General features: G+C 35.3%; 1 protein-coding gene across 6 annotated transcripts; it reads left to right on the top strand.

Moving 5' to 3' along the window:
• Positions 1–53,210: 53,210 nt before the first annotated feature.
• On the top strand, positions 53,211–130,309 carry VWDE (von Willebrand factor D and EGF domains). Of its 6 annotated transcripts, XM_042967362.1 has the most exons (32): positions 53,220–53,854; positions 63,022–63,206; positions 65,756–65,987; positions 75,205–75,270; positions 79,288–79,535; positions 80,093–80,182; positions 81,920–82,064; positions 84,653–84,870; positions 85,119–85,192; positions 86,611–86,881; positions 87,397–87,605; positions 88,028–88,989; positions 91,232–91,368; positions 95,053–95,208; positions 95,333–95,437; positions 97,256–97,370; positions 103,723–103,973; positions 105,060–105,279; positions 106,795–106,932; positions 110,821–110,958; positions 113,229–113,798; positions 115,169–115,264; positions 115,346–115,441; positions 116,439–116,534; positions 117,328–117,423; positions 118,671–118,766; positions 122,144–122,239; positions 122,345–122,440; positions 123,207–123,251; positions 123,664–123,759; positions 126,036–126,139; positions 130,005–130,309. In XM_042967362.1, the coding sequence occupies exons 1-32, from the start codon at positions 53,788–53,790 to the stop codon at positions 130,017–130,019; spliced, it is 5,529 nt and encodes a 1,842-aa protein (XP_042823296.1). In that variant the 5' UTR covers positions 53,220–53,787; the 3' UTR covers positions 130,020–130,309. The 6 variants fall into 6 exon arrangements, 5 of the variants coding, with proteins under 5 accessions (XP_042823307.1, XP_042823296.1, XP_042823318.1 ...); XM_042967373.1 differs by lacking the exon at positions 122,144–122,239 and having other exon boundaries at positions 53,219–53,854; XM_042967379.1 differs by lacking the exon at positions 110,821–110,958 and having other exon boundaries at positions 53,221–53,854.
• The last annotated feature ends 13,870 nt before the right edge of the window (positions 130,310–144,179 follow it).

The following is a 144,179-nucleotide window of genomic DNA, read 5'->3' as shown; positions in this document are numbered from 1 at the left end:
TTGTTTTGTTTTGTTTTGTTTCTAGCTGACAGTATTCTAAATGAAAACCAAGATTTTCAGTCAAGGCCAGTCATAGTTCTAAAAAAGTAAGCTCTTTGATAGTTAAACTTTGTTTTTTTGGTCAAATATAGATTCTGATTAATCTGAGTCTAGAATCATAATTGCATAAACTTTCAATTATTTAACATTGTTTCTCTTTTGAAAAGAATGACGTTTCTATAATCATTCTATATACACTTAGTATAAAAGGAGTTCCGTGTGGGTGGGAGGTGGGTAGGGGATGGGTAAAATAAGTCAAAGGGATTAAGAGTATAATGGTAACGAGCACTGAGTAATGTATAGAATTGTTGAGTCACTCTATTATACAGTTGTTAATATAACACTGTGTGTTAATTATACTTAAAAACTAAAAAATAATAACGTAAAATAAAAACAAAAATAATTGATAAATTAACTCACTGATACAGCAGCTTCTGTTCCCATTATATTGTGAGCATTTACCTTTTTGCAGAATAGTTTTTCAAAACATAATCTCCAATAGGTAAATAAAATTTCATAGTACAGTCATACAATAATTAATTATTCTTAATTTATTAGATATTTTTATTATTCCCAATTTTTGGTTATGTAAGTAATATTAAATAGAATATTTTTGCATGCAAGTGCTTGATTTTATTTCTGATTACCTCTTTGGATTGGGATATAGAAGTGTATCAAAGTTTGTGACTATTGCTACGTTCATGATCTACATTGTTTTCAGAGAAACTGTACCGGTTTATATCCCATCAGGAGGATATGATTGTTTCTGTTTACTGTACATCTATCAGCATTTTGTGTTTTTTCTAAAGATGGTTTCTAATTTGATAGTGAAATGACTTTTAATTTTTATTTTCATTTTTAGTGTGTGGTTGAATTTTCTTAGATATATGTGTTACCCACTTAACTGTTCTCTTCTGTGACTCATTTTATATCCATTGCCTGTTCATATTTTTATTTTAATTGAAGGATACGGGAACTTCCTTTCATCTTTATGCTTTAAACAGTTTCTTAATTAGAAAGGCAAACTTAATTCTATACATGTAGCTATAAGTCATTACATATTTATTTGACAGAAGATGAATGTGTTGCATTATTTGTAAAAGCAGTTCTAACAATAACTCTTTAATTTACCTATTAAGCTTTGCTTTTTAATCTTTTACGATACCTTTAAAAACACCACTAAAGATAGAGCTCAGAGTACATTGGAAATCTGGTGAGTATGAAAGAGACCCTTGAGACTGATAAGTTTTCTAAAAGCTGCAATTTTTTATCTCAAATTAATTAATTCAGAAAATGAATGACTGATGAATGAAACCATCTAAGGATACTATTACAACACGGAAGAACCTGGTAGACCCAATAGATTATTCTGTTGTTCGTAAACAAAAAGACTGTGTGTACTTTGTTCCAATTCTGGCTATTCTGATTTAAATTTTTAACGGAAATATGAATAAAATACATATTTTTACTTTCTTCAGAGAAAAACATATATAAAAATTTATTAAAAATATTTATATATATTAATCATATAGAAATAAGTTATATGTATAAATATTTATACTCACGTAAATATATATCACAAATATATAATATATTATACTTATATTACAACTCTCTCGTATGCATTATATATATTGCAACTTCTATACAAAGCTGCTTAGAAGGCAAATATGGCCCTAAGGGGAAAAAAGGACAAAGGTGTTTTACACATTTTGGAGTAGCAAATAAAGCAAAACAAACCAAAAAAAACAAAATAATAATGAATGGGAGTACCCTCTTCAATTAGGGAAATTAACATGCAACACAGAAAGTTTTTGTTTCTAAAATAAATTTCTAAAAATAATATCTTAAAATATGAAATCTTGCCTCTATATATTGGTAGGTTTTCAATTGCCCATTTTACCAACTTAAATATAAATGGACACCAGCAATTAATGTACTTGAAATAGGATAAAAAGCAAATTATAATGGCTTTTTAGAAACTGTGTAACAGAGTGATGGAACATTAAGTTGAAAGAACAAAGGCAGACTATGTATTTATGTAGGCTCTTGATTTTGCTTTATTTTACTTTAATTATTTTATTTTATTTTATTTTATTTTATTTTATTTTATTTTATTCTTTTATTTTTCAAGAGAAAGGGAAAGCTTGCACACACAAGGGGCCCAGGGAGAGGGAGAAAGAGAATCTTAAGCAGGCTCCACACCCAGTGCGGAGCCCAACATTGAGCGCACTGGTGGGCCCAACACAGGCCTGATCTCTCTCAAGATTATGAGATCATGACCTGAGCCGAAATCAAGAGTCAGAGCTTAACTGAGTGAGTCACCAAGGTGCCCCAGGCTCTTTAGCAAATGACACAAACACAACACAGAAAGAAAAAGTAATGTTTATTTCCCATTTTTTAAGTAGCCTATTAAGTATGACAAAATGAGTGAACCTCTTTGGGACTCCTTTTTCTTTACTTTTAACATAAATTACAGTTATTGTTACACAATTATTTGGAACTGAAAAATAATATATAGCCTTAGATTTTAGTAATTTTCAAAAATGCCAAGTGAATGATTCTGTATACTTCATTTAAGATATATGCTTGGTTTGCTGGGAAGGAAGAGGGGGATCTATCTTGAATGAAATAAACAATAGCTATACATAAAATTAACTTATAAATATGAAAACCCAGTTGGATACAGACACTCAAAACACTCCAGTGACTTTCTTAGATTCTAGTTTTTCACTTTCTTATATTCCAGCTGACAGTGATATCACCTAAGTATTGAAACTTTGTGGGTCACAGACCATTTTAAGAGTCTGATGAACTCTATGAACTACCTTCCTTTAAAAATATCACTGCTCCCCCCAAAAATTATGGATATAATTTCAGAGGTTTCACAGAAGTTCAGCATGATTCACTAATTATAGACACAGATTAAGATCCTTATCTCAAGGAAAACCCAATATAAATATTAGGAGGTCATAATAGTTAACTTTTAAAATAACTGGATTTTAACATGTTGGGCATAGTGATAAAGAGATCTTTGGTCATTTATTTGTGGGATTTATCTTTACAAAAATTTCAATAAATAAAGCTCAATGAAAATGTGAGCCAAAATCAGTGGTAGGTCAGTGAAAAATTCCTTGGGTCAGAAGTGTATTTGCTTATATTCAAGTTTAATTTTAATTTTAAATAAACTGATAAGACCCTGGTTAATTTAGTGTTAGTTGAATGACATGTTATACTATTTTCTTTGGTGTATTAAAAAGAAAGTCTTTAAAAAGCATCAGTTGTGAATACTAAGACTGGTTTTTATGGCATACTTTCTTAAATCAATTTTTCTGCACGAAATCATCCAGACAATCATATCCACTTTTTGATTATAAAAAACAGGATTTTGGTGTCATATAAGGTCGGCTCAGAACGTTTACCATATTCAACAAGCAGTATACCACAGCTGATTTATTGCTCCCCCAGTTCAAGTGATATTCTGGGTTTCTTTCCTGGTTAACTGACACGCTATTGATTATTGACATGAATTGTCACTTAAGCAAGTTATAATACTATTATTAGTAGTAACTGGGTTATAAGATCACTAAATATACAATGTAATAAAAGAGATGGCTAATTTTTAAGTCTCCAAATAATACTTGAAATGCTTAACTGACATATTTTATACATAAAATCATGAACTATGGTTTTTAATCCCACTTATTTAATCTTCATTTTGTTGTAGAGGTGGTTTGTATATACAGAACGGCACATATTTACATGGGGGAGGGATTGTAGTTCCTGTTGTGTCTGCTTACACATTAAATTATTGTACTGTAGGTAAATACAGGTTTTGTTCTATGTAAATAAGTGAGATGACAGATCTTTTTACTAATCCCTATTTACATGTATTATCTAGATTTTTACCGGTGACAGTGAATCTAGTTAATAGCCATAGTGCTTTATGGAAATGTACATTGAAAAGTTTAAAATATCATATAAATATAAGGAAACATTATTATAGGTGAATTAACTATTATTATTGCTGTTTGCCACCATACTATAAACACATAACCATAATTTAAATTCAGTATTAAACGTATTAGTCCAATACTCTGAAATACTGATGTAACTTTTGGTATGAAAAGAGATCTACTTAGCTGAACAAATGTTTATGAAACTTTGTGAATGCCTTATGCGACACAGTTTTATGTCTATGAGGAGTTATCCACTTTGGGTAAGAAAGAAATTTTAGGAAACTAGCTTTTGGTAAAACAAAACACAACTCTCCAGGCAGAGGTGGAACTACCAGGAAGCCACTGAAGCAGAAGCTTCTGGGCTTCTTACTATATGACTGGTCATCTACTTCCAGGGCCTTACATGGGTTCTGTAGCATTGGGAACAATTATATGCTTTTATAACTTTTGAAAAAGTAACGTATTTTATCTGAAAGCAGTTAAGACTGTTTTCTGTTCACTTTGCCTTTTTTATGCGTTCCTCAGGGTAAATGGGGTTGGAACAATTGAAGAAAGTTTTGAGAGCTGTCTGAAAGGAAGCTGAGTTGGGGATACATTGCAATTGAGTTAAATAGCACATAGCTAACAAGATTCACAGTCTCTAGCATGAATACTTATGCCATTGCTGGTTGTCTCTGTGTAGGAATGGCTTTCTGTCATCCATCATGCCATTTAGGCTGGTGTCATACCACAAGGATGTAAACACCTAAGACAGAGGCATCTTACTCCATAAACATGTCCAACAGCATCTGACCCTAGAAGAGAAATGGAGGAAAAAATTGGTCTTGAAATATACATACTCAAGTGCTAGTCTGTGGAAATTTGTTCAAACCTTACAGCTTATAAACGAAGGAAACAACAACTCTAAAACTTTACATGAAAGCACTAATGATGAGCTGTGAATCTAAAAGAAAATTTTCTAAATTATTAGCATTAATAAAAGATTTTTTCAACTATGCTAGATGATTGAATTACCTTCCCATTCTCTTTACAGAAAATATTATAACATCGTTTCATGTGAGGAAGCAGTTAAAGAGTATGCAGCTAAAAAATGTAGAAAGTAGAATTATAGAGATGTGTGAGGCCGTTATTACTAAAAATATGCATTTTATTTGCATTTTGTGATGTTTATAGTATTTGCCAGCTTTTTAAAATATGTAATGTATTCTGATTTTTCTTTTCTAAAAAATATTCACTTGTGTCTGATTTTGTATGCATAAATTTGTATTATTTTTTAAAGAGGGCCCAGATTATATAAACTTTAGGTCTCATTAAACCTTGTTCCACCCTTATCTGAGAAAGTTATAAAGAACTCTGGGCCAGAGAATCTTCAAGAAGGAAGAAGCAGTCCAGTGACCTTTATCTTTTTCTTTTTTTCTCAGTGACCTTTTTCTTATGGCTTTCTTTTTTTTCCTCAAGGTTTATTTATTTTTGAGAGAGAGTGAGAGAGTAAGCAGGGCAGGGGCAGAGAGACAGGGGGACAGAGGATCTGAAGTGGGCTCTGTGTTGGCAGCAGAGATCCCAATGCGGGAGATTCTCATGAACCGTGAGATTACGACCTGAGCCGATGTTGGATGCTCAACCAACTGAGCCATCCAGGCACCCCTTTCTTATGGCTTTCTAACTTGTTTCCTGATGCTGGCACTACAATTAGCCTTCAGGAAAATAGATTTCTTTTTTGTTTTGAAATTCTGTGCCTTGTCCCCATTCCTTCCAAAGAAGAAAGTTTGTGTCAACATTGTTATAGTGAGTCATCTTTGTATGGTAGTATGACGGGTGGTTTTAAAAATACATATTTTTTTTCCTCTTAGGTTTTTAATTCCAGTAGAGTTAACACACAGTCTTATATTAGGTTCAGGTGTGCAATTGATTCGGCAATTCGAATTCAGCAATTCGAATCAGTTCAGTGATTCAGCAATTACTCAGTTCTTATAATGATAAGTGTACTCTTTTTTTTTTAATTTTTTTTTAACCTTTATTTATTTTTGAGACAGAGAGAGACAGAGCATGAACGGGGAGGGGCAGAGAGAGAGGGAGACACAGAATCGGAAGCAGGCTCCAGGCTCTGAGCCATCAGCCCAGAGCCCGATGCGGGGCTCGAACTCACGGACCGCGAGATCGTGACCTGGCTGAAGTCGGACGCTTAACCGACTGCGCCACCCAGGCGTCCCAAGTGTACTCTTAATCTTAATCACCTATTTTACCATCTCACCAGCCACTTCCTCTCTGGTAACCATCAATATGTTCTCTATAGCTAAGAGTCTGTTTCTTGGTTTCTCTCTCTCTTTAATGTTTATTTATTTTGAGAGAGAGAGAGAGAGAGAGGGAGCGAGTGCGGGAGGGGCAGAGAGAGAGGGAGAGAGAGAATCCCAAGCAGTCTCTAAACTGTCAGCCCAGAGTCTGACGCAGGGCTCAGTCTCACAAACTGCAAGATCATGACTTGAGCTGAAATCAAGAGTCGGATTCTTAACCGACTGAGCAACCCAGGCGCCCCTCTCCTTTTTATTTTTAAAATACATATTCTTTTGACATTGCTTATGTTTATTTTATACATTGTAAGTGTGGCTTTATTTTTTTTAATTAAGGTTTTATTTTAAAGGACTTGGCTTAAACACAAAGTGAAAATTATCTTTGTTGCCATAAATTCAGTTCAAATTGATCTTAAATTTAGATTATGGAATATTACATGCCAGGCCCTAGAATTATCCAAATAATTCATTCATATTACAGTGTTAATTTTTAAAATGTATGAAAAAAAGCCCTGAAAAGATCATACAATGTGAGCTAAATATTCAGTGTTACAAAACATGGTTTTCTGAAGGAAACACAGCTTATTTCTTGTAAATTATCTTGAATCTCTTACCCTATCTGAGCAGTCAGTGGAGAAACATTGGACTGACTACCTGAGGAATCTTCCTCTCCCCATGTCCTTCTTTGGCCCTTCCTCATCCACAGGGACTTTCTGTGGAGGACAGTGAGGGATGATTGAGGTTAAAAGTTGTTATGGACTAAATGCGTTCCCTTTTTGTATGTTGAAATCCTAGGCCCCAATGTGGTGGTTTTCAGAGGTGCAGCCTTTGGAGGTAATTAGGTCTAGATGAGATCATGAAGCAGGGCCCTTATGATGAGATTAACGCACTTAGCAAGCAGACACAGAGAATTTGCTCTTTCTTTGCCATGTGAGAGTACAGCAAAAAGAAGGCAGCCGTCCACAAACCAGGAAGAGGGCCTTCACCAGACACAGGATCTGTCAGAAACTTGATCTTGGACTTCTCAGCTTCCAGAATTGTTAGAAACAAATGTTTATTGTTTAAACCACCCAGCATATGGTATTTTGTTATAGCAGCTTGAGCAGAGTGAGACAAAGGTCCATCTCTGGGGAGGTGCTGCTAAACTTACATTCCTCCACGTCTCCACAAAAGACAGACCATCTTCCAGATACAATAGAACTATCTCTTCACGGCTCTTCTTTCCCTTGTTTTCTGCCTTCATCAAACATTATGGTTATTTTCACAGTGGGGTTTAAATCCTACTCACATGTCGGGAGAACATTCTTAACTGTTGGTGGCAAGATCCCTTGAAGGGACAGCTTCTCTTTGTTCTTGGTGGAGGAGATGATTCAGTAAGCCTCCTTTGGGATTCAAATTGAGCCTTCAGAAGCCTGCTCCGCCTGGATTTCAAGCATTTAGCAGGAAGGATTTTATTATAGGTTCAGGAACTTACTTTCTCAAGGAAAACTCTAGAGGGGGTTACAGGATGGATGGAGGACCCAGAAGGACAAATAAAATCTCAGTTGTTTTATTATAAAATGCCCATGATAACCTCCTTCTTTTTGCTCCGGTGTGACAATGTTAAGAAAAGTCTCTGGCTTGATGTACAGGCTTGATGCCTCTGCATTCCTCTGGGGAGGTATTGAACAGAAGCTAAGATTTGGGTTCCGGGGAGTGTACGGATGCAGGAGCCAGAGGACAGGAGGACAGCTGGCATCCAGGCCATGTGCAGTTAATTCTGGCAAATGAATGAATGACAAAATCTAAGAAATACATAGCTTATTTTAGTAAAACTTCAAAGAAGTCTACAGAGACCTGGGTAGAATGTGAAGATAAAATGTAACATTAATGCAGCACAGACAGTCTCTTCCACATGGTATGATGCTCCATTCCAAATTCAATCCTATTCCTCCAAGAGCACTCTTTGCTCCAGTCTGGACTGAAGATGATCCCTGATACGCTGTGGGAAAATACATGGCTAAGATTCTCTCCCAGAAGAAAACTGATCATTTCAGGATATGAGCTGTCCTTGCACTGACTTAATACTTGGTACCACACTATGACTCCCCCAGAACAATGAGGAAGTAATAGCAGCTACTAAAAGGCCCTAACAAAGGGATCCTTCTTAGAATAAAGTACTTATGTAAAAGACAAAACACTGCCTCTATCCCAGGTGACAGGATCTGTTTGTAATTTCCCAAAACACAGTTTTCAAGCTACCAAAAAAAAAAAAAAGTTTAGGTGCCATTGTCTCTGCTCACTTTATATTTCATATAACCATTAGCTGTTAAAATTTGAAAAGAAAAAGAGTTGAAATGACATAAAATGCATTTAGTACATATAACAGATATATGATTCAACTTAACATGTATCTTAGAATTGGAATAATTGTGTCTGTTTATAACCTCTAGAATTAAATGAACTGTTACATTCTCAACAAACATCAAAAAAGTCAAATCTGTTGACAGTTTGTGACTATGCAGTAAGCAATGTATACTAAAATTTGTTTTTATTAGCTTAGTGTACATTAAAAAAATTTTTAATGTTTATTTTTGAGAGAGAGAGAGAGAGAGAGAGAGAGACAGAGCATGAGTGGGGAAAGAGCAGAGAGAGAGGAAGACTGAATCCCAAGCAGGCTCCAGGCTCTGAGCTGTCAACACAGAGCCCGAGGTGGGGCTCAAACTCACAAACCACAAGATCACAACCTGAGCCAAAGCTGGACGAGTCAAACATTTTCAGCTCCCCAAAATTCTAATGCTTAATTTCCTTCTTTAAAAGTAGAAATTTTATTTCCAAATATCCTGGCCATTGACTTAGTAGGGTTTCTGCTTGTAACAATATTTTATGTCATTTCAAACACAATACAACCAGGTTCTAAAATTCTTCATGCTAAATGCTAAAGTACAGCTATTAAATGACAAAAATTTGAAATACCTCTTATCCTAAAAGATGATTTAAAAAATCAACGAATACATCCATACAATCCACACAATGATACAGGAGTATGCAATCCAATAAGGGCATGGTATATAGTTCTCTCTATTAAAATAAAAATAAATCACAAAATAAAAAAGTGGCCTACAAAGCACATGAATAGTAACCTAGTGGTGTTAAAGGTATGTAGTCACACACACACAAAAACTGAAAAGATGTACATTAAACTTTCTTACATTAAATATTTTTATTGGTAATTACTTGGTAATTTCTTTCCTCATACTTTCAGTTTTCTAGTTTAAACAGGTATACTTAGATCTTAATAAAAATATAGCTCTTTTGAGTTAAAGTTAAATGTAAAAGTTAATAAATATATAAAATCAAAGTGGAGAATCATAATCACTTGCAGGTTCATTGTAAATGTGTATGTCTAAAATACTGTTTTAAGTTACAGATTGCTCAATGCTTAATTGAGTCTTTCATTTCCAGAGAGTATTAGTTTGTCTAAAGGATATTCTACCACCTTATCCTCCCCATATTTTATATTTTATTCTTGAATCTGACAAATTGTGCCTCCTGCCACCTCAACCTAAAACTAGCACCCGTTTCATTACCTTTCTTGTTAAATAAAATGGAATGACTTTGTTTCTGCTCATAGAACCTAAGTTTCATGAGGTCTAGAACTTGGCTTTTTTCACCTTGGTGACATGCATGGTTTAAAGTATGCATCCAGCAAAAATTTGATAAAATCTAACTGTCAAACTTTTTCACTTCCATTAGCTTACTTCAGTCCCCCACATGTTTCCTGTTGATGTCCTGCACTGAGCTATTGCTTTCTTATCTTACCCATACTATGAATCTTGTTGCTGATTTTGACACAAAAACGTGTTCATGATTTAGATGCACGAACCACACAGAACTGTGTGTTATTCACTTGTGTGTTGACTTGTTTCTTGGCTTCATTGTACTTCATATCTTTGGGTGTTCACACTCAACATATTCACCTTTTTGTATTATTGTATCTTTATTAACAAAGATGCTTCAAACGCTTTTGAAAATGAGAAAATTGGAGAAGGAAGAGTGGCAGCACACGAAGTAGAGAGTGGCTTTGATATGTGTTGGTTATAATTAGAGTGACTGTATAAGTTATTGCTCCAACCATGGCATTTTTGAGAATGAAATGGAGAGTGTATATTAATTACATGAGAACAAGACTGCTGCTTCAGGCAAAAGAAGATGTCATTCTAATTGTAATAACTTTGTGATTTGACAAGATAAAAGAAATGTTAATATAAAAATAATAATCAGTCGTAAGGTATTTGCTTCTCTAGTCCTGCTTCACCATTGGAATGATGACAGAGAACATGACCAGCTCTCTAACCCACGTTCTCTGTGCATGTGTCATTACCCACCTTTTTTTCCTTTCCGGCCACATGGAATATTTTTTGCATGAAGTACATAGGTACAAGGGTATCATTCTATCCATGAAGTACAGATTTTTCATTCTGAATTATAATTTGCTAAATTCTCCTGTGAATTTGTAAAATTAAAGCAAAAGCTGAGATTCTCAGTATATTCTAGCTTTGTGTCTCAGAATTCTCCTTAAAGCAATGAACATAGAGAAAACTATGTACTTTAAGTCTAAAGAGATAAAAGGCAAAAATATCGGAGGGAGGAGAGAGAAGTTAGCATAATATTTCAAAAAAATTTTTGTGCCCAAATGCAAAGCCTTCACAACTGGGTTCATTCCAGCTTATCCAGTGTCTTTACTTGCCATTCTCTTGCTCAGTGACATTTTGCCTCTACAAAACAGAACCTGGCCAGCTTTCTTAGTTCTCAGGGTTTTTTCTCCTTGTCTTTGCGCAAGTGGGCTCCTTCACCATGCTTTTGTCCAGAACTTCTTGAGAACACAGCAGAATCAGAGTGCCTGGGTGGCTCAGTCGGTTAAGTGTCTGACTTCGGCTCAGGTCATGATCTCACGGTTCGTGGGTTCGCCTCCTGCGTCAGGCTCTGTGAGACTGGAACCTGCTTCAGATTGTCTCCATCTCTCTGCCCCTCCCCTGTTCATGCTCTATCTCTCTATCTCTCTCAAATATAAATAAAACATTTAAAAAGAAAGAAAGAAAGAAAGAAAGAAAGAAAGAAAGAAAGAAAGAAAGAAAGAAAGAAAAAGAAACACAGGATCTAACATTCCTTCCATCAGGTTCTTAAAGCACCTTGTACTCTGGCTTGAAAGTCTTGCATGTCTCCCTGGTTAGACTCCTGGCTTCCTTTTACATTTCTCACTTTCAATTTTCCTTTGTCTCAATTCTTTCCCTCAAAAAAAAAATACATTAATTTGTTTTATTATTACAGAAGCAATGTATGTGTGTTCTAACAATTTGATCTAACAATTCTATAAAAAAATTAAGTGCTTTTCTTTACTCCAATCTCAACTCCTTAAGATACCAAGTATAACAATTTGATAAGTATCCTTAGACATGTTTCTATTATATATATTATATACGCATACACGTAGTGCATATATAACTGTTGAGTTTCCTTTTTCTCTTGATATATAATGGACACCTCTAGAAAATAAGCGTGTCAGATCCAATTCATTCTATTACGGAATATTCCACAGTCTCACAATGTTTTCAAGTATCTCAGGAAACCTATATGAGGTAACACATATCATTATATTTGAAATTACCTGGCACAAAGCAAATTCTCAGTAATTCTAGCTGTCATTCAGAACAATATAAGGAGCAACATTTCAAATTTTTACCCTTAAAGTATCTCTAAAATCTGTTCCCTTTTCGGCATTGCTACCATGACCTCCAATTTTATTAGGAAAGTTTATAAAAATCCTCACATACTAAATATATGAGCTCTTAGTGAAATGAGCTCTTAGTGAAATGAGATGACAAACAGCTTAGGCTTTTCCATTGTAGAAGTGTTTATATTTTCTTGTATTAAAATAATGCCAGTTATGGTTTTGCTTTACAGTTGTGTCTTATTGTATTGTGGTAGTTTTAAATCAAACCAAAATTTTTGATTCTCTTACAACTGATAGGTGGGGGTCTCAGCTCTTGCCTTGAATGTACGGAAGTTTATGGTGGCTTCTATCGTTAACAGTAAAAATAACACTATGTGACTTCTGAGCTAGGTCAGAAAAAGCCATTCAGCTTTCACCTGCTTCTCTTGGGATGCTTGCTCTGAGATAATCCAGCCACCACATAAGAAGGCTGCCTACTCCAACTCTACCAATTTGGAACAAAAGAACATTACAGACAATTGTTATATGCTGAGGGACAAAGCATGATGTAAAAAGGGGGATATAAAAAGGAAGTGAATAAAGACAATATGGCAACAGTGGTTACCTCTGGCTGTCGACGTTATAAATCATATTTTCTAGCCCTTAAAATTATATTGGACTTTCCAAAATATTTATTTAAAATTTGTATTTCTATTATTGTTAAAATCAAAGTAAGCCAATAAGAAAAGGGAAAATAAATTATGTTATTCTACATAAGTGTAAACCTTAATATAATGTTGTTACTTATGGTCGGGCAGAGCACCTGGGTAACTCAGTTGGTTAAACATCCAACTCTTGATTTAAGCTCAGGTCATAATCTCATCGTTCATAAGTTCAAGCCCCCAGTAGAGCTCTGTGCTGACAGTGAGGAGCCTGCTTGGGATTCTCTCTCTCTCCTTCTCTCTCTGCCCCTCCTCTGCTCTCTCTCTCTCCCTCTGTCTCTCTCTCTCTCCCTCAAAATAAATTAAAAAATACATACATACATACATACATACATATGCAAGCTTCCCTTTGCTGTTCTCAAAATAGACAGGTATTAACTAAAAATAAAGCAAAATTTAAAAAACTGAGGATAGGTTAACTAATTACATTTATTATTTCTATCTAAAGAATAGACAGATTAAACTTACTCATTGAAACCTCTTTGTGGAAACTATTGACTGAATGAAATGTTTTTAAATGAATGAGTGATTGGGGTGCCTGGGTGGCTCAGTCGGTTAAGCGGCCCACTTCGGCTCAGGTCATGATCTCGCGGTCCATGAGTTCAAGCCCCCCATTGGGCTCTGTGCTGACAGCTCAGAGCCTGGAGCCTGTTTCCGATTCTGTGTCTCCCTCTCTCTCTCTGACCCTCCCCCATTCATGCTCTGTCTCTCTCTGTCTCAAAAATAAATGGTATAAAATAAATTAGAGTATGTCATACGAAAGTCAAATACCAGGTCTGTAGGTTAACATGCTGCATTTAAAACCAAAAGTATTTACAGGAGTCAATTGACACCTGCACACACACAAATGTACACAAAGATGTGAAGCTGTTTTCTTCTTACCCTGTTCCAGTTGAAACATTCTCAGACTTCACTTCATTTTTTTCTTCAGAAAAACTTCATTTTTATTTTATGATTTAAGCAATACGAATACAATCATGTTATTAAATAATGACCATAAACATATAACTATTCAAATTGTATATACAAACCAGTGAGAGGTGATATCACTGCATTAGGTATTTCTTAGTAAAATGATTGGCAATGTTAACTCATATGTCAGAAGGAAAAGTTTAATGCTGATTTATTCAAATAAATAATGTTAATACATTGTTCTTTCAAATGGTGTTAAGAAAGGAAAAAAAAGTGCTGAGTGAGAATTATGTTGTTGTTATTGCTACAGCGCTGCTGTTGTTTACAATGTTGGTTATTACAGAGCCTCACTACCTCGTCAAGTATCAAAGGAGGCAGAAGAAATTTATCAATTTTGTGGATATAAAATTTCCCAATTCATACACTATGCTGATATTGGAGAAAGAGTAGAATCCTAGGATTCCACAATCTCAGTAAATGTTTATTGACTAAATAAAAGATGAAAATTGATTATTTGACAAGTATGATTATCCAGTATGTACTCACTATTAGCAAAGACACTATCACAAATATGAAGTTTCTATTGGAATCAAACAAATACTATCTATGGAACTTTAACAGCATAAAATATTCTGTGCCACTCTCCTCTTTTAGGAGAAGAGAAGGCTCATCACCATCAGATTGCTGTTGTTCCCAAGCTTCTTCATCATCCTTGATCTTCACCTTTAGTAAGCTATCTGTTTTTCTTGGTGGCATCTTCACTTTCTAGCCAGTGTAGATTATTTATTATGGGAAAGTTTTTTTGTTTGTGATTTCTTTGGAGACTTATAAAAAAGGGTAAAAACATCAAGTTTCTTTATAGATGGCATCTGTAATGAAAACAAATCAAAAGTAACAATCAGGTTACTTATGACCTGACTTGTTATACAAAAATTTAATTCTACAAATTACTAACAAGTACCTTTGCCAACAACAATACTATTCAATTAGTTAGAAACAGTCTAGATTTTGGTACAAAAATTCTGTACAATATCCTTCCATGAAGAGGAGCTTCCTGCTTTGGGTGGTGGGAACAGATTTTGGGAACAGAGGGAGAAGACTGATCCTCAGGGACTGACTGGGACACTTGCATTGAACATGACAATTATTGTAGTTCCACATAAGGACCGAAAATTTTGGCTCTCCATTTGAACTATAAACGAAAGCAGGGTGCCCTGAAGTACTAGAAGATGTGGCCACGAAGAGATCAATTATGCCTTGTAATCAGTCAAATCCAAAAGACAGCCTTCAACGACTTCCATGAAAAGAGCGTAAGATTAGGGAAATAGGCTGCTGACACCATGCTCCTTTCTTCATTGCACCCAAAATATATCTTTTTCTATAGCTATACCCATACCCATACCTATACCTACATATACCTGTACCCATACTTATATATATATATAAACTATATCTATATACTCTATCTATCTATCATCTATTAATGTTATCTTTTTGGGAAACTAGTATTAAGAACGCTCTCAACTTCTATCCATAGCTATATGGAGTATGTTCATTGACTTTTAAAGGTTTGTGTTTCAAAGGAAAAATAAATGAAGAGAAAACAATATTGTGATACATAGGGAAGATTATCTTGACACTCATAATATTATAAGAGTTCTTACAAACTGATAAGAAAACAAATATAAAAAGAGGGCAAAACAGGGGCACCTGGGTGGCTCAGTCAGTTGAGCATCCGACCCTTGATTTCTTGATTTTGGCTCATGATTTCACAGTCCGTGGTTTTGAGCCCCATGTTGGGCTCTGCTATGACAGGGCAAAGCTTGGGGATTCTCCGACTCTTCCTCTCTCTCTCTGTCCTTCCCCCCACAAAAATAAATAAATAAAAAAGATGGGCAAAAAATATAAAGAAAACATATGAAGGAAAAATCATAGATGAGGAAACACATGTGGTCAGTAAATATGAAAAAATATTTTCTCTCACCACTGGTTGGAGAAGTGCAAATTGAAGCAATATCATTATTCACCCATCAGATTGTTGATAGTTAATAAGTTTTTCTATTCAGTGTTGTCATTAATGTGAAGAAAGGGAAAGGCTCATGCATTTTTTTTTGCCATTTTTAAGTGTACAATTCATGACATTAATTACATTCATAGTGTTGTGCAACCATCACCACTCTTGATTTCTAAAACTTTTATCACCCTAAACAGAAACTCTACAATCATTAAGCACTAACTGTTATAACCCCTTCCATCTAGCCCCTACTTTCTAAATCTATGAACATGCCTATATTAGATATTACATATAAGTGGAATCATGTAATTGTTTTTTGGGGTCTGGCTTATTACACTTAACATAACGCCGTCAAAGTTCATTCATGTTGTAGCGTTGATCAAAACTTCATTTTTTATGACTGAAAAACATTCCATTTTATGCACATACCACATTCATTTGTCAATGGACACTTGGATCATTTCCACCTTTTCGCTCTTGTAAATATGCTGCAACGAACATTGACATACACGTATGTGCTCAGTTCCTGTTTTCAATTCTTTGGAGTGTACGCTTAGGAGGAGAATTGCTAGGTCATGTGGCAATTCTCTTTTTAGCTTTTTGATGAATCACCAGACTGCTTTTCACAATGGCTCCACCATTTACACACCCATTAGCAATGAACAAGGATTTCAAATTTCTCCATTTTCTCAGAAACAGTTGTTCTCTGTTGCTTTTCAGGTTTTTACAAATGATTACTATAGGTATCTTAGTAGGTATGAAGTGATATCTCATTGTGCTCTTTATTGTATTTTCCTCACAACTGATATTGTTGAACATCTTTTCAATTATTGACTTACTGCATATTTGCATATCTTCTTTGGAGCAATGTTTATTCAAATTCTTTGCCTTTTAACTGGGCCATCTTTTTGTTGTTAAGTTGTAAGGGTCATTTTTATAATTTGAATATCAAACCTTTATCAGATATATGATATCCAAATATTTCCTCCCATTCTGTAGGTTGTATTTTCACTTCCTTGATAATGTTTTTTGAGACATGAAGATTTTTAATTTTCACGAAGTCCAATTAATCTCTTCTTCACTTTTGTTACTCATGCTTTTGGTGTCGTACCTAAGAATTTATTGCTCAATTCAAGATCTTGAAGATCTACCTCTCTGTGTTCCTCTAAGAGTTTTATAGTTTTAGCTCTTATAGTTAGGTTGTTGATCCACTTTGAATTAATTTTGGTAGACGGTGTGAAGTAGAGGTCCAATCTAATTCCTTTGCATGTCCAGTTGTCTCAGCATCATTGGTTGACAAGACTGTTCTTTCCCTATTGAATGGACTTTGCCACTTTGTCAAAAATTAATTGACTGTGTGTTGGTATATTGCTGAACTCTCAATTCAATTCCATTGTTCTCTGTCTATTCTAATGCCACTACATACTATTTTGATTACTGTAGCTTTGCAGTAAGTTTTGAAATTGAGTTGTGAGTCCTCCAAGTTTGCTCTTTATTTTAAAATATTTTGATTACTCATATCAATCTAAGAATCAACGTCTCCATTTATGCAAAAAGCTTGCTGAAATTTTGATAGGGATTGCTTTGAATCTATAGATTACTTTGGCTAATACTGACATCTTAATGATATTAAGTCTCCCTATTCATGAGATGTATTCCATTTATTTAGAGTCTCTTTAATTTCTGTCAGTAATATTTTTTAGTTTTCAGTGTACTAGTCTTACACTCTCTTGATAAATTTATTCCTAGGTATTTAATTCTTTTAGATGTTGTTGTACATAGATTTGCTTCATTAGTTTCCTTTTTGGATTGTTCACTGCAAGTATTTAGAAACAATTGTTCGTGTGTGTGTGTGTGTGTGTGTGTGTGTGTGTTAGTCTTGCACCCTGCAATGTTGCTGAATTCATTTATTAGCTTTAGTAGCTTTCTCGTGAATTCTTTGAGAATTTCTTTTTTTTTAATTTTTTTTTTAATGCTTATTTATTTTTGAGAGAGAGACAGACAGAGCATGAGCAGGGGAGGGGCAGAGAGAGAGGGAGACACAGAATCTGAAGCAGGCTCCAGGCTCTGAGCTGTCAGTCCAGAGCCCGATGCAAGGCTCAAACTCACAAACCGTGAGATCATGACCTAAGCCGAAGCCGGACGCTTAACGACTGAGCCACCCAGGCGCCCCATTGAGAATTTCTATATACAGGATAATATCACCTGCAAATTGAGATAGTTTTACTTTTTCCTTTCCAATTTGGATGTCTTTTATTTCCTTTTGTTGTCTAATTGCTCCTGATAAAGCTACCAGTACATCACAGCGGTGAAAGCAGGCGTCTTGTCTTGCTCCTGATCTTAGGGAGAAAGCTTTCAGTCTTTCACCAATGAGTATGATGTTAGCTATGAGTTTTTCATAAATGGCTTTTATAATGCTGTTGGGATTATTAATTACTTTTGCTTTTCAGGCATTTTTTGGTAATATCGGTAACATTAAATATATGAGTACTTTTGAGTTCCTGTTCATATATAGTTTGCACGGAGACAAAAGGACCATTTCTAAGAGTAAATTATAAAATATCTATAGAGGAGTATTTTGAGGGGAGGCATTATTAAAAGCTGGCATCAACTTAGTTATCCATAAATATTTTCTATATTTTGATATGTATGAATTGTGGAATACTTTGAATTTATTAAAAATAATTCAATATGTACATATGGACCTGATCAAATGTACATGATCTGTTTCCAGGTTAAAAAAAATATTATATATATATATATATATATATATATATATATTAACAACATAAGCTCACTTTTATAAAAACAAGACCAGAACTACCCTAAATATTATGTGTGTATGCATGTGTGTGTGTGTATTTCTGTAAGTATTAAGTATGGAGAAGGATACATACCATGTAGTTAAAATTGTTTACCTAGAAAATAGAAGGATGGAAAAACTTTGCTAATTTTCGTTATTAATCTTTTAAAGATTGTCTTGCACAATGGTATAAATTTTTCAGAATATGTAAGTAATATTTAATTACAAGTTAATTGATGAGTACTTCAGGAAGATTCATTAGGGAATGAATAATAAATACTTGAGGAATAGTCAGAAAAAGAGGTTCTTAAGTCAAGGAAAAATATTGTTACAAAAAGAAATTAATCCACTTCATAGTTTTGCTCAATGCCTAACGAACAAAAATGTAGAGGCCAGCATGACAGACTACATAGAATAAGCTGGAAGGAGTGAGACAATGAGGTTTTGTAAATGACTCTGGAGATAATGAGTAATTAAGACAGGAAAACACTCACTTCAAGGAGTTTAATAGATTGTGTTCTCTTCTTAGTGCTTCTGTAAAATTAAAGTTTACATAGTTGTTATTCATGTAAAGGCCAAAATATAAAGTAGAGTATGCCATTTTATCTTGTGATCAACTGATTCTATGCACAGACCATTTCCCCCTAAGTTTAGAGGCTTGCTGCCACCTATGGATAAGAGTAGAGTATGACAGTCTGCATGAAGACTTCCCAATGTCCAATGGTGAATATCAAATGCACATTTGAGTTTCGTACATTTTAGTTAAGTTCAATTCAGTTAAAATAATATTTAATATCAATATTAAACATCAAATTATGCACTGGACATTCATATATAAATAAGGCTTTGATTGTCAAGGAGCTTATAGTAGCTACTTGACAGATAAACCTAGAAAAAGACATAATTTCAATACCATGATAGAAGAAAATGTATTATGGGAAAATAGCAGAGTTCAATTTTGATAATGTGTAAGATGAAGCAGAAATTGTGAGGAGTAAAGGGTGAGACTTACGTCTTTGCCTAATGACAAAGTCCAGATCATGGAAAACTGTGTTTTAAGGTAGAAAAATATTTCATGTAAATTAATACAACGTGTGTGTATGTTGAGTGATATAAAATAGTTACATCCTAGAGATGTTGGATGGAGATGCTGATCATATGAATCTGAAGCTCAGACAAAAGTTCGGGAGTGGATATTCACATTTATGAGCCAGTGGACATGAATAATAGATAAACCATGACAGAGAATGAATCATGAAATAATACTATGGACAAAGTGAGACAAACAATGAGGCGAAGAGAAGAGTCAGGAGCACATTTATTAAGAGTCAGAGGAGTTGGGCGCCTGGGTGGCTCAGTCAGTTGAGTGTCCAATTCTTGATTTCGGCTCAGGTCATGATCCTGGAGTCGTGGCATCAAACCCTACATCCAAATCCTTGCTGAGCAGGGAGACTGCCTAAGATTCTCTTTCTCTGTCTTTCCACCCCTCTCTCTCTCTCTCCCTCTGCTGTCTCCCCTACGCATGAGTGCACTCACTCTCTTTAAAATAATAAATAAATAAATAATAAATTAATGTTAAAAAAAAAGAGAGAGAAGGGCAAAAAAAACCTACCAGGAGATAATTTATAAGGGTATAACCAGAAGACTCCTAGGGCACTGAAAAGGGATTTTTATTTTTTTTTCTGTGTCACAGGATTCTTTAAAAATGTTTGATAAAAATGTATGGATGCTTTCCCAGAAGAATACAAAAAACTTGCATAAAGAATAAAGAATAAAATAGGTATTGTGCTTATTTTACTTCCTTTAAATTAATTTAAAATGTAAAATCAATATAAAATAATTTTAAATAGAATATATAATGTTAACAAATAGTACAGTATAACTAATATAATCGCTATCAACTTGTGGAATTTAATATCATTCATACAATCAGTTATGGAACATAAAGCAATATCAACAAATAGTTCCATCCTCGTTACTGTAGTTTTATATTTTCAAGTACAGAAATGAAACTTGGAAACAAAGAAAAAGCATAGTTTAGTAAAGGATGTTATATTTTGAGTCTCAGTTTGCAAAGTAGACTTCTGTGTGCAAAATAAATATTATATTTTATATTAAATTAATATTTTACATTAATATTTGCTTTTAAGAACTAAAAATGCTGTCTCATAAAACGACATAGCCACATATAGGAAACAGACTATGTAGCCTAATTTGCCAGAAAAGTGCAAACAAGTGTAATACAACACCAGATTTTTCTAAGACCTGACGGAGGATTCATTTCAAAGTCTACTCTACTAAGGACATGTCCTTGCCAGTTGGCAGCTGTCTCAGAACTAGGGAAGGTAACTTCAGGACTCCCACTTCATCTTCAACAAAAGCTGTAGACACACACTGACCTAGATGATTTCTCCAATAGATTTGATATGAATTTCAATATAATAAAAAATAAGACCATATAGGTAAAATTAAGGAGACAGCCAGGCAGTCTACGGAAGACATGTGGACAATTATCAGAGTAATCTGCAAGGAATGTGTTAGCAAACTGTGGCTAGTATGCCCAATAAAGCTGTGTTCTGTACTTGTAAGTAAAATTTTACTGTAACACAGCTATACCCATTTGTTTACAGATTGTGTATGACTGCTTTTGCCTCACAACAGCAGAGATAAGTAGTTTCTGCAAAAGACTGGTAAGGAAAACCAAAAATGTTTACTACCTTATCCTTTACAGAAAAAGTTTGCCAAACCTAGAGCAAAAGCTGGACATTACCTATCAAGTGGAAAGATTCTATCTCACTTAGGGAGTACTTAGAAATCCTCGGCTAAGTGTTGACTAACACAGATTCTGCGTCCTCTTAGATCTTATATTCTAATTAGCATGTTTACTCTGTCACCAACAATAGAAAAAGATATTCCATTCACCATGTATGTAATAATGACCCAACAACAAAAGTACGGTAGGAATCACTGTTAATTAGTATTAACTAGGTATTATGCTCAACATTGTATATGCATCTTTTTATTTAAATTTTATACTAACTTAATGATAAGTGATTATATATTATTTCCATTTTTAAGAGGGTAAAATGAGGCTTAGATTTTTTTTTGTAACATACTTAAGATCACATTTAAACAAACGCAATCAATGTCAAGAGCCTCAGCTCTTGATAATATGATTAGGTGGGGGCACCTGGGTGACTCAGTTGGTCCGGCTCGTTTTTTTTTTAAGTTTATTTATTTTTGAGAGAGACACAGAGACACAGTACGAGTAGGGAATAGGCAGAGAGAGAGGGAGACACAGAATCTGAAGCAGGCTCCGGGCTCTGAGCTGTTAGCACAGAGTCCGATGCAGGGCTTGAACTCACGAACTCTGAGATTATGATCTGAGTTGAAGTCGGATGCTTAACCAATTAAGCCATCCAGGTTCCCCAGGGTTGAGTTCCTTTGAGTGTAGCTGATGATGCATGTTATCTTTCAAAATTTTATATAATTCCTAAGAGAGTGATTCCCAAATATAAATGGTTGAAATATAATTCTTATTAATATATTATTTGTATTCCATTGGACCTTCTAGAATTCTATTGTATAAGTACTGTATTTTTAAAGGAATAAATTGGTCGACAATTACTTTAACGATAATTGAGGTTTGACATGACCAGCTGGAGATATTTGAAACATTAAAGTCTGTTTCTATATAAGATCAAGATCTGTAAAAGTTACTTAATATTTACTTTAATGATTGGTTTAAAGGTAACAGAACCTCCTCTCCCTTCCCCCTCAAAAAAAACACCCACAAAACAACAACAAAATCCTAGAAAAACTTGTTAGGGCTTTGTTTTTTCATTCTCTTTAAGAATTTTCTTCATTTTTAAGATATGCTTATCTTTTGCAGATGCATCCATTGTCATTTGGTTGAGTTTTCCCCCCTGAGTCCCAGAAAAATATATTAAGTTGTTTATTGGTTTAGTAATAATTTTATAGACCAGTTTAGAGAAGTTGGCTCACATCCACAGGAGAGCATACATATATATTAAAGTAAGACCTCCCTTACAGGAACACCTGGGTGGCTCAGTAGGTTAAGCATCCAACCTTGGTTCAGGTCTTGACCTCCCAGTCTGTGAGTTCAAGCCCTGCATCAAGCTCTGTGCTGATGGCTCAGAGCCTGGAGCCTGCTTCAGATTCTCTGCCTCCCTCCTTCTCTGCCCCTCCCCCATTCACACCCTGTCTCTCTCTCTCTCTCTCTCTCTCTCTCCCTCAAAGATAAATAAACATTAAAAGAAAAAAGACTCTTTTTATATATTCTTTAGAATTTTTTTATCCATGTGCTGCCTGTTTATTTTTAGACTTGTTTTTAGATATTTTAACTTGTCAATAATTATGAAAATATAATATTTTAAGATGTTAATCTTTGTTTCCTTCATTTGGGGGAAATTTTCTTTCCTTGAACTAGGCTCTTTGTATAATCTCTGAGCGACTAGATACAACAGGAAGATAACAGAAATTTGTCTAGTATGTTCTAGCTTTTTATTTTGAAAAGCTTAAATCTTGGAGGAGGGAATTTGGAGAGTGAATAAAGTATCTTGGGGAAAAAGAAGGTGAGAACAGTATATTCTCCTTCAGTTATCACTCTGTACAAACACAAAGACGTGTGCATACCCTAACCAGGCTCCTCTTGATTTAGAAAAGGGAGAAGAAAGATAGGTAAGGGCAGAGACTTTTAGGGGATGATTGTAGGGCAGGTCTAGGCATAAAGACTAAGATCACCTTGAAGAAAGTTTCCAGTGCCCCAAAAATGGCTGTGAAGCAGTAACAAGCTGGGAGGACCTAAGGATCCATCATGGCTAAGCCAATGTCTGTTGCAGGATGTGTGCAGCAGAGCTGAAAATCCCTCCCTGGTGAAACTTTCCAACACTCTAGGGCTCCCTGATGACACCATGGCATTGTACCCACAAAAACAAACAAACAAACAAACAAACAAACAAACAAACAAACAAGACCTCCCCTGTTTTCCAAAAAACTCCTCTGTCACACACACACACAAATGACTTTGTTGTACTGATGGTACTTTTTCTTATTTAGCCCTCCCACACCAGCCTCCCATCATTTTCTAGACTTGTTAGGAATTAGGGCATGCTATCCCATCTCTCACTTAGCCATTTCAGGCGAGAATACATTGATACATCAGTTGCTGCTATGTTTACTGAATTCTGTGAGCTACTCAAAATTTACAGTTACACATGTTACCTCAGAATTTGCTCTTGATTTGTTCCACATTACACTGAACTTGGGATGTAGTTTTTTATGGTTTGATATTTAAGAAAGAAATTATTTGGGGCTTAGATTTTTAAAATTGTATGAGGTTTGTAAATGCCACATACGACACACATAATTGTAAGTAAATCCAAAGTACACAGTGACTGTGTGAGCACAAAGTCCTCTCCCTGTTACAGCACCTTAACCAAGAGAAAGCCAATTGGGATCAAATCTTCCTTAACCTCCTCACCCCTTGCAGTGCTGGGAAGCTGGACTACAAATAAGATTTTGGTTTATGGGCATGAATCACCAATGTGACTGCTGCCCAACACTTCTATATTTTTCCTTCTAAAATAACAACCTCCATATACTTAATGTACCCTCTTTGTGTAGAGCTCTGAGTATTTTCATAACATGTTCTGTGTGTACCTACCTCTCTCGCAAGATATAAAGCAGGTATCTCACCCTAAAATGTACCTCTTGTTCATTGAAATTCAACAGATCTCCCCGCTCCTGCCTCTGGCAACTGCTAATCTGCTCTCTGACCAGATAGTACTGTCATTGCAGTACTGACACGTAAATGAAATCTAACAGTGTGTAGCCATTTGAATCTGTCTACTTTCACACAGCACAGTGGAACTGAGATTAATCCTTATAAAAATGCCATATTTGCTTTATGGCTCTAGTGCTACCTGTTCGGCAACATTCTTTCCAAACACAGCCTGCCAGTGTCGCTTATTTGCAAGAAATAAATCATTTTTAATGTTGGAGAGAGACATATAAAGTTTATTAAAATACAGCCTGACAATTACTATGCAAGTATGGATGAAGATTAATGGGTGCAACAATGAAGGGGCATAGAGAGCAATGAATGTGACACTCTGGAGATGACTTACTTTTCCTGGCATGGAATTTACAATGCCTTTATCACTGGATTTATTTCAGCTGAATCATGAAGAGGATCTTGTCAGTAATAAATAGTGGGCAAGTCAGTTTAGGCAAAGAAAACAGTGTGAACAAGGGTATGGCCATGTGAGGACATGTAGCACATTTTGGTGTCACAATCTAATACAGTGTAATTATAGAAAATGATGTACATCAATCTCAGTTTCCTAATCCAAACACAAGACCTTGCCATCATCTGATATTCTGTAGTCTAAATATAATACCACTGAGTTATATCATGCTAAGCAAGTATATAACTGGAATTATACAGCGACTTGAAAAACAATAGTGGATTTTGTATATGATTAATTACTGAGTGTTGGATCATAAATTGGCCCTTGTGCAATGAGGGCAAAGAGGGAATAAAGACAGAGGCAGACCACTCCAGATTGGGAGGTTTAATAAGCAAGGGAACAAGACTTGTCTTGGGCAGCTGCAAGACAAGAAGATCTCTGCATGTACCTGCTAGAATCTTAAAAGTTTATGCAGAGGCCTTCATTGGATTCAGTCACATATAACATCCATATGGTATCAATAACACACTACGCTCTCCAGGTTGTGTCCTTGAAACAGCCCCAGCTATGGGAATGGTGGGTAGATCACACATTCCATGGACAGAGGAAGAGATGAGGAGACAGGTGCAGCTCTCAAGTCAAGCAGAGGTCCGGTCCTCTTGATGCTCTCCTCCAACAACTTGGTGGGGCAGGTAGAGCCAATTGGCAGTGATTATGTATCAGCTTGGGTTTTAAATATATGTAGGTGAAAAAAGTGAGAGGACAAAGCAGCTGAGTTTTTAAACAGGTTATTTAACAACTTCATATATCAAAGCTGAGTCTCGCAGCTGATGTTGCAGAAGAAACCATCTTCTGACACCAACAATGGGCCTATTCCTAACTCTCCCATGAACCTACTTAATAACTGTGTTCTCTCAGACCCTGGACCTACCTTCCCTCATCAGCGCAATTCACAGTGTTACCAGGTTCAATTTAATCAGGCAAGTAATTTTTGAGTGTCATCAATGTCTCATTTACTCAGCAATCCTCTGAAGATAACATGTTGACCCAGACAATCCTTAACTTCAAGGATCTTCCAATTTGGTAGGATAGGCAGATGAGGAAATGGGAAATTTTCAAGCAGAGAAGAACATAGAATATTTAGTACGTGGAACTATGGGAGTCTTTCTTGGTGGTTTAAGGAAACACTGGAAAAAGCGATGCCTCAGGTGAAAGTTAAGGCTGAGTAGGTGATAGCCAGGTTACAAAAAAAAAACAACGAAGAAGAAGAAGAAGAAGAAGAAGAAGAAGAAGAAGAAGAAGAAGAAGAAGAAGAAATAGAAAAACCTTCAGGTCAGGGACCTATTATATGAAAGAAATGAGGCTGGTCGTATCAAGAAATTGTAAGCTGTTGAATGAGGTGTGTGGGGGGGTACATGCTGATAAGAGAAAAAGAACAAATAAGGATGGAGGGGAGTCCATTGTGAAGACTCTTGCAGCTTATCTTTTGAACAATGGGAACTTATGCAAAGGACATTGGGTTAATTGACAGATTTAAGTAGAAATACAGGCAAACGAGAAAGCAAGAAGACATACTGTCCATAACACAGGAAAGAGGTGATGGCTGTCTGCACAAGAAGTGTCAGGAATAAAGGAAGAAGATGGATGGAAATGAGTTTTGTTAAAGGAGCAGATAGATAGGTTTCGGGGATTGCGGGCTGTAGAACAAAATGAATAGGACCAGGCTTCCAGTTGAGAGGAAGCGAGGGAATCATTCCTAAGACAGGAAATCATGGAAAAGAGAATTTTGAAGCAGGTCTGTGAATCAAGGGAGGGATGGGCCTACTGGATCTGGGGACCGTGGGGCAGCTGTTCAATCGGCGTTTGGTTTTCCTGGTACGGAGCCAGCAGAGAGGATATGCTGAAAGAACTCTGGACTCAGCGTCGTACCGTGGTTACTAGTGCCGCGTGTTTGAAGCATGAGTTAGGCTGTTCCTTTCATTTCTTAAATCCTGTGAAAGCTGCAGGGAAAGGAGGGAATGCTGCTATTGCAACCTGAGCCTTCACTGCCTCACTGAGAAGGAAGGTGGCAGAAGCTTCTTCTGAGAAGCTTGGTTTTCGTAAGCAATCCGGCACAGAGGATTGATTGGAGGATCTGTCTGCTGGGACAGTCAGGGGCACTGCCCCTTCCAACGGAACCATCCAGGGCCACATCAATTGGAAGTTCCTCTCTGCAGTTTCTGGAACTACTACGCCCTCCTCAAACAACTGCGCTTGGCGAGGTGCGCGTGCCGCCCCACGGACGAGCCTTCCCTCGGGTTGCGCGCGCCCAGGGGGATGCGAGGGCGGGAAACAGCAGGAGGGATTGGCGCGCGCGCCGCGGGCTGCGCAGCTCCCCCACCTGCGTGACCTCCTGGGCAGGAACCACGCAGGACCCCGCGCAGGCGGACGTAGCTGTCGGCGCCCAGGGGTGGCAGAGGCGCGAGCCGGGACCCGCATCCCACCCAAAACGTAGCAGGAACAGCTGGGAAGTCCGCCTGCCGCCGCAGCAGCGAGTGGCTGAACCTGGGCCAGGTCATGAGCAAGGTCGGAGAGGTAGGGGGCTGAGTGGGGCGCACGCCGTCGGGTGGTGTGGACGTGGGGGCCTGTCAGGTGTCAGGACGAGTGTCACGGGGCATCTTAATGTACGGCGGGGTGTTGTGGTTTGTCGTGACCGGCCGTCGCCCGGCCCCTCCCCTGCCTTTGCCGTGGTCACTTTGCTCCCGGTGGTTTTAGTTTCCCTGTGCGTACTGGCCGCAGTTGTGTCCTGTTCGCGGGCCTGCATTCTACCCGCTGATACCCTCGCTCCTTAAAATCTCTTTAAGCATCTTTGAGAAACTTCAACTCGGTTCTGAAGGCATCCTAGCGGCAGGAAATTGTGCTTAGCAAACAGGAGAATCAGACGCTGAGTCTGTTAGGATCCCTTTTGCTACTGCTGTAAATTAGATCTCCATTGAGGGAAGACTCTAGGCCCCCAACTGCTTTAATTTAGGCAAAGAAAGCGTAGCTTAATACACAGTGCTGTTAAAACAGCAACAGTATTCATTAGCCATCCCGGGTACTGTTCAATACTTATACAAACAGGAATATTAAAGGAAACGTACTTTTTTTCTTATCTTCCAAATACCCTTATGTTTCACAAAAACCACATCTGTCATATATGGGACGTACAACTCTCTACAACTTTAAAAAGGTCACGTGGAAGACTTAATAGCCGTTTAGGATTTTGTCTTTTTATGTCGTACTGATTTTAGTCCGTTTTATTTTGGCTGGTTTGGTTTGTAGAAATGGGAAGCTATTATCTCACCCACCACACGATTTAAAAATGAACATTAGACCCAATTTATTAGGTATGTCCAAAAATAACACACCTGAGTGTAAGTGCTTTCCATTTTTCTCCAGCAGAAATACCATGTCTTCAAAAAGAATGTTTACAAGTGGATTTATGTCATACGTAAAATATGTATTTACTGTAAATACACAAAATATTTTGTAAGGAAATGCTTGACCGACCTTTAAAAAGGCAAGAGACTTCAAAATTTATAATATTTTTACTGTAGACCACATATCCTTTTTTGAGCCTTCAGTAGCCTTGTCGTCTCTCTACTTCAGGCAAGCATTGTCACAGGGTTCAGTGTTCCAGGTATCATTGGTTGGCGCCTCCTTTTTGCAAATGTACCAGGGATTTACCATGTGTTCATGCACATCTTTTAAAAATACATGCATACAATATAGTAAATTGTGCATTAATTTTGTTTAGATGAAATATTTTTTTAAAAACTTGACCAAAATTTAATAAGGAAAGGTATTTCAATTTTTACTCTAACTACATCTCGTTATCAGCCTTCACATAAATAGTAACGACATCTCTCTAGGACAAATGTTATCACTTACCAGGTTCTAAGCTCCTATAAAAGTGAAGTGGATAATACTTTTGTTTAATCGAGTAGAGACATAAGGGGAAGTGAGAGGAAAGGAATGTTTATGGAACATCTTTCATATTTAGTAAGCACTATAAGGTCATTAAAATAATTAATCTTTATTAAACTGGAATATAGTTTCAGTTGAAGCATGGTTGAGTCATTTACAAGTCGCTAGCACCAGGGGCGCCTGGGTGGCTCAGTCAATTAAGCTTCCATCTCTTGATTTCAGCTCAAGTCATGATCTCACAGATCGTGAGTTCAAGCTCTGCGTTGAGCTGCACACTGATAATGTGGAGCCTGCTTGGGATCCTCTCTCTCGCCCTCTGTCTCTGCCCTTCCCCGACATACATGAGAGCTCTCTCTCTCTCTTTCAAAAGTAAATAAATAAACTTAAAAAAACCCAAGTCACTAGCATCAGAAATATAGAAGATTTATCTTTGAGACATGACATTAGAGAACACCTTAGTTGCATGGTATATGCAAGCAATAATGGAGTCAATGCCTTTTCATATTGTCATAGTTTCTTTACTAGAATATTATCATAGAATTACAGCTGATATTGCATTTTAATATCAAAATAAAATAAGATAATAGAGTCCGTTTTCATTGAAATCCAAACTCAGGCCATACGGAAACATTTGTATGGGGACTAAGCTATGTTACATCTGTTCTGCAGGAGAAGCTGTAGAGAGGAATTAACTATAAGTCAAAAGATGAGGAGTTTGTTAAAATAGTTAACATATTTCCAATTGTGAGACATATTCTTTAGACATACAGGAAGCACTGGGGAACATTCTCTTATGTATTTTCACTTAAGATTTTGTTTGTCCACATGTAAGGGGGTAATAGTGTCCTTTCCTTATTGTGTGTTTCTTATGGGGTTTTTGAACAGATAGCCCAACAAGAATATATGACATTATTAAGTATTTGCAATCATCACAGTCTCTTAGTTTACGAACCAATACTACTTTGGAATTTATTCACACATAGGCAGAACTAACAGAGATTTGAAAGTAATCTTCATCTGTTTTTCTCCTCTCTTATACACACCCACCACAGCAAAGGTGAAGTGAAAATATCCAAGATCTGATGCTTGACATCAGAAAATGAGTGGAATTAGCACAAAATATTATGTGGCAAGTGAGTCTTTTTGTTCATCTTAAAAAAAATATTCTAGATGATTTTGTACTATCAACAACAAAAGCGTTTTCTTTCATTTCCAATCTCTTATGTTTACACTTGGGTGCCATTGGTAATAGAATATACATTTAAAGAGCTATTTTTGTTGTATTCCATATTGGGATTTTTTTTGATAACTACAGTTATCAAAAAGAGTTGTACTTTGTACTGTATTATATGATGAAAAGTGGAGTATATTTAATGCTGCAAAGGAATTTTACTTTGGCATTCATTTATTTATATCATTTTAAATAGAGTTTCCTAAAACTTAAAGCAGACTTTGAACTTTTTAAATTTACATTATATATCATGAAGTTTTTGATATGTAAGTTTTTCTCAAACTTAACTGAAGAATCTTAACTGGTCTTATCAGAACAAAGTGACAGTGGTTTTGGTTTTGAACTTACTTGTTTTTGTAGGTAGCGCTATGTTTGATACACTTTTTTCTTTATGATTCTTCATGGTATTCTGTTTTGTACATTCAGAGTTTGCATTCATGTCTTCATGAATAACTGAATCAACAAAATGCATTTATTAATTCAACCTGTGTATAAGCACCTGTTGTATGTTAGTTCCGGAGGAAATTTTACATGAATTGGGAAAAAGCAAAGCAATGCAAATTCTCCAAGTACTCTGTTTTCAGGCCAGTGTATATCTAAGTGAAGAAAGCAAAATGATACATGTGACTATTGAAACTTTTGATATTGATGGTTTTGGAGTTTTAATTTGTGTTGCTGTTGTTGCTGCTGCTAGCATTATATCATGATAGAGCCTATTTAGAGATTTAAATGGAATAGGAACTGGAAAGAAACTGGGACAATTTTAGATATAAGAAACATCTCAAATTCATATAGTGTGTTGATGATGGGGAGGGGCTAGAATCATAGGAACCCAGTAGTTTCAGTAAATGGTTGTTGACTGATTAAATGATTAAAATGGTTAATTTACCAAATCTTGTAACTATCCAGGATGTGCCCAATCCAATTTGAGCAAAACAAATGATATATATGGAGTTTTTGCAGGCTAAATTAGGTTAGCCAGTCTACCTTTAGACAAAAAGAATGCTTATCACCATCTTATTACTGTTATTCTAAAACTCCACCATTATCCTTGATCTTCACCTTTAGTAAGTGTTGTTTTTCTACTTAGCTGTCTTACTCTCTAGGTTGTGTGGATTTCTTATAGTGAGTTTTCTTTAAACGTTGGTTTGTGGGTTTAACGAAAAGAATAAGCATCAAGATTCTTTATGGCCTACAATTGTAATGAAAATAAATCAAAAGTAAGAATATGGTTATTTGTGACTTGGTTAATACAAGAATCTACTTCCAAACATTACTTTGAATATAAATTAGATTTGACAATAACAATTAGGCTCATATTACATATAACTGAGGTGTTAATAAATCAATGAGAAGTGAGAACTTACTTTAGAATAGTAACTCAGGGGAAAATGTCTTGAAGGATAGCTTCCTGGTTCTGATGGTGGAAAGAAAAATTAGGAAAAAATACAAGATGAAAAATTAGCAAACAAATACCAGTTTGATAGATTTAAATAAAAAAGTGTCAGTAGTTTCATTATATGTAAGTGGTATAAATATTACAATTATGAGAAAAAGATTGTCAGACAGCCGCCTACTTACCTGTCAATAAAATAATATACACTTAAATTATGGTCAGTTCACATGATGAAATTCTATGCTGTAATGCATTATAATGGATAAAGTTTACCAATATAATGTTGAGAGAAACAATGCATAAGTACGTACATAATGAACTATTTCATGTGTATAGTGTTCAAAATCACAAAATAAATAACAAACAGGGAAAGAAATCAGAAGAGCGATTTAGCTTTGGCAGAATCATAAGGGAGGCTTCTGGGAGGTGATCATGTTATAAATTTGAACCAGGTGGTGGTAATACAGGTATGTTTACCTTGAAAAAAATCATCCAGCTGTACATTTAAAATTTGTATTCTTTATGTATACTTAATAGAAATGTTGATAAAAATATAAATTATTAGTGTAGGCCAACAAGAAAGTTGGTTTGGTTTTATTTTAAATGGTAGCACAATGTGGTATTGTGGAAAGTGCTGAGTTAGGAGCCAGAAGTTCTGTGTTCTGTTGTTAGGTCTGGCACTTACAAAATGTTATTCCTTGGGTATGTCATACCCTCCCAGAGTTTCAGTATCTGCATCTGTAAAATGAGTAATATATACCTAATGATACCACTGTATCTTCTGCCCTGGGACATGGGTCCTCCTGGTTCTCCCACCCTTGACTATGGACTGAAACTATACCACCAGCTTTTCTAGGCCTTCATCTTGTAGCCTACAGATTGTGCAACTTCCCAGACTCATAATTGAGTGAGCCAATCCTTCGTATGAATCTCTTTCTAATCTTTCTGCATGTGTGTGTATATATAGTAGCACAGACTAAAATGACCATAAAATGGTATTTGTGAGAGATCTATATGGCAGCATTTTGCGTGAGGGAGCATCTAAAAACTGAAATCAATTTCATTATCCATTGAGAAAGGAATATTGAATAGGCTGTGATAGGTCCACAATGTGGAATATTGTGTAAGCACATGGAGGAATGGATATTATGTGTTTTAGTGGAGAAAACAGTTTGCATAGATAACTATAGTGTAATGTCAATTTTGGAGAAACAAAAATAGAAACTCCCAAAAGTTTTTCTCATGTGCCTGTGTGTGTGTGTGGTTTCTATGAGAGTGTATGAATATGTAGAAGACATGGTACTAATGGATTACCTAAGAAATAAAAGAAAGATAAAATCTTGTGGTATTTTTGTTTTTATAGAGACATCTTATGATACAAATATTTCAGAGTACATCATCTGTATTTGTATATTTTGTTAGAAATTAATTTATGAATACTCAAGAAAAAGCTATTTGCAATGAAGATAAAGCCTTCAGGGCTGGCCAAAGAGAAGGTTTTCCGTTTTGTTTCGTCTGTCAGGGGATAGAGATCAGTTACCAAAATAAATTTAACCAGATTCACAGTTTTGCTCAGGTACCATCAAAGAAGAAAGCCTACACATAGATTTTTTTTTATAAGGAAATATCCACTGCCCATGACACACTAATCCCCTGAGCTTAACTGTTTGCAGGGTAACAGAAATTTCTTATTTGGTAAGCAATCATTTTAAAGACCAGATCATTTTAAATGATGTAAGAATTGGTTTTGTTTTGTTTCACAAAACAAATGGTGTTTTCAGGAAGTCGGTAAATTAGGAAACCCAGATGTAATGTGGATGCAATATTGTCTTTGATAACTTTAGTGAAGAACAACTGTGGTCTTTAAGAAGTTGGTGATATGACATTTCATTTCATGAATCACTTTACTACTTTATGATCATATCTATGTAGACACTGATTCATTGTGTTAAAATGGATTCTTAGGCCAAAAATATTACATTTATATTAATTATATTTAATATAAATTATTAAATTAATTAACTATTTATTAATAATAAGTTAACTATTCAAATAAATTTAATGTAAATGCAGTATTTATATTAAATATAATGAGTATTATATTTGATTATATATTTATATTATATTTATATTTAATTATAGTAGAATTATAATTAATATTTATATTAAATATAATATAATTATAAATATAATTAATAGTTATATTAATTATATTTGCTCAACGTCAGGGAAAAAAGTCAGCTTTTTACCTATCCAAATGCTGTGTATTCTTATTATAGATTATCTAGATAGTGTGGTAAAAGCAGGGATTTTAACTCTCCAATGAACTAAAAGTTTGGGAAACCTCTTCTGATCACTTGGTATGGGCACTGATACTGGCTCTGAGTTTATACTAAAAGGCAGCCTTGGAAAGAGCGAGATAATGAGGTTTTGTAGGTGATTTTGGGATCCTGAGTAATAAGAGAAACACACTTTAGAGAGCTCCGACTTTGAGCTCTTCTTTTTGCTTAATACTTGTGGTAAATAAAAGCTTATTCAGCTTCTGTTCACATAAAGACTAAGTTTTATATAAAAAATTATTTTAACCTGTGTGGTAAGTTATATCTAAGGCACATTTAAACCATTCCTCCCTCATTTTAGCAGCTTGCTTCCTTAGATTGATAAGAATAAAGAATTACAGTTTTTACCAGGATATTGTAATTCAGGTCAACAATGATTCTGTTATTGATATTAAATACTGAGTTAAGTACTGGACTTTCAAAGATTAATTTAAAAAGGCTCTGATCACCAGGAGCTTGTAGCCTAGTGTGTAAGATAAATCTCGAGAGAGAAAATTTCAACTCCATGAGACAAAAGCAAATGTGCTTGTGACAAGAGCAGAGATCAGTTTTCATAATGTATGTGAAGCAGGAAGTGTGAGTGATGGACGCTAAGAAATGTGTGTTATAGCTGAGTTTTGTCTTGGTCATTTTGGGAGGAGATGTCAATTATATCAATCTGAAGCTCAGGCAAAATGTCAGGATTAGAGAAACACATTTGTGAGTCAGTGGATGAGAACAGTAGATAAGCTAGGACTGTATATGGGTCATGTAAGAACAGTAAACAGGGCACCTTGGGGGGATCAGTTGGTTGAGCATCCGACTCTTGATTTTAGCTCAGGTCATGATCTCATGGTTGATGGGATAGAGACCAACATGCTGACAGTGTGGAGCCTGCTTGGGATCCTCTCCCTCTCTGCCCCTCCCCCGCCCCACTCTCTCTCAAAAATAAATAAACATTTAAAAAAAGAATGGCAAACAGGCGAAGTGAGAAGAAAAATGGGCCAAGGGAGGAAGTTAACCACACCACTGATTAATAGTCAGGAGAGAAGCAAGAAATCTTTTGGGAAATAGTTTTGGTAAGGAAAAAATAGAATATACCAAGGGCATTTCCAGAGGATCTTGTGTTACAGAATCCTTTTAAGAAGATAGAAAAAAAAATGTAAGGTTTCTTTCCAGAAAATCTTTATGCAAAAAGCTGCATAAAAAATAAATCGTGGATTATACTTTTATTTATTTGAGGATAACTTCAGAATGCAAAATTAATATATAATAATGTATTTTAATAGGATGTGCATTCAATATTGACTAATAGTAGTTAATATAGCAAATATAATTAATATTAGTTAATATGGTTTATATAATTAAGTAATATTGCCTTTTAAGTGCTGGTAAAAAAAAAAAAAATACATGTCCACAGTCATACTTACCCAGTGAGGTAGTGTGGCCTGTACTTTCTCTGTATTCACTAACTTACATCCAATTTTCATTGGATCTAAAATGTATTAATACCTTTATTTATTGTGATTAACGTATGTAAGAAATGGGGCTCAGTGCATCCCATTAGTCACCTCACCTAATTCTCATCACAAGACTATGAAACACAGTTTACTTCCTTCTCTTATGAATAAGGAAGCTGAGACCCAAACAGAACCCAAAACTGTGACTCCAGGACAAGAAGTCACAGAACTTAGGCTACCCAACTGTGCCTTACTCAAGTCATGAAGCTTCCTGTTCTCCCATCCTCTTCTCTGTAGCACCAGAATTCCTGGTGCTTTGTTACTTCTTTTACATCTGCTTTCTTATTTCAGTGCAGATATTCTTTTAAAGTAAGTGTGAGGGGTATGTTAATACTGTACACCATGTTAAAATTGCTAGAACTAGGCTCCACTTAGACTGTGACCTTTTCCTTGTCTTATCTGCTACATGAAAGCATAAGAATAGATGCAATTCTGGTATCTACTTTCATCTAGTTTCATATTATTCTTTAAGAGAACCCATGTCCACCAGCACCATTGTTGTATTAGAATTTCACGTGTAACCCTCTTGTTCTGGGCTTCAGAAGCCTTGAGAGCCTGAGAGGCTTCCCACTTGTTTAACAATGTTTCTTTTCCTCAGGGTCCTCTGTTGAGGTCAGTGGCATTCTCTGCATTTCACACTAGCTTGATAGCCTCTTTTCACAGGCTGGAAGTTCAGGCTTAATCCAACTGTATGTTTTTTAAAGGTATAATAGTTTTGCTTTTGAATAAAGGTGATCCACTTAGTGATTTTAACCACGTTTCTGCAAGTGGTTTTTGGCAGAGACAGTTTGTGACCTGGTTTTTATTGCTATGCCAGGCGTCTCCTATAATGGTAATTGATTTTCACAATCATCCTTGTCTTTCCTGGAGACCAGAAATCACAAACTTGATAATATTTTTGAACAGAGTAGACATGGCTGCTGGGGAGAGCACTGTGTCAGCATAGTTTAAAGTGAGGACCCCTCTCCTTTAAGTTGACCAGGTAAAGGACACTTAACTTTTCCAGTTCTGATTAAGGGATAGTACATCCCATATAAAGTTAGGGAGCTTTCTGCCATGTTGTATTAGAGGACACATATTTCTATGATTTCATCAGTTGCAGATTTTTTTTTTTTTTTAGGTAGGTACATTTTCTGCTAAATTGTAAAGTCAGAATAATACAGTGCATTCCACAGGAGTTATTTGTGATTTCTAGGTTACTGTCTTAGAGGATTTTTTTTTTTTTACTTCTTCTTCCTTCCATTGGCATATAGCCAAAAATATTGACTGTATTATTGCTGATAAGTTACAAATACAAGCTATTATTTAAAAAGATGCCCTATTGTAATAATAGAGTGGAACAAATAATGTCCTATTCTGCCATCATTGAAAATGGTGGATTGCAAGTAAAGTGTATTTCATCTGTATCAGTGGACTTGAAAATATTTTATCTTTTTCAAAGTTGTTTGTTATTTAAACTATCATATCATTTTAGACATTTTAAGGAAAGCAGATGTCTGTCTTTCTAATTTTTGTAGCTGGTTTTATTTGTCATAGTCACATATGTGGTAGTTCTGTTATTTTAGCACACAGCTAATCTTTTACCCAGGGAGAGGAAAATCTGTATTTAAGCCACATTAAAAAATAACAATGTATTCTTTATTTTGTCAGAAAAAGAGAGAGAGAGAGAGAGAGAGAGAGAGAGAGAAAGAGAGACAGGAAACAAGGAAGGAAGGAAGGGAAGGAAAGGAAAAAAAGAAAAGAGAACGTTTTATCTCTAGGATAACCTATAAAGTAATAGTAAAAGAATATATAACTATAAACAAAGGAGATGTCGTATTGAAAAATAACTTCATTATTCCAAAAGAAAGAAAAGGAGGGAAAAAAGGGACAACAAAGAGATGAGGAAAACCATAAAACAAATAGTAATTTGGGAGATTTAAAAAAAAGATAAGAAATTTCATTCAGTGTAAATGACATAATACTTTAATTAAGCAAAGATTGTGAGAAACAACCCAAATTCCAGTCATCGGAAGAATTCTAATTAAGTTGTGGTTTATTCACACATGGATTTCTAATCTAATGAACTTCTGTCAGTACATTGGTAAATCTCACCAATATGATGTTAAATGAGAGTAGCAAGACTGAAGATGTACTGAAGTACATACTGAATGATTCCATTTGAATAAAATTCAAAACAGGCCAAAACTAATCTATATTTAGAGAAATCAGAATAGTACTTTATTTTGGCAGGGTAGTGATTGAGAGGAGGCATGAGGGAGGCTCCTGGGATGTGATAATGTTCTACATTTGAAACTTAGTGGCAGTTCCACAGGCATGTTTTATTTGTAAAAGTTTATCAAACTGTACATTTAAGATTTATACACTTTAATATATGTATAAATCAACAAAATATGGAAATATAAATTAGTAGTCTAGGGTATTCTTGGTGAGTTGTTATACCCACTTTGTCTATTTTCTCTCCTAAACCTCCTTTTCCCTCATAGAGTATAAATGGAGTTGACTGCATATCCTGGACTAAATGAACTACCTACAAGGTGTAAATGAAGTATACTCAGAAAGGTAGTAATATTTTCCACCATAATAGCCTGAATTGTGTCAGTCTTTGTGTCCCCTGATATTTAAAGTTTTAGTATTCAAAGAACAAATGAGAGAAGGAAGGAAAAAAATTGCCTCATATGTGGAAAATAGAAGGACAATACAAAAAAATTGAATATCAGTAATATTCCTATAGGTATTAAAATTGATAAGAAAAGACAACCCATTATAAAAAAGAGTTAACATTAAAGAAATAATAGATTAATAAATCTAAATGATGCATAAATATGAAAAGATGCTCATCCTCTCCAGTGATTGAGAATGTACAAATTTAAGCAACAATGGGATATTATCATTAATTGATAATGTAAAAGTTAAAAAGTTGACAAAAGTTAAAAAGTATACTATCTGATGCTGCCATGAATGTGAAGAAGGGCAACTCTCATGCATTGTTTGAAGTACAAATTATTATTGCTTTCTGAGGAATTCATTGACAAAATGAGACAAAAATTGTAAATATACCCTTGAGTGAGCACTTCCTCATTTAAATATAAATTCCAGAGATATAAAAAGTCCACATTAAGTGTATCTGGAAGAGATTTTTATGGCAGCATTTTGGGTAGGGAGCATCAAAATGCTGAAATCAACTTGATTATTCATGGAAAGAGGAATGTTGAATATACTGTGATGTGTTCACCGTGTGGCTATTAAAATTAAAGTTAGATCTATACATATGGACATGGAGGAATGCACAGCATATGTTTTCAGGAAGAACACAAGTTGCATAGCTGAAACAGCATAACCTCAGTTTGTAAAAACAAAACCAGTAACCCCCAAGCCTCCCTTGTGCCTATAAATGTGTGTGTGTGTGTGTGTGTGTGTGTGTGTGTGTGTGTGTCTGTGTGATTTTAAGTGTATGTGAGTATATAGAATGACATATAAAACATGGTAAAATTGGTTTACCTAAGAAAGAAAGCAAAAGTGAAATCTTGTGGAACTTTTGGTTGTGATTTTTTTTTAATTTTTAATGTTTATTATTTTTGAGACAGAGGGAAAGACAGCACAAGGGGAAAGGGCCAGAGAGAAAGGGAGACAGAGAATCCGAAGCAGGCTCCAGGCTGTGACAAAAAATTTTCTTATTTGGGAAATAATAATTTTGAGGACTAGAAAAAATTTCTTTTAACCATGTAGGAAGATTTTTACAAAAACAGGTATTTTCAGTAAGCCTTGATAAACTGGAAAACCCAGATAAAATGTGAATGCCATATTATTTGATAACTTTAGTAATAAACAATTTTGGTTTTTAATGATTTCGTACTATAACATTTCATTTAATAAGCCACTTGCTACTTTAAGGTCATAGCTAAATAAATAAAGTTTATTCCTATAAATTAGATCTAGGGAGAAATTGTGTTTACATTAAAATAATTATATCAGCATGAAAAAAAGTCAACTTTTCACATCTAATGCTGTGTATCCTTATTAAACATTACCCACAGAATGTGATTTTTTTTAAAAAAGAGGGATTTGAGCTGCCTGTACTGAACTTTTATTTTTCCTTAACAGTTGTGGGGAAAGCTCTTCCCATCACATGGTCTGGGTAAAACTAGCACAAAGTTTATATGAAAATGAAAAGGCTGGAAAATGTAAGACAATGAAATGTTGTAGGTAACCCTAGGTATCTTGACTATTTAAGACAGAAAAACTTCACTTCAAAGAGCTCCCACTTTAATAGACTGTCTTCTTTTCTCCTTGCTTACAATTTGCGGCAAATGAAAGTTTATACAGTTACTATTTTATATATAAAATAGACTTAAATTATATATATAAAGTCTTAAATATAATTATAGTTATATGTATGTAATAGATATAAATATAATTTAAAAGTCTTTATATAATTAAGTCTTAGGGTAGACTTAATTTTCAGTTTAAAAATTATAAATTTAATCTTTGTGCTCAATTGTACCTAAAGCCCATTTACACCTTTTGTTTCCTTAGTTTTATGAGTAGAGTATTATACCACCTATGGATAGAATAGAGTATTACACTTTTCCTTTAGGATACCCCAGTAAACTTCCAGTAGGCAATAGAGCTATGAATGTCAGATGTAGGTTTGAAATAGATAAATTTTAGTTGGTCTTATTCAATTCGACAATGTTTTTATCATAAGTATTGAATACTAAGTTAGGCATTGGGATTTCAAAGGTGAATAATAAGTCTTTGCTCCTCAAGGAGCGTAGAGCTTAGTGGGTGGTGAAACTCGAAACGGGTAAAGTCTCAATGCCACTAGATAAAAACAAATGTACTTCAGATTAGAACAGAGTTCAGTTTTACTGAACCAGGTGTCGAAGTGAGAAGCAAGAAGTATGAGGAGCTGAGGCTGAGGAGTTAGTTACACACAGCCCAGACCATGACGAATGCATACATTATAAATGAGCTAAGTCTTGGTCATGTTGGAGGCAGATTCTGATTATATGAAACCGAAGCTCAGGCAAAAAGTCAGGACTAGAGAAACACATTTGTAATTCAGTGCACAAGAAAAATAGATAAACCATGAGAATTGATGGATAATGCAAAAATATTACCAACACACAGAAAGTAAGAACAATGGGCCAAGGAAGGAAGTTAACAACATCATCAAATAAGAATCAGCATAGCAAGATACCTTTCAGGAAAGAGTTAAAGAACAGGAGGGCACTTTGAGACTTTCTTGCTGTACTCTGTTTTAGACTCTTGTAAAAAAGTTTGATAAAATATAAGGTTCCTGGGGCGCCTGGCTGGCTCAGTTGGAAGAGCTTGTGACTCTTGATCTCAGGGTTGTGAGTTCAAGCCCCACATTGGGTGTAGAAATTACTTAAAAATAAAATCTAAAATAAAACCCCCCAAAACACAAGGTTCTTTTCCAGAAAGTCTTCCTGTAAAATTCAGCATACAGAATAGATCACACATTTTATTTTTTATTTATTTGATGATAATTTTCAAAAATTAATATGAAATAATGTACTATAATGGAACATGGAACATTCAACTAATATGAACTAATAGTACTTAATATAATATAATAAATAAAAACTAATACTAGTTAATATAAGACATATAGTCAGCCTATGTATTAGTGCCTTTATGGAGTTCTGGGAATTTTCTTTGGTAGTTAAAGGGGAAGAAAGAGGTCTATTCAAATGCTTCATTTCATTGAAAATCTATAATTAAAGCCCAGTTCAATGACATTATTTATAATAAGTACCATGTTTCCTCAATATTTTTTAATACTCTTGTAGAGTATTGCATTCATTTGCTTGCTCAACTGCAGTTTCCTCTTGTTCTGCATTAAGCAGGTGTTGAATAGGAAGAGTGAAGCTGAGCCATTCAATATGTCATTTGTTACCTGCTAGATGGGTTCTCACGTATGACTTTGGTGTACTTGCATGTTCAATGTTATCTGTGTGGTGAACTGTAGTCTCATCCCATCTCTTTTTAGAAAGGTCCACATAAACCTATGGGTAGGTGTTTGTTTTATTGCAAAAGAATACATGATCATATATTTCTGATCTATGCAGTAAGTTCTGGAGAAATTTATCCTTTAGACCCAAGGGAAAAACAGGTATGTTTCTGTTCATGCTTACCCAGTGGAGCTGATTAGATCTGTAGTTTCTCTTTTCTCACTGAGTCACACTCAATTTTTTATTTCTATCTAGAATTTAGTAATAGCTCAGTTTATCAAGTGACTACTGTATACAGGGGTGGGGATAATGCTCTCCACTTACTATCCCATTTCATCGTCACCACAGCCCTGTGAAGTACGCATTTATAAACATTATGTTAGAAATAGGCAAACTGAGGTACAATAGAATCCAGAGCTGGAATTGTGGAAAGTTCTGTCCAGTTACAAAATCCATGCTCTTAACTACTGCAGGATTAGTTCAAACCTCTTCTCATAAAAAATAATGTGTTCTTGAACTATCATTTGGATCCTGAGGTCATAGGACTATATGCCAGACTCAAGTCAAGAAGATTTATCTTTTTTTAATGTTTGTTTGTTTATTTATTTAGAGACTGAGAGTGAGTGAATTGGGAAGAGGCAGAGAGGGGGGAGGAGAGAGAGAGAGAGAGGGAGACAGAAAAAAAATCCCAAGCAGGCTCCATGCTGTCAGCACAGAGCCTGATGCAGAGCTCAGTGTCATGAACCGTGAGATCATGACCTGATCTGAGATCAAGAGTCAGACACTCAACCAACTGAGCCACCCAGGGGCCCCAAGTCATGAAGATTTCTGACTCTCCATTCTGTTATCTATACCCTCTTGAGTACAAATTGCTAACTGGCAGCTGACTCAAAAGCTGTTCTTTGTTGTGTCTAATTTTTAAAATTAATTGCAGGTCAAAAATTAAAATACTATAAATAACAAAAAGAAAAGAGTAAAAAGAAAATATTTTTAGTTTTTCTTAAAAAAACAAGCCATCTTGCAAAATAGGGCCACATTCCCTCAGTGCAACAGCCAGTTGGTATGCGCTGCTCCCTTTAAATTGGCAATGCACTTTTGACTTCCTAATTCCTACCACTTTTCATTACCTTGCACTGAACAGAAGTCACCCATTTACATTTCATTCACTGCCTGTGTCGACATCTGAGTATCTATCCTGCCCTTATGTCATGTTTTCCAAACTGCTCTCTGCATAGGTAGTGGGTAGGACTCCAGAACTCCCACACCTCCTTCAACCATAGTCATTGTCACAAGCAATTAACCTTGAATAAATTACTCTTCATCTTAAATAAGCTTAAAAACTATTTCCCCAAATATTTGAAATGTCCTACTTCTTGCTTCTCAAATTCTCTTATGTGTTTAATATTATTTCTCCTTTGTTTTTAAAATTATTACTTCATAATATATTTATAAGTAATTCTGTATAATTACATAACACAAGTTCATGAGTAGAGTCACTCTCCATTCTTTTGAAGAATTTCCCTTATAATTTTAGTATATTTAACTATCCAGAACACATTTTTAGGTTATTTTAGAGGGCTGACTTTAAAAAATGTTGCTTCATATCCACAAAGAAGATCATAGTTTTATATACACTTAAATCATTTTTCATATATTCATGTGCAGTCTAGCTCTAATTAAACTCTCTAGAAATAGACATTCCAAGTATTGTATTTTAATTTAATTTATTGATTTGCCACTTACTTAAACTATAATTGAAATTTTATATGACTAGGTAGTCAGTAAAAAAAAAAAAATCTGTATTCTGAATGGTCTCATGCTCAGAAAGTGTGGTTTGGAAGTGACTATACTGTAACTTAAAAAAAATAACAGATTCTTAAAAATATATTCAATTATTGAATATTTTCTAGGCCTAACAGGGCCTAGAGACAATGCCAGTTTGCAAAGATCACATACATAAATGTAGATTTTCTATTAAGTATTTGAAGGGGACAACTTAACTGAGAAGACAAACCAAGTTTAGTGTGTATGTAGGTAGGTAGTCACACATCTGAAGCCAGACCTCTCAACCTCTCAATAGGCTGCTCTGAGCACTGGAGCCCAGGTTTGAGCTTTATTCCGAATTTTCCTCATAAGCCTGCTGTATAATTTTGTCCACTAAGAATCTTGACCTTCCATTCCACATCAATACAATTAATAGTTTTGCTAGAACTAATTTAATTAGGCGTGTTTGTATTGCCTGTGATGTCTCAAGCGCTGAGCCAACCCTGGGGAAAACATCATGTCTCAAAAACAGTTTTACCTTCAAAGGACCTCCCATACAGCTTTTCTGTACCAGTGCTTAATTCTGGTGCCCCATCTTCAGTTTCTTGAGTGTTTAGGCGCATTATAGTGAGCCTGGTGGTCAGAGTTCCATTTTCCATTTGTCAACATTTTGGCTATTTGGAGGAGTGTTTGTGCTCCTTTGTTTAGAAGGCAATGGGTCCTTAAAGTTGGTATTTCCAAGGTATCCTCGTGATTACTCACATTTCTGACAATGGCAGAGGTACAAGCCACCTTATCAGGGCAGATCTTTGTGCTGCCAGATTCCTGGGACCCAGACTGGAGTCTTTTTCTCAGCCTTTGAAATGATTTCAGGAGCATCCAGATCCTCCATTAAATCCTTCCTTACCTAACAACATCACAGTGTCATTTGTTCCCAGCCCTGCTACTTGATGGACACAGCTTTATCACTCTTTTTAAGTGGCCGAGGTGTTATTCATACCCATTTCTGCTACAGTACCCAAGAAATCACAGCCAATGTAAGAATTTATTTAAATGAAAAATGTAATAAATATTACTATTTTGATTTCTTAGGAATTTTTCATACAACTAGATTATAAAACACAACTGTGCTGTTGGTTTGATACTTACTCTATTGTATTGTTTCGAGTGATTATCATTACGAATAGGTCATGATAATTTATTTAAGCGAGCTGATCACTGTTTAAATAATTAGGTTTAAAGAGTACCATAAAAAGAGAATGTTCTGCCAAGGACTCCTGGGGGTCTTCTTGTTTTATATCCTGCTTCTAATGGTGAGCTATATACTTGATTTTAGGAAATGAAACATGAACATGGTGATTTGTTTTTTGAAACCTTTATTTAATTCAGATAATGTCCTCTATCATCTACAAAATCCTTTTATTACAGTGCTTTGGTGGTATATGCCTTTTTCATTACTGCCTGAAGTTGGAATTGCCATTCAATAAAAACAGCTTGTAGCTCTAAGAAATAACAAACAGGAAATTCAGTTCCCTGAAGCAAGACTGGGGATTTTCTTTGGTAGTTAAAGGGGAAGAAAGAGGTCTTTTCAAAGGCATTTATTTTATTGGAAGTCTCTCATTAAAACCATTGTTCAACATGACATAATTTACAAGAAACCATATGTTCCCTCAACATGACAGTTTTTTTCAGTCTCCTTTTGTGGTGAAATATAGTCATGTGTCTGCTTATTTTGAGGTGTAGTCCCTTTCTCATCTAGATTAAGCATTACAACATTAAACATGAAACTGAGATTCTTCATTTTTCACTGACACTTGACAGATAAGTTCCCCTGAACCACTTTGGTTGCACGTGAATTGTCAATGTTACATATGTGGAGGCCTGGAGTCTCTTTCCATCCCCCTTTGGGAACTTCCAAAAGCACTCACCTTGTTGCAGTTGCTTTCTTTATTAAAAACTAATGTAGCTAGGGGAGCGTGGGTGGCTCAGTCAGTTAAGTGTCCAAATTCGGTTCAGGTCATGATCTCGTGGTTCGTAGGGTCAAGCCCTGCATCCAGCTCTGTGCTGACAGCTCAGAGACTGGAACCTGCTTCAGAATCTGTGTCTCCCTCTCTCTCTGCCCCTCACCCGCTCATGCTCTGTCTCTTTCTTTCTCAAAAATAAAAATAACATTAAAAAATTTTAATGTGAGAAGCCTTAAAAAAAAAGAAAATTAACATAACTAAGCAATTCTGATTGTGTAATAATTTTTAGAGACATTTATTCTATTGACTCAGAAAGATAAAAATGCGTATATGGGCATAGTTACACTTAACCAATGAATTAGACCTATATTTTCACACTAACTCATCAAAAATTTCACTACCTTCTAAATTTTAATACTAGCACCGTTAATCAAGTGCTTCCTGTATGCCAGAAATGGGACTCAGTGCTTTGTACTCACTATCCCATTTAACCCTCACTATGACCCTGGGAAATATGCACTTATCCCTTTATGTTACAAATGAAGAATGAGATATCAAAGGATCCAGAGCTGGGCTTTCTAGAACAAATCTGCCCAGCTGCAAAGTCTGCTCTTACCTACTACATGATCAGCCCAGTTCTCTTCCCAAATCACGAAGTGTTAGTGAAAAATGCATTTGGACACTGAAGTCAAAGAATATATGCCAGCTTTACCCGAGTCATGATTTCAGATCTTCCATATTCTTACCCATAAAATGAGAACCTTGATCCTGAGCAAAAAAATATTTGACTTTTTAGAAAAAAGAGTTTATCCAGCAAAACAGATCCAAATTCTGTTAGTACAACAATCAGCTGGTGTTAGCAGCTGTTGCTTCTATAATCAATGCATACTTCATGCCCTACTCCTGCCTCCCCCACTTGTCTTGCACTGAACCACTGTCACGTATTTATCTCTCCTGCTCTGCCTCTGTGGAATTCTGGGTGTGTACCTTGACTTCAATCCATGCTTCCCAAACTATCCTTGGAGAGCTTCTGGGTAGGGCTTCAAGACTTCCATTCCATCTTTAATCAAAGCCTTTGATACATACTTTTTTTTTTTTTTTTGACAAATTGTCTTAAAATAAGCTTAAAAATCATTGATCTTGATGACTTTTCCAGTTCTAAAATAGGTAACTTTTATTCAGATATAACTAGAATATCTTTCTTTTTAACTATTTTTATTAGTATAAAGTAAGAAAATATAGAAATTCTAAGGTAGGCTTAAAATGCTCCAAGAAAACAAAGAGCAGGATCATATATTTAAAAATTAAGGAAGAAAGAAATTCACTGTGTGCAAGGCGAGTAGATAACAATACATATAATCTTCTGTGAGCGATCTGCGAACTATCTGCAATCAGCTCAAATCTGATTGCAGTGTGTTTTGGGGGATAAAGTTTTACTGTTACACAGCCATACCCGACAATTTATGTATCATCTATGACTGTTTTCACTCTACAGTGATGGGAAAGTAGTGTCAACAGAGACCATATTGTCTGAAAATATTTATTATCTGTCCCTTTACAGAAAAAGTGTGCCAGATCTAGGCAAAATCTGGGCAGCACCCGTAGAGCAGAGTGGTTCCAGGTCAGTTGGGACTAAGTCATTACAAAAGTTTGCTAACATTAAGTGATGGCCAAGACATTGTCCCTCTCCACTTAGATTTCATATTCCAATTGGTACATTTACTCCATCACAAAATACTGATAGGATGTTTCAGTAATCATGCTTATAAATAACCTAGAAATATACACAGAGTAGCTCTGTCAATTATTTAGTATTTGACAGGAATTATGCTAAATATTATATGTAAATATATACTTGCAATTTATTTAATATTTATACCATCACAGTGATAAACACAACAATATTATTTCCATTTTCCAGATAGTTTAAGTAACACGCTTAACGTCACATTTAAATCCAGGCATCACTGTAACAAAGTAGTCACAGGAGCATATGGTAGGAAAGGGACTCTTGCCCAGCCTTCAAGCTCAGAAAAATTTACTAGAGGTTTTGTCTCAACTAAATTATAAAAATGTAGCATAGGAGCAAAATAGGATGGAGAGAGTGAGGATTTATGAAGGCCATAGGCAGTCTCTAAGTTCCCTGACAATTTCCTGTAATTTTATCTTCTTCAGGCTGCAGTGACTAGATGTGCTAAGGTAATGGGGTTGCATTGATAGACTACATGAGAAATGACAATATTAACAATAACAAGAGCCTCAGCCATTTGTAGAGCATGTTCAGTACCCCTTATGTGCTAACATTCCTCGTATATTGTTTGGTTTAATCCACAGAATAACTTTATTAGGCAAATACTCTTATTATTAAGTCCATTTTATAGATAAAGAAACAGAGGAAAAGATAAGTATCTTATCCAGACTTGCCTAGATGGGAATTGGCAAGACAGTTTTCCAAATGAGGCATTCTCATCCCAGAATCTGAGGTCTTCACCATGCCTCACCTTGTTCTGCCTTCTCAGTACGATGCACTAGCTCTCTGAGCAATGGAGTCCTGGTAATGTCGAGAATTTCAGTTCTCTAAAGGTGTGGACATGATGGGTTCAGAGAATTGGCAGTGACATGGAGATTTTCACTGGACAGACTTGGGATGCCAGGTCCCTTAAGCAGGGATCGCTGGTCCAATCAGCTGCAACCAAGTCACCAAATGCAAAACATTAGGAAGTTGTGGGGCGAATGTAGCTGTCAATTAGAAATTATTGGAGCCCTCTCTGTCTAGGAAGTCTTGGGGTTATGAGCCTCACTTCACAAATCAAGAAATATATTTTATGAGCTATCAAAAAACTTGCCCAAAGCCCTACAGCTTTTAAAGTATCAGATCTTGGGGCACATGGGTGGCTCAGTCGGTTAAGTATCTGACTTTTGGTTTCAGCTCATGTCATGATCTCACTGTTCGTGGGTTTGAGCCCCATGTCAGGCTCCATGCTCACAGTGCAGAGCCTGCTTCAGATTTTTCTCTCTCCCTCTCTTTCTGCCCCTCTCTTATGCTTTCTCTCTCTCTCTCTCTCTCTCTCTCTCTCTCAATAAATAAATTTTAGAAAAATTAAAAAAAGAAAGTATCAGATCCCAATTTTGAATCAAATTTGGTCTAATATAATAACATTTGTTCTTTTTTCCCATGTCATAAGAATTCATATGTATGCATAAAATTTAATTTCCCAATACCTAAAATGTCAGGAAATCCAGAAACTTAATTTTTTTCTTCTAACATTTTCAGCATTCTAATTGAAATTGAAATCTAAATTTCAGTCTAATTGAAATCTCAAAGGGTTGCTGATAAACAAATCACTCATGAAAAAAACTGCTAAAAATTTTAGAAATATTGGCAATATAAGAACCTGAGAACCTTTCGGAGATTGACTTCAAAACTTGTCATCCCAATTTTATACGAATAAATCTTTACGAGATTTTACTTTACCCCATCTAATATCAAATAAAATGCTTTGACATTTTTTAAGTAATTGGTTTTGTTTTTTAAATCATGACTTAAGGTATTGTAACAATTTTACCAGTAAAGTTTCAAAATTAAGTTATGTAAAAAGCCAAGAGACTTAATTTTTTGATCCATCTCTGAGGGATTTTTATTTTGGAGAAAAACAAATATAAGCTGAGAACACACATGTGATTACAAATTTGCTTTCGCTCTTAAAACAAGCTTGTCTGGAGAACAATATGGAAATTTCTTTAAAATAAAACATCGATTCATCATATGACCCAGCAATTCCATTCCTACAACTCCACCTAAAATAGTGAGCATATAGGTACCCACACAGACTTACACTCAGATGTTCATGGCAGCATTATTTGCAATGACCAAAAAGTGGAAACAACCCAAAATGTCAATTGATGGCTACCCAAAATAGACTATATCCATACAATGGAATATCATTTGTCAATAAAAAGGAATAAAGTGCTGATAAAACTACAACATAGATAATCTCAAAAAGTGAAAGAACCCAGTTACAAAAGTACACGTATGCTCCATTTTTATAGAATGTCCCAAAAAAAGGCAAATGTATAGAAACAGAAAGGAGATTTGTTGTTTCTTAAAATTTGAGGTTTGAATGGAGAACAACCACAAGTTGAGATGAGGTCTATCTTTAGAGCTATGGAAATGTTCAGAAATTGGACTGTGGTGATGTTGTGCGGTTATGTTTTATACAGTAAAAACAGGTGAATATTATGTAAAGTACATCTCAGTAGAGCTATGGTAAAAAAAATCATTTTGTATTTTATAAAATCCTGGCTTATTTCAGATTGGATTAGGGTCAGTGGGACAGTTGGGCAAAAACTAAATTTACTGACATTTATTAGATTTTGTTCATAAATCAAACTATCCATTTCCTAAATAATGAAATTCCTTCTCCAATATTATCAAATGTTTCCTCTGTAGTTACAGAATTTAATTACATGTTACAAGTTATAATTGTGAGGACCAGAATGCTTCATGATTTAGAAAGGGATGGTAATCATAAATCATATAAACAAAAATAGAAATGTTACATAGCTTGCCCACCTGCTACAACGTTTTATTTAAGTCTTATAGAAGAATCTAAATAACATTCAAGTATAATCATGACGTTTACTAGGCAGACATTTCGGTTATAAAGGCATTTTATAATATATACTTCTGATCCAAACTATTACTTATGTATATGAATGGCTATTGAAAGGGATAATATACACCTTTTCCAACTCCCTTCAAAGGAACTTTAGTATTCCAATTTCATTTTGTAAATCACATTATGGAACATATTATGTTGAAACAAGTTAATTTCTTTATTAAAATAGCTATTCATAAAAGTTGCTTTCATTTTATAAAAATGAAAAATCTTTGAAAAGTAATTTCTCTGAATTCTGTTTTCTGATCTACAAGATAGGAAAACTGCTTAGCTGGTAAATCTTATGCTACCATGTCTCAATTTATGTGGTTTTGCATGACTGATTGACGTGTAATCAATTTGTTAACCTCTGTGAGTTTATGTTCCATAAACTTAATCACAGGTTAAGCCATTTCTACTCTACAGAACATTTCAAGAAATGTCCTTGGAGCTGGTAATGTTGAGATCTGTTTAAATAAAGGGCTTGCTTTCTGGCTGATGGGTGAAAGATTCATTCATTTTATTTAATATTCCCTATTGTGGCAAAATATATATAACATAAAGTTGTCATTTTAACTATTTTTAAATATACAGTTCAGTAGCATAAGTACATTCACAGTATTGTGCAACAGGTATAACCGTCCATCTCTAGAAGTTTATCTTTCCAAATTGATACTCTGTAATCATTAAATAATAACTCCCCGTTGCCCCTGCCCCCACCCCCAGCTCTTGGGAACCACCATTCTATTTTCTGTCTCTATGAACTTCACTGCTCTGGGTACTTCACATATGTGGAATCATACAGTATTTATCCTTTTAACTGGTTTATTTCTCTTAGCATAATGTCTTCAAAGTTCATCCATGTTTATATTGTATCAGAATTTCTTTCCTTTTTAAAAGTGAATAATATTCCATTGTATTCATATTCCATACATTGCTTACCATTCATCCATCAGTGGATACTTGGATTTCATCCGTGTTTTAGCTATTATGAGTAATGCTGCTTCAAACATAGACGTGAAAAGATTGATTCTTATAACCAGCATTCATGCCAGGCAGTCAGCTCCCCTCTCCCAGCCTTTCCACCTTATTCGCTAGAGGCATGCCATAATAAACATTATAAAATTCACAGTTAATGGATGTTCTCAATAAATTTTCTTTACTGTTTCAAGTCTCTAGTTCATTCCTCATTAAGAAAGGATTTGCTGTTGCTGGGAGCAAAATGTCTATTCCATTTGGTGTGTCTGTTTGGGAGCAATAACTTCCTGAATATAAACTGAGAGCCAAAGCCAAGATATTAATTTATGAAGCTCAAGTATTGATTTGGGGATGCCATTATCTCCCCCTGATGCTATTTCCTGTTAACCCTCTCCCTGGCTAAATAGATAGATAGATAGATAGATAGATAGATAGATAGATAGATAGATAGATAGATAGATGTATCTGGGAAAGAGCCAGACTCTTTTATTTAGTAAAATAAAATACATACTGGCCAAGGAATTCATACGAGCTATAAATGTGTATTTTCAGTAAGTTTACTCCAAATTATCCTGTACACTGTTAAAAGGTAACACTGAGAAACTATGCACCTTTATATAATAACAAGATATAAGAAAAAGTATAATTATGTGGTATTGCACCTTTGTTTTATTAACCATAAATTATAATGTACATTCATTTTAGTTACTCTGTGCCAGAACCTAAGTGCTTTCTCTTCAGACTCATCCTCCAGACCATTCCTCACACATATATACACTTTAGTTTCTTAAACTCTGTGGAGTAGGTATTATTATCATCATTCCCATTGTACAGAAAAATGAGGTTAAAAGAGGTTAAGTGTGATGTCCAAGTTACACAGCCAGTAAATAGGTAGCAGATCTAGGATTACAATCCAGGTGTCCTGACCCTAAGGTTTGTGCACTTAATAGCTGTGTCTTTCTGCCCCCTGAATTTGGGGGGTTTTACCCAGACAAGCCCATCATCATTTTGCAAAAGAACCTGACAAGAGCAGAGTTATTTTCTTTAAAAAAAAAATCATCATTTGAAAGTTTCTGTTGGTGGGCTTTTTTCTTCATTCAGGTTATATTGTACTTATTAACCCTTGGCTTCATTTCATCTTTCCTCAGACATTCTGTATTATTTCTGTCTCTTGGTGATATCTATTGCATTTTACTAGTGCCATCGATATTTACAGTAAGGGTACCATATATCCATTTTTTTTTCTCCTTTTCAAAAATAAACTTAAAAATATTTGAATCTTATACCAATTTTGATGTACTTCGCCAGATACATATGAAAACATTATTTTTATTACTTTTTAGTTTTTTCCACAATCTTATAACTAATTTTTATTTGGTATATTTTTCCAGAACCACACCAGTTCAAGTAAATGTTCCATTGAGATTTGAAAAACAATTTAAGAGCACTTTTCTTCCCATTTTAACTCAAATACATCAAGGAAAATTGGTTCTTTGTTAACAAGTCTATTGTAAACTCATCAAATAGTATTCATAAGTCAAAACCTGAGGGGAAAAATAGGACCCACTGTACTTTAAATTGTATAATCAGGGTTTGTTGGAAATTAGGTAAGTAATGTCCTCCAAGAAAGTATAAAAGTTGATTGTATTTCTACACATATTGCTGGACAAAAATAAATTATAAAAAGCCTATTGTAATTAAATCTTGATTATAGCCTTTACTTTATTCCTGGTTATTTCACAAATAGTCTGAGACAGTTGATGTTTACTTTTCTGTTTCAGTTTTATTAGGGCTTTATAAGCTGAAGCAAAAAGACATACGTTAAAAATATCTCAGGGTTTTCATTCTGCTCACCTTAAATTATTCTTCCATAATTAGGCCCAAAGATGAAAATCATCTGTCCAACCCCACCAAAAAGTTGTATTTCATTTTTGTTTCACATTGGATGCCTTCATTGCATGTAAAAGGGGGCTACATGTTGCACAACAAAGATGTTTTTTCTCCCAAAATGGGTTAATACTTACACTTTTGGAAACAAAGTTAAAAATTTTTAATTGTAATTTCTCTTTCAAATAAAAAAAATATATAAACTATTTTTAAAATAACTTCTTTATGCATTTGTACATCTTCTGCCTTTACCACCATGCCTCATCCAAGCCTCAGTCCTTCAGATCTATAGGTGGAACTGTGGCCTGAATCCTGGAGCCCGTCAGGACCTTGGAACTACCTTCTGTTGTCCAGTGTCTTCTTTCCTCTCAAATACCAGCTCTGAAGACAAAGTGCCAGGTGATAGGTAAGGTTCTTGAGAGAATGGAGACTTCCAAAGAAAACCTAGGAAAGTGAGGTTTCATTTAATGACATAGAAGGATGCAGAATCAGGGTGCCTGAGTGTCTCAGTCATTTAAGTGTCCAGTTGATCTCAGCTGGGTCTTGAGCTCAGCATTGTGAGTACTGCGTGTGGAGCCTTCCTAAAAATATCCGTTGTTCCTTTTTTTAAAGCTGGGGGCCTGCTCCCTCTGCAGAACCAACCAGGCATGTGAAGATAACTTCACATTGGACACCATCCACAAGGCAACCTTGGGAATCATGGGACCATATGTTGACCATATCCTGAGTCACTGGGTCACCACTGAGCACCTGAAAAAAAATTTGGGGATCACCAGCAATTACAATGGCTAACTCCACGTGTTTGAAAGTCTCCATGTCCTCCCTCCCACTTCTCAAAACTGTCTTAAAAGCAGAGGAAGAGAGCTACCAGTGTTGTGCCATTAATCTCTACTCCCTCCTCCCATCCTTCATCAATGAGGCCTGAGGTGACAGGAGCAATTTCTGAAAAGCATATGCTCCTCTGGGGGGCAAACCAGCACCCGCAATTGCGAAGTTAAGAATCCATCTGCAGGGATAACCGCAGGCACTGCCCCTTCCAACAGAACCTCACAAAGCTGCTTTTATTGGAGATCCATCTGAACAATTTCTAGGATTATCAGTTTTTCTTAAAGCGTTGTTAAGACAGTGAGACTCGGGGTGCCAAGCTATATCCCGTGAGCTTGCCCTGGATGTACGACTGCCTTTGAGATCCAAGGTGGTGGGTGTGCTACAGCCTGGACCCTGCAGGACCTGGTCTCCCGGGAAAAGGTGGGCGTGGCTTTCCGATGGACGGGCGGGGCTTCTGTGGGAGGAGAGTCGCCGCCGAGGGGCTGCGCGGAAGACTCTCGCTTGTGTCCCAGGAAAGGACAGCTGATTCCCCCGAGCGGGGACATGCAGCGTCCCTGAAGACTGAGCAGGAACGGATTGAGAAAGTCCTGTGATAGGAGGGCTGAGGTGTCCGCAGCCTGCTTACACCCACGGCCCGGGCCCTGCGACGCCTGGGACCCCAAGTGCGGCGGCAGCGATGCTTGGCCGAGTCTGGGCTCTGGCGCTGGCGCTTATGCTCCTGGCCCCGGGACAAGGTTGGCGAGGTAGGGTTCAGGCGGAAGGGAGCGCTGGGGCGCCACTCGGACCTTAGGGAGAAGGGGGCTGACTTCCTGGGTGACACTGGAGCGTCCTTGTGCATCCTATGGCCGCATCTGGTACCTGACCCTCACCGACCTCAGGCCTGCCCTTCTGCCCTCTTTGGTCAGTTTGCAGCCCTTCGGCTCCGTGTGATTTCTTCGTGCTTAGGAGTTTGTCGCCTCCTCTTCTCCCGCTCTAGGACCCTCAGTCCTGTTAGTGTTCCTCGGTTCTGTTTCCTGCTGATATCCTGCTCTTTAAGGTCTCTGATTTACTGTAAGAAACTTTTGCTGGATTTGCCAGCATCCTAGTGGCAAGTGGTGCCGAATTACCCGCAAAGAGTTAACTTCCAAACTGCTGGACATCTACTGCACTCCCACCCCACCGCAGGAAATAAGTAATTGATGAACATTTTATCTCTACAATAAATCAATACGTTAAGTTCTGTGTATGATATTTTAGTATATCTGTTAGAATCCCTCTTGCTGCTGTAGAAGAGATCTCTACGAAGAAAATAGCACCACTCCTGCATCTTTAATCCATTAAAAAGAGGACAGTTTAGAATACAGGGAAGTTAAAACATTAGTTAGCTCTTCCTGATTGCTTTTTGTGGGCGGATAGATGGGAATATTAAATGAAAGTGACTTATTATATTGTAAATTTCCTTATATTTTTTCAGAAATAAATCTGATCTGTGTATATCTGCCCCTTGAAAAAAATACATTTATAATTGCTTAGGGTATAATTTAGTCTTATCATCTTGTTGATCTCAATGTATGTTACTAAGGTGAATTTGCTTTGTAAAAAGAGGAGGGGGGAGAGAAAGCATTTTCCCATGTAAAATTTTAAAAAGAATATTAAAACCCAATATATTATTTCCTGAAATGATACTTTAACAAGGTATCATTAGTCTGTACCTTCTTTCGTTTGCTTACAGATTCACTAGATTTTCATGAAGAACTGTTAAACATAAAAAGCATTAAATATGCATTTATTATAGTTAGATAAAATATTTCCAGAAAAATGACTAATATATATAGAGAGTATCTGCTTCAATGTTTGCCATACAGCACAAAACCCCTTGTTGCCTTTATATAATAGCTTTATAATTTCCCTACTGAGGGCAAATATTAACCCTTACCAAGTTCTAAGTTCATATGTTGGTAAAGTTGATAAGTTTTTTATATCTAATAAAGATGGAAGGAGAGAGGAATAGAAAATATTATTTTTTTCAAACAGCTTTATTGAAATACAGTTTATTGTACCATATAAGTCACTCATTTACAGTGTGGAGTAGTTACTGAAGTATGCAGTGGTCTGTTTTTTAGTATATTCACAGATAGGTGCAACCACTACTGTCAGGTATAGAACATTTTTATCATCTGAAAAAGAAATACTGTACTCCAGCTTTCTGTCCCCTCTTCCCTCCATTACCGTCTCACCTTTGCAACCATAGGCAATCTCCGATCTACTTTCTATTCTATGGATTTGCCTATTCTGGACATTTTAATAAGTGGAATCATATAGCAGCCTGCCTTTTGTGACTGACTTTTTTCACCTAGCTTTATGTTTTCAAGGTTCATTCATATTGTATTGTATTTAGTACTTCATCTCTTTTTATGGTGGAGTAATTTTCCACTCTAAGTATTTCCATTGTACATTCATCAGTTGATGAACATTTGGGGTGTTTACACCTTTGGGCCATGTTTTTAAGTTTTTATTTATTTATTTTGTGGGGGGGAGCAGAGAGAGAGAGAGGGAGAGAGAGAATCCCAAGCAGGCTCTGCATCATCAGCATAGAGCCTGACTAGGAGGACTCAAACTCTCGAACTGTGAGATCGTAACCTGAGCCAAAATCGAGAGTCGGTGGCTTAACTGACTGAGCCACCTGGGCACCCCCACCTTTGGGCCATTATATGTAATGTTACTGTGAACATCCTGGTACAAGCTTTTGGGTGAACACCTGTTTTCATTTCTCTTAGGCATGGATATACCTAGAAGCATACTTATTACTGGAATTACTGGATCATGGAGTAATTCTGTTTAACCTGTTGAGGAACAGCTAGTTCCAAAGTGGCTGCATGTTTTATAGTCTCATAGAAGTGTGTGAGGGTTCTAATGCATCCACATCCCGGTCAACATTGAGATTTTGATTTTAGCCATCTTATTTCGTATGAAGTGACATTTATTTGTGGTTTGATTTGTGTTTTCCTGGTGGCTAATGATGGCAAGCATTTTTTCATGTGTTTATTGGTACCAGTATATCTTCTTTGAAGAAATACTACTCAGATGCTTTGCTGGTGAGTTGTATGAGTTATTTATGTATTATAAATACAATTATCTTACTAGATATGTGATTTGCAATTTTTTCCCCATTCTCTGACTTGTCTTTTCACTTTCTTGATAATGTCTTTTGAAGCATGGGAGTTTTTAATTTTAATGAAATCCAATTTATCTATCGTTTCTTCTGTTGCTTGTTTTTTGTTGTTATTTCTTGGAATCTATTGCCAAATCTAAAGTCATGGAGATTTACCCCAATGTTTTTTCTAAGAGTTTTATAGGTATATATCTTGTATTTTGGTCTTCGATTATACATTTTGAGTTGATTTTTATATATGGCACAACATAAGGGTCCAAGTTTATTATTTTACATGTGAATATCCAATTTTCCCAGCACCATTTGTTGAAAAAGACTGTTCTTTCCCATGAAATGACCTTAGCACCTAGGCTGAAAATCAGTTGAAAACCATAGACACATACATGGGTTTATTTCTGGACTCTCCATATTATTCACTGATCTGTGCTTATCCTTTTTTTTTTTTTAATGTTTATGTATTTTTGAGAGAGAGAGAGTCAGAGCATGAGCAGGGGAGGAGCAGAGAGAGAGGGAGACACAGAATCCGGTGCAGGCTCCAGGTTCTGAGCTGTCAGCACAGAGCCTGACACGGGGCTTGAACCCACAGAACATGAGGTCATGACCTGAGCTGAGGTCAGATGCTCAATGGACTGGGCCACCCAGGCGCCTGATCTATACTTATCCTTATTCACCATGATGCTATTTTGATTGCTGATGTTTTGTAGTAAATTATAAAATAGGAAAATATAATTCCTCCTATTTTGTCTTTCTTTTTTAAGATTGGTTTAGCTATTCTGGGTCCCTTGGAATTCCAAATGAATTTCGAATTAGTTTGCCAATTTCCACAAAGGAGTCACATGGTATTCTGATAGGGATTCTGATAGGATGAACCTTCTTGTTAATTTGGGGCAGATTGCAATCTTAACAACATTAAATCTTATGATCTAGGAATGTGGATGTATTTCCATTTACATAGATTTCTAATTTATTTCAACAATGTTTTGTGATATTTAAATTTACACTTTTTTATTAAATTTATCCCTAAGTAATTTGTTCTTTTGAAGCTATGTGAGTGGAATCATTATTTTAAAGTTTATTTATTTTGAGAGAATGAGAACATGCATGCACGTGAGAGGGGAAGGGACAGATAGAGAGGGAGAGAGAGAATCCCAAGAAGGCTCCACACTGTCAGCACAGAGCCCAAAGTGGGGCTCAATGTAGGGCTCAATCTCGCAAACTGTGAGATCATGACCTGAGCCAAAATCAGGAGTCAGATGCTTAACTGACTGAACCACCCAGGCACCCTCAAATCATTTTTTAAATTGCATTTTCAGTCTATTCTTTGCACATGTGTAGAAGTATAATTAAATTTTGTATCTTGATTTTGTATCCTGAAATCTTCCTAAATGTGTTCATTATAATTTTTGTATGTGTGGGTTTGTTAGGACTTTTTACATAAAAAATCATGTCATATGTGAATAGAGATAGTTTTACTTCTTCTTTTTCAATCTGGATACCTTTTATTTATTTACCTTTCCTAGTTGTCAGAGTTAGAACCTGAAATACCATGTTGAATAGAAGCAGTGAGAGCAGGCATTCCTGATCTTATGAGAAAGCATCCAGTATTTCTTCAAGTATGATGTAACCTGTAGGGTTTTTTGTAGATTCTCTTTATCAGTGGAGAAGTTGCATTCTACTCCTAGTCTTTTTATGTATGTGTGTACACACACACACACACACACACACACATATAAAGAGTGTTAGATTTTTCTCAAATGAGTTTTTCTGGATATTGAAAATCACATGGATTTTTATTTTTTTATTATATCAATATGGAATATTATGTTGATTAGTTTTTGGATGTTAAATCAACCTTGCACACCTGGTTGAAATTCCACTTGGTCATGGTTTATAATTCTTTGTCTAATTTCTAGATTCATGTTGCCAATATTTTGCTGGGGACATTTGCATCCATATTCAAAAGATACATAGGTCTGTAGTCTTCTTTTCTTGTGATACCTTTTTTCTGGTTTTGGTGTCAGTAATACTGGGCTCTAGAATGAGTCTGGAAGTGTTCCATCCTTTTAATTTTTTTTAATTTTTTTAAACTTTATTTATTATATATAGAGAGAGTGCAAGCAGGGGAGAGAGGCAGAGGGTGAGAGGGAAAGAGAGAGAGAGAGAGAGAGAGAAAGAGAGAGAGAGAGAGAGAGAGAGAGAGAGAGAGAGAGAGAATCCTAAGCAGGCTCCACACTCAGCATGGAACAGGATTCAGGGCTCAGTCCCACGACCCTGTGATCATGACTTGAGCCGAAATCAAGACTTGGATGCTCAACTGACTGAGCCACCCAGGTGCCCCTAGTATTCCATCCTTATATATTATTTAGAAGTGTTTCTGAAGAAATGGTTTATTCCTTAAATGTTTGGTAGAATGCAGCATTGATGCCATCTGAATCTGGTCTTTATTGTGTGTGTTGTGTTTTTTTGTTTTTTTGTTTTTTTGTTTTTCTCAGTATTTTACATGATACAAATCTATTTGGATTGCTTATTTCTCTTGAGTAAGTTTTGGTGTTTGTGTCTTTTTAGGAACTTTCCAATCTCATCTAAGTTACCTAATTTATTGACATATACCTGTCTATAATAATATTCCTTAATAAGATCTGTAGTGCTGTCTCTTATTTCATTTCAGATTCTGGTAACTGAGTCTTTTTGTTCTCAGTCTAGTTAGAGATATGCCAGTTGTGTTGATTTTTTTTCAGAGAACCAGCTTTTGATTTCATTGACTTTCTCCATTGTTTTTCTATTCTCATTTCATTAATTTCCTCTCTAATCTTTAACATTTCCTTCATTCTGCTTTCTTTAGATGTAGTATGCTCTTCTTTTTCCAGTGTCTTAAGGTACATGGCTAGTTTATTACATTGAGATCTTATTCTTATCTAATGTAAGGATATATGTCTATAAATTTCCCTCTAAGTACTACTTTGACAGCATCTCATAAATATACTGTATCTGTTTTAATCTTTTCAGTGTATTTTGTCATTTCCTTCTTAATTTCTTTTTTGAGTCATCAATTATCTGGGTTGTTTAATTTACACATATTTGTAAGCTAATTAAATTTATTTTTGCTGTTTCACAATTTCATTCCATTATGGTCAGAGAACATATTTTGCATGACTTGTGTGTTTTTTTTTTTAATTTATTGAGGTTTATCTTGTGGTGTAGTTTATTGTCCATCCAGGACAATGTTCCATATGCACTTCAGAAGAACTTATATTTGCTGGTTTTGACAGGTATGTCCTATAGATGTCTTTTAGGTCAAGTTGGTTTATAGTACTGCTCTAGCTCTATTTCTTTGTTATCTTCTGCCCAGTTTTGTATTCATATTGAAAGTGGAATATTGAAGTCCCCAACTACTACTGTTGAAGTATGTATTTTTTCCCATTTCTATCAGGTTTAACTTGATATATTTTCATGCTCTCTTATTAGGGGTGTGTGTGTGTGTGTGTGTGTGTGTGTGTGTGTGTGTATTTGTAATTGAGTATCTTCCACATGGATTGAACCTTTCATCATTACAAAATGCCCCTCCTTATTTCTGGTAATATTTTTAAAGGTTTTTTTGTCTGATATTAATACAGACAGTCTAGTTTTCTTGTGGTTGCTGTTTGCATGATATTGCCCATACTTTTACTTTCAATCTATTTGTATTCTTTACAAGAAGCATTCAGTTTGCCTGTTGACGTACAAAGCAGGGCAAGGTAAAGAGATTTAGCAAACTGGACACTCTCTGACCTTGTTTTTCAGCCTTTTGTGTTGTTGCAGAACTCAGTTTTATTGTGAATATCAGAAGCTTTAGGGAAGCTAGCAGATTTTCAAAAATTTACAAATATTTGAAATTCCCATAGGGCAATATACCAAAGGTTTTTTAATTATAAACTCAAATATTATGAAGTCCCTGTTTTCAGGCATTAAGCCTGTTCATCTCTTAAAAATACAGTGATTTATCTAGTTTCTTAACAAATTTTTTGTCTACCAATTATGAATCTTAAAGAATCCTGGCCATTGTGTTAAACTAGAAAACAATCTAGTACGGGTTACCTTTTATGTACAAATAAAACTAGAAAATTTTTTTATACTGTATCATTATGTATCCTTTATAACTTGACACATTCTCCTACAGTATTTGAAATCCAAGTATTATATCCTATTAAATCCTATTATATGCTGTCTCACTTATTTGAATCCCATTGTGATTCAAATAAATGGATATGTAAATTTAAGTGAATATTTTATATGTACTTTTTTATGAGGGAAAAGTTATGTTGGAAGTTTGCTAGAAAGCTTAGCACATCATTCACGTCATGAATAAGTGAGATGGGCTTGTAGAACTATTAGTATTTGGGGAGCTGAGTCCCCACATTTCCAAATGGAAACCAAGACTATCCTTATAATTCTCACTTTGTTAATTGTGTACTGCATTCTAAAGTTAAGGCTGTCATGAGATTTTTAAGAGTGTGGCTTGTTCATTACTAATAAGATTTAAAAATTTTCTACAGAGACCTTGAACATTTTTAAAAAGACAAGTAGATTTTTTAGAAAAAACTGAAATGATCAATATAAAAAATATAGGCTGTTATTATTTATATGATTTAAGACTTTTCCTCTAAAATAAATATTAAGTAAAAATAAATACAGGTCTAACAATTTCTGTGTAGATATTATATAGTTCTTTGGTATTGCTGATGTTACACTGTGATTGCTACTATATTTATTACATCTTCAGCTTTGGACTAGAAAACAGTTATTGAGAGTGTAAAATTAGAGAAAATGTGAGAGCTACAGAAGCACTTAGGAAGAAGAAATACCACACAGAATAAAGATGGACTTAGTGACTTTTTTCCGAACACAAAATTCTACTGCAGGAAAGAGAACAGAGAAAACATCTCAATAATTCATGCAAACCTCACTAGGAATCTCTTTTTAAATATTTCCTTAGTTTCTAACCAGGTACAGTGTTCTGGTATTGATAGGACCTTAGAGTTATTTCAAAATTAGATGAAATGATAGCACATCCCCTGAGTTCCATCCATACACATTTTATGAAATATTTATCCAGTGTTGACAGATTGAGATCATTAAAGTCAATAGAGCTTTTTGGATTACATTTTTCTTGGGAAATTTAAAACTGGTATAGCAAGAGATAAAAGGAAGAGGAAACTTTTGTGCTTATTCCTAAATTTTTTTACTCTAAAAATTCTTTAAGAACACTACATTTTGTGCAATTTAATTGTAATATCTACAAATGACAAAATGAACAGCAAAAAATCATAATAAAAATTGTATAAGCTACATTTATGATATCTACTTGCAAATTAGTATTTCTAGTTTATGCCCTTAAGTTCAGAAATTGATTTTGATTGAAAAACACCTCTGTAACCTAAAATTATGTATATATGTTTGAGAGTTTTGTTCAGTTAGATAAATTTGTCCCACAGTGAGGTACCTTAGTAATGATTGGATTTTTCTTTCCCGTTTCAATTTCATGGATATTATCTTTATAATAGTGCTTTCCTTCAGTGTATGTAATAGCTAATATTTGGAGATTTTCTACCTACTGTGTCAACAAGAAACTCTGGTACCCAAATAAGGGCAGTTCTCTGCTCCCTATCATTCGAGAGTACAGGAAGCTCAAACAAGAGTCATATTTCTAGGACGTCTCTTCTTCTGACATCTGCTTCTCTCTTTTTTTTATTTTTAAAAAAAATTTTTTTTTAACGTTTATTTATTTTTGAGACAGAGAGAGACAGAGCATGAACGGGGGAGGTTCAGAGAGAGAGGGAGACACAGAATCTGAAACAGGCTCCAGGCTCTGAGCAGTCAGCACAGAACCCAACGCTCTGTGCTTGAACTCACAGACCGCGAGATCATGACCTGAGCCAAAGTCGGCCGCTTAACCGACTGAGCCACCCAGGCGCCCCTGCTTCTGTCTTCTTGATGGGAAGAGGAGCCTGATGTTCTGCCTCTGTGGGTTTCACAGAAGTATCTCCCAGGCCAAGTGCTGCTAAGACAACTTCCCCAAAAAACTACGGAACTCTTCTTTTTCGCCTTCAAAACTGTACCCCTGAACCCCATTCCTTTTCCTGTGTTTGGTAGTAAAAAGGGATTCCAATACTTTATCTTAAAAAAAAAAAAAAAAAAAAGAAAGAAAAGAAAGAAAAAAGCTTGACAACTTTATATTCTTTCCTGTACTGAAGAATGCAGGAAGCTTCAGTAGGAGGGCATTTTGCAAAAATTAGATTAGCATTAAAAGCTTAATTTACTTTGTTGCCTTTCAGGACTTGGTAGAGATGGATATTGGGGGACATATAGTTACTGGGAAGGAAAACAGGTCATGGAGGGTCAGTAATGGCATTCAAACCTGGAAGGCCATCCTCAAGAGGAGGCTTATAGGGGCTGTAACTTCAGACGGAAAGAATGAAAAACAACAACAACAAAAACCTATGTCAACAGTGATAACAACATTAACTGTCCAAATTAAATGAAAATAAAATTCTTGAAGCTCAAGTACCTCAAAAGCACATCCTACAGTTTGCTGACTGGATTATTGCCTTTATGAAAAGTGGAATACATCTTTGACTTACTAAGAGACCCTGACATTTCTGATGGTCCTTATGTGCAGCTGTGGATTATTTGTTTAATTTGGGGAAAGAATCAATTTTAATTGAGGGCTAACCCATGTTAATGAAGGAAACACGTACTTAAGATACTGTCTTTCCCTCCTAGCTCAAGAGTGCTCTCCTGGGGGACACCAGATTCTTCAGAACCCGTACCGAAGTGTGCATTTTGACTCTTTGCAACTACAGCATTCTCCCTTTCAAAACCTGGTGTGTGACCGTTCCCTGTCTCCCGGATGGTATCGGTTTCTCATCTTTGACAGACCTGCTGAGATGCCAACCAAATGTGTTGAGGTATTTCAACTCACTAAGAACTACATGTGCTTTTTCTTATGTATGTTTTCATGAGGGTCGAATCTTGTTACAACCAGTTTATTTCTCACTCTAAAATATGTTTTTGCTTGTGTATCAAGATTGAGTTAATCCAAAGAGGTATCTCCATGTTCCCTGTTCTCATAGTAATAGTAATAACAATGGTTAATGCTATGCTCATGCAGTCCACCAAGGGTTTTTACCTACAATATCTTATGTCGTTTTTATAATGGCTCTACAATGTAACCTGTCATCATTATTTCCATCATATAGCACAGGAAACATAGATTCTTAGGTGAAACACTCCTACTAGAGTTACCCAGCTACCCAGTCAAACACCCAAGTTTTGATCACAGACCACCAGTCTCCGGAGCTCACGTCCTGAACCACACACAAGTAACCTGCTAACAGTAAAATCATGTGTATTCCAAGTACTTCATTTCTGGTCAGTTTTAAATAGAAGGTTCATTCCCCTTATTGTTACTCACCTTTTGTGAATTATGCGGAAGCAGGAATTATTTTCCCTTTTAAACATGCAATGTAAAAAAACTCAGTAAAAATATCCAAATTTTAACAATATTTAATTTTAATTGGTGACATGTGGCTATCTTATTTTTTCCTTTTTGTTTATTTGCTTGTCACTTTTGTGGCATTTTGTTTGTGATAAACAAAAAAAATCAGAATTTAAAAGTAAAATTTGAAGAAATTACAGGAAATTTACTACATCCTTAAATATTTGCGTTCTTTTTCCTTGCCTGAACTAACTATAATTGAATCTAGAACCTGACACAAATGTAAAGGTGAGATGATTCCGCTGGGTCTGTGCCCCCATGAGGAAGTGTTCTCTGCCCCCACTCTTTCATCTCCTACTTGAACCAAGGCTTTGCAGCATTGAACTGGAGAAGTGATTTTTTTTTAACTCTACAGGATAATACATGTCTGTGTAAATAAATGTGCACTACAGAAAACTTAGAAAATAAGAGACATTTAATAGAATAACATTCATTCAGTCATCATCCACCCACATAGTCATACCTCCATTCACATTTTTCTGTCATTCCCTCTTTTCATATTGTTCTTTAAGGTTCATGCTACATGTTAAATTGCATAACATGCTTTTTTCAGGTACCATTAAAGCATTAACATTTTCCTATGCTGTTGAATATTCTTTAAAATTAATTTTGAACATAATATTCTATCACTAGTGTATTTTAGTAAGATTATTTTTATAAGTAAAATTAGTGAAGGTTAGTATCTTTTTGATACATATAATTGTTTTTAGAAAATATAATGCTAATATTTCACTTCAGTAGCAGTAGATAAAAGTACCTTGTCTAATAATATTTATTTGTTTTGAGAGAGAGGAGAGAGAAGGAGACCGCAGAGGAGGGGGAGAGAGAGAGGGAGAGAATCCCAAGCAGGCTCAGTGCTGTCAGTGCAAAGCCCGACACGGGGCTCAGTTTCAGGAACTGCAAGATCATGAACTGAGCCAAAACCAAGAGTCAAATGCTTGACCTACTGAGCCACCCTGGTGCCCTTGTGATCTTAGTTTTTAAGTGGATAATAATATATCATTAAAATAAAATAAGTATAATAATGTGACAATATAATCCTATTAAATAATATTTCCTATTAAATTCTTATTTGTCTTATATTTTTAAAATTATTATTTAAACACAACTATTAGTCTTTTCCTTTATGATTTCCTTTGCTATTAAGCATGGGGATAATAATAATACTGAGCGCTATAATCTGGCTAATAATTACTGAGTCATTGCTATGTAGAAATTATATTGTGTACATAATTATGTTTATAGCTCACCATAGTACAGTGTGGTACATTCTGCAATCCACCTAGAACAAAAGGAAAAGATGGATGTTGAGTTCTGTCCCAAGGTCATGCATTTAACAAGTGCCTGGGTCCTTCCCAAGTCATATATAGTTTCTTCTTATTTTTCCTGGATTAGTTTTCTGTTTAATTCCATTTTCCATCTGGAAGTGATTTTGCTAATTGGCTTCAAGTGAGGCTTTAACTTCCTTTCTTTCCCCAAATCGCCAACCAGTTGTTTCATCACCAAATTCTGAACAGTCCTTTCCTTCTCCCCTGATTTTTGATACCTCTTAAACTGTGCATTAACTTCTTACATATACTATATTTAGTAATTTCAGAAGAAATCTCCAAGGTGAGTTTATCTTTTTGCTCTGTATTAAGATAACTTCAGATTCACCTATCTTACCTTAAAATATATTGCTATGATAGTAAGTTATCTGATACTGAATTTCTCTTGTTCATAATACAAAAGTAACACAGAATAAATTTAAATTGAGTAAGGTTATATTAATTATGAGCAATCTACCTTAAATTTAATATTCCATAAAGTTACTTTTATAGTACAGGTACAAGTTATTAGATTTTTTTAAATGATAAGTTAATATTTTAAAGGTGGTTCAGAAAAAAATGCAAAGTTGATTTATCTATCACATGTGAAAATAACTTGGATTTTCAACTTTTGTTTTCTCTATTGCAAAAGATGAATCACTGTGGAACACAGGCCCCCATCTGGCTATCCCTGAGAGATTCAGAGACACTGCCTTCACCTGGAGAGATCAAGCAACTGACAGCTTGTGCCACATGGCATTTTTTGTTTAACGCTACAAAAGACTGCTGTCTTTTTCAAATCCCAGTGTCTGTAAGAAACTGTGGAAAATTTTTTGTGTACTTACTACAGCCCACTCAAGGTTGTATGGGATATTGTGCAGAAGGTAAGAAAACATGAGTAATATCCATGAACTACTAGTCACAGAACTGTGTGTGTTGCTCTGTTTGGGCCATTCTCTGGATAGGTTGTGTTGAGATAATACAAATCTCACTGAGTCTTGGTCTGCCTCTATTGCTAGAGTGAAGCTAAATTTCTGGTTTAAATTGGCCAAATCTGTTTAGGATTCTTTACCAAGATCTTAAGATCCTCAGAAATATTTGCTGATGTGAAAGTATCAAAGCAGATTTCTTGCCATTCCTCCCATTGAACATAACGATTGAGCTTGTTAAAACTTCTTTGGTTTCCTCATGCCCTTTCACCCTTTTTAATTAAAGGATGAGGATGGTGAGTGAAAGATGTCATAGACTCTGGGTCTGGAGTTCTCTCTTGTCCAGCAAGAGAGCGGACGCAGGATTGAAATGCAAGAGAGGCTAATGTCAAGGAAGAGACGAGACACGAGTAAGGGTCCTTGCTCGTTTTTATTAGGATCAGAAGGCTTACAAGCATGATGGACATGCACAAAGAGACTGTGAAACCGTGAACATTAACTCATGGGTGTGAGGGAAAGGGGCTTTTGAATATATTTGGCATTAGGGGTTTGGGTCAATACAAAACAAAGTCCTGGTGCCAAGCAGATGGTTGTTTACGGCAGGCATGAGTCTGTTTATCTTAGCTAGCCTAGGGAATAAGACAGAAAGAGCATGCTACAGTCAGGGTCAACAAGGCACCTTTCTTTTGCTAATTAGCTCCACTCTGGGCAACTTTGCCCTGCTGCCATCCATAGCCCTCTTTACCTGTTTACCTATTTTGGTCCTTCCTTCCTGTGAAAGCAGCTTTCTGCTATTGTACTATGTTGGGGGCTGCTTCCACCCTGAATACCTAATCTTGTTTACCTCATCTTGGATGTTTTCATCCTGAAATTTCCTATTCCTATATCTTTGTCCTATACTGGGGGCCTTTTCCCTGTTTACCTAATCTTTGATGCTTTCATTCTGTGGCTTCCTATTTCTTTATGCCTTGTTAACCCATGGGTGCAAGCTCAGGGAATTCCTAAGCTTATTCCACACAAAAAGATATCATGCAAATGTGTTTTAAGTTATTTCATCTTTCATTCATTAATATTGATTGAATGTTTATCCTTTGCCAGAAATTATTTTAGGCCTTAGGGTTATGGTAATGAACAAGACAAATAAGATATCTTCCCTCGTGGAACTCACATTCTAGTGGAGTGCCTCAGACATAGAAAAATAAACTGGATATGACTCAAAGAATAAAATAAATATCCACGAGTCCCTACTACATCAAGACATGATTAGAGAAATAAATTGATGGAAGAAAGGAGACAAACCTTCCTTAAAGAAGAATTGCAAATATTTGTAGTTAGTATCCCACGTAGGATATGGGGCCTAATTCCTTTCATTTTGATTGTGAGCAGTATTTAGTGACTTGTTCCCAAATAATAGTGTATAGAAAGGAAAATACAGTGATTTTATAAGGGAGAAACGTAGTAGACACTGTATTAACCAAGTGATCAAGGTTAATATCATGAGTGATAATGTATGTTGATATCAGTTACCTGCTGATAACATGCAGTAAGATGTACTTCTCCTTTGTGGTATAATTCCCTAAAAGCCATAACCCCAGTATAATCATGAGAAAATTCATACAAATCTAAAGTGAGAAATATTATACAAAACACCTGTGAAAAATACTCTTCAAAAGTGTCAGAATCATGGAGAGTCATGAGAGAGTGAAAAAACTGTCACAGATTGGAAAAGATTAGAGAAACATGATGAATAATGCAATATGATGATATCCTGGATTGAATACTGGAACAGAAAAGAATGTTAGCAGAAACTGGTAAAATCCAAATAGACTTTTCAGTTTATTTAAGAATAGAGTCCTAACTGGGACACCTAGGTGGCTCAGTCGGTTAAGCATCCGACTCTTGATCTCAGCTCAGGTCATGATCACACGGTTGTGAGTTTGAGCCCCACATTGGGCTCTGTGCTGACAGCACAGGGCCTACTTAGGGTTATCTTTCTCTCTGTCTCTACCTCTGTCTCTTTCTCTCTCTCTCTCTCTCCCCCTCTCCCCTTGCCCCGCCAAAATAAATAAACTTAAAAAAAAAAAAAAAGAATAAAGTCCTAAGATCAATTTCTTAGTTTTAACAAATGTATCATGGTTTTGTAATATGTTAACATTAGTGAAAGGGTATTATTACCAGGAAAGCTCCATATTATTTTTGCAACTTTTATGTGCATTTAAAATTACTTTTAAATAAAATTTTTATCACAAACTGAAAATAAAAAATAAAATTGTTTTTGGAAGCAAAATGTGTTATAAATTAGAGAAAACTGGTCAGTGCAATAGTGATTGACTGGCACAAGGATGCTGTCTCACCCAGAGTACCTGAAGAAGGTCTCTCTGACAGTTGATGAACTTGAGCTGAGCTCTGAATGAGAATGAACCATCCATGAAGACATATGGGGAAAGAGCATTCTAGGTAGAAAGAACAACAAATGCCAGTGTCCTTAGACAGGTATGAAGATGGCTGTTCAGTGAACTGAAGGAGGAACAACATGGCAGGAAGACTGAATGGATGAGACTTCAGAGATGAGATCAGAGAAGTAGGAAGGGGACAGAATCTGTAGGGTATGTTGACTGTGGTAAGAACTTAGAGTTAGTCATAACTGCAGTATAAAGCCTTAATGGGATTTAAAATAGGTGAATATGATCTATGGATTGTATTTAAAAGACTCCATTGAAGAGGCTGTGGAAAGACAGTGGTGGCTCAAAGGTTGGGGAAGGAGGAAATGGTTTAGACTAGTGGCAAAGAGAAGAGGTTATTGAGTTGGAATGTCTTTTGGAGGCAGAGCTCATGCATTAGATATGAGAGAAGGTGGAAAGAAAGGAACCAAGGACAAGGCCTAGGTTTGTTGCTTGAGCAGCTGAGATAGGAAAGCAACACATTAGTTGGAGAGAGAAAGGAATGAACAGTTCTGTTTTGGCTTGTTATCTAAGAAAGGACATGAGATATACAGACATAAAATGCACAGCGGATTCGTGAGGCTGCCACTGACCATGTTGTTGACTAAGGATGTTGGAGAAGAGGGTAGTTCCCATAATACACCATCATGGAGCTCACAATAGATAATTGAACTTAATGAGTTTTTTGGGTTTTTTTTCTCTGTGCTCAATTATGACTGTGAACTTTTTGAAGGCAATGTACCCTTTATATCAAGGTCTCATGACCTCATGCCCAGTACCAAGTAAGGACACAACAAATGCACATTAATAGAAGTGTTTAATAGAACTAGTGACCCACCTCCTCAGATACAAAGAGCTCAAAATGGAAAGAAGCTACATAATGGTGATTTTTTACTTGGACTGCTTAGACAGGAATGAAGCTGATAATTGAGGGATTTATTCTTGGTTGGGGATGGAGAAAGTTTGCTGATATGTGACCAAATTATGGGAGGAAACCAATATCCCTCTACTATGTTATCTGGAGACTGAAAATGCTAGGAGATACTGTTCTGGATTAGTGCTCTTAAACTAGGCCAAACACTTGATTTAGCAAACAATGACAATCGTGTTAGTAATGCCTATGAATATTTTCATCTTGAGGTTGTTAGATTATCCAAAAACAAAAACAAAAAAAACCTACAAATAATAGATATGGCAAAACAATGGCTAGGAATATACATGGAACCACAAATTGCAATGAGTGGTGTGAATGAGAAGATTAAAAGTTGCTGTAGGTGTGCCTGGGAGGCTCAGTGGGTTGAGTGTCCAATTCTTGGTCTTCACCCAGATCATGGTCCCACGATCATGGGATCAAGCCCCACATTGGGCTCTGTGCTGGGTGTGGATCCTGCTTGGGATTCTCTCTCGCGCGCTCTCTCTCTCCCTCCCTCCCTCCCTCTCTCCCCTTCTGCTCCTCTCCCCCACTCATGTTTTCTCTCTCTAAAATGAAAATTAGAAAAAAAAAGTTGCTGTAGATGAGAATACCAAAGGTGAAGGAGGGTGAAATTTATAATGAGGAACCACAGAAGAAAGCCTCTTCTGAGAAAAGGGCATTGACATGGAGAGTTTGAGGGTAAACAGTCCTGGGTCAGATAAAAAGTGTGGGGAACAACATCCCAGACAACAACAACAACAGCACGTAAAAGACCTTAAGGCAATAAGTGTGGTGTTGCTCCCAAGAGTGAAAGTAGCACAGAGATGTTGGATCGCAAAGAGTGAGCAGAGTATTACAAGACATGGGTTGGAAAGGCAGCAGGGTCTGCTAGTTAGGGAACTCTTCATTTTATTCTGTGCTTTGAGAAGTCTTAAGAGAATTATCCTGAGAGCTTTAGCCAGTAAGTCTTCACATTTCTTACACAGCTGCTAGCCAGCTACACCTGGTTGAAAGCAGTATGTTCAGGAAGGACAGCAACTGCTCAGTTAATAGAGCTAATGTTATCCATTAGGAAGGAGAGAATCCAGAGAGATGCATCTTGAGTGGCCAAGGTGAGAGATTTGAAAAATGTCTTTTTAGTATTTTTCAATATTCTTGTCATCAAAATAGTTAATTTTTACAAAATTTCTAATAATATTACCAAGTATTTGTGGAAAATTGCATAGGTATTTCAATGGGAAAAAACCCAACAACATATCTACATTATTTTTTAAGAAATATTGATTACTATTAAAAATGAAAACAGAACTTTTATATCATGGAATATCATAAAAGCAGTCACTTAGACAAAAATATTGTTTACATTGAATTTAAAAACTCAATACATATAATTTGCATTTTTTGACATGCTGTTAATACTTAAAAAAATATGTCCTGTTAATGTCATTCCCGCCCATTCATTTTCTCAAGTTTGAATATTCAAAAGTATTTCTTTTATTCTTCATATTCATGTCTTCCTACTGGTTTTAAGTAAAGAGAATTTCTGGGAGAAGATTGTTATTTTTTACTTTTTGTATATAAGTTATTAATCGATATACACATGAATTATCTTCTCTGATGTGCCAATAAAAGCTTACCTTGAAATACTATTTAAACTTGAATTAGAATTCCTGGATAGCAAACAGAAATGAATCATATAATCCTCTTAAGTGTCTCTTTCTCTTGCTTACCAAGAATCTGAAGCAGATGTTCCGGGCTGATGATGACTTGGCCATTTACAATGTCAGGCTGAGGTCTCTGTGAGTCTCTAGGAGTCTCTAGGCTTTTTCTTCACAGTGACGAGATGAAGGTCCAGTTTTTGCTCTTTATGTGCATTTTAGACAGGATAAAAGGGGAAGCCCAAAGGATAAAAAGAGAGCTTGTGCTAACTGGAATTTACCTCCCCTTAAGGAGCTTATTTGGAAGAAGTCTTATCACAACTACTTCAGAAGAATTCTTTGGCTTATCTCTGTCTTCAGAGGCAATCTGTGAAATCTCCTTTTTTACTTGGACATATTTCTGTCACCAGCTAATAGGCTATTGGATAGGCAACAATCCATCAGGTATATTTAACTTAAAAATCATCAAAACAGGGGTGCCTGGGTGGCTCAGTTGGTTAAACGTCCACCTTTGGCTCAGGTCATGATCTCACAGTTCATGAGTTCTTACAGCCCTGTGTTGGGCTCTGTGCTGACAGCTCGGAGCCTGGATCTTACATCAGATTCTGTGTGTGTGTCTTTCTCACTGCCCCTCCCCCTGCTAATGCTCTGTGTGTGTCTCTCTCTCTCTGTCAAAAATAAACAAATATTAAAAAAAATTTTGAACGTTATCAAAACAGCACAAATTAAAGAAAATTGTCACCATTTTAATAATATATTCTTATGACTTTTGTTTTTTATAACTTACATATAATTTTCATACACTTTATCTACAATTTCTATAAGGCAAAGAAGACAAGAAACACTAATTCAAGATTACACTTATAATCAATGCCATTCAAGCCAAAAGATTTATATATGTTATTTACTGAGAAAAGTTCATTGGAAAATGTTTTTTCATATTTTCCACGTTTGTACTTAGCAAGGTGGTTATTAGGTCCTTATGCTATACAAAGAGGCATTATATCAATTGGAAGTAGGCCATGAGAAATTGAGGACATATACTATATACCCTACAGCACCCACTAAAATATGTGTGTGTATCTAATAGCCAATAAAATAGATAAGATACACAAAATACACCTTTTAGAGATACAGAAACAAGTGAAAAGTGCCAAAAGGACAAATAGAAAATAGCAACATGATAGATTTAAACCCTAGAATATCAATAATTATATTAAATATATGTGATCTAAACACCCCAATTGAAAGTCAGAAATTTTCAGATTGGATAATAAAAGCAACACCCAACTATAACTATAGGCTGCCCAGAGAAGCCCATGTTAAACATAAAGAAAAATGAGGTTATAAATATGAGGAAAGAAAAGGATTGACTTAGGTACCACAAATGACAAGAAATCTAGAGTGGCATTGTACATATCAGACAAAGTAAATTATTGAGCAAAGAATATCACCTAGAAGAACAAGGGTCATTTCCTAAAGATAAAAGGATCAACTGAACAACAGGATAAAATGGTTCTAAATACTTATGTACCTAAAAACAGAATTCAAAATACAGGAAGCAAAACTTACAGATCTTTAAGAAGAAATAGACAAATTTATGGTTCATGTTGGAGATTAACACTCATCAGTCAATAATTGAGCACATAGAAACAAAAACAAAAAAAATGGAGGAGAGTGGAAAGATTCTATCAATCAACTTGATCTAAATGACATTTAGAGAAGATTCCACAGATGACAGAACAACCCACATTCTTTACAAGTGCACCAGAAACATTTACCAAGATAGATTACATGCTAGGCCCTAGAGTAAGGAAATTAGAATATAAGAAAAAGTTTGATGTTAGTAAAAAAAAAAAAAACAACCCCTAAATATACTGTGAAAACAAGAGAGTTTACAGATCTGTGGGATCTGTAAAAAAAAAAAAAAAAAACAACTCAGTTTATATGTTAAGAAACTAGAAGCAGCACAAATGAGACCCAAAGTAAGCAGAAAGGAAATAACGATCAGAGTGAAAATCAATGGAATAATACACAAAATGAAAAAAGTAAAGGCAGAGGTTTCCAATATCAGGAATAAGAGAGGTGATAAAATACAGACTCTCCAGATATTAAAAGAATTATAAGAATAAGGAATTATTATGAATAACTGCCAATACATTTGACAACTTAAATGAAGTAGACAAATTTCTTGAAATACACGGATACTAAAGCTCATTCAAAAGAAAAAATAATTTCAATGGCCCTATAATTGTTAAACAAATTGTATTTTTAGTTAAAATCCATTCCACAGATAAAATAAAACAAACAAACAAGAACCCTGGCCCAGATGGTTTGGGAATTCTTCCAAATAATAAAGGAGGAAATAATACCAATTTTACATAACTTTTCCAGAAAAATGAATAGTAGGGACCAAAAAACTTCTGTAGAGCCAACAATACTCTCAAAGTAAAAGCAAGACACAGACACTCAAGAAAACTATATCCCTCATACATATAAATGCAGATGGTATGATCATATATTTAGAAAATCCAGTGGAATCTACAAAATAGCTATTGGAGCTAGTAAGAAGTAATACTGAAAGAAAAAAGATCAACATGTAAAAATCATTTGTATTTCTTTATATACGTACTAGCAGGAATTTTATCTAAAAATACTAATTATAGTACCAACTATATGAAATACTTAGGAATAAATATGGAAAAAGATGCACAAGACCTATAAAGTGAAAACAGTAAAACTTTGCTGAGAAAAATTGGAAAACTTAAAATAATGGAGAGATAAACCATGTTTATGGAACAAAGATCAATGTTAAGAAACCAATTCTCAAGGTAATTTATAGCTCTAAAACAGTCCTAATCAATATCTCAGCAAGTTTTTTTTTTTTTGGAGATTGACAAATTTTCCTAAAATTTATATGGAAATTCAAAATATCTTCAATACCCCAAACTACCTTGATCAGGAAAAGAGTTGGGCAATTTATAGTGACTTTCAGATTTATCCTAAAGTTAATCTGTAAAGTGTTATGTTTGCATCAAGATAGATCAGTGGATAAGAACAGAGCCCAGAAATAAATCAACACACGTATAATCAACTGATTTTCAACACTAAATATAGTCAATTCTTTAGAAAAAGGACAGTAGTTTCAACAAATTGTTTATACACAAATTTTTAAAAATGAACTGTGATCAAAATGCGTGTAAAAATATAACTCACAAAAGGGGTGCCTGTGTGGCTCAGTCAGTTAAGTGTCGGACTTCAGCTCAGGTCAGGATCTCACGGTTTGTGAGTTCAAGCCCTGTGTCGGGCTCTTTGCTAACAGCTCAGAACCTGGAGCCTGCTTCTGATTCTGTGTCTCCTCCTCTCTCCCTGTCCCTCCCATGCTCATGCTCTGTCTCTGTCTCTCAATAATAAATAAACGTTAAAAAAAAATTTAAAAAAGGTATAACTCACAATGAATCATTAGTTTGAGTTACAAATAACAGAAAACAAGTTGAAATAATGTTTAAAAATCATGAACTCTAAGGATTTTAGGATGTGTCATTGAATCTGAGAAAGAGTTAAATAAGAAGGCCTCAGAAGATATGAGCATTAGAGCACCTCCCATGAGGTTAGCAACAAGAGTCTATACACATTCCTGTAGAACTTCATCATTGACTTGACTCTGCTCTCAAGTCCTTGTCTCTCAGTTTAAATTCTAAATTCTTCCAAGAAGCAGTCTGATGAGCCTGTCTTTGTTCGAGTAGTTACCTTTGTTCCAATGAACCTAGTTTGGCATTGGGTTATAGTTATTACCATGACAGCTGTCAACTCATTTCTGTAACCCTGCACATGATTATAGGGGAAACAAGTTCCACAGAAGTGGTTCAAACCAATTGTTGTATAAATTTATGTAAATTTTAGTTTCATTACTTAATAGTGTAGACTAAAATTTAGGAAACAAGACATGAAAGCTGTAGTTGTTTTAAAATATGATTCTAAATTATCTCTATTTGATCTCATCCTGAAAAGGGAAAATTTTATTATAAATAAAAATGAGAATAAGTAAGTCTTAGTCTATTGAAACATACTTCTCCGAGGAATTGTAATTTCAGATATTTATGTATGTATTTATATCTTTATGCTCAATTGAATAAATATACAAACTTAACCTTTTGCAGCTATTTCTGATGCAAAATTACACCCATGTGACCCTGATGAAATTGAAATTAGTGGTGACTGTGTTCGTAAGTATCAAATTTTATTTTTTTTAACAATTTATAAACTTACAATTTCAAAGTTGTTTTGTTTATTCATTTCTCTTGAGAGAGAGAGAGAGAGAGAGAGAGAGAGAGAGCATGAGCAGGGGGAGGGGCAGAGAGAAAGAGGGAGAGAGAGAATCCCAAGCAAGCTCCATGCTGTCAGCCGAGAACCTGATTCAGGGCTCAGTCTCACAAACTGTGAGATCATGACCTGAGCTGAAATCAAGAGTTGGACACTTAACTGACTGAGCCACCCAGGTGCCCCCATTTCAATGGGTTTTTATGTTCTGTAACTTACTTAGATGTTAGTTATGCTATTTGACTTCACCTCAGTCTCATGACTATCAAAAATAAAAATCACTTTATCCTGCCTGTAAGGAATAGTCCTGGAATTAGCAAATATATGGAGTTGGGCATGTCATACCCTACAGATATTGGTAGAATTCTTTTATGGGGAAATATTTGGCAGTATATCGCAACAATATTAAAAATGCACATATATTTGTCCTCAACAATTCCATTTTCAAAAGTCTAGCTTATAGAAATATTTAAAGAAGCATGTAAGTATTCTCTTTAAAACAGCATTTTTCTAATAATATGAAAAACTAAATTGCAAATATACAATAACTGCTGATGATTCAATATTTTCGGTGTACCCATGATAAAATATTCTATAAACAATATTAAAATTCAGGAATACATTCTTTGATATTAGTAAATATTAATAGCATACTGTAGTTAAGAAATCAAAATATGTAGCACAATCTCATTTTTATTTTCTGAAAGCGATTGCATTTATACCAAATAACTCTTGAAAGATAAACACCAAAAATGTTAATGGTACTCGTAATTTTTCTCCTCCTTCAAATCTGTATTTTTTTTTATTTTCTAAATTAAATTTTTAGAAGTTGTTTACAAACTAAAAAAATCCTATGTCAGTATTTCTTAAAAGAACTCTAAATAGATCGTCTAATAAATTTATGATATCTACTTAAAGGATGAGAAGAGATTAAGATTATTATTGAAACCTTAGCGTTTTTGCGGGATATATTGGTCAAGTATATTGATGATGATATGAGAATATAATAAATGAATATGGGATTGTTGACATATAATTAACTAAGGTGTTTGATAAAATAAACCATAATGACAAAAAACAAATCAGGATAGATTATATAATATTTAGATACCAGTTCTAAAAATTAATGTGTTTTGCCTTTGAAAACTACCCTTATAATAATGCTCAAAATAAGGGGTGCCTGGGTGGCTCTGTCAGTTAAGGATTTGACTCTTGATTTTGGCTCAGATCATGATCTCACAGTTGGGAGGTCAAACCCCAACATGGGCTCTATGCTGGGCGTGGAAGCTGCTTAATAGTCTTCTTCCCCCTTGCTCTCTGCCCCTTCCTCACTTGCACTCTCTCTCAAAAAACAAAATAATAGCACTCAAAGTAAATCCCTCTGAATTGTTTTTCTATGTTCTATTCCAATTGTAAATGGATTTTCCAGCTCCTTTTTCTACTGTTCTTTAAACAAGTTATTATTTTATCTGAAAGTCTCAGTTTAATTAAACACTGTGATTTAAGTTCTTAAGAGAACAAAACAATATCCCTAATAATAGTAATATTAAACATAAAGTATATTTGTTATACTTTATATATAACCTGCATAATAGGTTTGGATTATCTTTCTCATATACATATATTATAGTGAAATCGCTTTTCTTTTCTGAATAAGCAATAAATTTAAGCTATGTATGTATGTTGTACAGAAGGCTTATGCAATTATTGGAAAAAAATGCTATACAAAATCATACACAATCTGGGGAGATAACCCTTGAATGGAAATATTGAATCAAAAGTCAACAGCTTCAGGATAAAGTAGAGAATATGTTAACATATCCAGCAACTGTTAATATCAGAATTGACAAAAAGGTACAAGCAGAAATAATTTATCTCTTGTTTTTGCAAACTTTTGTTTTAAATATATGTTGACAAAGTTTCTTTCCTCTACATTGTTGTGAGCAATGATCTGTTTTTTCACCCAGATAGTTGATGCCATTTAAAATAGTGATTCAAAATTTTAATTTTCATGAATTATTTTCTTTTCAGTTATCGGTCATCTCTTACTCTAAATAATCATTTACATAGATAGTTCTTCCCTGTTTGGAAATAAGTTGAACTTCTTTTTCCTAATTTATGTAAGAGGAAATTTTCCCTCATATATAATTTTTTTAAAAACCAATGTACTAAAGAGTAGTCTATTATTTCTTTCAAATGTGAACATAATGATTTGACCTCATGTTTAAGATGTTTGGCAAGGTATTTGTTACTTAGATTAGGAGTGCCTGGGTGGCTCAGTTAATCATCCAACTCTTGATTTTGGCTCAGGTCATGGCCTCATAGTTTGTGGAATTGAGCCCCGAGTTAGGCTCTGTGCTAACAACACGGACCCTGCTTGGTACTCTCTCTGCCCCTTCCCTGCTTGTGTGTTCTCTCTCTCTCTCTCTTTCTCTTTCTCTCTCTCTCTCTCTCTCAAAATAAAAAAACAACAATATTTATTACTCAGATTAGTTTGAAAAAAATTCATTTGCTACTCGGATTTCGTAATTGAATATCTAACAAAATAGCAAGTTAAAATATCTTAAAATACACAAGGTTATTTTTTCCCTTATATTTAGGTTAGAATCCCTCAGAGTTTTCAAAAATTTATGAGAGGACTAAAAAAATTACTTTTGCAACTATTGTAAAATGACCATGTATATCCTAAAAAAAATTTGTACATTTTAACACATGTTTTAAATGTTGTAAAATTTATCACTTGGATATTTTTCTCTTTTCTAAAACAAAGGAAATTTAAAAAACTCATTTAGAAACATTTTAGATCCCTAAATTTAATCTTACAAATGACCAGAGATGAAAATTGCAAAATCTTCCCAAGTTCCTAGAGAAAATTTCAAACATTTTTAACATCAGAAAAATGAAAAGAGTAAGACTGTTGTTTAACACCTGATGTATTTCACTCAACAGTTTAATCAGTCCCGTAATGAGCTGCTCTTTCAACCCAGAGTAATGATGGGTTGAGTTATAAGAGGAAAATAGTAAGCCTTTTGAGTTTACATTATAATGACTTTTTTTTTTTTATATTTAAATGTTTATTTTTGAGAGAGAGAGAGAGAGAGAGGAAGCAGGGGAGGGGCAGAGAGAGAGGAAGACAGAATCCAAAGCAGGCTCCAGGCTCCGAGCTGTCAGCACAGAGCCCGATGGCGGGGCTGGAACTCACAAACCGCAAGATCATGACCTGAGCAGAATGAAGCTGGACATTCAACCGACTGAGCCACCCAGACACCCCTATAAGTGCCTACTTTTTAAGCAAGAAATTATAACGTAAAAAAACCCTTAATTTTATTTCTTTGTTCAATCTTTTAGAAAGGGAAATCTTTCATAAATCACTTAGAAGGAGGTGAATTACTTTTATGCTCAAGAGCTAGACTTTTTTCAAGGGTAGACACATCCAAAGTACATTAATATAAGCTTGATGAGCTGATAAGTTTCTCTGCTATCAATATTTCTGTGATTATTGGGTCAAAAATAAAAATGTGCTGCTTTGCTGATTGCTAGATAATAGTTATCTTTCTGAATGTATTTTACTTTTCTTAATATAAATCCCTGAGCCGCAGTCTCCATGAGCTTTCTGCTTGTCATTATCCATTCTTTTTTTTTTTTTTTAATTTTTTTTTCAACGTTTTTTACTTATTTTTGGGACAGAGAGAGACAGAGCATGAACGGGGGAGGGGCAGAGAGAGAGGGAGACACAGAATCGGAAACAGGCTCCAGGCTCCGAGCCATCAGCCCAGAGCCTGACACGGGGCTCGAACTCACGGACCGCGAGATCGTGACCTGGCTGAAGTCGGACGCTTAACCGACTGCGCCATCCAGGCGCCCCCATTATCCATTCTTTAAGATGCCTGATTGATGACAGATTATGCATTTTTTCCCCTCAGGTCAGCGGTTTGTCTCAGTGCCACCACCGCCCCCAGGAAGGCCAGAAGTTGTGGTGGAGCTGATTGAATCCAGGCTTTTCTGTAGGTGTGCTTTTGATGTTTCCCCTACAAGCACTTCGGTGGGATTTCTCATAACTTGGTCTAGGCTTTCTTCTCAAGAAATCAAAGAGGAGCTGAAGCAAGAGACCACAGTTCAGGCATTCTCTCTTTTAGAGCTGGATGGAATAAATCTCAGACTCGGAGATAGGGTATGTTCACATTTTTTTTTTCTTTTCGTGAATGTATTGATTTTAAAAAATGAGTTTTTTAACATATCCTAAAAATACCTTCATCCCCAGAATACCAAGCACTAATGTTTTTCTTTTTCTTTTTTCCTTGGCAATTGTGCCAACTCAAATGATATTGGATGAGTCAGTATCTTAATGACTACATATGAATATCTGCTGTTACCATTTGCTGAATTATCAATGAACCCTTATAACTTGATGCCTCTTTCTGGTTTTAAAATGATATGTTTTTATTCTTGAAAAATATTTTCATTTTTTTAATGATGATGTCACTTATCCACTTTTAAATATATCTTAAATACAAAGTCTACAACACTTTGATTTATGTTGAGGTTTGAATAGGTAATATTTTTAAATTGTGGAATTTTTCTCGATTTTCAAGCAAGTTTTCAAATTGTTTAGTTTCTTATTATCTTTTATGCACAATCTACTATAAGTTAAGTACTTAATTACAATAGTTTACACATATTTTCCCCATAATTGTATTGCTAAATGATTATTCATAACTGTGTTCATAGATATTCTGTAGTGCTTCCATCTTTTTGTTGGAGAATCCACATGTACAAAGCTTAGCCATCGAAAGCCAAGAATTTTTTGCAGGCATTAAGGTATGTAGCCACGGGGATGGATCAGACAGATTACTTCTCTATCACTGTGTTTTCTATACTGTGATCTGTGGATGCTGGTTCCAAGACCTCATCACAGACTGAACACTGAGATCCGAGAGTCTATATTTTTGAAAAATTACCCAAATAATTCTAATGCACAGCACTGTTCGAGGGCCCCTGTTAATGAACTAAAATTGGAATATACTTGCATATTTTTTGAGAAATAGCTCAAATTAGAATAAAAGTGGGGCACTTGGGTAGCTCGTCAGTTAAATGTCTGACTTTGGCTCAGATCACGATCTTACACTTCATGAACTGGAGCCCCGCATCGGGCTCTCCACTGACATTGTGGAGCCTGCTTAGAATTCTCTCTCCCTCTCTTTCTCTCTGTCCCTCCCGAATTTGTGCTCTCTCTCTCTTTCTCTCTCTCTCTGTCAAAATAATTAACTTAAAAAAATTAAAAATGAAAGCTTTGTTCCCATAATTCATTCTATCACATGTCTAAAAGTTAGATTATTGATATTTAGTTAGCATGCAGGTCGGAAGACGAGTACCAGGTCAGGTACTGAAGCCTCTGACTAGAGTAAAATTGACCCAGAAATCTGGGCTCTATGAACTGTGAAGATGGAGGTAACTACACAAGGCAATGTCTGTGGTCACTGCTGGTATCATGGGAGGTCCAAGAACAGGATCTGCTGCTATTACAGCAGATGAGCAGTCATCCAGGGAATCCAGAAGTGGTGGAATGAATGGGGCAATATTATGAGGTCTAGGCAGACAGGCACTGTACACCCCCTGTGGTCTCAGCCACAGGACTGGAGTTTGACCTGGACTCATCTCTAGTTCAAGGACAAGATGAGACAATCAATAGATTGTGTGAATAGGACTCATAATAGATTGTGAGAGCCTAGACAAAAACTGGTCTGGAGAAAGTCCATTTATACACAGTAGGGACCAAGGAAGGAGTGAGAAGAGTAACCATGTTGTCAGAAGAGTATAATCACAGTAGGAGGAGAGAAGAGCTCATACCTCAGGGAGGCAGAACCTTTGGATCTCCATTGGTGAACACTCAGCAAAAAACATCCGGGTCATTGGTCAGCCCCCAGGAGATGTTTCTAATTAGGCTAGTAGGGAGCTAGCCAAGAATTCAGACGGAGTAAAAACTTCCTGCCTCAAAAAAGGATTGGCCCATGAACTGGGGTGGGACCAGTCCTAGACTTCAGTAGTTAGTAATCCAACTAAGGAAGACAGAGGCTGCAACATAAGCTTGAGATATTTGAGGTGACAATGATATTTTGATTTATATATGCAAAAATACTTAGATTTCTAACTTATGTTAAGGGTGATATTAATCTCTCAGAATAAACACACTCATTTGTGAGTCAGTAAATGTTAACAAACAAATGAAAGAATATAGGCTTCTCTCTGTCTGTGCCCATTCCCCAGTGCCCATCCCAGAACCAGAATCATCAAGGCAGACTCCTACCAGACTGCCTACCATGTTGGGGAACCAAGTTATCCCTCAGTTCAGGGCAGTACAGTGACTCCGTGTACTCTGCTATGTGCTAATGTTTTTAAAGATTTGGTTTTAATCTTATTAAATTGAAAATTTCAGGGCTTAAGTTATTACTCCCAGCTTATTTAGCAAAATAGGAGCTGTTAAGAAAAATGCTCTTGTAAAATTTTATCTTAGGAATAAATTCTATTTTGATATGACTACATATTTTCTTATACCAGTTACACCCTGAATTAAGCACTATATCAGAAGATGGGAAAGAATATCGCCTGAAGATAGAGAGCACAGTACCTGTCATTTGTTCTGAATTCAGTGAGCTTGACCAGGAATGCAAAATCTCATTAAAACTGAAAACTGTTGATCAAGGTAATACACTAAATTCACTTAATTTTATTACTGGATTTCAAATAATAATTAATGCTTTTTTTTTCTTCTAGAAAAAGTCACTGGAGAGTATGCATATAATGAATTATGTTGTGTGTTTACATCAAATTATAGCTCAGCCATATTAATGATATGGGTCCATATTATTGACTGTCAAAACAGTCTATGTTGCAATTCACATTTATCCCTCCTGGGCTCATAGCATGTATTAAAAAAAAAAAAAACAGTGATGAACAACTCCTCATCATCATCTTTTTCTTCCTCCTTTTCATTCTCATCCTCCCACTTACTTTTTTCTTTGCTTTGTTTTCAGAGATGGAGAGACAAACTGCTCTTTAAGATTTTCCAAATACCCCTAACTAGGGAGGTATGATATGTTATATTAACATAAATTCAAGCTTATGCAACATGGGTCTCCTAATACAGTCTTTATACTTCTCTCCTTAATGTAAGCTTGTGTTTGAGACCTTTTGTTATAAAATTCTATTTAAATTACAAATTACATAGATTGTGTGATGCATGGCTGCACATATGTCATTGTCACAGCCATATAGGGAGAGATGAAATTCTCCCAAAGGACACGATAGATTATGAGAGGACAAAGCATGGATGGCGGTGATTGGGTTTAGTTGAATTCTGTTTCTCCCTCTAAGACTTTGAGGTAGAAACCAAAGCACATAAGAGATATATAAATTAGAATATGACTTTTAAGAGAGATTCTGTTTACATACCTTTTCACCATAGGACATAAAATTTTATGTAATAAATACACCAAATACGATGTGTCTAGGTCTTCAGGTCTCTATTATACCTAATTAAATCAGAGAAGCAAAGGATAAAAATGTTTGAAGAGAGAGTCCCATGGGAATGATACACCCAGAAAAGAGATGGATGTACAAATAGAGAGAAGCATTGGGAGATGCTGTCTCAAGACAGGTGACAGTAAACAGGCTTAGGTAATAAATGCCCAGCCACTCATTCAGATTTCAGGAGCATTGTGAGCAACACTGTGTTTTGAAATTCAGCACAGAAATATTCAATTAAACCCTCTCTCTCAGACTGTTTGACATAATTTTACTTCAAACTACGTGTGAAAAGTATATTTGGTAAATTTTACTACAGCTTATGGGGGAGATAGGAAGAGGATGATGTTAATATGACCCTTTTCAAACTTGTGTCAGGCAGAGATTTCCTTCAGCTGCAAGTATACTTTAAACTATATTTGTGTGCTCTCAATTCTTGCAGCAAGAAAGGCATTATTATAATAATACAAAAGCAATATATATCTACATTTTAGGAGTTTGCATGTCCCTGCTATTTGTCAGTTAAAAATAATTTCCCTTTTTTTCTGGAGGAGAATTTCTGGATTTCATTCTGGATTTGCTTCATCTTATCTTTTTTAAGTGTATTTTCATTGCATATCTACTTCCACAGAGCTCAAGTGGGTATCTCTTAGTGTATTTCCACAACTACTATGCTGCTTTTTCACAGGCTTATAGAGAGCAATACTTGGCCCTCATACCGTGGACCAGGGGAAATGATGTCAGGGGTTATATCCAAGCCAGATATATTCCACAGTGACTTTAGGGAGCCAGCTAAAAATTTAGATGTTTCTGTTATTTTTTATGTGCATAATAACAGTATGCACTTCCATGGAAAAAAATGCATAAAGAGGAACTTTTTTTTTCAGTAATTTTGAATCTAGTGCAGTGTCCTACATCAGACCAATATAATTTTACACCTGAAAATCATGTGTGGAAGAAAAGACGATAGAAAAGTTTTCAACAACAGCCACTTTTTTCTAGATCTCAGAAGGATTTTGTAATTACTAATAAGATATGATAGCAGACTTCCCTTGTTACTGGTTTTTGAAATAATCTATCCTTTTTGTTTACTTACACAAATTCCTGAAGTTCCTTTCTCTCTTCTGTTACTATTTTTTTTTCTAAATTATTGTTTTCTGTCCTTTTTTCCATAGGAAAGGAAGCTTCTCAAGGTTCTGAATATATTGAGACATTTGGGAGATAAAAAGCAATAGAGAGTTTATTACTTGTGTGGAATTACTTAATTTATTTTAATTTTTCTATTTTTAAGTTGATGATCCAATAATCATCTGTACTAATAACCATTGCTATCACTCAACGATGGATAGAACATGAGTACAAACCCTATGAAATATTACAGATATATCTGGACCCAAGGCACAATTGTTAGGCAGAAAGACATCAAACTTTGCTTTTTGGTGGTGAAATTATGATTTTTTTGCACAAACAATAAATTTTATATATTGCTTTGAATTTTATGAAGGTGCATATGGATTTATAACCTTATTGAAAATAGTACTATGTATACATATATATTGAAGTTGATTAATTACTTATAAAAATCAAATAAAGTTCAATACCTTTAGACAAAATTTACACATTCAGACAAAATTACAACCATATTTTTTAAATAAGAGAAAATGAGAATAATATCTCGATTCAATTTTCCATGTTAATCAAGTTATTACATGCTTTTGTTGGTGTATTTCCTTACAAAAATTCTCAATGTATTTTTTCACAAAATAGGTACAGAACAGCTAGGTTTAAACTTGGCACTGTCTTCCTGTCACGTGGACCTTCACCAGACATCATCCTGTGCTAATGGATCCTGTAACCATGCTTTTGTGTCCTACACTGCTGTAACAGATTTTTCTCGAGACGGAGATAGAATCACAAACATTGTAGTGGAACCTATAGTTAATGAGGATTTCCTGTGGAACAGCTACATTCCAGACAGCATCCAGGTTGACAAATTACAAAAATATCTTCACAATTGAAGCTTTAAAAAAGATATATTTATTTGAGCAATACATCTCATAAACGTTTCATTTCAAAATTACTTAATAAGTTTTTTCCATTTTAAATGATTCAGTTTTCTATAACTATGATAAAAGCAATTATTTGAAAATTCATTGAGATTGCTAAGCTATTTATTGTATGTCACTAAATAAAATTAATGATAATATTTACCAAAAATATCTTTGCTTTTAAGATCAAAGTAAAGGATGTCCCAACTGCTTACTGCTATTCATTTACTGACCCACATATAATTACATTTGATGGCAGGTAATTTCCTGAAAGTTTTTTTCTTTTAATAGTTTTTGCTTCTTTTGGAATTTGCTGTTGTTTTGTTTCTAGTCCTATTCACAAAGATTAGAAAGGAAGGCATGTATAGATAACACTGGCTTGTTTCAAAATACTGATTTATTTGTGTGAAATGTTTTTGCCTTAAACTTTAGCTTTTGGTAAATATACAGATTTGTAGTGAGTCTGTATTTGTAAAAATGAAGATTCTTACAAATATGAATAGTCATTTTAATTTGATCATTCAGTTATTTTTAATAATGATTAAAATATTTGCTCTAGAGATATTTACTATATTGCATTTCTGCAAGATACTGAAATAATCTTTTTGGTTTAGGCAAGATGATTAAACTAACACAAAATTATTTAAAAAGCTAAACACTTCTAAAAAACTAAACACTTCTAATTCATGACAATGATACTCAGGGGGGAAACTATTGTGGCTATCATAAATACCTAAATATCTGCTTCTAGAATGCAAATAAAATGGGCTAAATGGCCAAAAAGTAATCTAAGCTATCTTGCTATTAATATCTGCCTATAAGGATTTAAACTCAGTTTATACTCTTCTGGGGAATATGTGATTTTAAGATGTGCCTAAGAAAATTTTAAGAACACCTCTTTGGTGAGTCAAAATTTTCTTCATGACATAAGGTAATTTATTCTTTTTAAGATCTTTTTTTTTTAAATATTTTTGGGGAGGTTATTTATTTTTGAGAGAGAGAGACACACAGTGCGGATGTGGAGGGGCAGAGAGAGTGGAAGACACAGAATCTGAAGCAGTTTCCAGGCTCTGACCTGTCAGCACAGAGCCCAACGTGGGCCTCGAACTCATAAACGGTGCATTCAGACCTAAGCTGCAGTCAGACGCTTAAATGACTGAGCCACCGAGGCACCCTTCTTTTTAAGATATTTTTAATGTCATCATTGTCTGTAAAATTATTCAATATGAACAAATAGAGATAGAAATCCTCCATAGCAAGTGATACTCTGAAAATTTGAACAAGTATTAAAAAGTAGAAATTGATCCCACCTTCAAGAATCCTTTATGGTTATGATGAAAACTTAAAACTTTTAGTGGAAAAACCTCCAAGAATAGTGGGATTGATTTAATCAGCTATAATTCAACAAGATTAATTGTGCAAGGAGTGACAATCCCTGTTCTAAATGCTGGGGGTGTGGCGGGGCATAGAACAAACGTGCCCTCTCTCATGCAGCTTACTTCTATAAAGCAAAAGAGAGATATGCATGATTAATAAGTAAAATACATAGTGTATCTGAGTAAACTTATAATAAGTAAGTAAACTTATAAATAAGTTTAACACACATTGTTTGTGCTTAATGTATTATTGTGGTATTTTATACCAATTCTTAATGCAGTTGATTTTTATTAATGCCAGGGTATATGATAATTTCAAGACTGGAACATTTGTGCTTTATAAGAGTATGTCACGTGATTTTGAAGTCCATGTACGCCAGTGGGACTGTGGAAGCCTTCACTATCCTGTGTCCTGTAACTGCGGGTTTGTTGCCAAAGAAGAAGGTGATATAGTTACTTTTGATATGTGCAGTGGCCAGCTACATGAATCACAGCCATATTTATCTGTAAAGAGCCAAGATGCAACCAGCAATATCAAGATAAGTGAATCTTACTTAGGAAGAAAAGTCACAGTATGTATGATTCTTCACGGTTGAAAGTATTTTTCCTTTTTTTTCCTACAGATTTTGGATTGATTTCTGAACTTGTTTTCATCTCTGTTAAATTAAGAGTTATCTTTTTTTTTTTTTTTTTTTGCATTTGGGTTTTTTTTCCCCCTAAATAAAGCTTTAGGGGAAGGATCTAAGAAGGAATAATACCTTTTTTCAATTTTCCGTACACATTTAGACACAACATAGTTAAGTCTTTGTCAAATCTAAGCAGCCTTATTTTAAGATTTCAATATGCTAACTTGGTAAGTTATTCCTAAAAAATATTTTTCACAGTGCCTAATAAATCATATATTAGGGATTAAATATATAGTTAAGAATAAATATTCAGGAATAGTTAGAAATATAGAGTTTTCATTCTTGCATCAAGATATATTGAACATATATAAATAAATTCAACACACTGTTTTGTATTTAATGTATTTAATGTGTTATTTTATACCAACTCTTAATGCAGTTGATTTATTTCTGTATTGCAGATCTGGTTTTCTTCTGGAGCATTTATCCGTGCTGATCTTAGTGAATGGGGCATGAGTTTAACAATCCGAGCCCCTAGCTTAGACTATAGAAACACTTTGGGACTTTGTGGCACCTTTGATGAAAACCCAGAAAATGATTTCCATAATAAAAATGGAACCAAAATTAGTTCAACTTTTAATGATTGTGTTGCTTTTATTAATGAATGGAGGTAAGAAAGTAAATTATTTTCATTTGTTATTGTATTCATGTTAGAGTTTAAGTGAGGGTGACATGGGGGCGCCTGGGTGGCTCAGTCACTAAAGCATCTGATTTCATCTCAGGTCATGATCTCGCGTTTTGTGAGTTCTAGCCCCTCATTGGGCTCTGTGCTGACAGGTCGGAGCCTGGCCTGCTTTGGATTCTGTGTCTCCCCCTCTCTGTGCCCCTCCCATGCTCATGCTCTGTTTCTCTCTGTCTCTCAATAAGAAATAAACATTAAAAAAAAATTAAAAAATAAATAAATGAATGGTGACACAGTATTCTGCGGGTTTTTGTTTTTGTTTTTGTTTTGTTTGTTTGTTTTTCAACACATTACTGAGAAAAAAATGTTCTTGTCCAAATTACTATTCTTTTCTCTTTTGCACTTGGAAGGATTTTGCCAGGGAAAAGCATGTTTGACACAATGCCAATTTCTCCGCCATCATCTGGAAAACAATCCTATTGTAGCTGCTCTCTGACTAATTCATTATATCCTTCTGATCACCTGGACAGTGTTTCTCAACCAGAGATTGTTTCAGGTTGCAGAGATCTCAAACATGTCAAATTCTCTTTCCTGATACCAGAACTAGATGTCACTTCTGAATATATTAATTCAGAAGCTCTTACCAGAGGGATAAATGAGTATGCATTTGAAGAAAATAATTTGAATTTCTTTCCTCAAGAAAAAAAGCACGTGAACCTAACCAAACTGGACTTAGATTTACAAACACATCCTGGAAATGAAAAACAACACACACCAAACACTTCGGACAATGGGAAACAGACCCAGGACCAGGGTAGCCGCAGCCAAGAGATGAGGTGGGATCCACAAAACAGATGGAAACGGCAAAACATAAATTATGAGTTTCTTCCTATGTTTGCTTTACGAAGTCTCAGCCAAAGTGACCTAGAAGAATTCACTTATTTCTTCCCTGAGGACCATTCTGAGGATGTCCACCAAGAGTTTGTCCCTACGTGGCCCACACCCTCTGGTCTCACTGAATACAGCACCTTGGCACTGTGCCAGCAGACTCTCGGTAACTCCAGCATAGGAAGACACTGTCTTGCCTTTCTGGGCAAGAGCCTAGACATTGCTATAGATATGTGCATTAAGGATGTTCTCCTAAAAGATGATCTTAGCTGGACAGAAGCAGCTGTGGCTCTTTTAGAAAATGAATGTGAAAGGAGAATTTTGGAAGAGGGGAAATACAACACAGAAGAATATGGCAAGTCAATTGAAGACGTTCTCTCAGTACTAAAATGCCCCAATTTATGCAGTGGCAATGGGCAGTGTATGGAATGGGGATGTGTATGTTCCCCAGGCTTTAGTTCCTATGATTGCAGTGATTCCCATGGTGAGTAAGTACCCTCCAACTATGATATTGTGTATGTCATTTGATTATGAAAACTTATTTGTTCTCTTTTACCTTCTGTATTTTGACAGGGTTCCTTCAGATTATGTTGGGAGAAGAATGTAAATTATATTAAGCAATACTATTAGTAATAATTCTTCCAAAGTGTCTCATCTTACTTATAGTGAAAGCTGGGGTACTGATAATAGCCTATAAAGCACAATATGTTCAGGCACACCATATATCTTCAAACTCATCCCCTACAACTAAAACCCTCACTTATTTTACTCCACCCACTTTGGTTTCTGTAACACTAGGTTCTCTTGACCTCAGGGCCTTTGCATACAGTTCATCCCTCTACTGGTAGAGAATCATTATTTCTCTAGAACTCACATTCAGTGTATTTTGAGTACTGTGTTTATAATATTTTACTAATTATACCAATTTGCTTAATATTTTCACTAACCCATCTACGTGGCACAAACTATTTTGTATCTCAGTATATAAGAGAAAGAAATTTCTAAAAGTCAATTGGATTTCATTAGCTATTAAACCAGTAACTCCTGATTTTCTTCTACCCCCACCATCCTGCCCTTTTCCATCTCAGTAAATGTAAACTTCACTCCTCTGATTGTTCATGTTAAAAACTTGTAGTCATTTTGGCTTCTCATTTTTTTTTTTCATGCCTCATGTTTTAGTAGCAAATCCAGCTCTAGATTTGAAGAATATCCTCTCTTTCCCTGCAATAACTTAGTCCAAGCTACTATTATATCTCACCTGGATTATTATAGATTCTCTCAAAGTTTATTTTGCATATAACAGCTAAAGAGATCCCTTTGAAATGATAGTGAGATCACAGAACTCTTGCTTAAATGCCTCTAATGGCTCTCTCTCTCCTTCCGAGTAAAATCCACATTCCCTACCATGGTCTAGAAGACCCTATGCAGTCTGAACCTCCTCTCTCACTGAACTCATCTACCATTCTCTCCATAGTCCACTGCTCCCCAGTGTTCTTAAGTGGTTGCTTTGCTGTTTGTCAAAGAGGCCAAGCCTGCTCCCACCTCAGGACCTTTGAATTACTTTCCCTTTCACGGGAGCATTCTTCCAATTCATAGATTCCTGATCAACTTCCTTCTCTTCTCTGTTCAAATATCGTATTATTTCAGACTTCTTCCAAAGTCTTTCAAAATAAAGTAGTTTTCTTCACACAATCACATAGTCTTATCTCACTTAATATAGTTAGTACATATGTTTTCTCCATAGTCTTGAAAACATTTGTGTGATACACTTTATATTTATTTTTCATTTTTTTTTGTCCTCCCATATTAGAATGTAAATTATATGAAGGCAGGAACTTGTTCTCTTTACATAGAGAAACCTAGTATTCAGTACCTAGAATAACATCTGGAAAAGTAGAAATTCTTCAGTAAACATTTGTTGAATATGAAAGAATAAACAAATGTTTTTTTAATTTCCATAAGCATTTTTAGTGTTCTGAGTATACAATTTATGATTTTATATTCTCCTGCTAGTAAAGTTATATTCACTTACATTTTGCCAGTACTTAGAGGACTCAGTTACTTTCATATGCTGCATTTATCTATTTTGACAACCAGATCTTGCTGGTACACATGATGTGTGATCTTACCAAGACCAGAACCAAAGATATAACTATGTGAAAATCAGTTAACTCTGACTACTAGGAGAATTTTTTTCTCCTGTGATTGAAAGTACACTTAAGATTATGGTGGCATGTAAGATAGCAATAATACATAAAAACATTAATAACATTTTCATAAAATTTTGATAATTCTTCTGTTTAAATTAAGACTTTTTTTAAATATTAATATATTACATTGCTAATTACACTATTTTATTGCAGAAGTATTTTTCTATAACCCACCTCTATGGCACAAACCAAAATGGCAAAAACAAAACACAGGCCATTGTAGTAGTAATTTGCTAATACTTGTAAATAATTGGTATTAAACATTATTAAAACATCAATTAAATCTGTGTATTTGGGCACTGGTAGTATCTTTAATGCTGTTGTTATTGGCTTGATGGTAAGTGACACTTTTTTAAATACCAGGTTACTCTTAATATTTAATAGTTTAATTAAGGTACTTATATTTGGTTAGACTTCAAAATATTATTTTCCATATGCTTTTAATTTGGACCTTGCAAATAATTAGTTTATTTTTATGGATTTTTGTCCATTTTGTTTTATCACTTTTGTCCAAAGACAAGGCTCCTGAAATTATAGGACTTGGGAATGCTGGATTCTGTAATATTCGAAAATATAATTGTATGACAGTGAGAGTGTTTGGTCAAGGCTTCAAAGAATTACCTTCAACTAAATGTGAAGTTACTAAACTGCAGGTATGTTAATTATAGTGTTGAAAAACAATTAAGTTTATGAGTTATTCAGATTAATTTTTTCTTGGATTAATTTGGTCTATCAGTTAACAACATAATCCCAAAGGATGTCAAATCCACAGAGAGCTCAATAAGAATATGGTTACATTGCTTAACCTTAAAGTTTCTTTCCTATTCATTAACCATATTAAAATATTTTCTATAATTTTTATTACAGTATTGGCTCACTATTCCAGTCATAATAAGAAATTAAAGTAATATTAAGCTTGATATGTAAGCTTCTGCATTTATTAAAATGTAAAACCACAACAAATACAGATCATTTTTGCCCAAGACAAATCTGTATGACTTAGGGGATGTAGAGATATGAACAATTCCCTTTTACCAAACAAAAAGTGAAGATTAATTGCACTCATCCTTTATATTTCCCTTACTATGGATTTCAAAATAAAAATAATGTTTTTCTTTCTTGGGGCTACAAACGACAGACGTAATGACTCAGTTTGAACATTGGTATATCAAGCTATATCTTATTTTGATGATTATTTATCATCAATCATTGGTCTTCCTTTTCTTTATTCAAGTGGATTTTTATTTTAAGGAAAGCCCTTTGAAAATACTGGGGTAAGCTGAAAACTTAAAACAGAAAATCACATTTTAGCATTCTTTATACTTTTTCTCTAAGTTGCTAAAGCTAAATGTGATCCTGGGATTGAGAATTTAAGGAGGAAATAACTTTTGTGTCTGTCTTTTTCAAAGAATTATACAAGAAAAATATTCTTATTTCAGGATTTTTTGAGTAGAGCTTTTCTAAATGAGCCATGAAATATTTTAATCCCAATGAAAAAATAAGACACACAATGGAAAATGGAATGTATGCATAATTTTATTCACTTCAGTATTCCTCAAGAGACTAGACATTATACTGTTTGTGGCAGAATAAATCAAATGACATCACAGTACAATTAAGTTATTTGCCAAAAAGTTTTATAGGTCTGTATTCTCTTGGAAAGTACATTTTGTACTTACTTTCAGATGTATTATTTGCTGTGATATTATTCTCATACGACTTTTTTCTAAATATCTGACAAATAAAGAGCACACTATGAAATTCTCTAACACACTATACAGAACTAGAGAAAGAAAATATATATGTTCACTAGCCAGCGCCAAACTTCCTTATATTTTTGCACCCTGTTCAGGATGTTTATTTCATTTGTAATACCATTCAGTTTATTTTTGAGTATTTGTATTCTGCTTTAAATTTCCTCCACAGTTTACTTGATTTTAGTTATTTATTTATTTGGAAAGTAAGCAAAAAAATCATGGTTCTGGGAGTTGGTGCCGTACGGAAGATTCACACAGAAAAATATCACTGTCTTTTCATCTATACTGCTCTGTCCATTACCCTTTCTTTCCATTCCATTCCCATCTATCTCTGGAGGTATCCACTCTCATTATTTTCTGGTTTGTCCTTACTGCATTTCTTTTGCACAAAGGAACAGATGAATCCCTTCTTTTATTACATGAAAGGTAGCATATTACGGCTGCTCTTTTCTACTTTTGCAATAGTAATTTTACACGTTTTTATCTGGAGATCCAAGCACCCAATCCTTTCTTTCACTTTCTGCCTCTACTAAAAGCAGCCAGAACTTTACAGAATCCAGTTTTTAAATACTTGTAAGATTAAATTCAAGTAGCTTTCCTAGAAATGAATGGTCCTTTGTGATCCAGCTCCTGTCTATTTTTGTAACCTTGAACCGCCTGCATACACTATACTAAAATCTCATGCTGTCTCATGCATCCCTCCCTCTTCACTTGCTCCTCCCTCCAGCCTCACTGAAGTGTAGTCTCTCCAATTCTGCTCCAGGTGTCCAAACGGCAGTCTCCTCTTCTACTTTCAGGGAGAAAAGCCTCCCTTGACCGTGATAGACACAATGGATGCTTTCTCTCTCACTGAACTTAACTTGAATCTTGGTTATAGCAGTATTAAAATTGTTTTGTCTGTCCTTTCCTCTGTGATCTTTCTTCATCAGGAAATTCTCAGCACATGTAGGTACTCTCAAAATATTGATGAATGGAAAATAAATATAACTCCATTTATTCCTTATTTGGGGTTGGCTTCTCCAAACAGGAGGGGAAATGATTTCTGGACTTGGCTGGAACCTTGTTTCAATACACAAAACGCTGTATCCATCTAAGTGTCCTTATCATGACTACTCTGAAACACTGTTGTCAGTCCCCCTCTGCTAGAGAGAAACCACTGATCTGTTTGGCCAGACTGTACATACCCCCCTCAAACATGGAGATTTGTACTGTGGCCTACTCCTTCAATCCTCAGATCTTAAGATACTTCCCGCTAGCCACAGATGAGCATGTTCTTACCTTCCTTTCCTTCTCCTGCAGACTCACAATACTGAAGCATCAACATGGTCCTTGACCATTTCTGAGCAATTGAAAACATTATACAGTTATAAACTTAAAAGAAAAATCTAAGTCAAAATATTGGCAATAAAATATATCCTTTTAGCTTTCTATGTAGTTACCAGTACCTAGAAAATTCTTCTGGCTTTTCCTCTTTAGATCATTTTAATACTAAATACATTTTAATACTAAATGTATTTAGTACATTTAGTAATTTAATACATTTAATACCAATACATTTTAATACTAAAAAATTATACTTTAAGTGTAGATTAAATATGATATGCCACTGAGTTATTAAATAGAGTAAACCAGTTAGAATTTAGTTTCAAGTTATATAGATTCATTTGAATTACCTTAATCAAAAATAGGATTTATTATTAAGGTAGTGTGTTTTTCACAAAATCAGGGTAAGAATGTAATTGCTGAATTCTCAGGAACAACTTGAATTTGGGACTTGAACACCACGAAGACTCAGTATATCTGAATTTGTGTGTGTGTGTGTGTGTGTGTGTGTGTGTGTGTGTGTATGTGTGTGTGTGTATGTATCTGTCTGTCTCAGTTCTGCTTTTCTCTGTGGGCTTCATTTTTCCCTTTTACTATATACTAGCCTCCTACACATAGTGAAAAATACAGCCACCCACATCTCCATTACTTTTTATCTTGCACGTGAAGCTACCAGAAGCATACTGGCCCAGTATCCTCTCTGGTATAAAGTTGAAACATTCCAAATAATCAAAGCATTGACTCAGCTTAGATACACCCCCAGAGCAATCAAGCATAGCCAGGAAAGATGAGTCATGTAAAAACATGAGAAGGTCCTGGGAACCATATGGATGGAGGACCGACAGAGCAATTTCAAGTAAAAGTAGAAGTTTAAGAGCTTTTGCAGAAGAAATGAGTTTCTGGGAAGAAAATCAAACCACTGTGTGTCAGCTACATAGTCAAATGTGTTTCCTCTTGCTACAAAACTCATTACTTGGCGATTCATTATACATGACCAATATTGATAACTTCTTTGATTTACACCTATAAGAAATGCATGAGGCATTAGAACCAGTTTATGTCTAATTAAGGTATATATGGTTTATATTATTCTGGATAAAATTCACTATTGATGTCAGTTTTATTACTTCATTCATTATATATTCCATTATACTAGCCATGCATTTTTTAAGATTTATATTTTGATTATATGTAGTTTATTAGCAAGGAATTTCCATAATTAAACAGAAGTTAATTGCTTTCTTATTATGCCTTTAGTATAATAGCAGTAATTGGGTCCTTGGAAAAGCTGTCTACACGCATATTGTTTTTCAAAATAGCAGAACTATTGATTGTCAGCTGCCCCCTGATGTTCAGCAGTCTGATACCTTAGATCTGATGGGTGAGAAGCCAATTGCGAAGTGGCAGTTAAAGGTAAAAAAGAAAAGACAGTCTCATATTTATTAATAAAGTAAATATTTATGTATTAAAATTTCATAATGAATTTATGAAGCCACATTTAGAACAAATTATCTTATTATAAAACTGCATCTTACAGGTATCTAATGATGGTTACAGGTTCAGTAATCCCAAAATAATGATCATCTATGATGGGGCTTGTCAACTTTGTGGTCTCTATGGAAAAGACTCATGTACTATAAAGGTAAGCAGTTTTTCACTTATTTTCACATTTACATGGTAAGTATTTTCATTTCCCATGCTATTGGCATATTAAAGGCATATTAGTTTTTTTCACCTTCATATCAGAAATACTAATAGAGAAAAGCCTTCCTCAAGTTTATATGAGGTTAACTGAAATTGTTACTCTGCCAGTAACTCTTGGTGAAATGGCAAGGAGATTTCTACCTCTAATGTTTTCAAGTGGCTGGTTATTTATTTCTTAAAAAAAAAATAAAAGGGGAGGTTCAGATTGAATTTTAACTCCTACTACATTCCTTTTAAAAAGTAATAAAGATTTTCCAGTTAGATGTCTCTCTGCTCGTGCCTAATCTTCTTTGTGGCAAATGACATGCATTTTGATGGAGCTTGTAAAATGTGTAAGGCTACCACTTTTATAGGGAGTGTGTGTGTGTGTGTGTGTGTGTGTGTGTGGCAAATAAATTCATTGAGCCATGCAATTATCTACTTAAGAGATTACAGAACACCCCAGCCTGAGCTGAATCCTCACAGCCACACCCTCTTAATCTATGTGCAGTCTGTTGGGTTTATCACCATATCTTTCTCATATGCCAGTTGCTGATTTAATACATACCATGGAAGTAATATTACTTGGCTATTCAAAATTGAGAAGCATATCAAATAATATTTATGTAGATAAAAATGAAAAGTATCATTATTTTGAATTTTAAATCTTTTTTTTCCCCTTGAGATTAGCAATTAGATCATGTCAGTAAAAAGTTTCTGGGGTTTTTAAATTACTTTTTTAATTTTTTTAATGTTTTATTTAGTTTTTGAGAGAGAGAGAGAGAGAGAGAGAGAGAGAGACAGAGCACAAGCAGGGGAGGGACAGAAAGAGATGGAGACACAGAATCTGAAGCAGGCTCCAGGATCTGAGCTGCTAGCACAAAGCCCAATGCGGGATTCGAACTCAAACCACAAGATGACCTGAGCTGAATTCAGATGCTCAACAGACTGAGCCACCCAAGTGCCCCAGAAGTTTCTGTTTTTACAAAGTTGTTTGATTTTTATTTTCCCCTAAATAGTCTGTTTCCACATGTCTTACAGTAAGTACTTTTAAAACTTTGTAATTCAAAATTGTTTTACATTGTTGCGAATGTTCTGTTCTTATTTTTGTGCAGTGTTCCAAGTGACATCAAAGGAGATTACATTAAATGGGCAAAGCTTATATATGCTGAACAAAATTTGGTCTTCTTCCCAGGTTGAAAATTATTGCTACATTTAAAATTATTTTTTTGCAGTTCAGCCTCTCTTTCCACTATTTTCTATAAGGATATCCATTGTCAAGTGTGGATCATTATGCCAAGGTTCTGGTTCAGTTTTGCTCTGTTCAGAGGACATAGTGGGATCCTAGAGGAAGGGAAAATAGCTATAAACATATGTGTTTCTGTAAGATGAGCAAGGAGAAAAATTGTTTCATTTCTTTATAAATAGAGCACTTCAGCCTGACTTAGCAGTAAGAAAGACCAGAAGAAAAGACAGATTGTCTTCCATGTTATTTATAAGCTAAAATTCTACACAGAGATACAGCTATATGTATTTTCTTATTCCTTCCCTATTGATCAGTTCCACGGGCAATTAAACAAAAAGGAAATGATTTGTTTTCTAACATACATTTATGATTAGGACACATGAAAAAATGTTTCCTAAGCAAAACAGACTTATAACATGCTTACCCTGGATTGATCAACATATATGATGCTATCTTTCTATGTACATTTTTTCCTAAACACTAACTATAACGGTATCCTAATTGCTTTCCTCTTTTTAAAACTTCCATTAGGAAAATGTTTGCATTATCGATGGGCTCTGCTACATTGAAGGAGATAAAAATCCTACCAGCCCTTGTTTGATTTGTAGACCAAAAAATTCAAAATTTACTTGGTCATTTTTAGAAAGTAAGTTATTCTTTATTAATACAAATATTTCCTCTACAAGATAATTTTTAAGTGATTTTTAAGACACGAGTTACATAAGTGTGTTTAAGATGAACACTGTGCTTTATTTAGCATCTTTCCTAACTGCATGATTTACTTTGCTTGAACGTAATACAAGATGACATGTTATTTTATGTAATTTCCGTGATTATACTATAATAGGGTATGGGATTTTCCTTTCAGTATTTGATCCTGAAAGCAAATGTGAATTATTAATGGAAGAAATCAGAATGATTAATTCAGCTACACACAGTTTGTACAAGTCATACAGCTACCAGCAGAATGGCCACTATGTAAACACATAAAACGTCCATCACTGAAGGTTGGTGGGTTTAGTGGAAAGAAGACATTACTTTGAGACCAAAAGCAAAGCTCTATATCCTGCTCTTAGCCTTCTTTTCTGTTTTGTGACAAGGCATTTCGCTATTTAAATTCCAAAGGCTATGCATTCATCACCTGTTAAATGAGATTATCTGGATTCAATAACCTATTAAGTGCCTTCCAGCCCTACCATTCTGGGACCTCATGAGTATAATAGTGGGTACAGATAATGTCTGGATACTTTGTTCCACCCCCAAAAACACCCCAAATCATAGTTATGTGTCGTAAAACGTCTTCACTTTCTTTTTTTTTTTCAATATATGAAGTTTATTGTCAAATTGGTTTCCATACAACACCCAGTGCTCATCCCAAAAGGTGCCCTCCTCAATACACATCACCCACCCTCCCCTACCTCCCACCCCCCATCAACCCTCAATTTGTTCTCAGTTTTTAAGAGTCTCTTATGCTTTGGCTCTCTCCCACTCTAACCTCTTTTTTTTTTTTTTTTTCCCTTCCCCTCCCCCATGGGTTTCTGTTAAGTTTCTCAGGATCCACATAAGAGTGAAAACATATGGTATCTGTCTTTCTCTGTATGGCTTATTTCACTTAGCATGACACTCTCCAGTTCCATCCATGTTGCTACAAAGGGTCATATTTCATTCTTTCTCATTGCCACATAGTACTCCATTGTGTATATAAACCACAATTTCTTTATCCATTCATCAGTTGATGGACATTTAGGCTCTTTCCATAATTTGGCTATTGTTGAGAGTGCTGCTATAAACATTGGGGTACAAGTGCCCCTATGCCTCAGTACTCCTGTATCCCTTGGGTAAATTCCTAGCAGTGCTATTGCTGGGTCATAGGGTAGGTCTATTTTTAATTTTTTGAGGAACCTCCACACTGTTTTCCAGAGTGGCTGCACCAGTTTGCATTCCCACCAACAGTGCAAGAGGTTCCCGTTTCTCCACATCCTCTCCAGCATCTATAGTCTCCTGATTTGTTCATTTTGGCCACTCTGACTGGCGTGAGGTGATATCTGAGTGTGGTTTTGATTTGTATTTCCCTGATGAGGAGCAATGTTGAGCATCTTTTCATGTGCCTGTTGGCCATCCGGATATCTTCTTTAGAGAAGTGTCTATTCATGTTTTCTGCCCATTTCTTCACTGGGTTATTTGTTTTTCTGGTGTGGAGTTTGGTGAGCTCTCTATAGATTTTGGATACTAGCCCTTTGTCCAATATGTCATTTGCAAATATCTTTTCCCATTCCGTTGATTGCCTTTTAGTTTTGTTGGTTGTTTCCTTTGCTGTACAGAAGCTTTTTATCTTCATAAGGTCCCAGTAGTTCATTTTTGCTTTTAATTCCCTTGCCTTTGGGGACGTGTCAAGTAAGAAATTGCTACAGCTGAGGTCAGAGAGGTCTTTTCCTGCTTTCTCCTGTAGGGTTTTGATGGTTTCCTGTCTCACATTCAGGTCCTTTATCCATTTTGAGTTTATTTTTATGAATGGTGTGAGAAAGTGGTCTAGTTTCAATCTTCTGCATGTTGCTGTCCAGTTCTCCCAGCACCATTTGTTAAAGAGACTGTCTTTTTTTCCATTGGATATTCTTTCCTGCTTTGTCAAAGATGAGTTGGCCATACTTTTGTGGGTCTAGTTGTGGGGTTTCTATTCTATTCCATTGGTCTATGTGTCTGTTTTTGTGCCAATACCATGCTGTCTTGGTGATTACAGCTTTGTAGTAGAGGCTAAAGTCTGGGATTGTGATGCCTCCTGCTTTGGTCTTCTTCAAAATTACTTTGGCTATTCGGGGACTCTTGTGGTTCCATATGAATTTTAGGATTGCTTGTTCTAGTTTCGAGAAAAATGCTGGTGCAATTTTTATTGGGATTGCATTGAATGTGTAGATAGCTTTGGGTAGTATTGACATTTTGACAATATTCATTCTTCCAATCCATGAGCACGGAATGTTTTTCCATTTCTTTATATCTTCTTCAATTTCCTTCATAAGCTTTCTATAGTTTTCAACATACAGATCTTGTACATCTTTGGTGAGATTTATTCCTAGGTATTTTATGCTTCTTGGTGCAATTGTGAATGGGATCAGTTTCTTTATTTGTCTTTCTGTTGCTTCATTGCTAGTGTATAAGAATGCAACTGATTTCTGCACATTGATTTTGTATCCTGCAACTTTGCTAAATTCATGTATCAGTTCTAGCAGACTTCTGGTGGAGTCTATCGGATTTTCCATGTATAATATCATGTCATCTGCAAAAAGTGAAAGCTTGACTTCATCTTGCCAATTTTGATGCCTTTGATTTCCTTTTGTTGTCTGATTGGTGACGCTAGAACTTCCAACACTATGTTAAACAACAGCAGTGAGAATGGACATCCCTGTCGTGTTCCTCATCTCAGGGAAAAAGCTCTCAGTTTTTCCCCATTGAGGATGATGTGAGCTGTGGGCTTTTCATAAATGGCTTTTATGATGTTTAAGTATGTTCCTTCTATCCCGACTTTCTCTAGGGTTTTTATTAAGAAAGGTTGCTGAATTTTGTCAAAGGCCTTTTCTGCATCGATTGACAGGATCATATGGTTCTTATCTTTTCTTTTATTAATGTGCTGTATCACATTGATTGATTTGTGAATGTTGAACCAGCCCTGCATCCCAGGAATGAATCCCACTTGATCATGGTGAATAATTCTTTTTATATGCTGTTGAATTCGATTTGCTAGTATCTTAGTGAGAATTTTTGCATCCATATTCATCAGGGATATTGGCCTGTAGTTCTCTTTTTTTACTGGGTCTCTGGTTTAGGAATCAAAGTAATACTGGCTTCAAAAAATGAGTCTGGAAGTTTTCCTTCCCCTTCTATTTTTTGGGACAGCTTGAGAAGTAGGTATTATCTCTGCTTTAAACATCTGGTATAACTCCTCTGGGAAGCCATCGGGTCCTGGACTCTTATTTGTTGGGAGATTTTTGATGAGTGATTCAATTTCTTCGCTGGTTATGGGTATGTTCAAGCTTTCTATTTCCTCCTGATTGAGTTTTGGAAGCATGTGGGTGTTTAGGAATTTGTCCATTTCTTCCAGATTGTCCAGTTTGTTGGCATATAATTTTTCATGGTATTCCCTGATAATTGCTTGTATCTCTGAGGGATTGGTTATAATAATTCCATTTTCGTTCATGATTTTATCTATTTGGGTCATCTCCCTTTTCTTTTTGAGAAGCCTGGCTAGAGGTTTATCAATTTTGTTTATTTTTTCAAAAAACCAACTCTTGGTTTCTTTGATCTGCTCTACAGTTTTTTTAGATTCTATATTGTTTATTTCTGCTCTGATCTTTATGATTTCTCTTCTTCTGCTGGGTTTAGGCTGCCTTTGCTGTTCTGCTTCTGTTTCCTTTAGGTGTGCTGTTAGATTTTGTATTTGGGATTTTTCTTATTTTTTGAGATAGGCCTGGATTGCAATGTATTTTCCTCTCAGGACTGCCTTCACTGCGTCCCAAAGCGTTTGGATTGTTGTATTTTCATTTTCGTTTGTTTCCATATATTTTTTAATTTCTTCTCTAATTGCCTGGTTGGCCCATTCATTCTTTAGTAGGGTGTTCTTCAACCTCCATGCTTTTGGAGGTTTTCCAGACGTTTTCCTGTGGTTGATTTCAAGCTTCATAGCATTGTGGTCTGAAAGTATGCATGGTATGATCTCAATTCTTTTATACTTATGAAGGGCTGTTTTGTGACCCAGTATGTGATCCATCTTGGAGAATGTTCCATGTGCACTCGAGAAGAAAGTATATTCTGTGGCTTTGGGATGCAGAGTTCTAAATAGGTCTGTCAAGTCCATCTGATCCAATGTATCATTCAGGGCCCTTGTTTCTTTATTGACCATGTGTCTAGATGATCTATTTATTTCTGTAAGTGGAGTGTTAAAGTCCCCTGCAATGACCACATTCTTATCAATAAGGTTGCTTATGTTTGTAATTGTTTTATATATTTGGGGGCTCCTGTATTCGGCGCGTAGACATTTATAATTGTTAGCTCTTCCTGATGGATAGACCCTGTAATTATTTATAATGCCCTTCTTCATCTCTTGTTACAGCCTTTAATTTAAAGTCTAGTTTGTCTGATATAAGTATGGCTATATCACTTTGACTTCCAGTGGCATGATAAATAGTTCTCCATCCCCTCACTCTCAATCTGAAGGTATCCTCAGGTCTAAAATGAGTCTCTTGTAGACAGCAAATAGATGGGTCTTGTTTTTTTATCCATTCTGATACCCTATGTCATTTGGTTGGCACATTTAGTCCATTTACATTCAGTGTTATTATCGAAAGATATGGGTTTAGAGTCATTGTGATGTCCGTAGGTTTCATGCTTGTAGCGATGTCTCTTGTACTTTGTCTCACAGGATCCCCCTTAGGATCTCTTGTAGGGCTGGTTTAGTGGTGACGAATTCCTTCAGTTTTTGTTTGTTTGGGAAGACCTTTATCTCTCCTTCTATTCTAAATGACAGACTTGTTGGATAAAGGATTCTCGGCTGCATATTTTTTCTGTTCATCACATTGAAGATCTCCTGCCATTCCTTTCTGGCCTGTAATGTCTTCACTTTCTTAACTACAGCTATACATAATTCCGTATAATTGTTTCTTCATTCTCTTTCCTCATCCCAAAGACCAAGCAGGCATTATAAAATACAAGATATAATTACTCCCTCCTCCTATCCCCATGTAATTTTAGCTAAGGAATCCTAGAACCTTGTATTTATACAGTGCTTTGTAACATCACTATATATATTATTGTGTATACAAATTTCATTACTGTATTAGACCATTTTTCAGATAATTTATGGTTCAGGTGCAAGACTCACAGGGTGTTATGGGAAGACAGTACAAATTTGGCGAAGAATTAAGTGCAAAAGATAAGGGAAACACAATATAACTTCTGAATTGGTGTCTATGTTTTTAATGGCTTGAGTATGACTGACTCATAATAGATTTACAATGTTCAAGGATTTAAGGAGGCTGGAAAAATCATCTATCCCAATTTCTCATATTGAGGGGTGAGGAAATTAAAACCAGTAAATTGTACAAAGATATGTGATGGCAGAATGGGAGCCAGAACCACGTTCTCTTGGCATCAGTGCTTTGTCGATGCAAGCAGAAAGTGTTTGTGCCCAGTGTGATGAAAAAGCCTATACCTTCCATGTGTTAAGCCAAGGAAGGGGGACATTTTTTAATATGACAATATAAAAAAAGTGTTTTAAAGCATTACTTGAGCGCAAAGGGAGCTTTCTCTGTCCTCTGAAATAACCACCGTTCCATTATGTGAGCTTGGCAATGGGAAATGCCTCTGAGGAGCAGAGGATGGCTGTGACTTATATGGCTTCCAGTTCCTACTGGAGAGGCAGGTACAGTGAGGAAAATAAGGTCGGGTGGGGGGGGGGCGGTTAAATGAACAATCCAGTCATGGAGAGTGAAGGGGAAATTAAAGGAGGTGTTGAGGGGAAAGAAAAGCTGAAAAGGGCAGAGGATGAAGAAGAGAGAGTGAAAGAGCAAGCAATGAGTTGGTCAACACCAAGAAATAATTTCAGACAGAAAAGGAGATGCATCCAGTCTGGGAAATGCAGATATGTTTATGTATTTTATGCTGTGTTCAAAGTGCTGTTACACCCTTGTAGCAAAGTTTGAAGTCTTGCACCTGTCAGTTACTTTTACATTTTCTAAGAATGCAATTGAATTTATTCAGAACATGAAAAGAAAAGAAAAGAAAAGAAAAGAAAAGAAAAGAAAAGAAAAGAAAAGAAAAGAAAAGAAAAGAAAAGAGAAAAGAAAAAAAAGAAAAGAAAAAAGAAAAAGAGCCAGCATAGGTAATGGAAGTTTTAGGGGAGTTTGAAATTCATCAAAATGTTTCAGTCTGAGGTCTTTGCGTCATACTTTACTTTCCCTTTTCCTTTTTCTTTATACACAAGTACAAAGTAATTGTTTTCTCTCTGACAGACAACCAACCCCCACTGATTCAAATGCCACAAGACAAATTAGAGACATTTTTCGGGGAGAACTTTGTGTTCCAGTTCACGGCTGTCGATCCTGAAGGCTCTGACATCCATTTTGCCTTGGACTCAGGTCCCGAGGGAGCAAATGTTTCTTCTACGGGACTTCTTATGTGGAAAGCAGAGTCCCAAACTCCACAGCAATTCACTCTACTTTTTACCGATGACTGCAATGCTGAAACAAGGCTCACGATTATGGTAATATTTATAATTACGTAAATGCCACTGAATTAATTAACAGTATCAGTAACTATTTGAAACTTAAAATAGAATTCTTCTTGAAGAGGAACTAAATTATTCAACATTTTGTGGAAAATCAAACTGCCAAAATGCTATTTTTGTCAGAATTTAAAATCTTCGGTAGAGTCTCAAGTCCAGAGCACGGATCTATGTGACGAATTCCTAGACCATTTGCTCCTGTACTTAAGTTTACTTAAGTAAAGAATGCATTCATGTCCACCTGTCTGAAATATCTATGATAAACCTAAGATTGAAAATTATACCCTTTCCTTCAAGTGAAGTCATTTTTTTATTGGCTATTCTTTTGATATTATCAGTCACGAGCTATTAATACTGTTTTTGTGCCCTGTATTCACTTGAAATTTGGGACACACTCCCAGAGAAGTAATGGTATGAAGGGCAATTGTGTATTATGTCATGCTAACCAGATAATTCAAATGACTGTTTACTCTCTACAGTCTGGGATAAGTCATGTGACTAACTGCTTTGCACCTTAAGGATTTTTTTCCAGTTGTTCCACTTGCATCATAGAAATTGATTATCTTGTAACATTTTACGTTTTTTTTAATGTTTTATTTATTTTTGAGAGAGAGGGAGACAGAGTATGAGCAGGGGAGGGGCAGAGAGAGAAGGAGACAGAATCCACGAAGCAGGCTCCAGGCTCTGAGCTGTCAGCACAGAGCCCGACACAGGGCCCAAACCCATGAACCACGAGATCATGACCTGAGCTGAAGTTGGACACTTAACGGACCGAGCCACCCAGGCACCTGTATCTTGTAACATTTTAAAAAATTATCCATAGCATTTATATTTTGACTATGCTCTTGAAAGTTGGCAAGGTTACCTTATTAAACTATATTTTAAAATACTCTTTTACATTAAATATATATATATATATATATATATTTTTTTTTTTTTTCTTTTCAAAACTTGTGATCTGGTCCTACTTCCACCTAAATGTACATGCCTAACACAATTTCTAAGGCATAAACTCAAGATTATTTTACTGAAGAATAAAGCATTTACTTTTTGTTTCTTTTGGAGGTGACTGTGAAGTCTTGTGATTGCTTGAATGGTGGATCATGTGTGTCAGATATTAAATATCCTCCAGGAAGTGGAGTGCACCTGTGTGTCTGCTTGCCTGGCTTTCAGGGCAGTCTTTGTGAAGTGGACGTCACCGAGTGCCAATCAAACCCCTGTGGCCTTGGCAGATGTATTAGTGGTTTTCACAGTTATTCTTGCGTGTGTCCGCCTGAACTCAAAGGTAAGTTTTGGTTCTTCATGAACGAAATTAGTGTGTGAACAAATTAGAAAGGAAAGTTCCTTGGCTTTCCAAGTAATATACAGGTTATTCAAGCATGTGTATCGTCCTAAAGATTTTAATATATGTTTTAAAATCTAGTAAAAGTCATCACAAATACATTTGCTACTCATATCCTTCTATTATTGTACATTGCTTACATTTACTCTTACAATTTTGCCAATTTTTTATAATTTTCATGGCAGTATTCTATGTCTGTATTGTACTTTGCAGGTTCTTAAACATTTCTGTCTATATTTGCTAGGTAGAAATATATTTAAGTGTATTACTATGGAAATATAATATGGAAAAATCAAGAAATTTGCCATGAGAAATATAAACATTATCATTTAAGAAAACTTGATAATTCATTAACTTAAAAAAATCATGATACAATGTTAAAGCGAAATGAAAGGAAATATTAGCATGTTTGCTAACTTGTCAATTATCCTGAAAAATTTTATTCTAGAAACCTCAAATAAGTATATGAATGACATATAATTTCCCAAGGCTTTTTAAGAGTCATACCAATATTTCCTCTAATTTAAACAGATATAAATGTTAAGTAAATATGCAGTTACTGAGCTTATATTTTACTTGAAGGCATCTACTTTAACATTATAATTGAACTAAGCAAGACATTTATTATTTTCTTCAGCATTTTAAAATAAAAATTTTATCAGTTGGGACTGTTGTGCTACAGACTTCATTTGAAACAATTCGTGTTGAGTGCTTCATGGATCTTACTGTAATGGGAGCAACACTTCATCTCAAAAAACTTTATTGAGGACATACTGACTTTCCTCACATGCTGTAAAATTTTCATGGGTTTTCACAGCTAATGCAGTCACCGCACTGAATAAGCTGTCCTTAAGCTAATTAAGCAATCATTCTACTAACTTTTTTAAAAAAAAATCATTGAGTTTTTTTTAACAAAGTGAGAATTGCTGCTATGATATGGTAATTTTTTGCCTCAGAGTACCAAGGGCCTTCTGTCGTCTTTTTTATAAGGAAAATCTTATGCACTTGAAGGGTCTTATTTAATGTTAAATAGAATCTAATTAATGACTTAAAAAAATTTTTTTAATGTTTTATGTTTGAGAGAGACAGACAGAGTGTGAGAGGGGGGAGGAACAGAGAGAGAGGGAGACAAAGAATCCAGAGCAGGCTCTGTGCTCTGAGCTGTCAGCACAGAACCCGATGTAGGGCTTGAACTCACAAATGGCAAGATCATGACCTGAGCCAAAGTTGGATGCTCAACTGACTGAGCCACCCAAGTGCCCCTCTAATTGGTGACTTTATACATGCATTCCTCTTAATGTATGACAGTTTTTCTGGAGTTTATGTAAAAGAAGTAAATATACTTTAAGTAAAGTAGAAGTAAAGTACTTTAAGTAAAAGAAATAAAATAAGGAACACTTGATGGGATATACATTGTTTTTCAAAATAAATTGAACTCTCAATCTGTATTTTGTTTAGGTAAAAATTGCCAGGAAGATGTTGATGAGTGTCAATCCAGACCTTGCTTTCCAGGAGCAGAGTGCTTCAATACCTTTGGCTCCTATCATTGCGGTTCATGTCCAAAAGGATTTTATGGTGATGGAAAGATATGTCATGGTAAAAGTCCCTATTTTCTGCCATGAAATATTTGTTGCTACATTTACTTAATCAAAATCACTCAGTTCTATTACCTCTTTTACTCATGTGTTCATTCAGTATGTATTCACTAAGTGTCATGCATTAAGCTGGATGCAGAGGATGCAAAGATAGGTAAAACATGTCCTCTGACCTAATAGGTTTGAGTGTAATACCAGTATGACATGTAATCACATAGTTTCATATTGTGTTCTGTGTCTTTCGTGAGAAGTGTCTGTAGAGAATAATAGGAATACTACACAGAGAATCGTGTCTACCTAGAGGGATAATGAAAAGTTTTAAAAAGCGAGTGTCATTACAGCTAAATCTGATGTATCCAATCTAGAGAAAGAAAGGCTTTCTAGGCAGAAGAAACATCATGAATAAACATGGAGAGATATGTAACATCACAGCACACTTGGCCACTATAAATAATTCAATGTGCTTAAAATATAGAGGGTAAGAGGAACTGCTATAAGAAATGAAGCTAGAGAACTAGCCAGTGGCCAGATCACTGAGAAACTATGAGAAATTTAATAAGATTTATATCGGAGAAGTCTACTCGAGCATAATGGTGGATGGACCACTTATGGGTAAGAAACTATGCAAGCCTGAAGGTGGGAAGAAAAGCTAAGAGAATATTACGAATAAATAGGAAAGATGTAGGGCACCTGGGTGGCTCAGTCAGTTGAGCATCTGACTCTTGATTTTGCCTTGGATCACAATCCCAGAGTCCTGGGATCATGCCCCACATTGGGCTCTGCGCTGAGTGTGGAGACTGCTTGGGATTCTTAATCTCTGTCTATCTATCCGTCTCTCTCTCTCTCTCTCTCTCTCTCTCTCTCTCTCTCTCTTTCTCTTTCTCTCTCTCTCTGCTCCTCTTCCCCCCCCACCAAAAGAAAAAAGAAAAAAAAATAGGAAAGATGGGAAGATACTATGACTTTGGGTGAGGAGGTCATGGTTGAAAGAAACACCAAAGAAGCAAGCTGATTGTCCATGGTCAATGATTGGGATTAGCATGGTGAGGTAAAGAGTTACTAAATTCCAAAAGCTCAGTTTACATGAATGAGTATGTAGAATTGGCATTCACTTTGCTATGCGCTGAATTGTGTGGCCTCAGAATTCATAGGTTGTGTTCCAAACCCCCCCACTGTGGCTGTATTTGAAGTAAGGAATTAATTGAGGTCATAATGAGGTCATAAGGGAGGATTAGGATCCGATAGCATTAGTATCCTCATAAGAGGAGACACCAGAGAGCTTATTCTCTCTCTCTCTCTCTCTCTCTCTCTCTCTCTCTCTCTCTCTCTCTCTCTCTCTCTGCCCTATAAGGACACAGGGAAAAAGTGACTGTCTGGGAGCCAGGAAGAGAGCTCTCACCAAGAACTGAATGGCCCTTCACCTTGATCTTGAACTTGCTACCTGCAGAATAGTAAGAAAATAAATTCCTGTTGTTCAGGACATCCAGTCTATGGTATTTTGTAATGGCAGCCTCAGCTGAGTTAAGACACACACATGAAGAAGAAGTGATTTGCAAGGGGAAAGATAATGAGTTCAGTATGGATACATAGAGATTGAGAAGACTATGGAATATCCAAGTGGAGTTTTGGAGGGAGGATTAAGTTAAAGATACAGGTCTTAGGGTCATCAGTCATGGATAAAATTGCCCAAAGATAACACTAAGAGAAAGAAGGACAAAAAATTGGTGGATATCAACATTTTAAAAGCTTAAAAGAGAAAAGCAAATTATAGAAGACAGCATGAAAGAACTATATTTTGGTATCATTAAGTGAAGAAGACGCCATTTTTTTCCACATAATTTTTTCTTTATTTTCTTTATTTTCTTTTTTTTTTCAAAATTTTATTTAAATTCTAATTAGTTAACATACAGTGCAATATTCATTTCAGGAGTAGAATTCAGTGATTCATCACTTAACATACAACACCCAGTACTCATCATAACAAATGCCTTCCTTATACCCATCACCCATCTAGCCCATACTCCACCCACATCCCTCCATGCACCCTCAGTTTGTTCTCTATCTTTAAGTCTCTTATGGTTTGTTTCCCTCTCTCTTTATTCTTTTCTTACCCACTCGCATATTTTCATCTGTTTTTTTCTTAAATTCCATTTATGAGTGAAATCATATGGTATTTATCTTTCTCTGAGTTATTTCGCTTAGCATAACATACTATAGCTCCATCCATGTTGTTGCAAATGGCAATATTTTATTCGTTTTGATGGCTGCATAATATTCCAGTGTGTGTGTGTGGTGTGTGTGTGTGTGTTTATACACCACATCTTCTTTATCCATTCATCAGTTGATGGACATTTGGGCTCTTTCCATAGTTTGGCTATTGTTGACAATGCTTCTGTGAACCTTGGGGTGCATGTACCCCCTTTGAATCTGTATGTTTGTATCCTTTGGGTAAATACCTAGTAATGCAATTGCTGGATCATAGGGTAGTTCTACTTTTAACTTTTTTACTAACCTCCACTCTGTTTTCTAGAGTGGCTGCACCAGTGAATAAGACCCCATTTTGATGAAAAACATATATTAGTGATGTAATGTTACTTTGTGCTTCAGATGGAGGTGGGACTATCTAGCCCTGGAGCTAACAGACTTGAGGAGCATAGTGCTGGATGGTAAGGGGAATTCATTAGTAGCTCAGCCACTCACATTTCCCCCTCAATATCCAGTTCCAAATACTCAACCATATCACACCGTTCACTCCATACGCTAAAGTGATCTAACATCTGCCTTTTGCAAACAAAGACTCATTCCCTGAATAAAACCTGTATCAAGTGGAATTTAAGAGGAAAGCAAGTTGAACCAAATCCCATTACACATGAGTGACTAGTAAGTTTCTTAACTCTGTCAGAAGCATTTGTGTATTTTAGGAAGATGCTTGTTAATGCAAAATATTTCTTTTATTGTTGGTATTGTTTACTTAGTTTTAAAGTAGGCAACAGAGTCACTGACCATTAAAGTAAATGCAGCACAGTTCTTATTCTTGAGGTTGCTAACGAGAAGAGGAAGGAGACACATAAAAATCAATAGCGTGAAGGACAAAGCTCTGTGGGAGAACACAGATAGATGAAGTTGGGTGGTTGGGTGAGTGCGGTACTATAGGAACATCTGTTAGTCAGATCGGGCTGCCATAACAGAATAGCACAGGCAGGGTGACATCAACAACAGAAATTTGTTTCCTCAGTGTTCTGGAGGCTGGAAATTCAAGATCAGGTTGGTTTCTGACTTTTCTCCTTGGCTGAGATATGGCCACCTTCTCACTGTGTCCTCACATGTGCAATGCCCCTTGTGGCTCCTGCTCTTCTTAAAAGGACACCAGTCCTAGTGGATTAGGGCCCCATTCATGACTTCATTTAAGCTTAATTACCTCCTTTAAGGTAATATAGTCACATTTAGAGTTAGGGCTTTAACATAAATAAATTTGGGGGTACCCAATTCAATCCATAACCCAAGGATTTGCTGAAGAGGTGAAATTTAAGCTAGTTCTGTAATCTAATTTGCTAAGAGTTCAATCCAGGTGACTTTTTTTTTTTTTTTTTTTTTGAGAGAGAAACAGAGAAAGGGAGAGCTCAAAGAGGGGAGGGGGCAGACGAAGAGAGAGAGAGAGAGAGAGAGAGAGAGAGAGAGAGAGAGAGAGAGAGAATCTTAAGCAGGCCCCACACTCAACACAGAGCCTTATGCGGGACTTCGGATAATGACCTGAGTGGAAATCAAGAGTTGGATGTTCAACCAGCTGAACTACCCAGGTGCTCCCCCCAAGTGACATTTTTATCGTATGTTCTCATTCACAGTGTTTCGGTTTTACAATAGTTTGATCTGTTTTTCACGCATACATTTACAGTTGAAACACAGCTTTTACACAAATCTACAACACATATTGTGGTTCTTACAAGTTCTGATGAAAGTGAAACTAAGGAGAATGATAAAAATGTCATGCAGAGAGAGAGGCGTGTTAAGTCAACAAGCAGAAATGCCTCTAGTAAGTAATGGTCTTAGTTAAAAGCTAATGACAAGTAATACCTCCCATTCATTTTCCAGAACACTAACATTATTTCAGGAATTTTTTTTTATAAAGGTCACCTAAGATTATATAATGTGGTTTACAAATTATTCTTTTTCTTGCTAATCCATTGACTTCTTTGGTTTATATTCTAGAAAAATGATTCATGTTGTATAATGAACAAATGATATTTAAGGTGATCTCAGAGAAGCTTATGGTTGGAAGTGACCATTTTAAAGTTACATTTTATAACTCCCTGGTCGTCCAACATCTGCTCAAACTCTAAAAATATTAAGAAGCTCATTATTTCATACAGCCTTTCCTTTTCCATTCTGCTGTCTTTATAAGTCTTGTTTTATTTGATTAATATTCTGATTATCTTTATAAAGGCCTTACAGATTTTACATTAGCTTTCTTTATGCCTTTGCCTTATGTAACATTAGCTATTCATCTTGTGAGATATCATTGCACTTGTTTATTTTGCAGAATATCATTGTAGATTACTGCAACATAGGAAAGCTGTCTTGATTTTAATTTATTCATACATCCAATTGCCTTACTAAACACTCATATTATGCTATTTTTATAGTTGGGTCTCTTTATTGGTTTTATAAATAGACAATACTTATTGCCAATTTGTCTCTTCCTCTTACTTTCTCATTATAATAGGATTTACAAGTTAGCCTGTATTTACAACATATCAGCTCTAGACAAATATTATTTATATATTATTCAGTCCTTTCAATAGCTATAGACAGTAACTGTTCTTATTTCCATTTTGCGGAAGTTACTAATCTGTACAGAGCCATAGATGGGTTATCTGTTCAGGCTGATAGACGTTGTAAAAGAAGAGAGATTTGAACCTGAGCAGTCTGACTATAGAGTCTCAGTTCTCAAACTTGTGTCCTCATTGTAATGGCTGGGACCTCCAGTGCAGAGTGTTTAGGCAGGGAATTATTTCTTAAAGGTTTTAATGGAAATTCTTTTCATGTTTCACCATTAAGTATGATACCACAGTAGATTTCTGCTAGAAATCCTTCATCCAGTTGAAGAATTTTCCTTTTATTTGTTGATTTCCCAGAATTCTCTTTAGTTTTAAATTAGAAGTAGTTTTTAAATTTTATCAGTTTTTCAGCATTTATTACTTGCTGCAGTTTCTGTTAATGTTTCCTTAGGCTAACTTTTTTAGAATGTTTTCAACAGAAAATGGGATCAGATCATTTTTTAACGTTATTTTACACTGCATTCTTTATTATGTAATGTAAATATATAATTATGTAATATAATTCAATTAGTAGAGATACAAGTTTATTTATCCTGATGTAGTAATCTGTAACCACACTGCTGCATTTGATTTGCTAGTATTTCATTAAATGCTTATGTATTTTAATAAATAATATTGACTCGACGATTATGCCACTTCATCAAATGTTTTTAAAACTTTCATCTCTTTCTCTGCATTGCAAGAGTTTTGTAAAACAGTCTTTCCTTGATTATTTGGTAATTTTTTTCCATTAGATCATCCTTCCTGGCATCATTTTTGGGGGCGACTTTGGATTATTTTTTTTCCTTTCATGGTAATTGTTCTATCAACTCCTCTATTTTTTCTTCCACCAGTTTAATCATTTGTATTTTGCAAAAAAAAAAAAAAAATTTGTTTATCTCATCAAGATCTCAGACTTCTTAGTTTAAAATTATACATAGTATGTTTGTGTAAGTTAAATTTTTCTGGGGCACCTGAGTGGCTCAGTTAGTTAAGCATCTAACTCTTGATCTCAGCTCAGGTCTTAATCTCAGGGTCATGAGTTCAAGCCCCGCATTGGACTCCATGCTGGGCATGAAGCCTACTAACATAAAATAAATAAGTAAAATATAATAAAAATTTTCTTCAGATTATCATTATGAGTTGCTCACATGTCCGTTATTGACAACACTATGCTTTCTTTGCTGTGAGCCTCAGTGTATGAAGTGGTCAATAATGTTTGTTGGCTATTTCTAACTCTTTAATAAAATTATTATTTATTGTTCTTTAACTTTTATAATGTTTAATGTTCTATGTTCCTTGTGTATCCAAAAAGATTACAAATCCCTTGAAGGCAGGGACTGTATGATGACTTCTTATTACCACATTGCTCCTAGTGTAATGGTATACATGCACCAGACATTAAATTACTTAACGTTAAATATAGTGGGAAGGGCAGAACATTAATAAATGTTACTTACATTTCCTTTTCTTTTTTGGTTGTTAGGTATAAAATTTCCGCCACCATCAACAGATCATTCACTGATTGGTGTGAACTTTACCCACGGTCCTCCTACTGTCAAAAAGTTCTTGGACACAACCAGTGACATCTCACGATTCTCGTTAAAATCAGTTACCTCTCAGATGAATAATTCAGAGAAAGTTATTTCCCATCAGATATCAGGTTTTGAACATGTGGATCATACTATCACTACAAATCTCAGTCTGGAGGAACTGGTAGTTTCTGTGAAACACCCAAGTTCCTTAAGCATTAACCCAAACAGTTCCCATGGTAAAGCAAAGGATGTTATACAGAGTACCATCCAAACAGAGGCAGGGGGGCATAATTCTCAAATCAACAGGTCTGCCCAAGGTTACATACAATTTAAGGATGAGTTTACATCATCAGTTACTAGAGCCATCACTGTTTTGCCGGAAAAGCCTGGATGGACCAAAATATCAACTTGTGCTGAATCACCTTGTTTTCTTGGTGTTTCCTGTGTGCCAACCGCAGATGGTCATTTCCGATGTGGACGATGCCCCTTTGGATATTACGGAGATGGTATCAATTGCAGAGGTAGTATGAAAATTCTTTAGAAGATAGAAAGAAAACTAATTAGTTCACATTTAAGTAATTAAGAAGAGATTCTTTTTTATGTATTAATTTCTATTTACTCCATTTATTTCACCAATTTCTATTTATTTATTGTTTGTGTATCCCCTCTTCACATTTCAAAAAAATTAACATGGGTGTTCCTGCATTATTTTTAGAAAGAACGTTTCTATTATATAGTACTATAAACTATATAATATAGTATAAATATGTTTTTGGGTATCTACTGTGTTCCAAGGTCTATAGAAACATTCTGTATCAATTATGTCATATAATCCATAAAGACTCCATGTATGGAGTGTTATTTTTCCCATCATCCAGATGAGAACACAGAGCCTTAGAGGGCTAACTGACTTTCCTAGCATTAAGCAGCTAAAGAGATAAAATAAGGATGTGAATAACATTGTTGTCTGGGTTCTTTTCATCTCACAGTGGGCATTTAGTACTTTAAATTACTAATTCTGGCATATTTGCTTATTTGCATAAACTATGTTTCTCTGTATTTCTTCCAGCTCTTGAGGAAAAAACAAGTTGGGCATCACTTTAATTTTGAAAGGAGCGTTTACTTCTTTTCATAATTATCAGTATTGTTTTCCTAGATGCAACTCAAATTTTTAGCTTTAACACTGTTGAAGCTATTTTGTGTTGTTATTTTGTTATTATTGTTTTGTGTTGCTTGTGTTTTGATTTGTTTGAGACCAACTTAAGCAATAGAGCTGTTGGGATATCCCCTTGTTGTCGGTATTACTGAGAGGTATGTTTGTTTGTTTGTTTGTTTGTAGGAATAGTGATAATAATGACTTTCAGGACTTATATGTTCGTAATATAAAACTCCATATTAACAACCACATACTTTTTGGTCACCTCAGAAAAACATTAAATGCCTAATAGTTAGAATATATCAAGCACTTAAAGAAGCTTAAGGAATACAAACCTGTAAACTTAAGATGTGGTCCTAGTATCTTGCTCTTTGAAATTCTGATTATTTCTGACATTTACCAGCATTTATCTGATCAGTATCTGGAACTTTATTGACCTCCGTGAAAGGACTGGAATCCCATTTCTGGTTAGCAGCCATCTTCAACATCAGGCCTCGCAAAGGGAGTAATTACCACCTATGACACTTATTTCTGACCATATTAATCATGTTCTTCAGTCATTCTAATAGTAAAACAAATATAAGGGGGAAAATAACTTTATGGATAAATGCAATGGTTATTGCTTTAATAAGCAGCATCAAAATTTTCAAATTTCAGAGATTTTTACTTTTCTTACAAGTAAGTCTATGGGCAACATGTATCAACAATTCATCCTTTTTCCTTTGATTTTTGCAGCCATTTGTAGACACCCATGTGGGAAAAGCAGGGAGTGTGTTGCCCCAAACATATGCAAATGTAAACCTGGTTATGCTGGCTCTAACTGCCAAACTGGTAGGTATAGAACTCGTTAGTTTGCATAATGAATTTAATTGATAATTGATATTTCTAAAACCTGAGCTTTATTTTATACAGCTCTATGTCATCCTGATTGCAAAAACCACGGAAAATGTATTAAGCCTAACATTTGTGAATGTCCCCCAGGGCGTGCTGGAGCAACCTGTGATGAAGGTGATAATTCAAATTAAAAATCAAATAATAGAGCCAAGATAAAACACTTTTTTAAAGCTTTTTTAAAAAGATAATTCCATTTTACTGTGTCTTTACTGATATATATTCATTAATGTTGGGGAGGATGTCTAAGATTTTTAATGTTTTCTAAAAATAATTTATTTGAAGATTTTAAAAACTTCAATTTCATTAGAAATCCAAAGAGTAATAGCTTATTTGTCCTTGGTAAAATTGTCTTCAGAAATATCTTGGATATTTGGTTTTAAGGTGCCATATCCCTACATATATTTTAGCTTCAAGTAAAGGACACCTGATTATTGAATGACTTGTAAAACATGACTCCAAGAAAGTGCTAAATACCAAATAATTAGAAGATATTAGATAGTAAAAAGAATCCTAAAAAGTGGTTTTTAAAAACATGTCTATAGGCACATAATGTTATTACTTTGGTTGAAATCTTAAGAGGGGAGTTTATTAAATGACATTTTTTAAATATTTTAAAGAAACACATTTGTTATTTTTAATATTTTAAAGAATATACTTTGATAGACAGTACAAATAATTATTAATAATCTAAGATCCACACTAAATACTTCCATGGCAAGGCAAGGTACAAAATAACAAATTAAAGTAAATCCAGAGTGAACTAATAGAAACACGTAATATCGATGACATAGGAAAATAATTATGGAAATATAGAAGTATTCTGTTTTTAGGGGAGGAGTGTGTGTCTCACTTTGCAGAAGAAACCTAAGATGGTATATTTCCATTCAGCTAACCAACAGTTTTATAAACCAAAACATGATGATGATTTGTTGGTGTTTTGAGAGTATCAACTTGTATAGTCGATCCCACAGAACTAAATTTCATAGTAAAAGCAAGCCGAGTTTATCATAAATTGCTTTTACAACACAGTTTATTGTGGCTATGATTCATAAATATAAACAGACATATTCTTAATTAGGATCTGACTTAATAACATAATTTTTGTCTGTAGAACATTGTAGTCCACCTTGTCAACATGGTGGCACCTGCTTGGCTGGAAATCTCTGCACTTGTCCTTATGGTTTTGTAGGAGCAAGGTGTGAAACAAGTAAGCAAAACTCTCTTGCAGCCTAATGTAATGAAACTGCTCCCTTTAATAGTTGATGCCTTTAATACTAAGATAAACCCAAACACTAAAAAATATACATTCCTGGGGCACCTGGGTGGCTCAGTCGATTAAGCATTCGACTTCAGCTCAGGTCATGATCTTGTAGTTCATGAGTTCAAGCCTCGTGTCAGGCTCCGTGCTCACAGCTCCGAGCCTGGAGCCTGCTTTGGATTCTGTGTCTCCCTCTTTCTCTGCCCCTCCACCACTCACGTTCTGTCTCTTTCTCAAAAATAAATAAACATTAAAAAAACAAACAAACATACATTCATGATTTATTATGACAGTTGTTATTCTGTATGCCACTGGGAACAGTGGATTCCAGTACTAAGATAAAGAAGTTTGTTCTTGTAAACAACTCTCTCCTTACCCTATCCATGACCATTTCTTTGAGATAATAAGAATTCCAGTTTGTTGATTTGCCTATAAGTTTATCTTGTTTATTTATATCTAAAACTATTTTCATTAGTAACTAATAATTTTCTTAAATAGCCAACTCTTATTTACCATTCAGCTCAATGATTTTCTTCTTTCCCCAACTCTATTACCAAAAAGTAACTGAATGTGACAATTGGAGACTGTTTAAAGCCAAAGAATATGTTACTTTTATTTTTCTCTCTGAATTTATTTATTAGAGGATATGATTGGCAGTTATGAGCTACCTAGATAATACCCAATAACATGACCAATTCCAAGCCTAATTTAGCTTGCTTTTATTTTTATTCTATGATCTTAGTGATTTGTAACAGGCACTGTGAAAATGGAGGTGAATGTCTTACACCAGATATTTGCCAGTGCAAGCCTGGCTGGTCGGGACCTACTTGTGGTACAGGTAAAATCAGAATTTTTTTCAATGAATAAGTCAGTTAAAAAAAAAATGTTAAATGCACCAATGTCCTAAACCAGCACCCAAAAGCATTAAACTAATCTGACAAGATTAGTATGAAGTTTTAATAAAAGTATCTTTTATTTTTATTCTTTTTCTTCCTGTATCAGGCCATAGAGTATATTTCAGCTTTAGTGTTATCTAGCCCAACCAGTACTTCTTTTTTTGTTTTTTATGCCTTTATATTCTCATCATCCACTTGCCTTATAATGGAGAGAAACAAATATGTGTTACATCTCAATCTTCAATCTCTTTCAAGTTTTTTTTTTTATCACAACACAGACATTCTGTTTCAAGAAACATTCAAGCAGTTGAGTTAAACGACACCATCACTCTATTCCATTTCTTTATCAGAGTATCAGGCTTAATTTTTTGCCAGCAATGTTTGCAGTTATCTGTGTTTAATTTAATCCATTGTGATCTAATGACTTTTCTCAACATAAGTTTAACTTAATGTTTATAGCTTGCGAACTATGTGTGAAGCATGATCCAAGGGGAAACAAAGATCAATTTGATTTTTGCTTTGACTTCAAGTAGCATGTCATTAGTGAAGAAGACACAGGATACAATAATTTTAAATGACTGTGGTACAAGTTGGATTATAATAAGTAATGTAATTAATGCACAGTTCCTTGGAAGCAGAGAAGACAGAAATTCATTCTGGCAAGTGCAGTTTGGAAGAAGATAGTATTGAGGTAGACTTTGGAGAATGAGTAAAGTCTGAGTTGGAAAATGGAATTAGGGGTGCCTCTCAAAGGGGAACAAAGGTAAAGAAGCTAAGCAGAATGCTTTTGAGTGTGCTAGGACTTGAGCACAGTGTTCCTATTTGAATTGAGATGGAGGCCTAAAGAAGTGTATTTGAGTGGATTACAGACTGTCCAGTTAGTGCTGCTGAAATGTCTTCTAATTTCCCATCATTGTTTTCAGCTTGCAGAGGGCATTCTGAATTCTAATCATAACCTCCATATTCTTAGCTTGGTAATGTTTGTAAACTTAATGAACACACTTTCAAAGCTATTATCCACTTATTTTATTCCTCTTATGTTTGGCAAAGTCAAATTAATTATAGGTTATGGCTTTTCCTTGCAGTAAAAATAAAATATTTCATTAGGCACCATTTTGTACTTCAGTGCAGCTTTCATTTTTTAAATAATAAAACTTTTATGGTCTCTCTTCCCCCTGCTGTTCATTAGCTTTGTGTGACCCTGTTTGCCTCAATGGTGGTTCCTGTGATAAGCCAAACACTTGCTTCTGTCCAAATGGATTCTTTGGTGCGCAGTGTCAGAATGGTAATTATTCTTTCTTTATGAATACAAAGAGAAAGGCATAAACAGAACTCTGAGTAAACACAAGACAAGTCTCAAAGGGGACAGTGCTATTTTTTTCTCTCTTTCTTGTGATGTTACAGTTGTGGCTGCTTAATGACCAGATCCTGAAAATGTTTGAGTTATTATATAAAATATTTATATTTGGGGTGCCTGGGTGTCTCAGTCGGTTGAGCATCCGACTTCAGCTCAGGTCATGACCTCGCAGCTTGTGAGTTCGAGCCCCGCCTCAGACTCTGTGCTGACAGCTCAGAGCCTGGAGCCTGCTTCAGAATCTGTGCCTCCCTCTCCCTCTGCCCCAACCCACTCGCATTCTGTCTCTGTCTCTTTCAAAAATAAATAATCATTAAAAAAAATTTAAATAAAATACTTACATTTATTCACTATACATTAGGCTCCCAATTTTGGCACTTGTCCATGCAGTTTTGTAGGATCAAGGTGTGAACCAAATAAGCAAAATTCTCTTGGAGTCTATTGCATGCAATGGTGTCATTTTTTCTGCCCTCACAGCAAAAATGTTTGATTTATGGTCCACTAATGCCCACTATTACCTCACGATCTCTCAACATTAGTTTTATTAAACACTTGTGAAAAGTTAGCTATGCACAGCATTGGGCAAGGTGATATCAGGTCATACAGATGCATCGTTTCCCCCCTTCGTGGCCTGCTATTTCAATACTTTCGCTGATATAGAAAGGTGATGGATTTTTTCAGAATAATGAGCATGTCCTGAGGCTGACAGTGTAGGTATGAGTTAATGTCAATAAATGAAATTTAAAATGTATTTTCCACATCTTCGTATCTTTGAACTTTTGCAAAATGCAGAATAGATTTTTTAGTAAAACGTGTCAGAGCCTGTCCTAATTTAATTCCTAAAACGTATTCTTTTTTGGGCATGTTATACTTTGAAGTGATTTAATTTCTTTTATTTGGAGGTTGACTGGGATTCTTAGGTTGCAGACGAGGTAGAGAACAAACTACCACTGAAGTACAGGCGTAGCAAATGAGTTCCTCTAGTTAAGATTTCCTTCAAGGAACCACTTTGTGAAATGGGAAGATGTAAAAACCACGTTAAAGCAAACCTTGAAAACCAAGTGACTATGTCTAACCCCATATTTCTGAGTTATAGGTATAGTTTTGACTCAGAATTTAAAAGGGATATAAAAGCTGATATCTCTCATGCTCCTTGCAGTAGATGTAAGATATAGTGAGAAAATGTCTCTAAAACTTATGTGCCAGCAGTATTACTGAGAAAGGAGGAAATCTCTAAATTATTAAGTATTGAACTAAAAAGTATCTGTTGAACATATGTTAAAAGGTTTTGGAATTAGCTAGCCTCTAAAACCTCCTAGCTGGCATGGATTTTGAAATCAAAGTCTCTAGCATCAGCCTTCCTGACTTTTTAGATTTGAACCACACAGTTGCCATAAGGAGCGAGAGGTACATACTGTAAGTGCATGGCTGGCTACCATGAATAATAGTACAATTGTTTTTAAGAAATGCTACAGGAGATGCAGAAGAAATAAAAAAACATTAGCTTTATTCTTATCAGATCACAACCTCTCATGAGCCTCTGTGAGCCCAAATGGTGGGAAGGGAAAATGGTATACACATTCAAAGTCACTGAATAAAAATAGGCAGAAAATGGATAAAATATTTATCCACACAAGATATTGTGTGTTCTATAGGATTTCAAATGAGGAAGATAAAAATTGAACTAGAGACATAACGAAAGAGTTAAACTACTCCATTCATAATCAAGGCTTATAATGTGTCACTGGAGAGTTGTTTAAATACATTTTATATCCTTCAAATCCTTGAATGTCATGAGTCCATTCCACATGGTAGGTGAGGCTGGATTACTTAGCTCCCTTTGGAGTCTCATGGAATATCTGTGTGAGGCCTAGAGAATATATAGGTATATATGTAGGTGGATTTTCTCCTAAACTTCCTTTTCCTAAAATGGGACTAGATGTGGAGAAGATCAAACCTTTATATTAATATATAATCTCTTTATATTACTTTATTTACATATGTTTTGTTGTGTAAATGTAGTATTTATCTCTACACTCAAGTTTTGTGGTATGGATGAGTATTGATTATAGCAAGGTTACCCATTATATATTGGTTTTTTCTTTTTGTTTTAGTTTTAAATTTCTAACCATAAGTATTTCCTACTGTGTTTTTGCAATAGAACAAATACATTTTTTTTCTAATACTAGAAATGATCGTAAGTTGTAGGAAGCAGAAAATGTACTTTTTATAAAAAGTACCAAATAAACACCAGAGAAAGTAGACTGAAGCATTAATCAGAAAAGGTTCAAACTAAAAGAGTGGAAATTATCTATTTGCTAAAATCATTCAGTTATTTTGTTTTTATACATAAAGTACTAAATTATTTTCAGTTTTGAATCCATTTGAAATTAGTTGATTTCTTTTCTTAGACTGGAAATAAAGTAGCTATTAAAGATGGATCTAATTCAAAACTGGGAATTAGTCTATGATAGCCTTGTTACCAAAATCAGTTAATTTGCATTTGTTTTTAAAATACAAACTAAAATCCATTTAATTATCATTTAGAGAAAAAAATAAATTTCTATTTAGGCGGGTTTGCCTATGTATTATTTTTTTAAATAAAGGCATTTATTGTCATATCTGTAGGAAACATGAAGCAATGTAAATCTTCTCATAAAAGATGATAAATATTAACTTCTGAATTCCATGAAGCAGAAGCATATACATAGAAGATACTAGTACAATGTAATCAAGGTTATCTGATAAATATTCCTAACAAAGCCAGGGATTTATTGTTAAAATGATTTTTCACTAACTTTTTATAGGAGTAAGTCACATACTAAGCTCTGCCTTTATGACCTCAGTTAGGTATTCAAAAGTCAACTAAAAATTATTTTCTAAAAATCATATGATATATTGTTGGGATTTTTCTATTTTCCGCAGGAATAGGTACATTTCTTATTTTGAGCTAGGTTATGACTCACTTTCTTGGTTCTGCCTGGATCATTTTACTCTTTACTTCTAAGAAAGGTGAATCATAAGATAAGGTTTGTGATTTAAGCACTATAATATCAAAGATGCCATTTGTTATGAATACTTCATCAATACCTTTCAAATTGTGCTAATCCACTAGCTGCTTAAAGCTATAAGCATTGGATTTTATGATTTAGAAAGGATAGTGTTAATGACTTGCAGATGTGATCTTTTATTTTAATAGCACATTTCTCTGCCTTATGGCCCCATAGATAACAAGCACATGATGCAATATGTAATATATAATAATTGAATATGGAGTATTCTCAGATTGCTGCCATGTGTTCTTTTAGCTATCTGTCACCCTCCCTGTAAGAATGGTGGCCGCTGCATGAGAAATAATGTGTGCGCCTGTCGTGAAGGATACACTGGTAGGAGATGCCAAAAAAGTAAGATACCACTAAATGTGTTTTTTTAACTACAGGTAAAGCAAACACATTAAATAGCTAAACTATTGCCATTTGAGGGCTGATATTTCATGCTTTTACCTTAAGGTATCTGTGATCCCATGTGCATGAATGGAGGAAAATGTGTAGGACCAAACATTTGCTCTTGTCCTTCTGGTTGGAGAGGGAAACAATGCAACACACGTAAGAAGAATACTCTTAAAAAAATTTTTTTTATGTTTATTTGCTTTGAACGTTAAAGAGAGAGACAGAGTATAAGTGGGGGGAGGTGCAGAGAGAGAGGGACACATAGAATCTGAAGTAGGCTCCAGGCTCTGAGCTGTCAGCACAGAGCCCAAAACGGAACCCAAACTTCACGACCCTGTGAGATCATGACCTGAGCCGAAGTCGGACACTTAACCATCTGAGCCACCCGGGAGCCCCAAGAGGAATACTCTTAAATGCTACAGCCACATGAGAACATCAAGCAGAATTTACTACACAGGGCATTTTCTTTGTTTTTTTTTTTTTTGTTTTGTTTTGTTTTTATTTTTGATTCTTTGTTCCTACTTTAGGGGATTTTTTTGTGAACTGGAGTGAAATGCCAACTGCTCTGAATTCATTTCTTCAGGCTAGCAGAGAAAGAGGATATGCTGTATTTTCCAGTCTGTCCACTGTGATTGCCACGATAAATGACAAGTTCTTTAAGTCCTGTCTCCCTCTCTAAGGAAGGGTCAGGGGAAGGTGTAAAAAATTCCTGATTCCGGGGCACCTGGGTGGCTGGGTTGAGGGTCCAGCTTTGACTGAGGTCATGATCTCACGGTTTGTGAGTTCGAGCCCTACCTCGGGCTCTCCACTGTCAGCACAGGGCCAACTTCAGATCTTCTGTTCCCCTCTCTCTCTCTGCCCCTCCCCCACTCACGTGCTCTCTCTCAAAAATAAAAATAAATCGTTAAAAAAAAAATTACAGATTCCATGACTGCATCTCAGACCAACCAGTTCAGAACCTTCCAAGGTGGGTCACACTACTTTCAACTCTGGCTAGTTTTAGAGTTGGTAACAGCTCTCCTCATTCAAATGTTTCGTTTTTTCCCCTTTTTATAAATTACTCTATAAAATTAGCAGCTATTATAATGTGCTGGTCAAGGTGAAAAATAAGACCTAACACCAATGTCCCACAAATTGAGGAAAAGTTAAATCATGATGCATTCGATCAGTGGAACATTATACAACCATTAAAATCACCTTATTCAAGAATCAGCAGTGACATTGGAAAATGTTCTTGATAAAATGTTAAGGGAAAAATTCCTTTAAGTCATTAACTTTTAACTGTTTCTCTTTTTTTTCTTCAGTGAAATGTTTTGTGTTTTATGTGAGTACTTGACTGGCAAATTAAATTGTTAACTTGTTTGTATTTCTATTTGCAGCTATCTGCTTTCAGAAATGTAAAAATGGTGGTGAATGTATAGCTCCCAGTATATGCCACTGTCTTACCGCATGGGAAGGAGTGCAGTGTCAAATACGTAAGCCTACAAAATTTGTTTTTTACTCTATGTTCTGAACCTGAATCTGTTACAGTTATTAAACAAAGTGTAATGCGAGGAGAAATCATAAAGAAAAAAAAAATCCCATAATGCTTATACATTAAAAAAAAAGCGTTTTGGAAATAAAAGGAAATCTTCATTCATTGTTATATCCATTTAAAAGAAGACAATTTGGTAAAATATGTTAATATTTTGTGTGACACAGATAACTCCAAATTATGGTCTCTGGGCTGCCTTGGAAGTTCTCTCAGGTGTGAAGAAGGTTTTTAGCATAAACTTTAAATATTTTTTCAGATTATGAGAAAAATACATACCACTCATGAAAATCATGGAAAATATGAAAAAGTTCCAAAAACTAAATTGTCCCACATTCTACCATCCAAAAGAAATTCCTGTTGTGATTTTAGTATTTTAATATATTTCCCTTTTGTTTTAGTTAAAAATTTTACATTCATGGGGCCTCAGGGTATTGAGGAAGATCAATGATCTAATATTGAAATTTATGAAAACTTGAAATAACATGTTAAAATATTAACAAAGATTAGCTTCATGAGAAAAACTGGAAGTCTCCCCCTCCAAATATTTTCAATTGATCAATAATTATATCATCTTAAAACTGGTGATCCAAGTGTATTGTAAACTGAAATTATATAGTTGCAAAATGACCATGTGTTTTTACAAAAAATACATGCCCTGCTTTTTGATGTCTTATGAACCACACTTGTTTCCATATATCACAGATTTCGCATATAATTTTCATGACTTTTAGAGTGTATTTTATTAGTAAGTGCTATTACAATTTATACATTTTTCACCTTAGGAAAATATTATCAAAGAATTCACTTCTAGTACTTACTTAAGACATATGTGCTCAAAAATCACTAATTCTCATTGGGAGTTATATGCGATAAAATGGTAGAAAAAAGAGCCATCACCCTTAATTTGGGCTGCTTATTCTGGAGAGAAGTCTTTGTGGACCATGAAAGAGAATGATGAGATATTAGAAGCACGTTAATGTGGAAACGTGCTCCAGTAAGTGTGGATTGAGGTACTCTGAGTACAGCCTGAAGATGTGCACTTTATTTTTGCACCTTGCAGCACTTCTGTGTGAATTTTTCAAAGTCCTTTTCCTCAAAATACTTAATTTCCAACTTCCAGAAACTCTATATATTGACATTATTTGACCAAGATGTCTGACTGCCGTCTGCTGGAGAGCTATTGTAACAAGTATGCAAATCTATGATGTCTGTGGTGTGAAAAGTACTCCCTCAGCTGTGGGGCTTTGTGTATTGCACATCCTGCCCAGCTACACATGGCATCACTGATAAAAACGTAATCTTTTAATGCTGCATTTCCACCAAAGAGAATATTGTTCTTGAATTTTTAAGCTTTCCATATGAACTCTGGAAGCAGATACCTCTCTCATGAAAAATAACTGTATTGTATGTAATTTTATATTATACGTATTTTCACTTAATATGTCTTAAAAGCATTTTCTGTGTCCTTCAGCACATAACTTTGAACGAAATATTATGTAATCTATGCCACTGTATGTATATCTATTCTATATATATAATATATAGATAGATAATTCACTTGACTTTTTCCCTTATGTTGAACATTGTAGTCATTTACAAGTTATTACTATAATAAGCATTTTCTTTCTATAAGATAGATGATGACATAGGTGGATACATTAGGTAGATGATAGATAACTAGATTGATACTGAATTATATTGAGATAGAGATAAGTATTTTTAAATTTCATGAGAGATTCTGAGGAAGAAATTGCTGGTGTAAAAATCTTTAGGAAGTTTCTAATATAGTTGTTTCACATTAAACTTCCAATGATAGCATATTAAATTGTCAGTTTTCTATACACTGGCCAGTACTGCATTGTGTCTTTTAAATCTTTGCTAAATTATTAAGCAAATTATGAATGCTTATATTACTGATTTGAATCTCCTCTCTAAAGAAAACAAAAACATATAGCCACTGTTTAAAAGGTAGCCAATGAAAATTTTGTTTGCTTTAATAATATCTTTATAGAATTGTGAAACTGTTGTGTTGAGTTTTGGGTGTTTTGTTTTTTGATGTGTATGAGTATGTGTGTCTGTGTGTTTTGGCTGCACAAGAATGGGAGTGCCATTGGTCATTCATAAAATCTTAATGACCATGCTTCAGACCACCAGAAGAGAATATGTCACAAGCATTTGTGTCAAAGAATGGTCATTGTAATTTTTTTTATATTCCAGCAATTTGCAAACAAAAGTGTCTTTATGGAGGCAGATGTGTATTTCCTAATGTGTGTTCTTGTCGCAATGGATATTCTGGACCCAAATGTGAAAAGAAAGTACAGGTATTTTAAATTTTAAATGGAAAATAAATATTAGATATTGCTATCTGCTATCTACTCAGATATTTTGCTTAGCAATTGACATCTTTGTGTTATTGTTTGATTTTCATTGATTTCCAAATAAAAAACATGCACAGATTTACTATTTGCCTCTGAAACTAAAAACAGTATCGTTTTTGTGTCATTGTAGAGTTACCTTATTATTCAAAATTCTGATGTTCACTTAAAGGATTTCAATGTGTAGATATGACTTTCAAGTGTAATACTATTCTATTTTATGGCACTGGAACTGAAAGAGAATAATATTCCTCAAAATGGACTTAAGACACCACAAATATTTTTTTATATATAATATATTGTCACATTGGTTCCATACAACACCCAGTGCTCATCCGAACAGGTGCCCTCCTCAATGCCCATCACCCACTTTCCCCTCCCCCCGACCCCCATCAACCCTCAGTTTGTTCTCAGTATTTAAGAGTCTCTTATGGTTTGCCTCCTTCCCTCTCTGTAACTTGTTTTTTTTCCCCCTTCCCTTCCCCCCTGATCTTCTGTTAAGTTTCTCAAGATCTACATATGAGTGAAAACATATGGTATCTGTCTTTCTCTGTGTGACTTATTTCACTTAGCATAACATTCTCCGGCTCCATCCATGTTGCTACAAAGGGCCATATTTCATTCTTTCTCATTGCCAAGTAGTATTCCATTGTATATATAAACCATATCTTCTTTATCCATTCGTCAGTTGATGGACATTTAGGCTCTTTCCATAACTTGGCTATTGTTGAAAGTGCTGCTATAAACATTGGGGTACAAGTGCCCCTATGCATCAGTACTCCTGTATCCCTTGGGTAAATTCCTAGCAGTGCTATTGCTGGGTCATAGGGTAGGTCTATTTTTAATTTTTTGAGGAACCTCCACACTGCTTTCCAGAGCGGCTGCACCAATTTGCATTCCCACCAACAGTGCAAGAGGGTTCCCGTTTCTCCACATCCTCTCCAGCATCTATAGTCTCCTGATTTGTTCATTTTGGCCACTCTGACTAGCGTGAGGTGGTATCTGAGTGTGGTTTTGATTTGTATTTCCCCGATGAGGAGTGACGTTGAGCATCTTTTCATGTGCTTGTTGGCCATCTGGATGTCTTCTTTAGGAAAGAAGACACCACAAATATTTGACACCACAGTATTTGACACCACAAATTTGGTCAAATACTAGATAAAAAGACTACCCTCACCCCTCCCTCTAGTTTATTTAAATCCACCACTTTTAAATCCACTGCTTCACTGATTTGAGGATGTGTTGTGTGCCACAAGAGCCTTATCTGTCCTCACTCTTTTCCTAGATAGTAGTTCTTGCTCTTTATTTGCTCCCTGTTAAAATCTGTTTCAGGGAAAGCAATAAAAAACTCTTCATATCATTAGGATTAGGATTTATTTTTACTTAAGAAATCAAGAAAGCAAAGGAAAAATAGACACTTTCTTAGAGTTCCTGAAATTGCCCCACACTTCCTTAGAAGGCTAGTGCTACATAAACATCTTTTTTAAAAGTTTCTGTGATCAAATCTGTGCTAAGATTAAACTGTATTTTATTTTGTCTCCAATATTAAATTTCTAAATATCAACAGCCAAGGAATTTTTCAGTCCTAATTCCTACATGTACAAGGGTAGTGCTAATCTCTCTCTCTCTCTCTCTCTCTCTGTCTCTCTCTCACACACACACACACACACACATACACACAAATGCAGCAGAGCTCTCAAAAATCTCTTAATGTTAATCTTTATTAGGTTTTTGTTTAATGTTTACTTATTTATTTTGAGAAAAAGAGAGGCAGAGAGAGAGAGGGAAAGAGAGAATCCTAAGCAGACTCCACGCTGTCAGCACAGTCCCGACATGGGGCCAAAATCCAGAGCCAGATGCTTAACCAACTGAGCCACCCAGGCACCCCTAATCTGTATTGGTTTTAATTTTAAAAGCAATTATATGCTATTTAGCACTTCAGAAAGCCCAAGGGTTGTGAGTATCAACATATCCTGGAGTACTGTAATTTGAAAAATGATAAGGAATTTTCTTTTTGAAGTGTGATACTGGATCAGTTTAGCTTAGAGGCAAAGTGGACGTGCACATGTGTTTCTCTTTGCACTGGTATCCATCCTGGTTGGATATGGCCTCCATTTTGAAAACACAAACAAAAACAAAAACAAGTTCATAACAGTACTGTGGTTTGAAAGCTATTGAGTGCCTGTTTGATCAGCTGTTGTTGAGAACAATAAAAACAATAAAAATGTGAATTCCCTGGTTCAAAGGCAGCTTTTACACATGTATTATTTCATTTTATTTGAGATTTTTATGGCACAGAAAGTTCCATGAGCTCAAAAGCTTTCAACTCCACTTTGACATACTAAATTAGGTGATTTCTCTGTAATATATTTTTATCTATTTCTTTACTACCTGAATCCTTCCTCAGATAATCATTTCCTCTAATGGGGACGCTTCTCAGACTGCACCTGGAGCCATTTTAAGGAAGAAAAGAACAGAGAGTCATGGAGAAGGAATAGGAAAACAAAATGAGACTAGCTCAGGGACCACATGTCCTGAATACTATAACCTGTTCGTCCAAATTCTTGACTTCACTTCTCACTTGAGCTTTATTCTGTTGTTCATTGGTGTCATTGCTTTTATTTATTTATTTATTTACTTACTTACTTACTTACTTATTTTTCCTTGGGCTCCAAAACATAAGGTAAAAAACAAATTTTTAGGCAGGAAAAAAGTAATAAAACAACTACCGTTTTGGGTATTCAGAACCCTCCCTGGCTCCTCCCAGCTCCCTTCAGGCTTACTTTCCTGGCCCTTCTTCAAGCATCCTGAGGTAGTGAGGGGAAAAAAGAAATGGAAGATAGTGATTAGGTTGGGTTGCTAGAATTTCAATGAAAACAACAGCAGAGAATTACTAGCCAGAAACAAAGAATACAAAGAAAGGAGAAATGGGCAAAAGAGGGCTAAAGAGGGGTAGGTGGCTTTGAGAGGCCTCAGAACTTGCTGCCCAGCTGCTAATTACATTTAGCATTGGACCTGCCACTTGTTCACTCTGTGACCTTCAGCAAGATATTGAACCCCTCTAAGTCTCAGCTTCTTCATCTGTCATATGGTGCTAATAACACCTAATCATAGGGTTGTTAAAGGACTAACTATGTTAACATATGTGCCTGGTGTGTAGAAAACACTATGTCAGTTTGTTACTGGTTATTACATTGAATAGAGGAATAGAGAGCCATGGAGAAGGAAAAGGATGAGGAAAAAGACTGGAGAGAAATGTTGCAACGCATTGAAAACAGTCTTTTCCTGAAGGATATCAGGAAAAAACGTGCTTGGTTTTATTGAGCAGGGATGTTTCTTGAATGTAATTTTTCTTCAAGGTGGAGTCATGTAATATCCAAGCTCCATTTAGTCACAACTATTTTGATACTTAAATATAATCTGGGCACACCTGGGTGGCTCAGTCGGTTAAGTGTCCAACTTCGGCTCAGGTCATAATCTCACGGTTCGTGGGTTTGAGCTCTGTGTCAGGCTCTGTGCTGTCAGCTCAGAGCTTGGAGCCTGCTGTGGATTGTGTGTCTCCCTCTCTGCCCCTCCCCTGCTTGTGTTCTTTCTCTTTCTCAAAAATAAATAAACATTAAAAGAATTAAATAAATAAGTAAGATCTGGATTAGACCTCAGTTTTATGAAAGCAGTATTTAGTCTCTAGTAGCAAATGTAGAACCAAAAGCTTTATGTATCACGTCAGAGAGGAAGAGGTAGCAAACAATGAATAAGGGTCAAGTGGTTTTCCTGTATTCATTCAAACTTGGTTTCCCACTTCTTACTACAGACAAAACGCCATTAATATCAAGTATATCACAAGCCTGTCTTAAGAATGGAAATTTTATTCAGAAAAAGTTGAAGATAACTACTTGAAGTTTATTTGAACATCATTTTTAAAATTATTTTGAAGACTGAAGAAACTAATCAAATGTAGAATGCTGTTATCTGGTCATTGTTAGAGAAAAGCAAAGAAGAAATCCAGGTCATTTGAATTGACTTTGAAATGTGATTTGATATTTACATATTGAGATGATGCATCTGATATTCAAGACATTCACATTATCTAATAAACTGAATATCTCCCAATTCTTACCGTGATGGTTGGTGTCTTTATCATTAGGGATCAGTCAGCATAACAGAAACCATGTGATGTACCCAGATATAAAGTATTTAAAGCAGAATTAGGAAATCTCAGGAATGTTGGAAGGGTTGGTGGTAAGGGTGGGGACAGGAGGAGGTAGAGGTCGGGAAAGCAACTGCTGAAGGTCAGAGAGGTTGTTCTTGAAGATGTTAGCCTAAAGCACCAAGCAGATTTCAGCTTTCTTGGAGCTGCTGCAATACTTGACAATCTTCAGAAACTCCACTGACTGTCTCAAGCTGTCATTACAGAAAATTTGCTGGGAAGCCACTGTGAATCTTTTATCTATCCAAATATCTAGCTGCAAACACCTCTGAAAAAAATGACTTCCCACTTCCATCTTCTCTCTCTCTGGAAAGCTTTTCTCACTGGCAAACCCTAACCCAGAAACACACAGAGAGGGGGGTTCTGGAAAATGTAGTCCTAGCCTTAGAAGTAACTGACAGTAGTACCAGGGAGACCACAGTGAGCTAACAAAAGATATACCCTGCATCTTGTGGCTTTGGACCATATTCCAGAGATCAAGCCATCATTTTTCTGTGATAAAAACACCGTATTTAGTTTTGCCTATTTTCCCCCTCCAGTCTTTATACTTCTCTGACCTGTACCATTTCTGGACAAGTTGAAAGGAATAATGAAATCCTGGTTTTAGAAAATTTACTTGCTCATTGTGTTTAGATGTAAAAAGGACATGAAGATGTCTGTTTCACTTTCCATTCTTTTGGTACCATGATCTATTTGGGTGTAGAAGCGAGAGACAAAAGATCACAAAATCAAGTCTTTCTATAAATAATGAAAGAGGGGTCCCTGGGTGGCTCAGTCAATTAAGACTCCAACTTCAGCTCAGATCATGATCTCACGGTTCATGGGTTCAAGCCCTACGCCAGGCTCTGTGCTGACAGCTCAGAGCCTGGAGCCTGGTTCAGATTGTCTCCCCCTCTCTATGCCCCTCCCATGCTCATGCTCTGTCTCTCTCTCTGTCTCTCAATAATAAATAAATGTTAAAAAAAATTTAAAAAAAAGAAGTGAATCCTTGATGAAAGCAAAATTTAATGGCATTAAGTGTTGGGGAAGTGGGTAAAGTCAACAAGGTATATACATATAATTGAAACATTTGTCTTTGAGATAAAAATAATTATAGGTTATCTACAGTTATAAATCTTTCCTATCTCAGATTTGACCTCATACTATCTTTTTCAAAAATACTTTTATTTTACTTTGAACATATTTATTTTAAATCATACAAGTTTACAGAACTCATTTTGTTATTTTAAGTGGAAATACTGAGTGTTCCTAAGTCATGTTTAAACTATAAGACCAAATAAGACATTATTAGAATAAAATTATGCTAATGTTGAGAAGAACCTTTTAAGTAATACCATCCAATGTCAGAATTAAAGAGATTTTAATTTATTTCATATTTGCTGAAAGGTAGTTTAAAGAATTATTGAAGAAAACAATGTTTCACTATATTTTATTTCATTACTAAAAATACAGATGATTATAAATGCAAAATAAACCTTTGACACTTAGTGTGTACTTATATGTTTACACTCTTATGAAAATGTAAGTACTAGAAGGGGTCCTGGGTGGCTCAGTCAGTCGGTTAAGCATCTAACTTCCACTCAGGTCATGATCTCAGAGTTTGTGAGTTCGAGCCCGTCATCGGGCTTTGTGCTGACAGCTCAGAGCCTAGAGCCTGCTTCAGATTCTGTTTCTCTCTGCCCCTCCCCTGCCCATGCTGTCTGTCTGTCTGTCTGTCTCTCTCTCTCTCTCTCAAAAGAAACATTAAATATATATATACATATATATATATATATATACATATATATAAAGAAAAATGCACTCTAGATAAAAATACTTTTTAAAATTTAATAATTAGAATTGAAATTCCTACAAAAATAGATGTAATAAAAATAGATATAATTTTAATATTTGTCTCTTTGTCACCTTTGCTCTGTAACGGCATAGCAACTTTATCAATAGCCTTATTAAATTAAATTTCAGTGTATACTTTTTAAGGCTAGAAGTTATAATCACTCAAGGATCTATTCTGAAATGTCTAAACTAACACTTTTAAATCTTTCATAAATATTTTCTAGATTCACACCAAGAACCCCATGCTACAATTACAATATTAATCAGTAGACTATCCATTTATAATAGATTTAATGGGCCTGTACATGCTAATAATGAAGAAATGTTATGGTTTACAGATTTTATATAAGAGCACTTCTTATGAAAGCTAATGACTCATGCAAATGAAAGTAATGTTTTAGAAATATAATCTGAGTTTAGAAAAGCAAGTAATTTGATAAATTTATGGAGAAGACATTTAATTTTTCCTTACTTTTTGTTGATATTTTCACATTTATTAACTTTAAAGTGTTTCATTCAAAATCCATTTGGATAATACTTTGAAGATAATGACTGTTAGACAATTTAAGCAAAAGTACTTTAAAATGTGTACCTTTCAATTTTTGCCTTATAAATCATTCTCCAAAAAGAATTCAGATTGTAGACCTTATTTAATATGCTCGGCTTTTTTGTGTTTATTCATGTTAACATTTAAATGAAATTTTTGAGTTGTCCAGTATTCTTATCCTTTCTTTGGTCCAGTATTTAAAATATGAACTTCTCTGTCTAAATTTTAAAATATGTCTACCAGCCCTTTATTCTAAAATGTTAAAGTATCATAATCTTTTTGGTAGAATTTTAAATAGATCTTATTTTTCACATTCACAAATTATAAAATTTATCCAAATTGCAGCATACATAATAAAATTTTAGATTTCAAGGACAAACTATTTGGAAATATTTGGAGCCTATAATGGAACATATATATATTACACACATTTTACAAATATCATTGAAACTATGTAATTGTTTTTAAAATATTTATGTGTTAGAGTTTAAACCAGGTATATTTATATTAGTTAAATGAATGTAATATTTTGCTTTTCTTTGTGCAACTTTAATAATTCATTCCTTAGGGTATGTATGCCAGTTATTTCTAAAATGAGATCGAGTGACCTAAATTAATAAACATGTTAAATAGGGAAAAAAAAAATAAATACAAAAAACTTAAAAAAGAAACACTGTATTGTATCTACAATGTTATAAACTATAAGAAGTAAATACTAGGCAGTTATAAGATTGTATTTTTTAAAAAAAGAGGAATAGCCATTTGTTCATATAAAGCTTAGTAGATGATCTCCGTGGAATGTGTTAATTAATTCTTCTGTAATTGACTTTGAATAGCCCTGTAGCTGATATTTTCTCAGTCGCTGTTTGCCAATGATACAGAAAACATCAAGTCAATTCTTGTTTTTAGAAAAAGAAAAGCCTGACAGTCTTAACATTGCATAAATCCTCAACACTTTTATTCATCTGATGAAGTGGATGAAATGGTATATTTGTAAACAGCAGCAAAATAGAGTTGTGCCAAAGCCACTAATATTTAATACTGAATAAGAAACATGGGACGCCTGGGTGGCTCAATCGGTTAAGCATCTGACTTCAGCTCAGGTCATGATCTCACGGTTCATGGGTTCAAGCCCCTCATTGGCGCTGTCCTGACAGCTCAGAGCCTGGAACTTGATTCAGATTCTGTATCTTCCTCTCTCCCTGTCCTGCCCCGTTCTCACTCTCTTTCTCTCAAAAATAAATAAACATTACCAAAAAATGTAAAAAGAAAAGAAACATAAAGCCTTTTCCTAAATACCTTCCAGTTTTCATAAAACTCAGCCCTTTAATCCTGAAAATGGGCTGCAAGAACTGACCCTGTTGATTACTTTGTCAGTTTTTTCTCCTAGCTTTCAATTTGCCTCCCAAGGACCTCCTCATATAACTCTTTCTTGATGTTGAAAACAATGGACTGCATCATTGACACTGCGTCTTCTAATCATCTGTTCACAATGGCCTGGAATGCTCTGGAGTTTGCTGTGGACAAGTATGCTGGACTGCCACCCACCCCTGGTGTTGAAAATTGGACAACGGCTTTCAGTTTCCTTCATTTTCTATCTTGTCTCACTTTGGTGAAAACTGCCTCTCCTCTCTAAGGTATGAATCATCAAGTTGAGGTTTAAGTTTGATTGAACTCAATGAAAATGGTGACTTAGTAAAAGGATATAGAGAAATCTCACAGAGCTTTCTGTGAGGCAAGACATGAAGTTGGATTTAATGGGAACCAGAAAGCAATTAAGAAAAGAGATCCACTCTTTTACTGAAGCTGTATAGATTATCTCCTCTTGGCTTTTTTGTCAACCTCTACTTCTCTCTACCCATTGCTGTCTGTCCTTTATTGATCCACCTCAGGATCCAACATGGCCACCAAATCTACATGACAATCTTTCAGTTCCCATAGCAGCCACCCATTGGTTAGAAACCATGTTGTTTAGTTCAAAAATCTTGAGTGAGAAAGACCTCAGAAAGTAATGAACAGTCAGAGGATTGGGTGGGCTTGAGCCAGTGTCCATCCCTGGGCAAACAGGCATGATTACAGCCAGAAAAGTCATATTGTGGGTGGAGCTGCCTGTGTTTAGGCTATGAGGAAGTTCATGTTCTGAGGTGGACATATAACTTCTGAGTACAGGAAGATCCCAGTATGCCAGAGTTTTCAGAATTTGATCTTTGTGATGCTGAAATTAATTGAGGTAAATAGGACAGAATAGGCCCCTATTCTTGAGAAGTTATGGTAATTCTAGGCAAAAAATTGTTGTCAAGGAAGATTTCTTATATTTGTTTCTGTTTTTTTTTAATTCATGTATTTAAGGCAGGTAAACTAAAGCCCGTGTGAACAAATATATCTGCTAAAGGACAGTGCTATGTATGATATTATCTCCAGTCAACATCCACTTTATTTTCGTAAATTATTCAGTAGCACACTATGAGAATTAGAAGTGTTTTCTTGATTTGAAGTAGATCAATTATGTGATTATCAAATTATCAGGCAAATGGAGAGAAAAAAAACCTAAAATGTATTGAACACATCAATTTTAACGTGTTTTTAACGGGATTTTAACCCATATTAATTATTTAGACCTCACAAAGCTTTTGAGATAGGAAGATTCTTCCCATTTTACAGATGAAGATCCTAAAGACCAGAATAGTCCATGATCTTGCTGCTCACATATTGCAGTGATTTTATTCGAATGCATATCTATCCGAAACCAAGGCCTATTATTTAACTTCATAGTACCACTTATTTAAAAAACAACAACAACAACAACAACAAGATTTTTCAATGGCTTCTAATGGCCCAAGACCACCTGATAATTTCAATAAAGTAGTCTATTTGGGTGTCTCTTTCCCTGTATCTTTTCAATTCACAGTATGGTCTGATAACAGAAAACTGTGCATGTTAAAATAAGACGTTTTAATTTATTCACTTATCCACCAAAAATAGGTATATTTTTTTTAATGGTTATTTATTTTTGAGAGAGAGAGTGCACGAGAGGGGGAGCGGCAGAGAGAGAAGGGGACAGAGGATCTGAAATGGGCTCTGTGGCTTTGTACTGACAGTAGGGAGCCTGATGTGGGGCTCAAACCCACAAACTGTGAGATCATGACCTGAGCCAAAGTTGTACACTCAACCAACTGAGCCACCCAGGTGCCCCATCTAGCAAAAATATTTTTGAAAGGAACATATTTCAAGAAGACTTTCTAAATTAGCAGCCTGTTTTATTTTAGCTGTGGAATATGCATCCTTATCTAGAAAGGTGTCTGAAAAGAAAGAGCTCTTTGCAGAGATAAGACTAAAGGCAGAGAAGCCACAGGACATTGAGCTGAGACTTTCGAATTGGGGGAGACTGACTTTAAATTCAGCCCCAAATCCTCACTCCACCTCTTCCCAGTGATATGGACTTGCACAGAGAGCCTCACCTCCTTCTATATTTAATTCTTTCATTTATAAGAGGTAAATAATATTTATTTCATGGGATTTTAAATCAAAAGTAAAATTTTTAGAAATGATTTTTCACAATGAAATGGCAAATATATGGGTTTTATTATTTTTATTTATATTTCTTCTATTCATATTTCTTATTTATTATTTTTGTTGCTAAAAATAAATCAGCGGAACCAGCTGAGAAAAGGATGATAGGTAGACTCCGTTATTTAGGTTTTCGGTTTTCTAGGGATTACTGTATATTAGTGTTTCTTGTTCCCTCATTAAAGAATTTACTTTAAAAAAAAAAGCATTGATGGAACAGTATGTGTGTTGCACACAAGATACAATAAGAGCCTGTGAATTTTTAAATCAAGTCTGGCATACAATTAGTAAGAACCAGACTAACAAGTTTTTAAAATCAGGCACATAATGACTAAAATTTGTGAGCCATGTGTGAGCCAGGCTCTGTTCTAAGTGGTGGACAAGGGTTCAGTTGATTGCTCCTGCTGGCTCGTCTGTGAGCAGTTACTCCTCACTCAACAGTTCTCCAGCCCTGAGCAACAGTCTTCCAGGGAAACCTCTGTGGGCCCTAAGCCCTTATGTCTTCTGGGCCCCTTCCTCCACTTAAATATATTTAAAATGATATTCTACAGGTGGGTTGCTAAAAAGGCCAATATATTAATGTTATTTTTTAAAACATTTTCTTTGACCTAGAAGTTTATTTTTTCTTCTGATTTTAAAAGAAATTAAAACATTTTCTTGAGCCTTTAAAAGTACTGTGAACGCTATCACTGTGCCTCTTGTGCCTGATCAGAAATGTGGCCCTGCCTGCCACGGTGTGGTCGCCTGTGGCATACCAAGTCTGAGACCAGAGTACTTCTAAAATAACCACTGCGGATGCTCTGGGTGAATAAAAGAAAAGGAAGACAAACTAGATGGAATTTTCACTTTACATTTTTACTGTAAGGACCACCTTCTTCATTGGAGAAACACTTTGAGCCTCAGTTAGAAGGCTTTTGTAAAACTTTCGTAGATATTTGCCTGCAGGTGGTGCCAGATCCTCAGTTCCCAGGAAACACACCAGACATGCAGAAGGACCACTTCAGTAAGAGAGCATATTAAATATTTAATGTAAACATGGCATTCTCCAAAATGGAAATTTTTTAGTAACACAACATCAGCCTTTCATGTGAGCCTTGAAGTCTTCATTACACCTGGTGGGTAATCAATAATAATAGCCCCTTGCCTGAGTGCAGTTAACAATTCATCCAAAGACTTGGTGGTTTACCCAATCTATACTAGAATTAAAATGGTTGTGAGTAGTATTAGTGTAAGAAGAGAACCTTTTATTTTCATATATACATTGAAGTTGGAAAATTCTAGCAATTCAGATTTCAAGTATTTAAAAATTATCCCCTTTTCCCCTTGTCATTAACAAAGAATCATAAGTCAATATATAGCACACCCTGAGAGAAAAAAAATAATCTTTGTAAAGCGTGCTTTGGTGAAAAGGCTCCTACTTGGCATCATCATTTTGCCTGAATTCAGTAGGGTCCCCACAGCTATGTGTCTTGTACATGACAACACCTGAAGAATCTTTGAGCTGACATACTATGAATCTGAGAAAAGTAATAAGCCTTACTGGATGCAAATATTGTAGTGAGAATAATCCCAATTTATTTTTCAGTTCCCTCAGATATATACTCAAAATATATAGAGTGGCTTCGGATATCAGACTTCAGTCTTCCTCAGCATGGAATTGGTGGTAATCCTTGTTAATGTGGCCAAGAAATACTGTTATTATCTAATTTCAATTCTCATTCTAGGTTCCCGCGATCATCATCTGTGTTCCTTGACTGCTTTGGCTCAGTGCTACCTAAACTGAGATGTTCCTTTTTTGGTTGAGGGCTCTGATTACAAACCAAAGGAGATTCGTAGGGTTTGCATATTCTATGGCCCCAAGTTGTATTTTTAGCTATCAAGACCTGTCACTCATTTCTAGCGAAGGCCTTGAGGCTGCCTTGATGTTGGTTAATAGAGTTGGCGGCTGAAGGATGCCTCATCCCTCTACGCTGACTGCTTTTTGTCATGTCAGTGTTCAGTGCTGATACATTCTTACTGTTGATTGACAATTTCTGAGCACTGTAAAAGTGGACAGGATTTTATTTCAAATCCCTTCTTGTGGTAATTGTCAACTCTTTCTTTGGAGTTGACTTATCTCTCCATATCAGAGTGAAGCCATGTCACAAACGTATCCTGCTGCAGCGTTACAAGTGAAATGAATAAAGCATTAATGATGATATATTTAGTCTGACCACTTCATTTCCTACACAGTGGCCTACATAGAAGAATAGAATGGTTCAATCCAGGGGAAAAAAAAGTCACAAGACAGCAGCAGAGCTTGGTGGAAAATGTGGGCACCTTTATAGAGAAAATCCATCATGTGTCACATGAGTCACAGACAAGTATTTTGAAAGAATATTTTAGTTTCATCTGTCTCCCCATAAAAGAAGAAATAGCTATAGGAAATGGAAATTTGCATTACCAGAACATAAAGCCTGAATTGCTCATTTTGAGGGTTGGCATATGGCTGTGTGCCTGGCTCTGCCGAGCAAGAGTGGGATTTTTCTAGAGCCATATGGTTGAATCAAGAAGGGCAGCGGGCTAGAGCGGACAGAAGGCAGTTTACAGTTAATGATAAAGTCCTGATGCATAATGTATTCTAAAAAGCTTCCAACGTCAGATTCACATTAAAAAGGGGGAGCCTGCCAAGGAATACGTTGGTGTTTTTTTCCACCTGAATTGAGAAAACAAAGATCCCAAACAGAACATTACCTGTGAGCTTTGTTTAGATGACCTAACCTTCCTATCACTGTTAAGCCAAGCAATTAGGAGAAAATTCCTATTTCTAATTGTTTTGAACACCATTATATTCTTCCAAGTGAATAAATATTGAGTTTCCACTAAAACTGACAAATCCTTTACCAATACATGCAGGCAGGAAGATTACAGGCTTGGTCAGTCCCCATTACTAAGCGCCAGTGATACAACTTGCTAGAAAGAGCAAATTGGTAGGCTCCCCACCCCTTGGGGAATATTAAGAAGACAAGAGTGGTTGAAACCAAAATGAATAATCAGCTTGTAACTTCTGATAGAATACTCATGCCGGAAATAATACATGAGAGATTTTAACTAATGAGGCTCCAAGCTTTTTGTAAAAGCCGCATTGCAATTAATTAAGATGATTGCTACTCATTATTTTTTTAAAAAGCAAAGTAAGTTCTTTATTATAGGCATAAAACTGTCAGAAAAGAGCAAACAGTCTTGTACTACCATATTATAGTTCTTATGCGAAAGCAGGTAAAATATTTAAGACTAGCTTTATTATTGTTAAGCTGTGCATGTAGTTGAAATTGGCATGCTATCATGGATACCTTAGCTAATGTATCATAACAATTAACAAATGAAAATTAAAATCAAGATGTGAACTTTTCGTTGAGGATCAAATTTAAGGATTATCACATCTATTTTAAGAGTAGTCCTATGAAATGGGGAACAGTCAGTGAAAATTTTGAGAAATACGGCCATTTAAGAAACTGCATGGAGGTTTAAAATAATACCCTCTGATATTTTACTCTTCTGATAATTTATTTTAATTATTAGTATAATTCTACTGCCGAATGTTTATTGTGGGACAGTTCCCAATATGAAAAAATAAAAATTAATAAATATTATTTTAAGTGACTATCAATATGAAAAGTTAAATTATTACACACTCATCTATACAATTTCTGTACACCCAATGAAACTGATTCATGAAGAACTGTGTCTTGTATTTTGTGGCTATGTTATATCAAGTGAAAAAGGTGAGGAGGCAAATTTCCAGGCAGTGATTATAGTACATTCTTATTTAAGATGCATATATGTTTGCATCTGTGTAAACACACATGTATATTTTTAATAACAGAAAATTTCTAAAAAGACAAATATTAAATGTTTAAAATTGGCTGCCTCTTAGATAGGATTAGAAGCTTGAGGGTGAGATTTTACTTACTATTTCATATATATTTATACTGCTCCAAATTTTTATCTTATTTGTGATCGTATTAAATAAGTGATCTTATTTTTGTAATTTATATTTTTGTAGAATCTCCAGTTAGCCCCAAACAATGCAGCTTTCTTGAAATAGGAATTGAAAATCAAAGAACCAATATATAGTTTTCTTCAACTGAAAAGAGTAAATAAAAATTAATTAAAAATGTAATGTTTTTTTGTATAAAATTTTAGCCATAGTACTTATACTCTTTTCAGAGAAAAGATTTTGTTAATTCATTATTGCGTATGTATTTAACTTGGAAACCATTGTATTTAAATTAGGGAGAATGGTTTACAGTCCCAGGAGTCTTATCATAAGATTAAAATTAATTGCTCAGAATTTTCATATGAGGCCAAACTGGACAGGTAATCAGTCACAGGCTAATGTTATTAGCTTGATTCATGTATCAAACTGTATTTCTAATACTATCAGGCAAGGGGTAGGCAGGAGAGAAATATGCTACATATCAAAATGATGAAACCAAGTTCTTTTGTTTGCATTAGTTCTAATATTTAGAAGTCACATTTACAGCTAAGAGTTGAGCTTATTACCTGAATAATGCAACCAAAGAGCTCCCATTTGCCTAAGTTTATGGGAGCAAATACACCACAAAATAATGTTTTATACCTATAAGTTGTAGAGTGCCTATCATGTAAAAATTTTAGAACCTTCAAAGGAATGACTTAATGATACCTTAAAATGAATTCATGAACATTTTGCTTTACAGGTAGAATTAAAATGCTCTTTTATTTTATATATATAGTATGAGGCAGGCAGAGATGGAGCAACCTTCCCAAAGACTGATAAATCAAATGAAACACAATAGTTACTTTTCAGTAGAAACTAAAGTTGTCAGAGGTCAGTCTATAAGCTAGGCAGAGATTTGTTTCAAAAGATGACCAGTACCTTTCTTTTTGAAAAAAATGTTATATTTCATGCATGCAAAAGAAAACAGTATTATATGTCTAAAGTTATAAAACGTTCCAAAATGGACACCTACAACTCAATCATCCAGTCCAGAAATATGCAACGTCAATATGATTGCAACTACTTCTATGCTCCTCTTGTGACCCTGCTTCCTCCCCGCCCCAAACTACTGCCCTGAATTTCATTTGTTATCTGTACCAGGCAGCCTGTAAGATGCCTGCCAGTAGCTACCACTTTTTCGTATTCATACCCTCATGTAATCCCCTTCTTTTGAGGGTGGGCTACACTTAATGATTCACTTTTTTACAAACACAATATGAGAGAAGTAATGGTTGTCACTTCTTAGGTTATAGAATAACTATAGCTTCTCTTCTCTCCCTACCTCCTTTTCTCTCCCCTTTCCCCCTCTCCTCTCACCCACCCCACCCCCCTTGTTCTGTGGCTTGCTCTGAGGAAAGCCAATTGCCATGCGGTCAGTTTACCTATGAAAAGGTAGTAAAGAATGAGAAAGGCCAGGCAGCACGGAGTCCTTCAGTCCAACAACCCAGACAATCACCTGTGATTTTGAAGTGGATCATCCCCAAGTCAAGCCTTGAGATGAGACTACAGCCCCAGGCATCACCCTGATTGCAACCTCAGAGAGACCCGGAGACACAGGCACTCAGGTAAACCAAACTCAAATTCCTGACCCACAGGAAATAAAATATAATAAATGTGTGCTATTTTGAGATACTATGCTTTAGAGTGATTTGTTAGTCAGCAGTAAAGAACCCGTATGTTATTCTTGCCTTGTATAAAGTTTTAATAAAGAGCACAAAGTATATTAATTTCTGCTCAAGCAAACTCTTAATTTGTGTTGTTCAGGTCTTCACCTTACAAGTTTTTTAGCTGCTTAATTTTCTAATTTAGAAAAGTACTGAAATTTCTTTTTATCATTTTTGTAGTTGTCTCTTTCTCCCTGTAACTTTATCAATTCGACTTTATATTCTCGAAGCCATTAAATTAGATGCTTAAGGTTCTAGTATAGTAAGCCTTTGATCAGGCAGCATGTTATGGTGGTAAGTGCATGGACTCTGGAGACATACTGCCCTCTGGATTTGAATCCTAACCTTACTTCTTATTAGCTGAGTGACCTTGAACAAATGACTTAACCTGTATCCCTTAATTTCCTCACTTGAAAAATGGAAATAGAAATAATGCCTACATGGCAGGATTGAAATGAGGTTTAAATAAGTGAATACTTACAAGCCCATAACAGAAGTTGACACACAGTAAATGTTCTGACTTCTTTATTCCTAATAATGCTTTTTGCTTAATGGTTATTAAAGGTTACTTATATGTTATTTTGATAGCTACTCTATCTTTTTTTAAAAGAAGGATGTTCCTGGGGTGGGGGGGGAATCCTCCTGATTAATCTTTTTCTACTATATTTTCAACCTTTCTTTCTCCTTAGGTTTTATGCCTAATTGAATTCAATGTGTAGCTGGATTTCTTTTTTAAAATACAGTTAGTCTTTCAACTGGAAAGAAGTACTCTGACATTTCTATCATTTTGTTTTTTGCTAGTTGTCCCATTTTTACTATTCCCCCCCTTTCTTTTTTTATTTTAAATTGACTGAGATGTTATATTTATTTGATTCTTGGTTCATCTTTTCCCTTCAACTGGCTTGGGAGTAATATACGTTATATTTTGATCCTTTTGATTATTGCCTTTGAAATTCTCAATTGATGAACAAAATAAAAATCACTCTTCACTCTCATTTCAAAAAACATAAGAGACTTTTTCTTATTCCAAGTTACATGTTATTGTTGTATTTTAATGTTATCCTCTTTTATATCCTAAATTAGAAGTTATTACTGTTACTTTATAAAGACAGTTATTTGCTTAAATTTAGTTAAATGTTTATCAATTTACTCGCTATTCTGTCTTGCCTCGTGACCTTCTTTTTGCAATCAATTTTCTTCCTCCTGAAGTACATTCACTATGAAGCTCTTTTAGTGACAGTCTTGATGGTAAACATTGTTTTTATCTCACAGTACTATTGTGATTCCCTCATACTTGAAAATAATTTTTCTGGATACTTTATTCTACGTTCATAGTTATTTTCTTTCTATACATTGAACTAGGATTCCAATGTTCTTAAAATTTGTTATTGATCTAATTGTTGTTACTTTATTTTATTGTGGCTCTTTTCCCTTTTTTTCTCTTTTTAGTTGGTATTCAGTAGTCTGACCACAAGGTGTCAGAATGTCAGCTTATTTTTTATTTATACTGATTGATAATATTGTTTCCCCTGTCTATGGATTCATGCTGTACCTACTCAGAAGATTGTTACAATGATTAAATTAGTTAACAAATGAATGCCAAATGCCCAGCACAGAGAAAATGCTATATGTGTGTTTTCTATTAGTACTGGAAAATGACTACTTTTATTATCATCTCCTTTAATATTGTCTCCCCCCATTATTTGTATTCTTTCCTCTAGAATACCCATTAGAAATATAAGACATTTGTCTATTACATTCCTCATGTCAATTACCTAATATTTCTTATTTTCCAAATCCTTATTTCTCTGTGCTAGCAGATAATTCTACCAACCTATCACTAAATCACTACTTATCTTTTAAATTTTATCTAATCTGACTTTTAACCCATCTGTTCTGGTGCTTAGTCATTATCTGCCTGACTGTGTGCCCTGTTATTGATCTTTAGATTGCCTCACCTTGGCTCCTTGCCCTGTAGCTTCTGATGGGGCCAGGACAGTGGAAGTTGGAAGCAGTACGTCTAACATTAGGAGGAAAGAGACCTCAGGGTACTCAGTCTCCGCAACCCGCCCCCCCCCGCCCCCCGTGTTATCATAACACTCACATTTTAATGGGGTTTATATTTTACTTCTTTCTGAAGCTGGGAT

Source organism: Panthera tigris, chromosome A2 (assembly GCF_018350195.1).
Source record: "Panthera tigris isolate Pti1 chromosome A2, P.tigris_Pti1_mat1.1, whole genome shotgun sequence".
NCBI lineage: Eukaryota > Metazoa > Chordata > Mammalia > Carnivora > Felidae > Panthera > Panthera tigris.
This window is presented reverse-complemented; position numbering and strand designations above follow the sequence as displayed.

Coding starts and splice junctions, on each gene's coding strand:
- VWDE (XM_042967362.1), top strand. CDS start 53,788: ATGCTTGGCCGAGTCTGGGCTCTGGCGCTGGCGCTTATGCTCCTGGCC. Junction 82,065..84,652: donor ACTGAAAACTGTTGATCAAG/GTAATACACTAA, acceptor TTCACAAAATAG/GTACAGAACAGCTAGGTTTA. Junction 122,441..123,206: donor AGGGAAACAATGCAACACAC/GTAAGAAGAATA, acceptor AAAAAATTACAG/ATTCCATGACTGCATCTCAG.